This window comes from Magallana gigas, chromosome 3, assembly GCF_963853765.1.
Source record: "Magallana gigas chromosome 3, xbMagGiga1.1, whole genome shotgun sequence".
NCBI classification, from domain to species: Eukaryota; Metazoa; Mollusca; class Bivalvia; order Ostreida; family Ostreidae; genus Magallana; species Magallana gigas.
In genome coordinates, this window is record NC_088855.1 from 20,214,828 (window position 1) to 20,336,236 (window position 121,409).

The window sequence follows — 121,409 nt, forward strand, 5'->3', positions numbered from 1 at the left end:
AAGAAATCTCCTACCTCACTCAAACCAGCTTGATAGATAAATGTGTTTGTTGATAAATAATATAACATGATTCCTATGATATTGTATGATATGAAACAATATTGTTTGATATGATATAATATGATATCATATGTTATATTATAAAAAGTTATACGATATGATATGATATTGTATCAATTTTTTTGATATTTTATGATATGATATTGTATCATGATATTGTTATGTATAGTATTGTATATTATGATACAATATTGTATAATATTATATTGTATTTTTAATATATTATTTTATCACATGGTACAATTACATAAGATATTGCAAAATATTATATTGTATCCTATGATACAATATTGTATATTCTATAATATTGTATCATACAATATTGTATAATATGATATTGGTTTCAGTAATATAGAATTACATCACATGAAATTGTATTATATGATATTGTAATATTATATAATATTGTATCATATGATATTGTATGATATGATATTGGTTTATATAATATATTATCATATCACATGAAATTGTATTATATGATATTGTAATATATATTATTGTGTCATATGATACTATATGTATAATATAATAATGTATTTTATAATATTTTACTTTATCACATAATATTGTATCATTTGATAAGATACAATGTTGGAATCAAATTATATTGAATGTATTATATGATATAATATCATATAATGTATCAAATATGTTTCAGTGTCACTCAATACAATATCATACTATATTATACAATATAATATCATGTTTCAATGTTATGATGTATTATGTAATATGATATTGTAATATAATACTATATTGTATTATATTTTATGATATTGTATTATGTGATCAAATACAATTAGGTATAACACAATACAATGTCATATCATACGTTACAATATCATATCTCATTATTGTTTATTACGGTATTTTATTGTATTATATGATATATATTATAAATATGACATGATGCAATATTTAATTTTATATCATTGAATTGATTAACATATGAACATATGATTATCATAAAAAAATTTATCAGATGATATACGATATTTTGTCAAAACAGAATCCATGAATATCCAAGATCATAAAGTATGATTTTCATATAAAATGATAAAGGTGGTCTAATGAAGGTGATGTCTCATAAGGGTGATGCTCCGTCTCGGTGAGCTTAGTAATCTATGATTACCTATGTTTAAATCTAGAATTGTTAATATAGATGTTTTCAATGCTTTGACAAAATTTGAAAGTCAAATATCGAGTTACAAGCGAGTTACACAGGTTAGAATTCTTTGTCTTGTAAACAACGCTCGAGTCCTGTTAATGTTTACGTATTTGTTGTATTGGTATAGGTTTCAATCTAATGTTGCTATTTGTTGTGAGGAAATTATGAACCCATTGAATCAGTCTATCTTGTTTCCACAAGTTATTTTGATAAAGAAATGGCAATTTCTTTACTTTACAGTATTTGTAAACAAATATAAGACTCGAGCTTTGTTTACATAACAACGATTTCTTTCCTCTGTATCTCGCTTGTAACATGACTTCTAACATTCAAATTTTGGTGAATCATTCAAAATACAAAAGTAAACTATTTTATACATAGAAATCAAAAAGAAAATTTTCATCTGAAATCGTGTCAAGGTCCCTTTAATACCTTTAGAAATCGGATTGTGAATTGAAAAATATTAATGAAAATTAATTCATTCAAACTATTATGTTAAATGGTAGTGCAAACTTTTTTAACTGTAAAGGAATTCGATATAAAAGTGTTAAACTCCATTATTTATCACCTCTACAGGACTCAAAATCAGTTCGCTATATCCATAAATTTGTTATATCCGAATTCGTCATAGCCGTAAAATTTTGGTAAGATTTGTTAACAATTTTACCGGGGACTCAAAAAACTTCGCTATATCAGAGAATTTGCTATATCTGTGTTCGTACTAAGCGAGTTTTACTGTTTATACATGAATGTTTTGGAAAATTCATGAATTGGAATATTTTTCTAATGTTTAGTATGAAGACCACGTTAAGCCAAAATTAATTCAATGTAAATGTTTACTACAATACCTGTAGTACATCATTTCAATCGAATTTCTTAGGTTTATAATTTTGGTGCTTCAAATACTCAATTATCCAACTTTTTTATTGCATACTATTTTTCTATACATCCCTAACAAAATCTGAAGACTTGAATGATGTACAATCTCATTAAGCCAAAATTAAATTCAATGTATACATATACTACAATACCTGTAGAACATAATTTCAATCAAATTTCTTTAGTTTAATTTTAGTGCTTCTAATACTCAAATATCCAACTTTTTTTCTGCATACTATTTTCCTTTACATCCCAAACAAAATCCGAAGACTTTAAAATGATGTATGTCACGTAAGATAATTAAGATTGTTATACTTTCATGTTAAATACTGAAATCTGATTGGTTAAGACGCAGTTAATAATATTTACTATTACCCTCAGCGTTAGCAACGCACTTGGCAACGGGTAACATTAAAAAATGTTACATGCGCGAAAATTATGCGCGTACGGTTCGCTGTAGAATTCACGTTATTCCCATATAAAAGCAGTAAAATTTTCTTAAAATTTTTAAAAAAGACATTCAGTATAACAAAATAAATAGTGCCTGTTTGGGAGGATAACAGTTGAAATTGACACCCCTCGAAAACCATTGTCAACCTCCGCTTCGTGTCGGTTGACAATGGTTTTCTCGGGGTGTCAATTTCAACTGTTACCCTCCCAAACAGGCACTATTTTTATACTATTTTAATTTTAGCCTAGAAGTAACTGAAATTTGTGTTTCTTTAAATATAATTTAACTAAATACTGTATAATATGGAAAAAGTATGATGTTTGCAAAAGGGCTATATTGTAGGCAAAATCGTTTATTAAATGTGCTATACATTTTTTGAATTGCACAAATTCTACAATCTTACTCTGTCAGATGAATGTGTCCCTTTGCACTAAACAGCCTTGACTTTTTTGTACCATATTTATGAGCAAGTCTTTTCTCTAGGTGAGTGTCTCAGTCAAAAGTGCTGTTTTGTACAAATATTACTGTGTACTGGTAAATGGGTTATTATGCTAGACACTTAGTATGGCATTCACAAGCTCAATGCCAATTCATAGTCAACAATGCTAGCAAATCAAGGCTGTTAATACACAATAGATGCATTCAAGGCACATCAAAATCATTATTTGTCAGGAATGAGCATTGAGATATTTTCGGGCAAAAGACACGTTGCCGCTTTATTCTCATACTCTGGTAATAATTGCTCTGCATGGACAAATGAATTTCAGATCATATTTTCATACCTTGGAACAGGTAATTACCCTGGAACATGACACCAGGGAAATGAGTTCTGATTAAATCAATCAATCCACAAGGTAATTGTATTTCAATATTTAATGACACCACATCACTCCTGAACTGTACACATGTATTTGTAACACAAACATAGGGGTCATCTCAACATCACAATTTAAGTCAAGTTTAACTTTATAACAATAAAGCCATTTTGTTAAGGGTGTGTTTTGCAGCAGAAGCAGCAGCAGCCAAAAAAAAAAAAAAAGAAGAAAAAAATAATAATTTAAATAAAAGAAAAAAAAAAAAGATTAATAACCTGATCCTATAACGAGATAGCAAAAAGTTGTTTCAGAATTTCAAATGGATAAAGATGAATACCAACATACACATCATTTTCAAAAAGTTTACCAGAGAAAAGATAATTATCAACAACCAGGAAAGTTAAAAAGTTTGAGGACCTAAATGACAGTTAAAGGTAAATCAACTTAAATAATAGTAAAGTATTATAAATTAAAATAAGAAAACTAACATACGTACATTATTTTATAATATAGAAAAAAAAAAATACCAGAATTAAAAATGAAACGCAATAAGACTGAATTTGTTCGAATTGTAAAAACAATACATTGACACTCTGAAAGGAACATGATGTCTAGTGAAGTTTTGTTTCAACAGAAAAGACATAGAAAATGCAGAAATCATTAATAATCTTCATTTTTTTTTTTTTTTTTACAAACATGAAAAAGCATCCTAATGAAGAAATACGCATTTAAGAGGCATGACAATATACATGCTTCACATTGCCTCATGGGCATTAACTTCTGAAGATAATATTTATAATAGTATACAAATGTATGTATGTTAAACATAAGTCCAGCAGATGACTATGTTGAGTAAATGTTTCCTTAATTGGCAACCTTTTTGAACAAATAACTTGTTTCAGACATTATTCTACTGTACAACCTTGTTATCCAGAAGAAAAAACTGATATAAAAGACTTATATTAATAAATAAAAAGTGGTTTGGACGTGATCCCAAAAATAGTTCAGATCTCAAAATCAATGGAGTAAGTCAGAAAAACAATCTATATCTGATGAAAAGGAAAATATTACAACTCACCATGACAAACACTTTTTTTAATAAAAGATAAATAATATCAAATGGAATGAGAAAATATATATTTTTTTCGATTGTAATATTTGTGCCCTCCATTGTGAATGTTTGTTGTCATAAGCATCAAGTTCTTTAATAATTCTTTCATTGCAGCCAAGCCTTATTTGCCAAAATGACTGTATCACCACTAACAACTTTGATATCTTCTATGTTCATGTTCAGCAAAGTGGGTGCTCTCAGGCATCCGCTCTGTTGAACATGCCTCAGTACAAATAATTGCTTATGAAAGATGGTCGGTTTACAGTACATATGATTTAATTAGCAAGAGGACATGTATTTGAAATATGTATGGAGAACTTGTTTTAAATTTTTTTTTAATATTTCAATTCCTTTGAAAGATTAAGGGAGCCTTAAATTCTTGATTTTAATTTTAAGAAAAGTTACTACATTACTACAGATAAACCTCATTATCTTGTTCTTGATGGGACTGCAAAAAACCTTGAGAAAAATAAAGGAAGTAAAATCAGATGAAAAAGCAGTGGTTGTGAGTTCCAACTTGCTTCAACATATCCATAATATTTGAGATAAAGATGTTCAAGATACATTTATCAGATAAAGTAACCTTGCACAAATACTGATAGCTAAAAGTTACACCCTTGATAGAAATATTTGGCATCTTTTTAATGACATTTCTCTCTCTCTCTCTCTCTCTCTCTCTCTCTCTCTCTCTCTCTCTCTCTCTCTCTCTCTGAGATTGGTCCCCACATCGGCATGGTCAATACATCTACATGGTAGTCTAAAGCAAATAATAGCACCTTAAACCTATGACTAGAAAATCAAAACTCATGAACTATCCGCACAGCTATCGGCAGTCACATTCATATTAATGAAAATCTATGATTTGTCCCTCTAAATCAATACTAATTACTGTAAAATAAAGCATCAAATGAATTCAATCTAAAACATAATTAGCCTAGCTACAAAATAACTTGATCCATCAGATATGCAGTGACAAAAGACACTCTCTTTATGTAACTACATACTACAGTAGAGATATCAATATGAAATGAACACATGAATAATGAGGGATGGTCAGAGAAAACATGTCCAAGTTCAATAATCTAATAGCAATAAAAGCTAACATGACTGGTGGTCTCAGAATTGTTCCTAAACAAAAGGACTTGACTCTCAGCCGAGATCGACAAAATACTTCTGACTTCATCACAAATTATGTACCTTACAACTGCTGAAATGGTACATTTTCTTAAATAGTCTATAGATCAGAGAAAATGCCTAAAAATATCTTTCATTTGTTCATTAAATTTTATGCTTACAAGACTTCAAATATATTTACTGGTAAAATGAAACATGCATGTTTTTAAAATTAAAAAATATATATCGTAATGAAATTGTGCACTTCCAATTCTCTGGTTCAAAGAAACATGTTTTTATGAAGGTTTAAATTTTTGTGCATATTCCTACTTCTATTGATGCCAATTATACTTTTCAATTTTTTTTTCTTGTAAAAAGAACACAGAAACTTACTCAAGAAATTATGAGAACCCCTTTTTCACATTACGGAAAAAGAAACTAGATCTAAAATTCTTTAAGGAAATGCAAAATTTGTAAGATGTGTAATTTTGACACAGAATAAACTTAACTTGCAGCTTATTTCACCTGTACTAAAAGTACACTCCTATATATAAAAAAAACCCTGCATGATAGACATGTCATAAATTAATCCATATACATGTACGTGTACTTATAGGGTAAAATAAAAGGTACATGGTACTTTGAACAACTTTATAGTGCACGCAGACACAAAAATTGGGAATCCAGACATATAAAAAAAAAAATATGATGTCATCAAAGATTCAATGTCACATGCACTCATCAAAAACTACCAGCAGCCATTTTGTCAATGAATATGCATGTGTATTCTTAAATGTAAAATAAAGTGGAGGAGGGGGTGGGATGGGATTCATTCAACTATCTATATCAACAATTACATTTTTTTTTCAAACAGAGTTGTTCATGTTTTACAAGTGAATGCATGCATGCATTCAAGATCATCAAACATGTAACAATAAAAAATTTAAATAACAGTACTTGAAAAACACATTTTCCAATAAAAACAAAAATGCAGTACGAACTGCACTAAAAAAATAAATCTTTTATTAAAAATGTTGCTGGTACTGTTCTAAATGCATCTACAGATAGATAAATGGTATCAAATAATAAAATACATGTATCTAATCAATTATAGTACATTACGTAAAATATCTCGTTAAAAACTTGTGGACTAAATGAAGTTGATTAAAATAAACACCCTGTCTTTTATACATAAAAAAATCAACAGTTTTATTCCCCTTATACAACAGATTATTCAAACAAACAAATGTCATTCAACCTAAAGCTTAATCTTACAGAGAGATTAATCTAGTGATGGGAAAATACTGGTCTTGATTGAGGGGGAAGGAGGGTCTTGAATCTTGATTAGGGGGTGGGGTGGGAAGAGAATGAGAGTCTTCAAGCCTGAGGAGCTGGGCGGTGGACAGCTTTCTTTTCTTTGGCCAAAATCTCCTGCTCCTTCTGTCTCCAGTACTCCATGTTCTGTTTGATATGCATTGTATTGTCAGCAACTTTTGGGTCAGGCTTTCCGTAGTCCGGCGGGTTTTTGTCGGGGTCGTACCCAAGAGTTTGCAGCATGGGCGCGATTTTGGCCATGTCCGCTACAGTTTCATCCGAGTAGAATCCCACCCACTTGCTCAGCGCTTCTATATTGACGGGCTTGATCACTTGATCTGTTGATTTCTCTGTTCTGAAACGAGATATTTACCCAGTGATTAAAATTGTCCCTGAAGCAGCCAAATTACTGATGAGTCATGTTACTGATGCATCAATTTGGTCTTTTTTTGTTCAAATTACTGGCAATATTGCTTTGCCCACTCATATTTTCTCTAATAATTATCTTCAGATTTGAAATCCATCAAAGTCACCAAAATAATTTGAATTGAAATGATGTACTGCTTTAATATCTGGCTAGTCAAATGTTGTCATATTGACAATTAGTGTATGTGTATAATATACATGATGTAAAACAGATGCAATCAAATTGTTTGAAAATAAGCCATTTTTACCAAATTACCAAATTGACCAACAACCTTAACTGCATTAATGAAATACCAACTATCTTTTTAAAACATATACTGTAGATTAGCAATTTAATAATCACAATGGTTTAATTTCACTATGTTCGCGATTTATCATTATTCCGCAAAATTAAACCCATTGTGAATAACTATCATTAGCGGTAGTTTTCAAAAAGGTTTAAATGCTACAATATACATGTACTTTAATTATTTCAACACAAAAATAAAATCATCGCGATTGGTGCTTTTTGAGAAATAGAATTAAAATGACTTACAGTAACTTTTTTTTGAAAATTAATTTTTGTTACTGGTAAATGAAATATTCTTAATATTCATGCAATTTATTGGGGAAAAAATAATCCCCCAAAAAGATCAGTAACCTAAGAGCGAAAAAAAACACCTATAAATCCTCCTAATATATGGACATTGTTAATGCAACAAAACATGTGTTCATGACAAATTAGACATAAAGAAATAGGTCCAGGGCACAGCTTTACATTTCCATGTTCCATTTGTGTTGATTCGCCGCCAGTCAGGGCTACGTTGTGAGGTATCACCATGGTTCAGATGAGCAGGATTTTGTCATTTTTATGAATTTCCCTGACACCCATCTTCGATAAAACAGCTATTTTAGCCACAGTAAATTAAACAGCCTGTTTATGTTCACATCCCATACTAAGGAATCCAGGTACAAATTATGGAGAAAAAAAATGTTCATATTATTTTCCCAGGATATTTTGGGGCAATAAAAGATGAATTTCAGCAATTCAAAACTCTGTGAATTATTCTTAAAATTTAAGGCAATTTAGGATACAAGATGAAGCCTGCTGAAATATTGTATCCCATCCATTTCTTTCTACATGACTGTAAAAATGCTCAATTTTTTTTTTAATTGTATGGAACAATTTGCATCACGGTACATGCAAGTGCTAACACAAGTACGAGTGTACAAAATTTTTGAAGTCAGATTCGAAGATGAAAGGACACTTTTAGATTTATTCAATTTGTTTCTTACTGACAAATAAGAGATATTGGCATGCAAATAAGCAATTAGAAGAGATGCTTTAACTATCAAGCATATAAATTTCATTTAGGCATTATGGAATTAAGATCAATTGTAGCCCTGTATCATCTCCTAACAAAGAACCAAGCCGTGGATAACTATCAGCCCTTCACTTTACAGAAAAAGGATTCAGAGAAAAATATCATCCCCTTTATATGAGACTGCATAAACAGCCTGAGGGTCAGACCAGAGAAATAAATGCACATAGCGTTATACATTTTTGGACTATTTTTAGATCATTAGAAGTGTTTATCCATCCAATTATAGGAGTTCTCCCATTGCTATTCTTCATATCTTAACAGATATATATGGCCAATAAAACTAATTCTGGTTGTGATCAACAGACCATAAAAAGCAGAATTACCCACAAATCCACACTGATTTATTTTTGTCTTTGTTTCGCCGAACTGGATTGAGGTTATAATATCACATTCAGGTCACGAGCCATGCAGGTTAATGAGAATGTATAAAGAGGACTCACATTAATATAAACATTAATTGATATACTATAATACCAAATCAGGTATGATTTGGTTATTTTGTAGAAGGATTTTTTTTTTATTTTTTATTTGAATTCGATCAGTCAAACTTTGTTACTTCAAACTAGATAGGACTGTTAAAGAATTACAGATATCTGAGTATTCATGATACCAAGGGTGAAATACTGAAAGTTAGTGGTTGGGATGTACAAATCACTTCGTCATATCCATTATATTCGAGATATCAGTATTCAAGATATCAACTGTACATGTTGTTTATAAAAGATGAGAAATATGTACAGTAAAATACTGTCCCTTACCAAAATATAAGGCCTCTGGCAAACAGTTGCCGCAAATTTGCAGCGAGGTTGCTGCAAATTTGCGACAAACAGTTGCAGCAAATTTGCGGCAAGTTCAGAATTCGTATGCAAATTAGCTTCTGGCAAACTGTTTGCTGCAAAGTTGCGGCAAGTTCAGAATTCGTATGCAAATTAGCTTCTGGCAAACTGTTTGCGGCAAAGTTGCGGCAAGTTCAGAATTCGTATGCAAATTAGCTTCTGGGAAACTGTTTGCGGCAAATTTGCAGCAAGTTCAGAATTCGTATGCAAATTAGCTTCCGGCAAACTGTTTGCGGCAAATTTGCCGCAAGCTTACAGATAGACATAGCAACTTTAAGATATTACAACATAAGAAAAACAATTAATAAACACTAATAATCATTTAATAATGAGTTACTAATACATGTACTATGCTTTTCAATCAATTAACAAATAACTTCTACTGGTGATTGACAAAGATGTTGTTTAACTTAAACAGTTGCAGCAAAATTAGAGAAAAAGGACACAAGTAATTAACTTAAAATTTTACACATTTTATAAATTTCAAAAATAAACACAAAACTGATGAACAAACCATATTGAAATTTGACAAATAGTACTCAACCGATAGGTGTTGATTTGTTGCTGCAGATCGATAAACTTGAATGCAGTTTGATCACAACATGCATGCGCAGATGGACTTGTCAAAAGTTCACAATGAGCTGAGTTCAAACCATATACCATATTTTTCGGAAATTAGGTCGATACTTTTACCGGTAGTTCACAATTAAGCCCTGCACGGTCACTGGTCATGTTACAATTAATCACGGATTCTTTAAGGCATTCTCGATGTCTTTTTTATGACGGTCTCCTGTACGTGCTCTCCGATTTAATTTCACATATAAACAATATCACACAAATAGCCGAATATCACAATAATACCCACAATGGAATGGTCAGACTTCAGCACTGTTGTTTATATGCTTTTCTACGTAAGTCTTACACAAATTCTGTCTTCACTCTTTTTTGGTTGCATCATTTGATCATAAAATCAGTGGGGTTTTTTTTTCCATGGTTTTCTTTAGGTCTGTGTAACCCAGTCACCAGGACAGACACCTATTGGGAAGATAAATAGATTTCATATAAGCACAATTGTTTTCAGATTAAAACAAGTTAGCCTATCATATACTTACTCAATCTATAAATCTATATAAAGCTACAAATTTGGAATTACAGTCATGTCGTACCCAACCCGACTCGCACCCAAACCAACTCGTACTCAAATGGTAAGGTCGTACCCAAAACTATGTGGTTCACTCGTACCCAAATATTTGAGTACGACTTCACTAGTCAACTCGTACCCACGGGGAAAAAATATATTTATACTAAGAATATAAAATTAATGGCTTTTATTTGTATGTTGTTATGTTTTGTATATTATCGATAACATTAATATGCGAATTGTATAACAAATTTAAAATAATTTGTTATAAAAATCTAGTATACTATAGTTCTGTACTTGAATGCGGACGGATCAAAGAATGATTATGAGCAGGTTAACTATCATCAATTAAAATTAAAATTAATTGCTTAATGTGATTCCGTTCAACCGATCAACCAATGAGTTTGTCAGCATAAAATAAACATGCTGCTCATAATTATAAGAAGAAACACACATTTTCATCACTTTTGGAAGATCAACATAGTTCGAGAGAGGTGTGTTTCCTGCAAGAAAACGGTAAGTCAATCACTATATTAGATATTGTTAAATAATTAAAGCATATTTTTTGAGTAATCAAATGAATTAAGCAACAGGCAAAGTTAATTTAAAGTTAAATAAAACATAAATTAAAAAAATAACATATGAATGAAAACTATTGTATTTTATTTTCTTAGTATAAATATATTTCCCCCGTGGGTACGAGTTGACTAGTGAAGTCGTACTCAAATATTTGGGTACGAGTGAACCACATAGTTTTGGGTACGACCTGACCATTTGAGTACGAGTTGGTTTGGGTGCGAGTCGGGTTGGGTACGACTTCACTTGATTCCATATTCCCAAATTTGCACTAGGCCTACTCTAACTCTGACTATGCGAGTAGAACATGAATTCTTTTATTTAAGTAATAAAAATGTAAATCATATAAAATGTACTTTTACACTATGTAATGATAATTTCATAAATTTGGCGTTCTTTAAATAAATTTTAATCATTTGTTCATGCATCACAACGATGTCAATAATGAGCGTTTTGCTCGATTCGACACCCCGCATTGTCATAGGGACTGCCTTATACTGTTAAACTCATTATAAAAAATCACAGTCTTTCGTTTTATATTCCAATAACTGTTTAAACTGCCATTCAACGAATATGTTTTCATTACTTCACTTACTTTTTCAAAAACGTGCTCATGATTATGCAGATGGTGCATGCAGTGGCCTTGGGTGTTGAGACTCGATTCATTCACTTATATTCGTCCTCTGTTTAGCCGTGGATTTTCCAAAAGTAAACACTCCATTGACAATGTTTCGTATACCTTGTGCACAGCCTTATTCCCTTATTTTTATTCACTTTACCATCTCGGTGATGGCAGACAACATGGCAGCATCGAATGTGAAAATTGGCGGCTAGCTATTGATCGACCAATCAGCGCGCGCGTAGCTTAACATTGAAACAAAAGTAAAAGTAGAAACAAACACTGAACAGCATAACGTTACGGAAAACTCTTCAATCTACATGATTCAACATCAAGCGGTTTATATACTCAAATCCAAGTTGACTGATATTTGAACGTAGGAAAAAAGAATATAGCATAACAAAAGAACAGACAGGTTGGTGTTCACGTAATACGTGGGGTCTGGGGGGGGGGGGGGTCATTATGAAGCATCATGCGATTAAAGTTGATCTTATTTTCGTAATAATAAACATTTTTATCGAGACTATCTTAGAATAAAACTTAAATCCAAAAATATTAATTCGATTTATTTTTTCTCTATACACAAATTATAAAAGCAATTCATTATAATTGACAGTCTTAAATTTGTGCTGAATGTGTACATATGAAATTGTATAAGTCTTATTTCTGGTAAAGCTTTGGCAAGCTCATGATGTAAAAAAAACAGAGAAAAAAGAAGAAATGTTTGTGATAAACTTCTGGCAAATTTTTAGGTGTTTGCCAAAAGTTTGCCACTTCTGGCGAAGAAGCTGCAAACATAATTGGGTGTCTGGTAAACTTTTGGCAAAATATAAGAGGTTTACCAGAAGTTCGCTACTACTGGCAAAGATCGGCAAACAAGTTCTAAAGTTTTCTGGTAAACTAATCAGTTTGCCGAAAATTTGCGGCAAGTTTGCTGCAAGTTTTCCGCAAACAATTCATTTTGGTAAGGGGTCATCTGTGGTTTCATTAATATTCAAGGGTATCAATTTTCGTGGATAAAGTAAAACTCACAGTTTCAAGGATACATAAACTCATGGCCAATAGGCCTATCAATACAAACTATTAATAGAAATTGCACTTCAATGAACATTTAATTTCGTGGATCAACTTAAAAACGGAATCCACGAAAATTGGTATTCAATATAGCATTGAATGATTTATTTTTGACGTCGTCGTGTCAATAACTGCCGTCAGGTGAGCAGACAAATTGAATAACGCGCGTTAGCGCGTTATGATAATTTGTCTGCTCACCTGACGGCAGTTATTGACACGACGACGTCAAAAATAAATCATTTAATGCTTATATTTACATTCCCTTACTGAAGAAATCAATTGTTTACTGAAATAAATCGATATAAAGTGAAGACCACGGAGGGAGTAAATTAGTAACAGCAAGAACAGCTGATTTGTAATACCGGTTTAAACTGGTTTTCACAGAGACCGTTGAGATGAGATCGACGAGCATGAAAATATAATCCATGAAAAATAACTATTGAAATGTTGCTTTTAACAATAAAGTCAACTGTTTTGTTGAATAATTATAAAACATGGTGTTTTGACAACATTTATGAAATACATTTTTTAACCGATTACATAGAAATCACTGTTTGAGAACTACTTATGTAAATTACATGTAAATTCATACGAAGTGAATAGGTGTTGCATTTAGAGGCATTTAAACATCACGGAATTTAATGGAAAAACACAGTAGAATGTAAATATCGAATATTGATGAAACCACAGTACTGTATTGAATAATAAAAGATTGACGTTCTCTGATAAGTTTTCATACAAATGTTAGGACCATCTATAAGTTAGAACTACAAGATTTATACCAGTAGTTATGGGGTCAAAACATATTATGTTTATGGAATAAAACTTTTAATGATTAAATATAGGGCAAAGTGGCATTTCTCTTAATTGACCAAACATGTTATGTTCTCCTTGAATTGCTAAGTATGGTGGATTGAGTACTTGTTAGAGATTAAGTTTAGTATGTGATATATAATTTGAAACATGTACTGGTTGGTACATGCTGTTAGACTTAGCTAGGAAGAATTTGAAGAGGTTTAAAAATAAACTACCATCTGACATCACTTTTGATCATCTTTTTAAATTACGCCAAATAGAAATTGAAATAAAATACTGTATACAGGGAAATATTCGCCCCCGTTTTATTTTCGCCCCTTTCACTCTCGTTGTCAGAGCAAATTTAAGACTGGGCGAATTCTATGTTGCAAATAATATCTCTGTTAACATAGCTGCATCTGAGCGAATTCAAGACGGGGCGAAAATAACCCTGTATACAGTATTTTTCAAAAAATATTTCTTTTTGTCTAAACTATTTAGTGATAAACTGAGATATGTATTAGGCCGAAGTAGATAAACAAGTGCTTCCTTTTTCATTGTGAGGCAGCTGGTAAGAATGTGAAACAATTTTTATATGAATTAAAACACTTAAATGTTGTTTTCAAACTTTCACATGCAGTCAGACTTCCATTTCATATGAAACATCTCAAGCTTACTTCACTGTACAAAACACAGATTTTTTTTTTTTAAATAAAGAAGAGATCAATGATTTTAAAAGTAATTCAATATGTTCTAGTCAGTAGGATTTATTGGGAGGTGGAAACACACAATCTTTTAGCTTTATTATCACTTATGACAATAGTTCAAAATTCAATGCTAGGATGATAATCTGCTCTTTTCAGATTTGAGAGGAGAAGATAGGCAAGTGTTATTACAATCCAGGTAGTTGTTTTGAATGGCGACCCAGCAATTTACCTTAACTACAATAGTATTTTGTGAGAATAAGTTAATATACAACCACTTACTTTGAGAGAGAAGCCCCTCCAGGTTTTCCTATAAAGTCTTCGTGATGGAGCACTGAATTGTTCCATGGTATATCTAAAAACTCCAGAATTCTATGCATCCACACCTCTGGATGTAGCGCAAGTTGTTCATAGTACACGGGCATACACCTCATAGGTCCAACTCTCAGGCACTGAGAATACATCACTTCCATGGCTGTGTTCCATTTTTCAAGACACATTTTGGGATTCTTCAGATCGAATCCTGAGATTGTTACTTTCCTTGATATGACTGAATGAATGACAGCTCTGCCGTCTCGGATCATGAGGATGAATTTTGCGTTGGGGAACAAACTACTAAGATACTGACTGGATTTCAAAGTAAAGGGATCTTTATTACAAAGTCTGGGAGCAGCGTCGCCGTGTTTGGCGATGATTTCTAAAATGAAAGCCGACACAGCGGAGTCTATCACAGCATCATTGATGCCCGCTTCTACAAGCCTCTTCCTCTCAATTTCCGATTTCTGCCAGTGGTTCCTCATGCCCAGAATTCGGGGTATCACACGAGTCTCTTCCCCACACCTCACCTCAGGGTGGGCATCCATCATGACCCTCATTAACGTGGTACCACTGCGTGGCATCCCCCCAATGAAGATCAGAGGAGAATTCTGGTCGTAAGGTATGGCTAAGTGTTTATCATCATAGACAAACTTTACGGATTCTCGTGGCACCATGTACGTTTTAGGGGAATTAGTGCACTGGAACATTCCATAGAACACAATTACTGTGCCTATGCACAGGATAAAGGATAAGCACTTCTTTGAATTCTTCATTTGCATGCAGCGTCTGGGTTTCATACTACAGAGTGTCTCCCATGTCACTCCACATTTATCACCTGTCAGCAAATGCTATTTTTCATCTGACAGTCCAATGGTAGAACACAAAGTGGGTCCATTATCAGTGTTTCAATATTGCTCCATCTTCGAGAGTCCTCCAAGAAAATTGCATGAAGGAGTATTCTGATGTAACTGTTCACTTCAATCAGCAGTTTTTCTCAATAATTAACAATAATCCATCTGTGGCAGTTTCCGATTTCCTGCAGTGGCTAGGAATCCATTATACACCTGTAAAAGTAAAGAGAGAAATAGTCACTTAACTGACCAGCGCAAGCCCCCAGTGAAAGAACGTCACATAAAATAGTGACAGCTCTTCACATATAAAGTCATACAGATTGGCATTTACTATCCACCAAGCCCACTGCTATTTTTCTCCAACTCATGTAATAATCAGATTCTCATTCAAAACACCTAGAGATTACAGTCCCCACTTGACTTATTCATCCAGCACGTCTATTACAATCTTTTAAACCCAATCCCCATGTCTTGAGGACGAAGAAAAAGTGATTGGAAACAAAGAGGACGAAAGCTGTTGTAATATGCCATCCATGCAATAGAGATCGTAGATAAGTGAGGCAAAAAATATGTCATCACACAGCACGGAAAATGAAAAGTTTACAGAGAATCAATCACATCCTCAGACAGCATCTCTTGAGCTCTCCGCTATAAACTTTCAAGTGAACAGAATTTTCAATAAGACTGCCTAAATTATATCTTCCTAACTACATCATATATGCTATACTGCTGTGAACTGCACTCCTATTATACAGTCTGCCCTGTGTTTTAGCGTTTCATGATTGAGAGGTTTCAATCAATATGACCCTTTTTTTTTAAGCTACAGAGTTTATTTGAGCTTTCTCTGTCCAGATAGTGTTGATACTGAACAAGTTTTAAAGATCAAATATTTGAGTCGAATCGATGATAGTTGGTTTTCTATAATTGATCCAATAATTGTGGTACAAAAGACCCTGAATGGATCGAGTTCTAAGGAGGGGGTTGGTATCATCGATATACTCACAGACTATCGTCGATCATCATATAGCTTCAAAAGCTGCCGTTTATTTTGAACAACATGGTGATATTTAAGCGACTAGAACCAGGCAAATGAATTGGATGTCTGAAGCATGCTCTTTAAAGTGTAATGTACTGTACTGTACAGATATGACCAGGATGACAGAGAATACGCAGCAGTTATTTTTATACTCAAGGGAGGGAAAATTTAGATAAGAATTTTTTTAATACGTGCTTTTAGTCACGCCTGCAGTAAAAAAATACTGAATGGAGCCTGAATTCACGTAAACTGCAATACTCCAGATAAAAGCTATCAATGGAAGCGTGGAGTCCCATTATTACCACTAGGAATCTATACTGTGCGTTTCAGTAACCATAGGTCTCTACAGAAATTAATGGCCTTACAACACAAAAATTAGATTAAGATCAGAAGCAAATGACCCTTCGTGAGTTTTAATCTCCTAAAATACTGTAGTGAGTGAGCACATTTAATTTCTTTTCAATTGTAAGGGAGAATTAAACGTGGATAAAATAATACAATACGGCACTTGATGTTCTAATACAAAAATAAAAATATTCCCCCAGTCATTATGACAAGTCTGCAGACTCTATTAAAACTTTAATCTACTTCTCTAACAGGGGCTCTTTTCCTTTATAATCTTCTATATAATTTTTGTTTATCAAAATATTAACCCTAACATGTAAATGATCCATGTATTGTAGTTTTAACGGTACACATCTTTACAATTTAACAATTAAGTTAAGGGTTAAGTTTGCATTTACTATGAACAAAGAAGAACTTTAACTTTTGCACATGCAATAAAATATGATTTAATTGTAATCATTATCTCACAAATACATGTTCTGTACTTTCATGGGCCACTTCTTTCTAGATCTTGATCAAATATTCATAATATGCTTTGTACCAACTTTACCAGAAAACAGCGAAATTTAATTACAATGTACATGTATTTAGATTTGCAGCTAAAAAATCAATACTCCCAGTAAGTACAAATTTCTTCCATGTTGATCATTCTAATATCATTCTTTGGAAGACATTTTACTGCTGGTGACAGGCATTGAATCAGTATATTTTATATCCAAATGACAATTTTACCTCAACAACAAACAACCATCTTATCATATTCATTTAGGAGCGTATATTGAAGATGTAACATACTCACAGAGGCTCCTGAAAGTGCGGAGATTGAAGAGTCTATTGGAGCAAAGTAACACAAAAGGGCCGGGATGAAATATCCGCCTATGAGAGATAATCTTTGAATTTTCTTAATGGCCACAGGGGTTAATATTACACAGGTAACATATCTTACAACACATAAAACAAACTGATTTGTGGTTTCTAATGACCAAGTGTGTCAGTAAATCCAATAAAGAAAGAGAGAGCCTTGAGCTAGTGTATCAGTAATTAACACAATTAGCACCAATATGTCTTGTATCATTAGCAACATTGTATTGTATTGTTTATTTGCTGAAATTCATATGAATTATAAGCAGTTGTAACATATGTACATACATGTAATTATAAACATATCCATACACTCTATCTAAGCAAAACCTCACGTCACTACTAATAATAATGTTATGCAATATTCTACAAAGAAAAATATTATTCATAAATGCACATTCATAGGAGGAGAGACCCTTTTAATCAATAAAACATATATTCAAATATTTATACAGCATATCAGGCCAAAATAAAATTATTGTTTGAGTCTGGAATTGTTTCCCATTTCATTGAAAAACCCAGGACTGATAAAAAAAATTTTGGCAAAAAAAAAAAAAAAAAAAAAAATTATGTGGAAATTTTTATTTTTCATCAATTTTCAATTAGTACAACTTCAATTTCAAAAAAAAATCCCCTTCCTCCCATATCTCTAAGTGACAATTTCAAACAAACATTTTTTAAAGGATGGCCTCATAAAATTCTAATAAGTCTAACAGAGTATTTACCTATTCTGTTTGGAAAAATATATTACATTCCTATGCTAAGATTAATGGCTATCTATATAATGAGTGAATTTTAATTGGCTTATTTCAAAATACTTTGAACTCTATATTTGACTTTTTCCTCATCTCCGAAATGTTTCAAAGAAATTGTTTACAGTTGAGAAAACTTGAGTTAAAGATGCTTTTCTTAAATCCTAATTTGTCCCCAAGAGGTCATCAATTTCCAATATCCATTGAATTTATAATACAAGCCTCATTCATTGAGGCAATGATTATGCATCCAATTTGTCCTTTGAGTTGTAAGGTAACAATCAAGTTTGTCCAATGTAGATGAGATTTCAATACTAAATTTCAATATCTAATAGAATAAGAAAGTGTAAGAATTGCAATTCTGTTTCAAGTATTTACAAAATGAGCCCAGGTGTTGCAGTATTTTGCTTAATTTATTATCATAAATTTGTTACTTTAGATATAATATGTTAATTTCACAAATTAAAGCCTAAATGTTTATTTCTTTTAAATATTAGAGGTCACTCACTTCGATGACTTCGCTTCCTCAGAGAATACAATATTCACTTCATAGATTGAAGCTATGGCAAGATGAGTATGTGTATTAAACTTTGAGGGTAGCAAAATCACCATATTGATCTAAAAAAAAAAACACCCAGCAATTATTATGGCTGTTTTATTATATGATTCAGAGACAATGAAGTGAGGAAAACCTCATATTTATTGTGAAGTCATAGCTGAACACATTGAACACTGAACAGGCAAAATCTTATTGGATGACAGAAATGATAACCAATCCTAGCATTTTGGAATCTATTTCATACCAATGTAGAAAAAAACTTACTAGATGTGATTTCAGAACGAGCTACAAGCAGGTCTGCTGTTTGAAATGCAAGAGCAACTTAAATCTGCAGATTTATGAATTCAACTGAAAATCAGTTTGAATTGAAATGAATTTAATATTTTTGTAAAATTTAAATTTCATCCAATTAATTCAAGTAAGATTTCATCAGATGCAAAATTACAAGAGCAACTTAGATATCATGTTTTAAATTCAGTTTGAAGTCATTTTAATTCGATTTAAATGAATGTAAACTTTTGAAAAATTTGAATTTCCAAGATCCAATCAATTTGACTATAAAAAAAAAATAATGATGTCATTTGATGAGAGAGAGAGAGAGAGAGAGAGAGAGAGAAAGAGAGAGAGAACCTTTTCACTAATTTACCTGGCATGTCTGTTTTATTGATTGAAATCTGATTCCTACCAGTTTACAGTATGATACCAATAGTTTAATTGAAACAGTTGTGGTACATAAAACTGTATATATAGGAGAATAGGAGATATAGTTGTCAATGAAAATCAATACCGTTTAACATTTAATAAATACACATTTAATATATGAACCATGACCATCATAGAAGCTTGATATAACAATTGTTTTTATAAGACACCAATGAATATTAATGATAAACAGAATTCGTAAAATCAAGCTTAAAAGAACTACTGGTATGCTTATAGGGTCTTCATCATATGATACAATTAGCTACAATACAATATTATCCATCAGATGATATTTTGTCATATATCGTCATTTAGAAAAGACAAATTCAAAACATCTGAGCTCTAAATTTTACTGGTAAATGTTTTTCAATATCTTTACTGTAGATTCCTATTTAAACGCCAGGAATTAATATCCATGTAAGATCGTGAGAAGCGCATCTCAAAAATTTTAAAATCTCGCTTTCATTTTTGGACATATGTAAACTACATGTAAAAATTTGGCATTTGCAAATCTACGTTCTGTTGATGGAAAACTGATAAATCATGGAATCATTGGTTCTCGCATAAGATAAGGAATCTACAGTATATAGAGCGCTTCTCAAGGAAATAAATAATATACCATGGGGTAGTCTTAACACAGCCTCGACCATCAAGCCCTAGCTCTTATTAAATATTAGCCAGCTCAGTAGTAGTACACATACCTAGCTGCAGGACTGTAGCTCCCGGTCTGAAAAAATTCGGATGGACGACCTGGGAGCTACAGTGCTTCCCATAGTAAAAAACTGCAATTTACGGCGCACAAAAAAATGCGCTAGTTTTGGACCGATTAATCTCATTTACGATCATATTCTGTACAAATATTTGATCCCAAAAAATTCCTCGGACATTTTACTACAGATATCGTCACTTCACTTGCCTCTGATATTCTTTTAAACACCATCAGCAGCCCTGTAAATTAAAGTGGTGTAAGTTTGTTTACATTTAAAAATGGCGACTCTCGATCTCGACGTAAATTAACATACTTCAATTTCCGAGGTCGGTTATCATTTTTAAGAGAAAGTCTGAGGCAAGTAAAGTGACTATATCGGTAGTAAATTGGCTGAAGAAATTAATGGTACTAATTCTTTTTACAGAATTTGTGTTAAAATAAGGTTAATAAGTCCAAAACTAGCGCAATTTTTTGTGCGCCGTAAATTGCAGATTTTTCCTATGGTAGGCACTGTAGCTCCCAGGTCGTCCATCCGAATTTTTTCAGACCGGGAGCTACAGTCCTGCAGCTATACACATACCCTGTGTTCAATTATTAATACACATAGGGAACAATTCAATGCAGAACAAATAAAATCATTTTAAATCAATTAAGAAGGCTGGCTGGTCAACAAATTATAACCATTATAGATCTACCTATTTAAATCTAAGATATGATCTGTTTAGTTATAAATTAATATTTGGTAATCCTAAAAAATCAAATATATTTTATCTTTAAAATCTGGGTGTTTTCCTATTTTTTTATTTACAGAGCTCATCCTCTAAAGGTCAGCTCAGTACAGTTTAAAAATGGTCATGACCATCGAACTCTCATAATTATAATAACATAGAAATCAATTAAAAACTTTGTTTACAAGAATAGAATATAAGCTTTACATATCTCTTACTGAATCAACAAAATATACTGAAAAAGGCCAAGAGGAATAAATGTGTTTACATGCAGTTACTGAATGTTACTGATGTTGTTGTTTCAAGGGGAGCCATTCTGACCAACCCAACTCGAAAACAACAAGTTAATGATCTCCGATCCTCAGTAATGTTCGATAACTCTTAATTATCCAGAATTTTTTTTATTCGTACCATAAATCCATAAATTTGCCTTTTTTATAGACAAATTTAATAAGTCTTGTTATGTTTATAACACAAAGCCCTTCAACAAACTGGTTTAGCTTTAGGGGCTCCACGGAGACCTACTACCTAGAGGTAAAGGAGTTCATGCCACCAATGCGCCGGTATAACCAGTTTTTTCTTGTACCGGTAATTTGAACTCAACTTGTATTCATCATTTATTCCATTATATTCCTCGTGACCAATATTAATTGCAATAACTTTGTTAAATGCATGGATACCATCAAAAAAATTGTTTTTATTTTATTTCTTTTATATAGTTTGAAGGATAAATATTATTTAAATTTTTTATGATGAAAAAAATACCGTACTTTGTCTGAGGATCAGAGAACCTTACGATGTTTTCCCAATTTAACTTTAGTACATGCACCTGCAATCCTTTTTTGGCATAATTATATCAGAAAACAAAATGTGCCTTAGTTAATAGTTAATACGTAAAAGACAAAATGCTCTCTAAGCAATAAATTGTTAATAGCTTGAAAACCTGCAGTTGACTGAATTCTGACGTAATACCTTAACGTAGTCAAAGATACTTAAGAGACCATCAGAAAATGGAGTCCCATATGGCTTCTAAATAAGGCCCTTTTGCTGCTTTATAGTGCTGCATCAGCATTTATCCTGCATGCATGAGTCGATCTAGAAATGAGTGAGACTTGGATGAACACTAAATTGATGTAAATGCGAGTCCCTATACACATTGCAGGCATATTTTCTTTAAATATCAGTATATACATTGTATTACAGTTTAATTACCTCAGCAAGCCATCCAAGGGGGGATCACCCTATAGTTACATTGGTGCAAACCACAAGTTCATTACCCTCAATTCATTGGTACCCCCCCCCCCCCCAAAAAAAAAAAAAAAAAAATTAAAAAAATCAAATCAAATGAAAATCAAATAGATTTTAAAAAATACATGTATATAACCCTGTATATACCAAAAAAAAATAATAAAAAATTCTAAAAAACAATCAGGGCTGCTTCACTTGTTTTTGCACATTTTGAAATTCATATTGTTTATGTAAATTAACAATATTATAAAATGCATTGGAAACCCACAGTAACTTACGTACTGAACAGGTAACCATGATAATGGAACCCATAAAATCCAAATTTAAAAATACATTGAAAAATTTCCAACATTTCCAAAAATTCCAAAGTTTACATAACTGTTAATACTATGAATGAGTATACAATGGTTTACCAGTAGTAATTTATCTAAATGATATTAGGTGGATTTGATCACTGGCAAATTGTATTTTTTGGTATTTATACAAAGTACAGGCCTTTATTTATCTCTAAAACATTGCATTTGGATGCCACACATACTCCACTATTTTCCCTGAATTACCCCTACATTGACAGTTTAAATCAGAAAAGCGGGGAGGGGGGGTGGCACAGTGTGGGGTAGTATTAGTATCCCTAGCAATTTCGGATGCACAAGGGTTTGATCAGATGCCAGCTAGGCCCCAGGATCATGAGGCATTCTCAGTGTTATTAGTCAAAATTTGTACACTTCTTGTTTAGTGATTGACAGCAATTTATCAAAACAATGAAGTGCTCATAATTAAAATGTGTCTTTTTTAAAGTTGATATTATAGTTACATGTACAAATTTAAAGCATATTTTTATGATACACTATACCTTTTTGAAATGATTGTTATGAATGCTTCATAATCCCAAGGCTCTGGAATACTAAAATGAACTCAATGAGAGTCTAACAAATGCATTATATCTGTTTACTCATTCATTTAAAATATCAATATGAAATGAAAAATTATTCCTTATTAAAATAGCTTTTTATGTTTAACTTTTTTTTTGTCTTTACTTCAGAGAATGCAATAAAAGATTCTAATTGCAAACCTCAATCATGAATAGTAATGTCCAAATCTCAAAGGAAAGAATTAACCTGCATTCGTCTTAGAACCCTGGCTAAAATGCAGCTATACAAGAAGGTTTCTCGCAGTGGGCTGCAGTTAAGGTTGCATCGATTCATACACGTTAAGTGTTGACATCAAACTTATATCTATATGCAGCAAGTGTGTCATCTGTTACTTGTAAGACTTTAACACATACTCTATTCACTGTAACCTGACCTCTCCAAGCCCCTACTGCAGCTGTTTTATAATTTGCTTCAACTGACTGTAATGCGTGTACGACATACAACTACTAATGGGGAGAAAAACTGCTTTTTAAAAATTCCATTACATTGATTTAATAATAATTGCTAAATGTTCCCAATTTCACTGAAAAGATGACATCAATATATAATTTTTTCGATCTAATCAGTTAATGGGGAGCGGAATTTTGTACAAGATTTTGATCTAATCAATATATGGGGAGCAGAACTTTGTGCAAAAACTCTGAAGTCCTGACAGCGCGTTCAGGGTTTTTAATTCTACTACGATAATTTTTCCCTTCATTTTTCTTTGACCGGTTTTAATTGTGTAAGTCAAATGTACGCCTGTTAATTATACGGGCTTCAAAATTCAAACCATGGACTTTGAAAGTGATACAAATCACAAAAGAAAGGGTTAAGAAAGTGATAGTATCTAGAATGGACTCAGTTTTGCTATGTACCTACATGTACTTGCACTAACTATACTCTGTCCCAAATTTCTGCTTCCACCACCTTTTGCTCAGTATTTCGATAAAATATATATTCAATACATGTACCTTTGTGCCCAAATTACATTCATGAAAAAAGTCCAATTTTTCTGTTTTAAAACACCCCTCTAATGCTTCAGGTTTCAATAAACATCCAAAAATAAAAAGTCTACAGGGATTTTGCATTGCAAATGACATGAAAGTACCCAGATAATAATGATGAAAATCATGCAAGGTATTCCAAGTGACTCACAAATGGAGAAAAAATGTCACATTTCCCATTATGAATCCCCTTGCAAAATGTATTTTTGTTTGTGTCAATTTCTCATGATATAAAAAGGGAATATCTGAAAAAAGCAAATCTTGGAATTTTTGCGATATATTGATTTCAATCATTTTTCACTGACAGGTACTATCTATATCTGCCACAGTATTTCTTAAGAAAATCAACAAAATGTGATGGAATCTGTAACCTGGGACAGACTTTATTAGTGGGTTATATCCCTTTAGCTCCTATTTGCACTAACTAGTGAGTTATATTCCTTACCTTTATTATAAAAGCTAGTGTAAGTCTTAAACCAAAAGCTCTTTAGTTTAAAAATTGTCGAGCCCCTAACCTATAACATGATAAAGTATAAAGTGTACATTTATAGCTATTTATTATCTGAGCAATATTCATAATGATGGAATATTGGTTCCAATTTTTATTTTCTTAATAATTCATATGGTCCTAATGAGAAGCATAGTGGTAATAAAAAAAACTACATGAGCAATAGAACTACTGACATCTCATCTGTCTGTGCATGATCACCAATAATCAGTCACATAACTGTGACTTTTAATCTGTATTAGGAAAGGATCGAGGGAGGAGCAAATACTGTAAACATATTACATTTGGCTGTCTACTAAGTACTAGTATTCTATTTAACGTTTTTGCAAAAAATGTCATCTGCTAAATAAAGAACATCGCCAAATGTCAAATAGCGGCTGGTACATAATTTATGTTGATAAATAGATCTCTACATGCAGGTACTTTCAAAGATCCGCTAAAATCCATGCTATCTTGTTGAAAAATCATTTTTCGCTAAATATCATATACACACCGAAAATGATATGCTCACAGTGTAGTCTGGTACTATGAAAATATATATAAGGCTTAATTGACCTGGAATCGAACCCTGGACCACTGCATCTCTATACAGGACCTCTACCAATGAGCTTACCCATGCAGGCTGATATCCAAGTTCAATGCATATAGCCCAAACTATATAGAACAATAATTTTTTTTATTTATATTAATGGTTATTTATCAAGTGACTTATTAATGTTAAATTCACCCATTTTTGTATATTTATCTTATGCATAACCCCATGCATGCATATATCCCTTCAAAACCATTCAGTTGTTTAACTATATATAACATTAATCTCAGCTTAGTTAATTAACTACTGATCTATTTTGAAAATGTCAAAGATACAAGCCTGGCAAATGAGCTAGCTGTCTTACCAAAATGTAACATATTTTTTTTTAATTTTGTTTTAACCATGCAAGAACAATGGTTCCTTTCATATGGGGTTGGTGGAGGCATATTAAAATTCTGCAAATAAATAGTAATTAAGAATGCCTGAAAGTCTTAATCATATTACAATCCATAAATACATACATTAATATGTAATTTATATATACCCATCACTTCACCATATAATTTACCCATTGATGTATAACTGTTTCTTCTACATCAGTACATGTATTTCTTGAACAGTGCATTCATTTGATTTACGCCCACTGATAACTCAGGAAATAGTCAACAACAGACAAAGAACTACACATTATAAATATCTAAGTAATTCTAAAGTCGTTTACAACAACTTACCATTCAATACATCGTCAAGTACTTAGATGTTAACAGGTAGTATAGATGTACCCGACCTACACAATGAACTGTGCTGCTGAGGAAAGGGGGACTACTTCGAATTCATTTAGAGGAGTTCCGAGTGTCTTTCATTACTTCGGAATCATTGGCAAGATAACAAAACAAATAACAATTTTAGCAAACAAAGACTACAGCGATTTGATTGTTTGTTCCTGACATGCTTTATGCTTTACAAAGATGTGAGTAAGATGAGGGTAAGAAATATTATGACATGTTTTTGTTTATGTCGCAGATGCCAGATTCTTCGGAAATTCCACGTTTCGAATTTCCTTTGCCACTTTTCCTGTGCAATTTGTTGTCAATATCACTGAATATTTTGAGTTATCTTTTATACAAAACAAAACCGTGTATATATTCTTGATTATTTGTTTTATATAATATTTATTTTATCAGTTTTTAATTGACAACAGGGTAAATAGATTAGCAGGTATATTACCGGTAATCATCAGATCAAAAAATCAAAGAGATGCCAATTTTTTTTTTACACTTTTCTTTAAGTTATCCCTGGCCACTCCTACCCAGACCCTTAACAAGAACTTTCCTTTTTACAATATGTTGCCACACATGTCTTAAATCATTGAGTAAAAAATTATACCCACCTCAACATTGTCTTTATACCTTAATATAAAAGCCTGATTGATTGTGATCATGAACATGTACATTCCAGCTGTGCTGATTGTTTAACATGTTTAATATGATATTCTTACTGTGTTACATACATGCTTCATTGCACAAAACACATGTTGAACACACTGAGTACTGAAAATTGCATTGTATTAAAATTATAATGGAGTTATATATAGTTATACATGTACTTAATGAACTGACTTTAATGAATAAAATAATCAGGGATGCTGAAATCATTCTTTTAGTTTCAACTATAGTCTGTAACCCACTATTCATAAGGGAAATTCATGTTAGTTGACTAAGTTAGTTGGAACTAACACGTACAACAAACAATAAGAATTCAAGTTAGCTAGTTGTCTAAGTTAGTCTAACTAAGGACAATCTTCTTGAAAGCCCCAAATTCCAAGAATTAAAATATTTCCAAATGTTATCCTAAGTTCTCCTTGATCAAAATAGTACTCAATTTATACTAACGATTCTTAACATTAAATATAAATTATTATAGGGGTCTTAGAGATAATTTTGAATTTGGGGCTGGGCATGGTCTTTAATAAGTTTGTTATCCCTATTATTATTATTCATTTTTAGATCTTTATGTATTTTGATACAAATCATTTGGTTCACCTATATATAAAGATTTATGATATGCTGATTTCAGATACATTTGTTTACATGCTCATACCTGCATGAACACCATAAATGAAATACAGTACAACAGAATCAACATTCAATAAACAAAAACAAATATTATTCATTACTCTGCATCAGCAAAATTATGTAATTTTTTTTTCTGGAATGATTGCAGCCAATATAAAGGTAATTCTGGTATATATTCTGGTATATATGAATCAACAGGTATTGAAATTGTATAGAAAATTTATGTATGCATGTGCAAACTTTATGTGGCATTGAATGAAATATTTTGTACTATATCTGGTATCATAACAGTATTTCTGAATTGATTCTTTAAAAGATATATGTTATCTATTTCATGGGTGGTATCTGTCCTTTGTTTGGAATAATGTTTTTAACATAGGAGGTAGATCAATAAGCGTATAAACTTGGAAAGAGACGATGACCATCATGCAGGTATAACCAAAGAAATCAATGTACAGGCTCTATTGATTATAAACTCCTATATACATGTATACTAATGGACGCTCATGAGCAATTAATGAGTCCAGTCATTAAAATGGATTCAAATTCATGTTGAAATTTTAAGTTCAATGTTGCACAGCAGTCATTCTTCACTTAAATTGATTGGAAATTCATTGATATTTTTGCTCTCTTCAGGAAGATAAATTAATACACCTGGTGTAGGAACAACGTTGAGATTTGAACTTTAACGAACTTACATAAGGATTGACATCACAGATCCAGATGGATACAGGCGACTGACCAAATCCACACTGTACTACAATTCACACAAGTGCCTTCATTTGCTGATCCAAGTGCCTTGGATTTCAGATGCTTCATGCAGATTTGGTTTTCTTCTTGACATGAGTGCCTTTAAAGATTTGAATGTTGACTGTGCCTTTCATGTTGGTTTGTAAGTTTTAATTATTTCTAAAATTTTCTTCTTTAATACCTTAATTATTTTGATGGATAAGGAGGGGATGATTAAGTTTGTAGTGCTAGAATTTTGATATCAATTCCAATATACATATATCATGTTCTATATTATTCAGAACCTAATTCAAAAGAGAGAGAGAGAGAGAGAGAGAGAGAGAGAGAGAGAGAGAGAGTCTGCTCTTATAATAATAGAAATATTAATCCTCATATACCGTACTATAATCTACTAGCTTAATACATACCTACATGTACATTTTCATTAATGTTTTGGAATTCAAAGAATTCTTTGAATTATAAAACTTTAATTCAGCATTTGAATAAGAATCAGAATTTTGATGTAACATTTGAATAACAAAAGTTTAATGTAACATGCATGTTACTGTAAAAGTGGTTATTTACGCTTGTGGTTATTTAAATATAAGTACACGTCTAATTTTACAGGTTTTAATTTCCCCCATGTGTAAATTACCACTTTTAGAGTAAGTTATATGTATATACGTGTTGTATGTAGTAGTTTTGGGAACTCAGTGTCATACAAAAATTCACCTGTCAGTTTGTCTGCACGGATTAGGCATAGTCTCAAGATTGTCTGTCACCTTTTTTTTTTTAATGCGTCATTGGAAATGTCAGTGTTCAATCGTTATAAGGTTGTCTATTGGGACATGTTGTTAATTTTTTTTTTTATAATAAAAGAGTTAATATAGCATACAAATGGCTGATTGATAATGACCCTGTTAAAAAAACTTAACATAATAAAGAAATTTGCACAATGTAGGGCATTTGGTGGAAAATAGGCTCTTTAAACTGCAGATTTTCCTTTGATGGAACTTTATATCATTGTAGAATTCTAATGGATAAATTGTTCTGAGCTTTATCGATTATTCTTAATGTGAAATGGAATCATTCCTTGTTGATCAAGCTTTGATTTTTAGCTCACCTGAGCTGAAAGCTCAAGTGAGCTTTTCTTATCAAAATTTGTCTGTTGTCTGTCATCGTTGATGTGTCGTTGTTGTAAACTTTTCACATTTTCATCTTCTTCTCCAGAACCACTGCGCAGATTTCAACCAAACTTGACACAAAGCATCATTGGGTGAAGGGGATTCAAGTTTGTTCAAATGAAGGGCCACACCCTCTTTAAAGGGGAGATAATTTAGAATTATTGAAAATTTGTTTTTTTTTTTTCAAAATCTATTTGACAAGAAAAGCTGTAACTTGTATGGAAGCATCCTTCGGGTAGTGTAGATTCAAGTTTATTCAAATCATGGTCCCTGGGTGGGGCCACAATGGGAGGATGGATTTTTACAGAAGAATGTATAGAGAAAATCTTTAAAAATCTTCTTCTCAAAAACTATTTGGCCGAAAAGCTTAAACTTGTGTGGAAGCATCCTCACATAGTGTTGATTCAAGTTTATTCAAATCATGGTCCTGAGGGGTAGGGCAGGGCCACAATGGGGGGATGAATTTTTACATAGGAGTATATAGAGAAAATCTTGTAATATATTCTTCTCACGAACTATTAGGCAAGAAAAGCTCAATTTGGAGGGAAGTATCCTCAGGTAGTTTAGATTCAAGTTTTTTTTTTTAAATCATGGTCCCTGTGGGTTGGGAGGGGCGACAATGGGGGATGCATTTTTACATAGGAATATATAGGGAAAATCTTTTTTTAGTCCAAAAAGTAGTATTTTGTGTAAAAGCATGGGTTGTGCAGACTAAAATTTGATCAAACCATGATTTCCTAGAAAAAAGTTGGCCATAAAGTGGGGGGGGGGGGGGGGTATTTAGGAATAGAGAATAATCTTCTTACAGCTGCAACAACAAAAGGGGCTTGATATTTATCATAAAAATATGTGGATAGAAATCGGCAGATTTTTTAAATTTCTTGAGCAAGATCTACTGTACTTAGTTGTCAAGATATTATGGTTTTGATACTGTAATGCTTATTTGATCAGAGTTAAGGCAATTGTTGCTCAGGTGAGCGATGTGGCCCCTGGGCCTCTTGCTTTAAAATGCTTCTAAATTGAATAACTTCTAGCTAAATGCCACGAAACTAGATTTCATGCGTCAAGCTGATTAGTGAAGAACTTGGATTGAAATATTTGTATTTTGTTAAAGAAATTTAAACTTAGATTACATTTACTTTAGTTTTTTCCATTCATTCTGACCAGTTCATTTGCCACTTTTTTTTCAGATAGACTGCATAGATGTGAGATTTGAATTAAGTATAACAAGCCAGAGTGAATCCCTAGTGAGCCATTATGGGAGCAGGTATGTTTTTTAAGTCTTTTCGACATCTGTAATGTACGATATTATTTCTAGATGTTGTAACCAAATGCAATAGGTATTTAATTTGTAACAAGAATATGCAACACTATGCTTTGCACATTTTCCTTACATATGTGCTGTGTTAAAAGAAACTCGGGACTGCTTCAGTACATTAACTATCTAACTAAATTTTTATGCTACTAAAAGCATTATATCTCACCCATTAATCCTGAAAAAAAAGAGATGAAAAGCAGCAATTGAATTGTAGTTGAACATACATTGATATTCACACTTTTCATCTGCAATTCATTTGTATATGAGTAAATTATTTTGAGATGTTCAGGTCCAAAAACTCTAACAGAGATTGTCTCTCTTGCCATATGTCATTTTTTTTCCCACTCGGACTGAATGTATATCATGACTGTGTGCCATAGAGACATATGATTTCATTGGTCTTTGCAATAAAAAAGCAAATATTTGCATATTCCACATTAATACTATTTAAGGAAACATTCTGAGTAAAAATAAACTTTTGAATCACTGCCCATTAAATGGTAAAGAAATCATTATAGATTAATTGATGAATATTTGCAAACTACTTATCTGTATTGTGAAGTGATAAATTTTCAAATGAATATTAATAAATTAATATGAATGAAACTTAACCTGATATGATTAATGGTGCAAATGATTGTGGCATGCCATGCACTAGGTTTCTTTTATTTAACTTTCCCAGACAAACTGTCAAACTCTTTTATTCAGCATATATATACAGGCAATCTATTCTGTATATATAAAAAAATTATTTGTCATGAAATTTAAATTACATTTTATGATATTTTGTATTTTCATGTATAAAATGACTTATAAATCTGATAACCGTCAAGTGTTATTCCCTGTGTTAATTGTTATATACATATTTCTGTAAAAGTTTTTGTAGCATATGTCACTCAAATAAATTATTCACTTACTTATTTACTTATAAACGATAAGGACTGTGTTTCAATTAAGCGTAATAAAAAAAATGTGTGTTTAGGGTAACACTGATGAAAAAATTAGGCTAGGTAGGTAGGGATTTTTTTTTATTTTATCATATTTTTTTCTACATGAATCCTAAGAATATTGTTTGTGTCATATTTAAAAACGGATTTTTTAATAGAAATAATATAAAATTCACAATTGGATAAAAACAGACATCTAAAAATGGTAGGATTGGGGCATTTTTGTAGGTTAGGTCGGGTTACCCTAAACACACAACTTTTTTTTTTAGGCCTTAGTGAGTGATGTATAGATGTTTATATATGAACCCACCAAATATTAATTGCACTCAGTTGATGGCTAGCCGCTGCACAGTTTTCCTCATATATGGCCGTCATGACCACGCTGTGAACCTCGGGGGTTTAAAATCGGGCACTGTAAGTGTGTGAATTTTGGAGTGTGGATTGCAAATGACATTTGATGACTCTATTCAGACTAATGCACTAGCTTTTATTTTCTGGTATATTGGTAAATGTGTCTGTGTGTGTTAATTTATCACCCCTTGCTGCTACATTTTCCATTAGCAAATGCCTTAAAATTCTTTTTAATGGCTGAACATTTGGCTCTTAATTTGCACGTCTTCTAAATGAAATCAGCATTATTGGTGCGGTATACTAATTGAACACTTAATAGCTGTAAGAGAAGGGAGTGAGGAAGTCTATGTTTTGTAACTTAGTATTACAAATCAATCTATTCCTTCCAACCTTAGCTCCTTAATGTTTCATTTAATTAATTTCCTGCACCATACAGTCATCAAGAAGGTGAAGGGGTATGTGTAGTATATATATATATTATGTTATACATTAACTTCAAAGTTGGACTTTAATTGATAGGTACTCGATAAAGGATTGAAAAAAGTTGTTATAAATATTATAAAAAATGGAAAGAAATTACCGATATTCATCTAATTGGCAGCAAGTTTGTCTCTTATATTTTGACCATTAGATGGCTTATAACAGAGAAGGCTGAGAATGATTGTTTAGAAATCTTGATATTCTTGGTATGATAATATAACAAGTACTTTAAATGCGTGAGTATTTAATTCCGCGATCCTGTCATTTTGGATAAAATCGCGAGAAGCAAAAAATCACGAACACTGACTTTTTATCCCAATTTCTTTTAGTATTCAACTCCCATAAAATAATAGAGAGATTTCAAAATCTGGGAGAGGAGCTTCTCGTGATTTTACGCGCAATATTAATTCCTCACGTTTAATTAGGAATCTACAGTAGCTATTTTCATATGTACTTGATTTTATAATTCACTATCAATGATAAGTCATTAGTACATGTATATCTGTGTGGTCATGTAATGAAGGCAGTTCATATAACAGAGGTCGTAAGTGTTTATTATCAGATAGGAAGTTTCATCTGGATCATATTTTAATGTTTTCAAACTGAATAATTACCATGCAATCATTCAAATTTGTGGGGACCACTTTTCGTGGATTCCTTAAATTTTACAGGTTCATTGGGACATAATTTCATGCATTATCTTATACCTACAAAAGGAAATATAACTTTATAACCCTAATTTATTGATTCGTGGAGAATGTTAATTGGTGGATTAGAGGTACCCACGTATTCAACGAAAATTGAGCCACCACGAAATCTAATGATTTTACGGTATGTTGCTGTAAAACAGATTATTCTCTATGATTTCATTGACAAATACATGCATAAAAAGCTTCCAAGACGTATGAAAGTTTGGGATAGATCAGCAGTAGGCATTAATTGGAAAATAAATGATTGACGTCCATTTAAAGTTTGACCAATCCCTTGTTCACTCCTTGGTGTCCCGAACGTGCAAAAGAAATTGGATAAAATGATTTAAAGCCTTGTTGTGTCAAAAATATTATCATGTTATGATGACTTCTCTCCAAATCTCTGTCATATCTCCATAATTTCTACCAGAATATGGATATTTTCAGACATGTTGTTTTACTATTTTTCTCCAGAGTGTTTTACTAATAGAGAAAAAAATCTATTAACCCCTCTTGTGGGAAATAAGAAAGAAAAACCAACATCTAGCTGAAAAAACAAGTTAATATGAACTATGTATGGTTGACGCAAGTTTGAGTTTCTGCATGAATGGTAATTATATTACCGGTACATGCTTTTTGGTATACATACTTGCCTTGCTTTCCATATTTTTCTTACCATAGTAATATCTATTAGCTCTCCTGCAACTGAAAATTAATACATATATGCATGATTAATTGATGGTCAAATGACCATGTTGGGAAAGTTTTTATTTCTTAACAAACCGGGGTGTGCGTTGTCATAAAAGGCATGATTAATGACTCACTCAAAGCTGTATCCCATCTTGTTGCTTGTTATAAAGTATTCATCATCTACAGATGGATGCTAAAGGAGGAACAGATATTTAAATGTATATATTTATGAAAAGAAGTAGTAACCATTCACAGAACTATTGGCAATAATTGCAGTGTTGAGAGTACTGGAGATTGAAGCTTTAGTATTCCTTCTATGTATTTCTGTAAACTATTTTTTTGGGGAAAATATATAATTTGGAAATTTAAGAACAGCTCTTTCAAATATGATTTTGATTGAAGGAAGAATCTGAGTTTCAACACTGAAAGGGCTTAAGTTTATAGGTAAGATATTTTAAATATAGCAAGAGCTAAGAATTCAATGCACACATCACTTGCACACTTTGCTTTCACTTTTTGTAGGTGTTAGTGTCTGTACAGAAGTTGGCACACCTCGGCACATCAGCATAAAGCCCACCCCTAAAAAATCACGATCCGCTCATCCACCAGCCAGAAAGAAGATCTCAAAGTAAGTCTTGTGATGGCTCTCATTTTTGTACACATTCTCTTTTCAGGACAAAAGTTTGCAGATGTTGATATAATATTATCTGTTTATTTGAGAGAAAAAAAATTGTATATGACACATATTGCAATGTTGATTTTAAATCAAAAAGTGCCCCAACTATCTCCATTTTATTCAATTTAACCAAGTAGCAGCAATAAAGATCCTTTTCCTCCAGTTTTAGAGGAAAATAATTATACCGCTAATTTTTTCAGCCAGTTTTCTTTATCTGTTCCTGGTAATTAAGTCAAATTTGAAACCTGAAAGAATTCATCTTTTCTTATTATTTTTCTCTTATTTCCAAATTCCTTTTGTATATCATGCGCGGATCTAGAGGGGGGGTCGGGGGGGTCCCGACCCCCCCTGGAAAATGAAAATTTATTAAATTTACATAGTAAAATTATCGCGAAAATATGCCTCGGACCCCCCCTGGCAAACACAATTATCCTTCGGACCCCCCCTGGAAAAAATTTCTGGATCCGCGCATGTATATATATCAGATGTTCAAATTCTCATGTAAATGTGTTGCAATTTTATAAAAAAAAAAAACCCCAAAATTGCATGGAAAATTATAAAAGAAAATGAATTTGTTGGTACCTGTTTATTAATTCACAGCCTGTCAAATGGAAATCTCATAAAACTGTTAATAAATAACTTTATTATTGAAGATTAAGATCTATCATGTATGTATATGCTTAATGTTGGAATTTTTAGATGATTTTAATCATAGTTACCGGATAAGTTGAATCAAAGATATGAAATTTCAATTACGGTAAATCCCTCTGTATTGAAATTATTTTTTCTCTATTATTTTTTGTGGTTTGGGGATTTTTTTTTCAGGCATGAATATTAGGTTCTTGAGTATTATCGTCTTCACAGATGATCCATTATTTTAACCGTTCTATCAAACTCGAAACAAATAATTTCATCCGTGGCACCAATACATTGAGATAAACAATGTTTTCTGTCTGTAAACACATTACGTGTTCACAGTCCCAGAATTGATTTTCTACGGAATAGGATCCATATTACCATGTACATTTTTCTTTGTCTAGCTGCGAGAGATTAGAGAGTTGTAGACTATTGTCAATTACAGCTGATTACAGCAACACTGTATGTTATTAATGTATTTATTATTTATGAAGTCAGAACCATGGGTTTGGGGCTTTTCATGTTAGTCAATATATTTGAAAAATTCTGACCAGGAGTTTCTTAAAGAGAACTGTTATAACCATCTGGTATATATTTCTGAATAAAAAAAATAATTTGCTGTGAAAAAGTATATCAAATGCCTAGGATAATTTTAGTTCTCTTTGATTTTATTAAACTAGTACACGTAAAATTTTAACGACAATAGAAACCTGTCATTGTATTACTCAATAGTAGTAAAATTTCCTTGTTTTGTCAACTGAAAAGAAAAATGTTGCAAATGTATATATTATTTTGAACAACATGTATATCATTACTTATTCATTTGAGGAATAGGGAGACATTATATCCTTATTTAATGTACCTTTTAATGAACTTCTTAGAAACTCTAATTAAAAAATAAAATTGACTGTTAAAAATTCATATCCTAGAAGAAACCATGGATCCTCCTATATATAATTACACCCTTTGGATCCTGCACCCCCTCCTCATCATTTTTTCCATTTATTTGGAGTTTGACCATACCCAGTAAATTACAGCCTTTCTGTTAATTCATCCTATTATCCAGCGAATGTGGGTGTAATGCAAGTTATCATATTGGTTTACTTGTCGGCTCTTTCTGCGTTGTTACCCAAAGTTGGCGGAAAAAAATTGGAGGTTCATTGCACTCCTTGGTATTAATGTGCGAGACAAGAACTTTCTCATTCCGTAGCCCTTTGTTTGTCTTTGTGTTATTGACATCTTTGCCCCCGATTTTGACAAAATAACTTTGTCATGCAGGCAATAGGCCTATGTAATTCTTGCGGCAAGAACAGAGACGGTGGTTTTTCTTAAAGCCTCTGCATTATCTAGCTCTTCTAAATCATACTTGTATAATGCAACTAAAAGAGTGAAAGTTATATTACTGGTAATCAATATCCAAAGTATTTTCATGTTTGGAATAAGCATTTATAATTCATATTGTGCACTCGGTGCATGACAGGGAATTATTTTTTCTTTGTTGATGGTTGCTCATTTAATGCTTGAATCAAGATGGCTTTTGAAATATCAAATGGTGCTTATATAAAGCTGCCAACTGAAACAAGTTTGTTTGTTCATAAAAGCTGAAGAATTCTTTTAAAGCATTGCATATTTGCATTTGGTTGAATCATAGATTGAAGTTTTACACTATATTATGGACATTGAAAATTTAATTTAGTTATGGACAAAGATGCACATGCATGTACCTAATTTTCATTGTTTCTGTGCAGTTAATGAAGCTAGCCTAAGGTCTTAATTAGCACATCCATATCAGAAAGCTATATCCGTCCCTCTTGATTTCAAGATATATCAATTTGTTTTATTTTTTGGTTCTTTTTTCCCAAAGAAAGCCTATTTTTTAAAGTGATTTCAAGATATATCAATTTGTTTTATTTTTTGGTTCTTTTTTCCCAAAGAAAGCCTATTTTTTATTTTTTTTAAAATAGTAAAGTCTTAAAAATTGATTTCTAATGCCAAGGGGAATTGATAGTGGCCAAGTTCAGCAATTAAGGGTGTTTGAAAAATAATTGGAATCTGGAAATTGTCATTTGGAATCCACTTCAGGATAATAAATATGTCAGGTGACGTCTTTATTGGTTTGTTATTCTCTTTATTCTGTTGCACACTAAATGTGATAATGATTGAAGGGTATGTGCATGTGCTTTAAAAATTTTTGTTCTCTATGTATATATACATTATTCATATATAGCTTCCCTCTTGGTAGTGACTTTTCAAAACTTATACATAGTACATAATGTACTTATAAATGTATAACAAGGTTGAAGTTCATAAATTGAGTGACAAGGTTGAATAAACAATGGTCAAATACTTCTTAGAATGATCTAGCTAACTTGGCAAAATCAGAAGAGATTATTAATTTTTTACACAAATTTTCCTTCAAAATGAGGTTAAATTTTAAATACATTTTATACAAAGCAAGAACAACGGTCTGTATTGATTTTGGCTGCAATGAAATACTAGTATACTCAATGGTGTGACTTGAATTGTTATAATTAGAACATTCTGAAAAGATTATGTTTGCCATATTTAATATTTGCAGAATGTATCACATTGGAGCTGTTCAACACTTCTATTTGAGCTAACAAGCACAGTTTTGAACAACATATTTAGATTTTAAAGCTTTTGACACATCTTAGTATACATTTTAAAAATGGCTGATGCTGCATGGTCATGATGTTGGCAACTATATTTTGATATTACGTGTTTTCAACCTGAACATTATATTGATGATCCCGCGTATGGTTCATAGGGTGCCAAATGCTTATCAACAAGGTAACAGTCTGTCAGTGTTCATTCATGATGTTATATGTTGTCAACTTTAGCAATACTTGTGAACTGTAGTAAATATGTTTGTTAGTGCCCATTCATGACACTTGTTTGATGCTGCAGATGACCCCCAATTATCAGTTCGATCTCCTTGTTATGTACTGAATAGATTTGTTATTGAGTGAGAATGGGCTGTTTTGGAGTAGGTTTTTTTCCTCCTGATGACAGCTGCCTAGATGAAGCCTTAATGGCTTAATTATACTTAAGATATCAATATTTCCCATCATAGATTTAGCCTAGTTTTGCCAGTAATGATCAGAAAAAAATGATAAAATTATGATGGTTATTTTGATAAAAATGATTTTTTTTGTAACCAGTGAAAAAAGTGTCTGAAATTGGTGATGGGCCAGAAAGCAAGTGAAATACATGTATTATGGGTACCATAGTGTAACTTGCTGCCTGAATTGTTAAAAAAAGAAGTATTTGGAAATTGTATGGTTCATAGCCCACTTATTTGAAAGCAACGTACTGTATGCAGTAAATGATTGATTTTTATAATGCCAAAATTTCACACTTTCCTTTTTGCCCTTGAGAAAACTTTTAAATTAGATAAAAAAAAAACTGTGCACGTTTGATATATTTGTATGTCAGTTTTCCACACAGGAAAGAAAATTGGCCTCAGATAATTGCCTTTTTTGTTGGTGTAATCTTTTTACTCCTATGAAGATTGCAGTAGCTGGCAAGGAGTGAATGGTAAGTTGAAATCAATTGTCAGGATTAATGAAGGAAGATGGACATTGAGTGGAGTGAAATTGTTTAATGGTGTATCTAAATTCTCCGGTTGCTATCAGCGCCAGGCATGTTGGAACGAGCTGTTTGGAAGAGAGATGGGATGGACAAAATGACAGACAGTCAAACAATCTGTCTTCATTCTTGGCCCATCATTACACAATTTCCATTCCTGTGCTCAAAAGAAATACATGTAGGTGGGAATATCCCTTGATAGGATCAACTCTTTTAATTTTTTGGCCATATTTGCTATAAAAAAAGAAACTCTGAATGGTTTTACGTTTCATCTCTTTAGTAAATTACATTTAGGCTTAATGTACAAACATTGGCAGAATTTTGTAATTGCATTTCCACTGTCTGCTGCTGATCAATTAATGCTTGCATGATCACGTAAATTATGATATTGTACTTTGAAAATGTAAACCTGGAAGTTATATGTCCATCAGGTGATTTGTAAATACAAGTATCACCTTTAATACAAGCAAATGATAATGAATGTTATGTTGATATTAATGTTTTTAAATTGCATGGAACAAAACAGACTGAGTTTTAATCAATGAAACCATTATAACTAAAACTGTTTATTGTTAAAATGATCCACTAATGTTCCAAGGGATTATTTATCCGAAGGTTGACTCTTATTACCGGTAATCGTTTTGGCTGTAATTCAGATTCTATGTTTAACATTATCTTGAATATCAAAATTCAGCATTTTTATGATTTTCAAGCAAACAGAGGCAGTGATATAATTTTAGTGCTCTTGCGAAACAATGCAATATTACAGAATAAATTACATTTCATGGAATGTTATGAAGTTTTATTTTTAACACAATAATTTGTGAAAATTGCCTTAACTCGAAGTAGGTGTACATCCTTTATTGGTGAAAAATCAAATCTGAATTCCGCAGGGCCAATGCAATATACCAGAGAGTAGGTGCGGTACCATAATACACAGAAATTCAGCCTTTGCTTAAAGGTCCTTATTTGATATCAGTCGTGGACTAATTGAATGTAATTCCTCTTGGAATTCAACCCCCTCAACCTCCCTCTTTCTCGCAGTGTCTCACTGCAGTGTTGCAGTGTCATATTGTTAGAAAACACCACCCCAAAACTTACGGATTTATTGAGATCTTTGGACAAATTATTTCCAACCTACTTGCTGCTGAGTTCAACCTTCAGAAAGCAATTACCTTCGTGTATTATGTCATTATGACAGTACGTATAATACTGATGGAATTTGAATCACCAAGATACAAGCTTCTGGCAAAATGCAGGAAAATCTAAGAAGCTTACAGGTAGAAAAAACCCATAGATGATCAGATTGGAGTATGAAACAGACTTCAATATGTCACATTAGGTATGTCTAGTAATAATTTCCCATTCTTATCACTCTTTTGATTTTTACTGTTGAGACTGAAGCATGAAAACTTGATTTGCTTACAAATGGTCATTATACTTTGATATTGGTTTGTTAAACTTTGCCCGAGTTGTGTTAGTACTTATATTGTCTGTACATTTCTCTTTCTAAAGCACGTATATTGTCTGTACATCTCTCTTTCTTAATTGGTGCCCTCTAAGGTATAGGTAATGCCCTTGAGGTCAAGGGCATCAGTAAAATTAAGTAATAAAAGTCAAGGTCATTCATAATACAGAATTCATTAATATTGACTATGACGAACCATTACATTGGTTTACATTGTTGAATTTAAAGTTTTCAAAGTCTTACATCTTTTTAAGGTTTGGATTAATTAAAGATTCCATTATTGAAAATCAGCAAAAAGGTGCTGAAAAGTCTGGATTTTGAATTTGGGAAGAAAAACCTCTAATATGAGCCATGTGTGAGAAGATTTTTTATGAAATTTGGTTTTTTTATTATTATTTGGTAAATGCTAGAATTTTTGGAACTTTATTTCTCGATCAAGCTTTCACCTGATCTTCAAAATTTAAATTCTAAAAAAAATGACTGTTGAAAAGCCTGACACTCAGATAAATCATACATTTCCTTTTATAACAGAAACTTCTTTATTTATTGACTATTTATCTGCTGAAATGTAATCTTCTTGGTACATCGTTATATATATGTTATATGTTCATACAATTGTTAATGAGCAGGTGACAGAATTTTGTAGTGAAGATTGCATTTCAGGGGATAAACAGTCAATAAATCAAAGTAAAGGTATCAATTTATCTAAGTGTCGGGCTTTTCAACGTACTATATTACACTGATCTACACTATACTTTAAGTACCTTAAATTGGCAGTTATAGGTGGACAAGGTGTGAGTGTACTGTGGGAGTGAAGATGAAGTGCAGGAATACTTACTGTGTAAATATACACATCCAGACCCTAAATCGTAGGCCACATCTATAATTATCTGTTGTCTCCTCGAGCGTTCCTGACTTGATTATGTAACAAAATATATAACATCAATGAATGAAATGGACAGATAGAAAGAAGAAAATATGATTGACAATGTGATGAAAGGTAATTTTTGTTGTCTATACAGAAGGGGGAAATACAATCTAAATAGCAGCTTTAGGCTCTGAAAAAGGCCTACAGGGACTAAACTAAAATGTTGCAGCAATAGATGATTACCGAATTAGAAAAGGAGAATTTTCTAACCAAACAGATGATTATTATTGGATTTACTCCGGGCATGCAGTTCCGAAAAAGTGATAATATAAGTTAGTGATGGGAGTAAAAGAGGTGGAAATGGAACTTACTACACATCCATACCAATCATTAGTTTAGGTATATTAATGGCTAATGTAGCTGATTGAAACCTAGCTAGCAGTCTGAAAGGTGATTTTGTTTTTTTGTTTTTGTTTTAATAATACGATCTGGCAGCTTTAAGCACAGCAGATGGCTCAGTAACTAAGCATGGATTGATCGGAAGTTAATAAAAGCTTCTGAGTGGTTCAGTCATAATGCACACTGGTTCAACTCTTACATTATTATAGGTATAATACCATTCGGTGTGATGAAAATATCACCTGGAACAAATTTGATGCCACTCTGAGAACTAGGGATGAGAGTCCGATTGTTTGAAATCAATGCCGCTGTCAGGCTCTCAGATGAATGAAGATTGTTTGAACAGGACAACACATTTTTTTATTCTTTTTCATTCAGTTTTGTAAACAGAAGTTTCAAATTGGATTTATTGCCAAGATACACTTTCCACTGTGAATGAAATATTGACATTTTTTTTTTTTAAATTTTGCTGGAAGTAGATTAATGTGAAAAAAAAAAATGTGTAATGAAAATCTAAGAGGATTTGTTTTTTGTACGAGGAGAGTTACAGGTTTTATGTATTAGTTGTGTGTTTATGACTCTTGGGAGGAAAAATAATCATCAGCCGTGATAATGCAGTGATAAAGGGTTCTGTAGCTACTATGGCTTGGACTCAAAAACCTCTGAAGAAGGCCAAAGGAAATGGTAGAAGAGGAGCACCTCTGCATTGTTTTTCCAAATTCATGTGTTGTGTCAAAAATTCTGGGTAAGTGTAAAAAAAAAAAGTGTTTCAGTTCCTTTTCAGTGTTTTTTTTTTTATAACATTGATCAAAAGATAAAACTTTTTATAAAATTGTCCATTGTGACATTAATTAAGACTTTAAGGAATTGCACACTATTGGTTTTGTTATATCAGTCTGAGTGCTATCTCCAGTTCATCAAGTCAGAATTTCAGCAATTTTTAGAGCTCTTCAAAAAACTCTGGTTTCTTAGAATGTATGCAGAGTATTCCCATTAATTCAATTTCTAGTCAGATTTTGTTTATGAAATCTAAAGTGATCCATGATTATGGAAGCTTCAGCAAGATGTGTTTTTGCAGAGTATCATGCATTTGCAGGATCTCTGCAGTAAAAACAAATGATCCATAAAAATGCTGTTTATTTAGAAATATGCTTTGCCACACTTAAGCATTTAGAAAGAGACTGTATTTGTTTCTTATTTTAAAAAAAATGTACTGGTACCTGGTAAAGTTAACACAATTAGCCACTAGATGATGTACGTGATTTTTATATTGAAATTTAATTATAGATCTCTCATAATTCTAGGACATAGAGATTTATATATACTCATAGATAAATAAATGTACATGTACTCTTTCCCTCCCTGTACAATACTTACACCAAAAATTCCTCTACATGTTTGTAATAAATGCAAGGAATGGGAAATAAAGTTTATTATTATAATAAGTTTCATGTTAAATATGAAATCTGATTGGTTTAAATGCAGTTGATAATCCGTTCAGTTATTATATTATTACCCTCAGCATTAGCAACACACTTGGCAATGGGTAACACAATGACTTGTGACATGCGCGTAAATATGCACTATGGTTCACTGAAGAATTCTTCACATGTCATTCCTAAAGAAGCAGTAAAGTTTTCTCGACATAACTAAGAGATTCAGTATTATAAAGTAAGAAAGTGCCTGTTTGGGAGGGCAACAGTTGAAATTGACACGTACCCCTCAAAAACCATTGTCAACCTGTGCTTCGAGTCAGATGACAATGGTTTTCTTGGTTGTCAGTGTCAATTTCAATTATTACCCTCCTAAACAGGCACTATTTATATATTATAATAAATTTCATGTTAAATACTGAAATCTGATTGGTTTAGATGCAGTTGATAATCCATTCTATTACTCTCAGTGTTAGCAAAACACTTGGCATTGGGTAACAATGAATTGTTACATGCGGGTAAATTATGCTCGTACGGTTCGCCATAGAATTCACATCATTCCTATATAAAAGCAGTTAAGTTTTTTTAAAATTAAGACATTCAGTATAATAAAATAAATAAACAGGCACTTTTTATATATTGTACTCCCCTTTTTCGGCAATCTTTGGTTGTTATGATACACCCCTCTCTGTTAGTCACCTGCTTTTATGACATAGATATATATAGGTATATGTCATTCAATTCCAATGTCCGAGTATGCATGATCAAATAATTAAATTGAGGTCAACTTACCCATAGTATACAAACACTCAGCTGGGCAGAAGCAAATTGACACTGCATGGAAAGTTTAAATAAGACAAATATATAGATATCAAGCAATTTGTGAACAATAATCATGCATCACATGATGATTTCATTGATAGTTTCTATAAGTATATGATATAAAAATAATGACATGGCATTTTTTATATTGCATCCCGTATTGGCCCTCAGTCACTGTATATATCTATCTATTTTAAACTTAAAACTCTTTATTTTCAGGGCTGACCTCAGGCTAATATAGGATGAGATATAAAAAATGCCATTTAATTATATATTATAGTGACTGAGTACATATACAACCATGTCAGTTTAATTTGCCATCATTAAACAAATCATAATATCATCTGATACCTGGTCATTCTTGACCAAGCTTACCTAAGGTCACCTTTGAGTATGTCAATATGTTATTAACTTTAATATTGATTTTGTGATAGATGATATATCAAATTTTCATTGACTACGGCTTTTTCTGGATTCCATTGCTGAGCTGATCCATAGAATTTAATGTTTATTGAAATGCAGTGTCTTACAATATCATGATGTTGTATTGATAGGATCATTGCATGGCCAGAAGTGTATGTATGGTCCTTGAAACTGTGACTTAACAGAAAATTTAAAAAATGGTGCATGCTCATGAAAATTGATGAAATCACACATCAGTTAGCTAGCTACCAAAGAAGAATTAAAATATAGTGCATATACAATTTAACTATATACCAATTTTTATTCACGGCGACTTTATTTCGCGATCAACTGCCGATAAACTGGTTCGCAACAACTAATGTTCGCGACCAAGTCTTATTTAGACCTGTATTGTAATAAAAACTATAGACAAAGGATTGGTTTGTGGCGAGAAATATTTGCGACGACAAGGCTCTTGCTAACCTCGCGAAAATTTCTCCCACGCAAATAAAAGTTGGTTTACAGTATGATATAAATGAAAAGAAACAGTACAGTACGTTGTACATGGTTTTGATGATAAATCAGATAGTGTGATAACAATTATTAGCTTTGTTGAAGCAGGTTAAGGTTGTAAAAGAAAAAAAACCAGAAAGCAATCTGTGAATTAATCACATAGAATTTACACCACATTTTGCCTCTTAAAGTACCTTTTGAGCTGTAATGGTGCCACAATTTTTGAAAGAAAAAATGTCAACCCTTTTCATCTTGTGTAGTTCAGAGACCTCGATCCTCATTTTAATTATCTTTTGTCTATGATTAATTAGAAATACCTGACCTTTTGCGTTCTCTCCTGTTGCACTTTTGGAAAAAATTTAATATCACTGTATATTAAACACCATGGATATAAAAAAATGTTTTCTTTCATTTAATGATTCATTAGTAGCTTGAGGGGACTTCTTTTTCTTGAACTGAAGTACCACATTTAGGGTCTCTTACACAGAATTATTTGATTCTTCCAAACAGTTATATATGCCACTACGATGAAAATGTGATTTATATTACTCATTAGCTGAAAAACCTCTAAACTATAAAAGATGGCCTAGTTTGATTTAAGTGCTCAGTACATGTACTTATAAGTAATCAGGCCAATTATTTGGGTTGCTTAAAAGACACTGCCCTCTAAGCTTGCTAAGTACTTGTGCACTGTTTTCTTTGATAATACTTGTCAATGATACATGTGAATGTAGTATATATTTACTATTGACTTTAAGTTTATAATGTTCACAATATTACATCCCATTTAGGTACAATATTGAATATGCATGTACAAATGAAATTTAAAAATATTGAAGAGCAAGCCCAAAAGCCTTAACAATTGTTGTTTTGAAGTACATGAGTCTTTATAATGCCATCCAGCTTCAATCAACACAACCTAATATATGTGCAGAATTTTTGCAAGAATGTCAATAATAGAACCATGTTTATAAGAACTTGGGTAGTTGTGTCAAACAGCAATGTGACATATTTTTTTTCTGGTTATATATTTAGCCATGGCTCTTTGAAATCAAAAAGATAAATCAGTGTTCTTTAAATAACTTGTCATCTTTTTACATTTATATCTGACTGTTGTTCAGATAGGGAAATTTTTGCATCCTGAATCCTTTCAATCTTTCCACAATTAGCATCCCAAAAACATTTCCTTGTAATTTGTCTTCCTCTTTCAATTTTCATGCTCTTATTGGTACATGCATTTAAAAAAGCATGGATATCATAATCGAACTGGATTTCACATTTAAGTGGTGACATGATCAGCTGTATCTCTAATAGTTTGCATAGTGGCAATCCAATCCATTTCCACCTCTTAAATGCTGGAATCATTGTAAGTTTACTAACTCATAGCAATAAGAGTGAATTGTTCTGTTTCAATTCCTTCATACAGCTTAAGTAAGCAGATTTTTTAGGCTATTATTTCTGTTTTATGAAAAGCAGTTTTTTAATTTGATTAGTCTACTCTTTCAGTTGTTTTAGTCTATGCAATGTATAGACAGCATTTTTCTATTTCCTTGCTTATAATGAACTGACCCAGGAGTGCAATGTATGAGCTAAGTTACGTAGAGTTTTTCTTATTGTCCATTTTCAGAGTAGTCTATCTGAGGTATACTCTAGATTAAAGTTGGAGTTGGATCTCTTGCATGTACATGTATATGGCGAGGCTATAAGATCATCTGAAATCATGATATTGAAGTGACTTTTACAGTGTTTATATTTATATATATTGCACCAATGAGTTTTGCCATGAAGGATGACTTTATTATTATTATCTTCATGTAGACCTTCTTTGAACATACAGATTAAGTCTTTAACTGTTTTATCATAGAATCATGAAATAAAAGCTTAGTCATGAATAATTATTGAAAGAAGAACTGGGACTAAGTGATCACCTTGACATACTCCTTTTTTCTGATAAAAAATTATCACTGTGAATAATATCACTTTTAGATTAAATGCTTTATCATGCTCAAACTAATATCAGTTTGTACTTTACGGTAGTAAATAGGATGGGTTTATCAGTCGAAGGTTTTCCAGAAGTCAGCATGCAAATAGATATATTGTGTCAAGATACTGGGACTTTCTTTTTTCGTGGTACGATGTACAAGTAATATGTTATGTTACATGGTGCATCAGATATAATTGTGGCATTATCTGATTTGATGAAACCAAGATCTCCAAAACAAGAAAAATGTGAGCTTTTTGTATAATGTTTATATTACTATATAGTTATAGTGGATTTTTTGTTATCCTATGTATTGCTAGATTAGGACCCTTTCAAGGTTGTTAAGCTAATCAACATTTTAATTAATAGTGATTTTTCACCCTTGTGTATGTAAAGTAACTTTGCAATTTATTTGAACTCCATGTCTGCCAATAAAGGCAGAATGCTAGCTGATTTTTGGGAGTTTATTTTAATCAACTCTCTTATGCAGTTACTCTGGCCAACCGAAAGTGAAACAGTGTTTGGACCTAAGCACAAATCATCACCACTGATAAGATTTAGTTCTTGAAAATAATCGATAAATTCGATGTAATGTATCTTGAAGCATTGGTTTTTCAGAGACTTATTTTCGAATACCTTGAAAATAGTCAGATGTTAAATAGTACGAACAATTTAGATATTTTTTGCAGTCGTATGTATTCATACACCAGAGTTCAATAAAGTCTCGTTCAACCATCGGCTGTCTTCGTAAATCTCCGACAAGCAGAGAGTCTTTCTATATTTAGAGGTTGCACCATCAAGCTATCACGTGACCTTTTGTACACATTCTCTTGCTTGTTGGAGATTAACGGAGACAGCTGAGCATCTGGTTGAACGAGACTAGAGTTAATTATTGCTTATATCCATACAATTTTTTGAATATTTCGATTACCCGGTACTTATACATAGTTTGATGGAATCAGTTCTATCTTTAATCATTACACAACACAATTCATAAGGGGTTTTTCTCAAAATTCTTGTCGGAAAAGTCCGAGAATTCATATTATAAAAATATGGGTAATTCAAAGACAGATTATAAACTACTTGCCAAGCAAAGTAACATATCATTGATTTAAAAATGATTAAAAATCGATATTAAAATCAACACCCGTCAGTATTTCAGTACTTTGATTTATATAAATGCCTGCGTGCAGTTATATAAACCTCGATATCACTAAAAAGAACTGTTATCCAATTCTTAATTTAGCAACAACCTATAGGCATGATAATTTATTTAAAGCAATATGAGCTCTATTTCTTAGAATTTTATTTTGCCCAAAACCCTGCTAGTATGCTAAGTTTGCATGTAACTTAAACTTTTATGATAAATAAGATTTTTAAAAATCATTTATTTTTGTCAGAAGAAAGATTTCTCTTCTAAGGAATATATAGCGCAGTTCAATTTTTGTACAGGACGACAATAAATCAAGTTTGCTTAAATTAAGGCTTCTTAACAGCTTTTCCAACAAAAATAAGGCTAACAGAAATTAATAAACCATGATATTTTTGTCATTTTAGTAGAAAATGCCATTTTAGTGAAAAAAAAATTCAGCATGAAAATTGCAGCTCATATTGCGTTAAAGGCTTATTCCCTTGAATATTCACACCAGTGAATCATATATTCTGGTACAATATGTAATTACTTGTATATTTTTGTCTGCTTTGAGTAGTAAAAATGATTACTTTTACACCAATTGTTTATATATAGAAGTTCATTTTTTCTTGTTGCAAATTTTTTTAACGCAATGCAAGAACAAAAAATTACATTGGGAATTTAATGGGTTTTGAATATTAGAAAAGTTGCATAATTATAAGGATAAAAAATTTAAATTGTTAGGATCTTGAACAAAAAATTGGAATAATTTAAAAGCTGCATCACTGTGACTTTTAATTAAAATGTCAATTCAGTAATCAAATAACATTAAGTCTATTGTTTACCATACTAAAAAAAATCAGTTTCACAACTGCATGCATACCGAATTCACATCATTGAACAGTGTTCAATTCTAGATCATCTTCATTGATTGAAGTACTAGCTGTACTGCAGTAAATTATCAGTTAAAAAACTGACCCATTTCATCTTAATTTTATTCTTTCAGTACTTAAGGGCCAATAAAAGGTTATTGTTTGTGTACATTCCCAGGAGTTTCTCGAGAATGTTGCAACCAAATCAGATCAGTTAATATTGCCTCACCGATTAAATTTATTGCCATGGTGGAAAGGGGGATTTTTTTAAACTCTCAATTTTAAGATAAAAGACACACAAAAGTTGGCTTAATAGCGAGCACAGCTCGCCGGCGCACAGCGCCGGAGCGAAGCGAGCTCTACCGGCAAGGTGTGTGTGAATAGAAAATTCGGACTAGTTGCACATTCATTCAACGGATTTTTTTGGCGTCAGTAAATTGGACCAGTAATGCATTGTTTTAATCGTCCCAGTAGTTCTCTGTAATCATGGCAATTTTTATCACTTCACACTCTCACGAGAATCAGCAAGACAATATAATAAAAATAACGATGTACACGACATACAGTCAGTGCTTACCTCTAAAGTTCACTTCAGTACACTCTCAATCAAAAATAATCGAGTGATGTCACAAAGGTTTACACATTGTTCCAATAGATTTTTTCGGCGTCAGTAAATTTTGACCCACAATTCATAGTACCAATGGTTTCCAACCTCACGTTCTCGCGAGAATCAAAGTAAAACTTTTGAGAAGCATATAAGATGTGTAATTTTAAGAACATCATGCTTTTTTAAGTAAATAAAAAAGTATACTTCGCGTACTTTTATTTCTCAGGGGAGTTTTAAAGAGTCAGGCGACACTTAACCTACGTCAGCTTTGACGTCACAATAAGCACTGATAAGGGGAAATTTTATACTCTAATTGAAGTTATTGTAAATCTGCTGAAATGACCAAAATCCTCTCAAAATCTTGCAAAGGCTAAGCTAAAGAACAGCTGAAGAATAAGGACATTTCTTCGGATACAGCAAACAGTTGTAAATTGCACTCATTTGGATGAATGCTCACATTTATTTTATATTCACTTTAATTATGGTAATTTCGTAGAACGTACACGTTGCATCGCCTTTTTTTAAAAGGGGGTGGGTTGGTAGATGGCAGCCTCATCCAAGAAAGAAAAAAAATCATGAAAATTCTAATCCTTCAGCTCTTAAGCAGTTGGGGGGGGGGGGGCACCATGTTCTTTGTTCTTTTAATATGATTATACAATTACTTAATGCTTTAGCAGTCAATAGACCAGAATATTTTTCCCCAGGTGCAGGGAACAGCTCTGAGTATGTCCGAGGCCAACGGCCGAGGGCAATAGATCATACTGAGCTGTTCCCTGCACCAAGGGAAAAAATTCTGGTCTATTGACTGTTCAAGCGTTAAATAATTGTTTTATTACCTAATTCCTTTTTTAGTTTTTGGGGTTTACTATTTGCATATTGCAGATGGTTTTCCTGCCATTATGCAATATACTAAGATTTTTTTTTCATCTTCTACATGCACAAAACCTGTTGCATGCATTACAACATCTCAATTTAATATTAGTTTACACAAAGAAAAGGGAGTCTTCAACCCATACGATTTTAAATACATGTAGTCTTTTACCTTATATGAGGCTTTAAAACTGTTGATTATTTGATACTCCATTTTGATAACATTGAATTTGGTTTCACCAAGTACTAAAAACAGCGTCTATGTAAAGAAATATACATTCCATGAGAACTATCGAAAGGATGTAACATTAACATACCCGCGTTCTGAAATATGTTGCCGGTCCAATAGATCGCAGTCTATTGACAGGCAGTTCAAAATAGACGCAAATATTGAATATGTAATAAAACAACAAAATCCCTTTGATTAGGTAATAAAAGCAAATATTTCTAAGCGTAAATTTAAAAAAAAATTAAACATTAATTTTTTTTTTTTAAAAAGTGGAGGGGCAAATCCATGATAAGTCGATTTTCTATGTGTAAATTGAAAAAAAAAATGAAATATTATTTTTTAACATTATGAGTCAAGTTTTATATGTAGGTTTAAGAAAAAATGTCTACTGCAAAAAAGGGGGATGAACTGACGTTACAATCACTTTAAAAGAGGAGATACAGTGCAATGAATATTTATATATTAAAATCTTTATTATTCAACAACATTGTATCTGAGACTAAACTACTGTTTTACTTATAAATAAATAAATCATAACAAATCTTATAAACTATGAATAATGAAAATTTACTGAAAAATAGGTATGTTTTATTTTTTTGCATTCAAATTTTACGTTGTTAATTTTATTTTTATTGATTTATTTTAATTCATTGTTTGATCACATGCTGTGCTCGCCCCAACGGTCGCACCGTAAAACATATTATTAACGTTGTCAAATCTTGCATTGAAGTGGCTGCCTGTTTCATCATTTTTATTTTTTTTGGCTTAAAAAACAAAGAATTATTGTTATTTTTTATAACTGCAGGGTATTCTTTTTTTTGGCTTATATAAGACTGAAATAATGTATTTGGTGTTAAATTAGTTACATTTTTTTGTAAAATTTACTCAGTTGAGACTTCAAAACAAAGATTTATTGGATTTTTTTTTGGCAGAAGATTGAAATATGATCTATTTGCTGTTGAATCAGTTACATTTATTTTTCGTAAAATTTACTCAGTCGAGACTTCAGATGATTGGTCAGGCTGGATGAGTCTGTCTAGTTAAACAGCTGCACTGAAGCCATCATTTAATTGTTCTGTAATTATAGCGCTAGAGGTTCACTCCTCCCAATTCAATCTTGATTGAATTATTCTGGTCAAGTAAGCTGACATTGTCAAACCTCGCACACCAACATAATGTTAAGGAGGCTGACAATGGTCAAGAAATTAGATTCCATCAGATCCGTGCCTCATATTTTTAAAGAAAATTTTTTTTTTGGCTATATTATAAACTTCTTTTTAGTCATGCAAATTTTACTTATTTTCACTTTCAGATTTTAACGTTTTTCTATTATTATCTTCTATTAGAACTCGCCGTTTTTTAGAAAGCAATCAATTTATCATACCAATCAGAGAATTCAGAGCAATAATTTTTTTTTCCACATCACTGATTTGAAGCAAAGTTGAAATAGTTTAGCTGCTGCTTTATGTTGGAAGTAAATTAGAGTTATCTCTCCCTCAGTTACTTGAGAGGAAACGCTATGCCAGATATTGTGTTAGTATATTAGTAAGTGTTACTACATGTATTAATAACTCATGTACAGTTTGTCAGCAAGCATTTCAACAGTTGATACTTTGTAGTACATGTATAATATAGCTCAATTTGCACAAAAGCACATAATATTGTTGGAACTGTGTGTATTAAAGCTTAAATTGATATTTAAAGACTAAATATGATAATAACCCAGAAGCAATAAAAGTTTTTGTATACTGAAATTGTAAACAGTGAAGTCAGGGACTGTTATATATGTATAAAAAAATATCAATATCTAAATGTTTTTTAATTTTTTGATAATTATTTAATTAATACATATCTAAAGATGGTTAAAGTTTCATTTTGAACAAAATTGAACTTGAAACAGGATTTATCATACTTAAAAATTTTAAAAAAGAGTTGAAAGTTAGATTTTCAAAATTAACATATGTAGCATGTTAAAATTTCCTGAACAAAAAAAATGATTTTGCATACAACGAAATGTTCTCCTCTCTATTGGAGCTAATTTCATATTTGCCTCATCAATAATTTACAAACAAAATAACCAATTCACTGGAATTATATGGCTGCTCTATTAGGTGTGTAGTCCATTCAATGCCATGCAGTCATTTTGCCATAGAATTATAACCAATTTTTCTACCAACACATATTTTGCACATTAAGTAATTACATTATCTTGTGCATTGTGAGGGCCATGGTTCAGCGTTTTTCACTTGGGAGCTGCTAATAATGGCACCTTCTAGGGAAACTTCATTGTTATTGGATCAAGTCATGAAAGGGTTTTCCATGACTATTCTCGTTGTTTTTTTTGGGGGGATGATTGCTTTTTTGTTGCAGATGTTACAGATACTGCAGGGTAGCTAGCTCAAACCAGTGAAGTTATAGTTCAGCAGACATTGCAGTGAGGAGATGATATTTGTGTTGAAAGTTTAAATAATTTCACAGAGAGCTAGATCATGGTCTTATCTGATTGGTGACTTGATCATTACTTTGGTAAGTTCGTCCATTGCTTTTTTTTGGTCATATTTTTTAAATATGGATGTGGTTCGGAGATTGAATTAAAGTCTTTGGATTAATTAAAAATTATGACAGACGAGATAGGTTGTGAGTACAGCGAAGCTATGAACTGATTCAGAAAAGTATTTTGGGAAGAGGCATTTGTGTTTGGGATTGCATGTATTGTCTTTTGAAAATCGCTGAATATTAGGTTTCTTGAGAACATGCAGAGTTCTTATTATTGACCCTTTTGGAAGACTAAATAATTTCCCTATCAAATGTTTAAAATAGATGGCAATTAAACAAATTTATTATAAAGTAATTAATACATGTACTTGTTGCATGTAGATTTTACAGGTTTGGTTGGACAATGAATAACTCTGTTGTAATACTAGTCTGTAGAAGCAGTAATTTTCATGGGTATAAAATTTTTGCTAATTAAAATATGATCTCTTATAACTGTTTTGTTGGTATTATATTTCATTGTTTCTAATGTTTGGATTCTTTCCATTTTCATTGTATCAACTATAACTATGCTAAAAGTGACTTCTTCTTTAAGGTCAGATGACACGTTCCTCTAGCATCTTTTTTGTATCTCCTTGTAATAAAGAATTCCAATAAAAATTATTATTTATATAATGATTCTTAAAATGATTAAAATTTACTTGTATATGGATATATGATGGCAGTCAATATATTTTAGCACCTTTTGCTTCTGATGTCTGCCAGTCCTGTGAAGTCCACACTAGCTCATGAGCATGTTTTCAGTATATACATGTACCTTCAAAAGTTGCAGATAGTAATTTAAAACCCCTAGATTTTGTTGTAAATGATGCAAAGAAATTGGAACAACTACTGTATATTTATTTTCACCCCTTTTGCCCTCATTGTCAGCAGGCCAACTGAAGTCGCTGGGCCAATTCCTGCAATGTCTCATATTATGTCTTTTTAAACACAACTGTGTCTGCGCGAATTGAACACTAGGCGATACTTTTGCAATTGTAGAAGGGAGAAAATTACACCGGGTGAAAATTATAAGCCCGTATATATAGTATACAATTTGTACTCCAATTTGGTCGGGAAAATGGTTTTTTTTGCAATGTTGTTGGATCAAAAAATGTTCATTGTACTAAGGGCATCATCATCAAGAATATGTTCTCTAAACTGAGATTGTTCTCTCCCTGTGGCAACATGTTGCTAACGACTCTGCTGAGAGTTGTCATTTCCAAGGAGAAATTGTGTTGCCAATCAGTGATAACAAGCTCCTCTTTCACTTTGTTATTTTCCATTGCCCTGGATTATTTTTTCTTTATATCTGATTTTTTTTTTTCTTGATTAAAATTGCCTGCCTGCCTGATAGAATGGAGGAGCAGGAAGTATTGACTGGTTTATAATGAACACATCTTTGATGTATTATGAAAAGTACATTGAAACCAGGATGTGTAATCAAGTAAAATTAAAAGATGTTCACTAGCTGTTTCACTTCCCAAGAAAGTTGATGGGCTAAAAAATTATGTGTACAAATTGCATTTTATTTGTGTTGCTGAATGCGGAATGAACTAGTCTGACTAGGAGATAATCTAATTAAAACGAAACAGACACTTTCAGTAATGAATATTACTGTAAAATATTCATTATGGCAGTGAATCAGAGACGGAGAGAAATTTACCCAGTGAAACATTATTCTCATTACTACCGCAGGTACTCACTTATAATAGTGAGAGTAAAAAAGAGCAATTAAAAAGATAGCCGTAGCTAATAATTCACGGTATTTCTGTGCAGCCTGAGTTCACTACATAAAATGTTTGTTACTTCAATTACCATATATGAAAGCTAGTTCTAGTTCCCACCCATAATGTTGGTGCAGATGAGAATTTTTTTTTGCTGTATCACAAATGCATGGCAATTGCAAACAATCGCTCATTTTTAAAGTGAAAAGCCAACGTTACTTAAGCTTCCCTTGGAACTTTGATTTTCAATAGTCTGACTCAGATTCTTAGAATAAAAACGCTAAACCGGTTAATATAATTATCAGTTAATCTGATAATTTTTCTCTGACAAATTGACTATCAGATTAAGCGGAACCCTCTGTATTGTTTTTATATTCATTAGAACAGTGAATTTGCAGTAAACATGTACATGACTTCTTCTCAAATATGAGTCAATGAATTCAGAGTGAACTCATTGACAATTTTACAACTGCCGAGCTAATATACTTGGCACTTGAAGTTTAAGTAATATGGTAACTATAGTACCAATACTCAGGGTACGTACATGGGGTTGAACTCATAATTTATATCAAGAAATAGCAGCTGTCTCAGGGTACTAAAATGGACAGATAACTCAATTTGTAGTGATCTTCCCTTGTAGCCAGCAGCTGTTTATACCTGGATCCTGGATACTGATTGAAATGAGTCGGTATACCTGCAGCCAATGAATTTAATCAAGGAGTTTTGTTGTGTCTTCTGACATGTTTCTGTACTTCCACTTTGATCAGACTGTGACTATCACTAACTGAAGGTCAGACAGCGTGGGTGATATTGCATGTGTACAAAACAATAACTCTGTGAGAGGGAATTAAACGAGAGTTAAAGGAGAGTTAAATGAAAGTTCATAGCGGATGTTGTGTTTAGTATTCATGACTAGATAATTAAACAGCTTATCTTATATACCATCGTATATTGATTTGGGGGAGGGGAAATAATTTTTTAATTTTTTAGTGGTATCAATGGTTGTTATATGTAAAGGCCTTTTAGTAGATGTTTGATTTAAAAAATCCAATTTTACCATCATGTTTTAAAGTGGTATAGGACACCTCCATATAGTGTATTGAAATAAACAATAAAATCGGGTTCATGAATAATGTTAAATATTTTTTCTTTACCAATTAAATGTGTTAAATTACCTCAGAGCGTAATGCTTTGGGTTAGGGCATTATACTGCAAATCTGTAAGTTTGAATTCTGTTGGGGTTTTTATACCCGTGTCCGATATTTTTAACCTTTCCAAAAACTTTCAAGACTTATATTTGGGTCAAATATTGTTAAATTTGAAAATTCTTAAACGATGAAAGTATTTTGATTATATACATGGGAATAAGTATACTTTTATCCACATTATTATTGACAGGCTGTCCTGGCATACCACCTTAATGGGATCGGTTACTTGAAAGAAAAACTTACTGTCTTGACAATATGGGAATATAACACAATAAGCTTTTCTTAAAGGATATTGAAGATTTAATTTATTAATAAGTGAATATTCAATAATATTATAATTTGTCAATGTTTTGACAATGCAATAAATGTGTGCATGCTTGATTTTTCCTCCCCTTTTTTGTATAATCCTTGAAATCAATATTGAACCATATTTGATCATTCTATCAAATGAAACAATATGCAATGCCTGAAAGCTAAATTTTCTGTGTGAAGAAGTTTACAACTAGATGCATCACAATGTTTGAAGCCACTTTTTATTAAAGGGGAATAACTCAGAATAAATCCATCATTGATGATATCTATCAACATCACTCTTCCAACAAAGAGAAAAAAGGATATCATAGATGTGGATGATCGATGGCAATAAAAGACATGGAGAACCTTTGGGTTAAGACTATCAAAGAGACGCATCACTCCGATTTTCATTAATGACTAATGAGAGACGATTGAATCACCATATATTGGCAGCCAAAATCTCGATCATGCTCGTAGGCTGAGTTGATAATGCCATCAATATTGTGATGCTGATCACACTGTATGCAGTGTTTATATATCTGTTAAACTCGATAATGATGCTTTGAAAAATCAAAATATTCTTGTCAGGTCAATATTTTCTCTTCTTCATATGCTCATTGGTCAATCTTGCTCAGTCTTTTGCACAAGACTGTTTGTAAGTAAAGAGTTTGCAGTGATCAAGTTTCTATGTCAAGGTCAAATAAATAGATGACTTCTGTGTAACTTCCTTGTCCACCCAGACCCAGGTATTCCTTACATCTCTATATAAATTTCTTAATCAGACGTATAAGTTCAAAACAAACTCATCCAAAATGTTTTTCATTCTATTATGTGGATCCTTTACAAAGCAGGGCCTTATTTAGTGTATTTAGTTTCTGTTGATTTTATGAGTGTCTATTCTATTTAATTATTCCTTTCAAGGTTTCATAATGTTAATGTGAAAAAATTGTGGATTCATATTGATTATAAACAATTTGATAATCAGATAGATTTCTGCCTTCATTTTATTTTTTTTGATGTTAGATCATTTAATGTTTCAATACAATAATACCGGTACATTGGCTGCATTAAAAGTTGCTGTTTTTTCTGTCATATGATATATGTCGTTATTACTGGTAATTGATCAATATCATTGGCTTTCTAAGAAATCCCCAGACAGGTTTGAAATGTGCTGGTAGCTAAAGTAGCTGTAGTAGCTATAGTAACTATAGTAGCTAGTAGCTGTCTTGATGTGCAGGTTACAAACTTAAGGTTTATCTGTAATCACTGATATACTTCAATGGCAAATTAATTTGACTTGAAAAAAAACTTGTTAATATTATATAATAAATGATTCATGACTTCCAGGCAAATATGAAATCTGGGTATTGCAAGCTGAATTTTTTTCCCCAATCAAATTCCCTGTAAATTGTCGATTGAATCACTAGATTGCCATTTTCTAATCACTGGATTTTGCTCGCTGCCAGCCAATATCATCCCGAGTCTGGTTTACACAACAAATAAAACTCTAGAAATCAACACTCGGGGAATCATTTTAATAATTTCAAAAAGATACAGCTTAAGAGCTGAAGCACTTCAGAGAGATGTGGGGGTAAAATATAGTTAAAAGCCGCATGATTGCCTATTTATCAACGGGTAACAGAAATATAATAAATATCCCCCAAATTGAAGACTCTAAAAAAGGGGGTCACTCTCAAACCTCTTAGATTTTTTCATTACTCAGGTAAACTGTTGTTAATCAATCAACTAATGACCTGATCTGATTTTGATGCTTCATTGTACTGTGGGGTGACATTATCTTTGCTTGATCTTTTTGATGTCTCTGATTGGTCCATGTTAATTATTGTCGAGATCGGTTTTGATTTTTCTTTGTGTCTATATATTACTGCCTGTAGTTGCCTAGACTCTTTATGCAAACATTACAGTCACACAGAAAGTATCGATGCTCTCAACACTACGCTCTGACTCAAACTGACAGACTGAGCAGAAGTATTAACGCATCATGTATATTTCAAAATTGATAAACGGAATTTTTTTTTTTTGAACGGCAGCTTTATATTGGTGTCGTATAGCAGTTAATGTTTCCTGATTTATTGATCCGATGACATTTCAAAATTGCCTTTTCTTGGGAAAATTAATCCAAGTGCCACCAGATGCAGTTTTGAAGAAGAGGCAGCGTGACTTCGTCTCTTGATCAGAGGTGATTTGGGGACTCTTGATAAATGAGAAACAATTCTATGTGCAAGAACAGTGTTGCACACATCCATTGTTCGGAGAAGTGTAATTTTCTGACTGGAAAACTTGACTTCAGTTTTCAATTGATGGATTTTGTTTGAAATTTTGCTCTACTATCAAGAAAAAATCCCTTAATACTCTGTTATTTCATAAGTTTTGTTGAAGTCAACATAATCCAAGCAAAATGCTTCTCAATTCTTCCATTCAACAAAGGCTGAAAATGTTGGAATTTCGGCAAGGAAAATTCAGAACAAGGTAAATTTAAGTCAATTGAATTAATTATTTATTGTAGTAGAGTGTATTTAAATTTTTTTTAAATAAGTTCATTGAAAAATTTCTTATCTTTTGGATAAAGTTAAACTTTCTTAGATAAGTTAGAATATAGAAATAGATAGGAATAAAAATATTATTTGATTTAGAAGAGTTACAAAAATTGTTACAACCATCAAAATATAAGATACGTGTTGGAAAACCTGTACAAGTTATTACAATCATTATCTATTGCCGTGTAGTTGTTAATTCAATAATGATGGTACACATTATATGATTTAAATCACGTCTGAAATTAGTTCAACTGTTGAGTCACGTACGATATTGAAGAAAATTTAGTGCTAAAAAATTTACAATTTAAAAGATCAGTATCTTAGAAAAAAAATGGAAAAAGAAATATTTAAAATAGATAATTTGTTCATTATCTTTTAGAATGAATCATAACTGAAATCAATTTAAAGTTTTTCTTCTTTTTTTTTCTAATGAGGGGTAATTTTTTTTTGGGGGGGGGGAGCATTATGAAAGTGATCATTTAATGCTTATATTCCTCATTGAATTCTCATTCTGAAGCAGATGCGATTCTCGGGTCAGGGTTATAATGAAGAAAGATGCACTGTGGGCAAGATAAATTCAGTTTAATTAGGCATGTATCAATGTCGACTTGGAACGCTGGCTCTTGGTGTATTCGTGAATGTTCTTTTGACAAATTCACTGATTGACGAGAAACGTGCAACAGTAAATTATTTTGGATTCATGGGAAATGTCAACATTATATTCTGAATATAGATGTTGATAGTTATATGCATTGGGAAAAATCATGCTCAAATTAATACTGTTATTTGTTGAAGTTTAATGCCCCAACCCTATTTTTGTTAATGTCGGGTATAAAGGTAACCATGAGGTTTCAATAATCAAGTGATTTCATCTTTGACAGTATACATTTTTTACTAATCTAAATTACTTTGTTGAACTTGCTATACTCACATTGATTTCTCAAGTGACTGAATACAATAGTCCAATTTTCAATAGCAACAAAATATTTTTCAGTTCTAGCTATAAGGGCCAGATGTTGTATAATTTAACTAATACTTGTACCAATAATACATGTATTTACATTAAAACACGCTTATAACTAAGTGACAGGGACGGGTGATTTTGCTTCGTTATAAGCGTAATTCGTTATATCCATCAAGTATACAACACAAAATACACGGGAAATGAAAATCACTGCGATGTAAGCTTCAATTCATTATGAGTGTGTTTGCTATAACCGTGATTTACTGTATTACCGTATCATTGTTAAACAGTTTTAATACTTTTAAAGTATAGCACAACTTTTTTTTAATCTTTCAAATGTATCTTAACATCAGGGATGGATAGACACAAATATTTACAATGTTTTAGTCATCTAGCTCTCACTCCCTTCGTCAAGTCAACAAAGTGCATTGTGATGATGCTTGTTTACTGAAGTCACACTTGGTGTGCAGCCCTCGTAAAAGGACTTCTCACCTTGTCTAATGTTTTAATACAAACCATTGGGAGTTGACACCATATAGTGACTGAAGTCGTGTGCAGGATTCACAGACCTGATGTCTGTTTCATGCCCTTTTAATTGTTTCATTTAAAAGGCTTTTAGGTTTTATTAAATATTAACGACCCGGGTCCCTCTTTATAAATCACATTCCCGCTCATTTCCTGCCTTTTCCTGATAAATTGGGTACGCTTTTTATTTTGTGTTTATGAAACAGTTACATAATGAATACAAGCATTACTAAAAGATGTTGTAGAACATCTTACTTTACTTAAGAAAATGAGCCCAAAATCCGCTTCCTTGTTTTCTGTAGTAAAGGGTAGTTTAATTCAGCCAAAATCCGGTGTTTTTTAAGTGGTTTATCCACTGATTCTTGATAACAAATATAAGTCATATTGACAGGGAACATGCTCATGATGATCCATACACAATTAGCTCAAATAATGCAGTTCCTGCATTTAATACTACCGTCGTAGGTGGCTTATATAGTAGTTAAAGTGGGACATTAGGAATTATGGAGCAGTAGTTTCATGCTTGAGTAAATCTTCGTGACGGGAGTTGATAGTATTTTACAGTTGATCTCACAGTGACAGCGATTTTATTATATATACAGACCGTGAAGTATTTTACATGCCATTTAAAGGGACAGTGCATTTAAATGAAGACGATAGAGTGCTTTTTTTTTTTTTTAAATGTGTGAATTGTTTTTTTAAACCTCAAATGATGACACAGTTTACAGGAGTTTTAACTTGACCAGTCTGTTACCTATCTGACTAAGATTTTGTTTGGATTAAGTTTTCAGCAGACGATGGTCAGACTGCTCTTCTCTGCTCTGACAATATATTGTGAATGAATTAAAAGTTTGCCTAATTTCACAAGTTGTTTTACAATCATGGCCACCATTCAAGTTCACAAACTTGAGGGCTCTTTCCGGTAAGTTAAATTTTCTAGTTTGTGAGATTGTTCTACTAGCTGTTCATTCATACATGTACATGCAGGGATGAGACATTGAGAAAAAAAATGATATTCATTAAGTTTATTATTAAGAGAGATGTGTTGAACCAAAATTATTATATGGTTGAGGCTACTGGCATGTTATGAATGTTTTGGATTTTTGGAACTGAGGTTACACCCTCATGCCCCCCCCCCCCTCTCTCTCTCTCTCTCTCTCTCTCTCTCTCTCTCTCTCATGCAGTCACCTTTCCCTTTCTATGGGTATTATTCTCAGACTTGGATTGAATTCAGCTTAGTACCTGAGCGTGCCACTCTTACCGCATTCTCTTTTAATCAATGATGAATTATAACTAAGATAAATAACTTGATCAATAAGGTAATGCTTTTTTGTTTGTTTTAAAAATTTGCATCAATAGTTTTTAGAAAAGTAAAGTTTGGATGTATTAAGCTTATACGTAACCCATTTCGCATAATACACAAAAAAATGTATACTTTGTACTCATTGATAAGTTTTGCCTTGAAAGAATCAATGTATATATACACAACAACGCTTTAAAGTTATTACAGGATATGTCCTACACATTTGGGTCATTGCATAATTGGACATAAACACTCAAAATGTTGTGATAAAAGGAAAAGAAATAAGACTGTAGTTTTTCAGGAAATGCATATTTTTTTTTTATCAAGGTAAAGTGTACATACATTATGTACCTGATGATCATTATATAAAAATGAATAGAGTGTCGAGAGTGGATGTTATTAACACGGATTAAAGAAGAACAAATCTCTAATATTATGCAATAAGGCTGCTGAAAATTAATTCAACGTTTAACGTCACTTCAAAATACCAAACCTATGAGGGAGGGCGATAAAATTAAAACAAAATTTTCAATGAAATAATCTTACTCATTTACATTATTATAAATACAATGAGTATCTCTTTTATATTTATCTTTCCTTATAATCCCCATGAGTAATTGATTTATAGTCCACAATATGCTCTAAACATATTGAAATTTCTACAGATTACAGTATTTTAGTATAACCAAACTTGAGAAAATATAATAAAAATAGGGGTTTGATTATTGTTTGAAACCCAGTTTCTCCTATACCTACGTGCTCGGGTTACGTTAAATGTAGAATTAATTTTGGACAGCCTAATGTTTAAATTCATGGAATTTTTTTTGTAAGAGGTGTTGAATGAGGGGGTGGAGCACATAAAATTGTGTTTCATGTTGCAAATATAGAACCATTTTAACAAGGCCTTGGACTTTCGGTAGGATGTAACTATCTATTTCTTGTGTCAAAACAAGTTAAAATGACGCTGGTTTCAAGCAAATACACCCATTGCGTAGTACTCTTCGCTTGAAAGCCAGACAAATCTTGTTGATTTCAGATAGCCTTGGCTGAATGGCTAGCAATGAAATAGACAGGCCTACGTCACATTGCGTTTGACACGACTACCCAAAGTCCAAGCTCTTGTTAAAATGGTTCTACCTGGATACTAGGCCATTTGTTTTGACACAATTGAGAGACAGCTAGACCAAAATATTAATTGCCCATTTAAAACTCATAACATGAGAGATAGACATTTAAAAAAAGATCTTCCGTTCATGCAAACAAACAATACGACTCTAAAAAATGTGGGCGTGATCAAAGAGGGTCAGACCGATGTTACATGCACCCAGATGTCAGTAAAATACAAGGTGCTTGATCACAACCTGCGCTTTGAACCAGTAAATGTATTTTATTGATTCTGCTCATTTAAATTTTAACGTAATCAATGCGACGATTTGAAAAGAATCCCCTTTTTTTAACAATTGTTTCTATCCATGCTTTGTGTTAAATGTTTATCATGTTTGTAGTTAAACACAATCAGTGTGTTAAGGGGGAAAAATCTAGATTGAATTCAAATGCCAATGAACCGTTTTGAAAAAAAATTGCTCCTGGCAGTTTAGTATTGCAGATTTCCCTTTTTATACCTTGCATATAGCATTATATTTTGTAAACATGCAATAATAATAGATGATTCGAAGCTGCTTTTATGAGTTGAAGCATTAACTTCCTTTCATTGCAGGAAATGTCACATTGACTCGGATCAGGAGGATTTCATTGAACATAACCTTGAGGATCACAAAGATTCCAAATCAACGTTACCAAATGGAACAAACGGACACACAGACCTTCTGAATCAAGATAAGGACAAGGAGAATTTAAGTGTATCCTCCAAATCTTTGGAAAGAGTCAGTGTTCAAACGAAACCCAAGCATCCCTTATTACGGAAAAGCTCCAACATAACAAATGATTCCGGACATAGTTCAGTGAGTGACAACGAAGACAATGTGTTCAGGGACCAGGAAGAGGATAGCAGAAGACACAGCCTAACAGTGGTAGATGCCACTGGCCACCTCAATGTGCCTACTAACTTGGACTGTCTCACTAAAAACACATCGCAGTCTGCGAGTAGCTCTGCCCTACATTCCATTCACCTTCCTCACCAAAGAAATGCACCCAGGATCGCCTACAGCTTGTCCGAGGAAGCTCTAGGCGTAAACAAACTACGTGGTAGACGATCGCCACAAGGGTCGCCAAGGTTACGGAGGCAACCCACGATGGAGACCAACAGCTTTTCTGTGGTGGATGGTGCTGATGGCTATGTGCAGTTGAATCAATACAAACTGAAAAATGAAATTGGCAAGGTACCATCATTGTAGCATTAATATTTCAAAGTTAATGATATCCTTTTAAGGAAAATTATCATGTAATTAAGGTATAACGGTATGATTGGCACATTATTCTGATAACCTTGAATTTCTTTGCTGAGAGCATGGCAGATGGTACATTGTTAACTTGGGAACTTTAGAGATATATTGGCAACTTAAGAACCATTATACATGTACTAATTAATAAGGTAATAAATGGTTAGTAAGGGTACATATGTTGCAAAGAAAACAAATATCTTCACTATGTAAAGACAATTAAAAGATCACTACATACTGTAGAAGCACATATTTTCGTTGGGTCAAACTATCGCTGTTTTTAAACCAAATGAAATTTCTTTGGCATTGAATTTTTGTCATAATGTAATCTCTTTGTATTCATTAATACTTGAATTATAAAGTTGTCATTAATTTAATTTCGTTGATATATAGTATATATTATATACTGCCAACGGAAATACCGAAATTAAATCCTCAACAAATATTTCTGCTTTTACAGTATCTAATTAAAACCCAGTCGATAAATAAACATACATTTTCATCGGTTAAAAGGAGAATAATAAATGGATTAACCATTTCCACATTACACCCTGTATATGCAGCCTGATACACCAATATCACCAAGACGGCCGCAGGCTAGAGGGCTGATATTGGTTGAGGGCTGATACAGGATGTAATAAGGAAAAGGATATGTACTATTATACTTATTACATACTATGGTAAGTAATAACATACCGAGGACATTATTTATGCCTCAATTCAATTAAGATGTAATTAAATAACATATAATTATTATGTTGGACATTGTATAGTGACTTATACATGTAGATCATAACCAAAGTTACAACTTAATTCTGAGAGGGTAAAATCAGAGGAGTTTTGCAAGGGATGTGATATGGATCCATATCAGCCCTGCAGAATGAGTATTTGCCCTTTTGGGGCTGATCATCTTCGCTAGCCAAGGGTTTTCGGTCCACTTTGCTATGGGGAGCAAAGTGGACCGAAAACCCTTGGCTAGCAAAGATGGGGGCTGATAGCTAGGAAATTGTAAAGTAAACTCATGTATGGCATGTGCAAAAACCCTGTATTTGTCATTAAGTACATGATGTATGTAATAAATCTTGATTGTCAATGTATATATCATAATATTGGAAACTGCTTGTGTTACGCCACTACGGTATTCTAAATTTACGGCAGTTAATCTGTGGATGTGCGATGTCAACTGACAGTAGATTTATAGGTATGGCGTAAGAATAGGCGACATGCTTCACAACCGTTTTTGATTTAGAATTTGTTAATCTTTGAAAATAGATAATTCATATAGGACCCTACTTGTTGATGCCATTTTGAAATTGATATTTGTGACCCCAGTGTACATGAAATATTAGCCATTGATTCAAAAACAATCTTAAAAAGTCAGATGCTAGCTGTCATGCAATCCCAACAGACTGCAATAACACAGGAGACTGGAGTGTGTGTAGGCTACACACTGATGAAGATATGACATTTTCCTCAATATATGTTATGAGAAAACCAAGGAAGTTTAAAGGTTGTGGTCTCGAATATTAACCATAAATCCATTATTATAGTGTTGGAAGGATGTATAATATTCTACTGTAACACTTGAATTATAGACTAATTGTGCCCATACAATTTGGTTTCCTCTTATGATTAACCTGCGAGATTTTCTTTCTTATTTTAAATATTTTTTAAATTAATTCAGACAACTATCTTCTGAAAGGAGATTAATTACATGTAATTGTTTGAATCTCCTGAAATATTCGAGAGTGGAAAATGAAATTAAGTAGCAAACCACATTGCTGAATAGAGATTGAACTATGAACTTGGCACCATTTTAGTGGTTGACTTATAAAATAAAACTGAACTGATCTTAAATGCAGAATTCTAGATTTAAGCACTATAGCTACCAGTATATAATATGTTAAGAATAGCGGCATTTGCATCACTATTTTCAGTACACTATGTGCCTCTAGTTGCCTTTAGTGTTTCAGTGAAGCACTCTTTGTAGAATTTTACTTAATTACCACCTGTCCAATTTTAAGTATGCATTGTCCAAAGCAGACGCTCTTTTAGGTATGCGTAATATAATGATATTAAGGCCATCCATAGAAAAGTGTTTGTTTGGAATTGCCGCCATGGGGTTTCCAGACCCAGGAGGGAGGGAGAGATTTTTTTTTTAATTTTTCAAACTGAAAGTTCAACGACTTAAAAATTAGTAAAAAATGAAAATCTAAATGAACTTGTAACTATGTAAACATTGAAAGACGAAAAAAAAAAACAATAAAAAAAAAGTTCTCGTTTTTTTCTTAATTTCAATGAGGTGGGATGGAATTCCAAACAACCAATGATTTTATTTTGGCTTAACAGTTTGAATGATATTGAGTCTTGAGACAAATATTAAATGCTGCTTTATGTATTATACAACCTGGGAAGTTTGGGCAATTCCTGTTAATTTTCAATCATTATGCCTTACAAAATGGATAAATAAATACTTGTTAAGGACTCTTGGAGGAAGGAAATTGAGTCGGAAATGAAATATGGCTCATCAAAAACCCATTCCCTCTCATTGTCATGCATGTTGCTCATCCACTTTCTTGATTATATTCTCTTATCTACAGAAATTATTGATTTACATTATACTTATCAAGAATGGAACTTTGGGAGTGTTTTTTTTTTTTTGGTATTGTTTTTCTTTATCAATAAAGAGGTATAGTCAGAGATAGAATTACCCAGGGACTGTAATGGATAGTAGATCTAAGTAAACAGATTCCTTTGAGAGTGTCCCTTGACCATCCAAGTAACGGGCAATATTGTTACAAGAGTCACGCTAAATACTCTCATTGCATGCTATTTAAGCATGTGGTTAATGCTATATAATATATCTCCTCTGAATACCGCACACAACTGGAAATAAGAATATAGAGTTTCATATGTAAATGATATTCATGCAGTGTTTTAAGACTAAGAATTTCTGCTTAGTCGTCAGAAATGATGGAAGTATAATTACTTTGCCTAGGAGAGTTGGATAATTGATGCAGGAGTACTGCCTGGGTTTTATGCTTATGAGCTAACTTACCAGTAATTAGAAGCTAAATTTTGCATAACAGAGCAATGTGAATATTAGATATATTAGTGTTGTATGGTTATAATGATAGTAATGTTAACCGAGCAATGTTATATATTAGTGTTGTATGGTCATTATTTAAAAGAAATGTTAACAGAGCAATGTGATATGTTAGTGTGATATGGTTAGTAAATGTCATAGACTTAAATGATACATGTAATAATACCACAGTTGTTTCTGGATATCCGGCAGTGATGAGGATTTGATATCAAGTACCAAACTGACTGAAGACTCTCTGTAATATCATAAATCATATGCTAAGTTCAATCATTTCCACACAAATAAACATCTTCCCTACCCAAGGGTTTTTAGTCCTTGTATACAGTTGAACTTCGATATCTCAAACACTGATATCTCGAATACAATGTGTATGTCGAAGAGATTTGTAAGTTCCAACCACTTATTTTTTAAGCATTTTACCCTTGATATCTCAAATACTCGGATATCTCGAAGTTTTTAAACAGTCCCATCTAGTTCGAGATAATGAAGTTTGACTGTACAGTAGTTGAAAGTTCGAAATGGGGATCAGAGGGGACCTAAAACCCTCACAGTTGGCTATCAAATATGATGAATGATGTCATATTCTAGCTAGCAATGAAACAATCCACAAAGTTATGGTATAAGGTATAGATTTGTAATCGTTGGTCAAGATTTTTCATCATTTTAATTATAGAATGTATTTGAATTAATAATTAACCAACTTTAAACATATACATGTATTAATTAACATGAATATATGGATGAACATGTATATTATACTAATTTACAGTTGAACTACATTATATTAGCATCAAGTATTTGAATTTAATGAAGACTATTTGTATATATACATGTAATATATATGTTTTGATTTGATTTTTCCCCTTTTCTTTTCTACAGGGTTCATATGGTATTGTGAAACTGGCATACAACGAGCAAGATGATGTTCATTATGTAAGTATTAAGCAATCATTTTGTTTATAATACTAGATGTCAAGGGTTTTTTTTTGGCTTGTTGCAAATTTTGCAAAAATGAATTTAATTTCAGCCTTTCTCAGCCTTTGTTTAAACAATGTAGCTTTATTCAGTCAAACCCTTCACAATCACTGTTAAATTTCGAGCTGTTAATTTGTTTTCTGTACCAACCATTGTTCATTACAGAAACTATAAACACAAGAATTGTGGAAATTTTTCTCAGAATAATTATGGGGTAATTTCTTCTGACAGGCCTGATTTACATAAGTTTACGTTTCCTGATGCCTTGTTATCATCCAGATTACCATGTGATTAGCATGATTAAGAGGTGACTGCAGCCGACCTCCCAGTGTTCATTCCAATGGACTCATTAGAAGTGCTCATTGCCCCCTTAATCTTCTTGTCATGAGAAATATGATCTCCAGGCCCGATTTTCTCACCCAGACAGTATCTTGAATTATTGATACCCCATTTCACTGCATCACTTGAATAATTGATATGCGAGAACTCTTGCCTTCTTTCATTGATACTCTGGAGGCTGTATAGCTCCATTGTTTGTGTTTTTGTTATGTCACTAACGTATTAAAGAAAATCCTGAATGTTTGGAAGGGAAAATTTGCAAGCAGAAAAATAATAGATTGGCTCTAAGATGGATATGATAAATCTTGTTGATAACACTAATAGCTTCTATAGCCTCCAAGGATTAGTTGCACTGGTAAGGTTTGTTGCCATGGGGATGACAATGAAGCTTCATCTACTTTGACAAATAAATGTCATTCCTAAGATTTCAAATAAACTGTGCTCCTTTACTGGAAGTTCTTTGTTGAAAAAAAAGTAACATGTTTGGTGCTTAATTATGTTTCTCATATCATTACATACTACATTATTGTGTTTTACAGGCAATGAAAATACTTTCTAAAACCCGGTTAAAGAAAAAGGCAGGGTTTTTTAGTAAGTACAAGTTTTTAATCTGCATGTATACATCGTGAATTGAGCTAGTTTTCCTGTGTTTTATTGGATTAAGAGTTTTGAACTACTGGTATTTTCTTGTGACCTGAAATATTCTTGATGGGATAAAAAATTTCAGTCAATCAAACTTTTAGTAATATAACAATGGTGATCTCAAATTGCTTCACAGGACGGCCACCTCCATCTAGGGATGGGAAGGCAGTTGCTCGCCCCCTGGCTCCAATGGACCGGGTATACAGAGAAATCGCCATTCTGAAGAAACTCGACCACCCCAATGTCGTACGACTGGTTGAAGTCTTAGACGACCCAAATGAAGACAACTTGTACATGGGTAATATGAAATTTCTTTGTTAGTTTTTGGATATCTTAGCTTAATAGAGTAATTTTAGCCGTCTTGGGATGTCATTATATATGAAAGTATATTATTTTGAAAGCATATTATCAATATTTTTAAAAATGTACAAAATTTGGTCATATTTGGAAATGCATTTTAAAACTTCTGGTGAAGTCAAAATTTGTAACAGGACTTGTGGGTTTCAAACTCATGACTTGCAGATCAATTATAGCCAAAGTTTAATCCTAATGTATTGTTCTGTTTAATGTTATACATCAAAAGAAAAGAAAAATGTATAATGTTATGGCAAACTTCATTGTTTATTTCAAAATGGAGGTGTCCCATACCTCCTTCATTTGATTAATGATAGTACTGTTCGCTTTGGCTGACATTTTTAGACTTAAAGTTCTAAAGGATTTTGAGGGATTAGAAGATTTTCCGAATTGTGTGTCCTTAAACAATCCAAATTGAACGATTTCGTTGTAAACATTGTCATCAACACCGAGACAGGAAATGATTACGGAGTCGCTCAAGATTGTTCTGTCTTGTAGAGGAAAGCAAAAAAATTCAATTAAATGCATTCATTTTTCCTGTAGGGATGAACGATACAGGTTAATTCAGCGGAGTAGCTCTACAGCAGCTACAGGCTATAGATTTTTAGAAAGTAAATTGCTATTCTCTCCCTCGCAGTAATGAAGGATATTGCAATTTTATCTTTAAACTGTGCCATTAAAAAAAATTGATGTTTTTCAACCAAAAATTTAAAAAAAACCAAAAGACAGGAAATTGAACAATCCAAAGTGAAGGGGAGTAAAGAAAAAATCCTTTTTTTACCATGCACTCAGACTTTTATTTTGTTGACTGCATTGAAATAATTACTCCGTACTGAAACAGACAATAAGATGATGATTATCAGCAGGTGACCGATTTTCTGTGTTTCCGATCGATATAAAACAAAATATACACAATACATTTCTGATCCCTCTGTAGGGTTCATTCAGATGCTTTGATTACCTGGTGTGTTGAATCAATTCAATGTCTCCTTAGGGGGTTATTTTTAAGGTGATTAGCTCCAATGTCCCCAAAATATGAGCATACAAGTTTACCAAAATATCTATTTTCTATGGTGTATGTAGCTTCATTAATTATTTATTTGCATAATTTCTATAGAAAAATGAATGTTGTTGAAAAATTTTCTGACCAAAAATCATTAAAAAAAATCAAAAAGATTCATTTATTGTGGCAATCGTTCAATCATTATCTCTTTATTAATAACCTGATGATTTTTTTAATAAGTGTGTTGAAAAAATGGTTTATTTACTACATGAATATTAAGTTTTTCTTGGAACCAACTTTCATTTATTCATTAATTTATTTTCTTTTGGGTGGGGGAGGGGGGGCTTGACATGCAGTAGTTCAGATGTACTATATGATGCCAGTGCTGGTTTCTTGAATTAGAAAAGGATGTCATTAAAATCTACAAATAGAAGATCTATGTCATTTTCATGATATTTCAGGAACAAAAACAACATGCTAAATTCTAATTCTCACTAATTACGACTCGATCTGCATGCAAGCCCTATTTCTCCTGCTAATTGCATAAAATTAAATTTTTGCAATGTCTCTGGTGCACATACAGTTCAATAATAAAACATTAATATAATTATAAATATAGTTTTTTTTTAAAAGTGCATATGTTAAATGATATTTAATTTTTCACTGTTTTTAACATTTCAGCTTTTGAACTTGTGGAGAAGGGGTGAGTCGTGTTTTTCATTTTTTCATCATGTAAATGAAAACCAAATTTATTCAATTCTGTAGTTTCAAACATCTATGCCTACCGTATATCTTGTATACTAGATAATTCTGAATTTTCTTCTTGCTTTCCATTCTTAATTGTCAATAAATCTCACATAATATTATGATTAAAAAACACAATTATTTAATGTGTACAGGTTATAAATAATAATAAACAAATATTTCATGGCTTTATGGAAAACCATGAATATAATTGTCCCTAAGGAGAAGCCCCAGTAAAGTGTTGTCTGAGGCACAAGCCAGAGGGCTTGCTGAGGACAGATGGCTAGAAGATTTGTTTGAGGCCCAAGTCAGGGGACAACATTTTTCTGAGGCTTTTCCACTACTATGGGGCAATAGTTCTGACTCTCTAGAGGGCATGAAATAATTGTTACTCTATCAATTACTTCATTTTGGACACATAAATTTTTTTGAATTGACCTGCAGAATACAACTTATCACATAACTAGGCTACAATTTGTCGCATGGTTTGGTAACAAATGATGTGAAGAACTGATAAACCCTTGCTTACCCTGGCTTGTTTTGTGTACATTTCTTTGTTGATTAAAAGATATAAAACTGTCAAAAATGCATAGAAATTAATTACACTACTGTATTAGTAGTTGATGAGGTACGTAATAATTAGTTTTTATAATCACCCTTCAGTGAGGTTCTGGAAGTTCCTACAGACAAACCCTTATCTGAACAACAAGCCTGGTCCTACCTTAGAGACATCATTCTGGGATCTGAATATTGTAAGTATTAGCTTCTTACTTCTATCTACCCATAACATACATGTATCTGTAAAAGATGGCTTCCCCCATCCCTACCCCACCATCCCACGATCATGGTCATGCAATATGGTATTAAATTTTGAATTTTGTAAACTACAGACCAAAGCAAAATACTGGTAGTCTAGCTTTGGCGGCATTCCACAGAAGAACTAACAACAAAGTCATGATATTTTTCAGTCTTGTTGAATGACCCTCAAAGCAGAACATTTATAGATAAAATTTATTCCCCCAAAATGTGTTCCATTTTTCTTCTCAATCTAATCATTTTTACTGCTTTAAAGATCAAAACAATTCACATGCAGTTATGAATCATGGGTACTTATAAATTTGGTCTTTATCTTATACTGTTTTGTAAAATGCAACCCTGACCTTCAGTGGTTGTTTGATTGGCCAATTTAAAGGTAAATAAGGAGACCATTTTTGATACATGTTGGCATTTGAGGCATTCTTCTGTTTTGTCTTTGACGCATGTTTGCAATGCCATTTTCCGTTGTAATGTGATATTTATCAGCAAAGGCTATGCACTCCTCAATGTAAATGACTTCATTAACTGAACAGCCAAATATGAATGTAATCAAATCAAAGATATTGACACTTTTGCGAATGAACAACAAAAATCACCGCCTTTTAGCTGCCTTCATAGTGCCAAGAGACACATTCTGGAACAATGTACTCGGTAACCAAGGTCTTGGAGACAGAGGCAGTCAACCACAAATATCACAGGATGATGGAGATTAGTTTTCTTCAAATTTCCTTTTCTTTCACTGATATTTCTCCGTTTTCATCGGAGCATTATTTCCTCGTACCTTAATACCCCACAGTAGCCTACTCAATTATTTGTCCCTAAATCAACCTATTTTCAGAGCTTCCTTTCCAAGGTCTTACATCCTGGCCCTAGCCGCCAATATAATTACATTTTACCTAAATGCATCAATACTGTTCTGTTATGTTGAAGCTAATCTAGTTAGGGGGTTGTTGCTGCAATTCCAAATTGCTACTGTTGGAAAATTGGAGAATTAATGTCAGGAAAAATATCAACAAAATGCAATAAACAGTTCTGTTTTATTGTTCTTGATGGTATAATTCCCATGGATATAAATTTTCGAACCTGAATTGAACAAAAATAGGATAAAAGATGTTTGGCAAAAGGGATAGAGTATGTAGTTTCATGTTACTTTTTATTTGAAATTAAAATTTGAATAATGAGAAAAAGTCTCAAAAGTACTCATAATAAGATATTGATTACATGGACATATTAAATTCATTAACATTTTTGAGATATTTTCTTGCAGTCAAAATGGTCTTTTATAATCTTCCTTCTCTATAGTTTTTTAATTAATTAAACTTCAGTATCTTGGTCACCAAAATATCAAATACCAAAGACAAGTAGAAGTGGTTTGAGAGTTCCAACAATTTATTCCTTCAGAATTTCGACCTCAGTATTTTAATTGTGCCCTTAGATATCTCAAAATTTCGTCTTGGTCATACGGAGTTCAAGATGTATGAACACTTTTATGAATTTATACATGTATCATTACCAAATATCCACTTTTTCCGAACCCTTATGAAAATAAGCTATAAAATAACATGATTTATTATAGATTGATTGTATTTTCAGTGCACTATCAGAAAATCATTCATCGAGACATCAAACCATCTAACCTACTTTTGGGGGACGATGGTCATTTAAAGGTAGGTTGGAGTTTACTGAACTGTTAACATCTGCTAATGTCAGTTCCCACAGATAAATACACCTTCTTGTAGCACAACTGTCACACACACACAAACATTCTGCTTATGAAAGAATCAGAAATCATAATTGTGTTTGTAATATTTTCTGTGTCATTGATCTGTGCTCCTTTTGATCATCAACACACAGTTCATTTGAGGGCAAACATGACAACAACTCCATTATTTGTATATGTGACAAAGCTCTATGTGTTAGTTGTTAGGAAGTAAGGCATCGAGTGTCTATTGAAACTGAATGAAGCACTAGCTAGTAAAAGTCTTTGTCTTTTGATACAATATATCCCAATGATGTTTTTCTTTGAAATCGATGATTTAAGACATTTTGATGTGTTTGTTATGGTATAAAACTATATGTGTAAGGAATTTCAAAGAAAAAAAAAATAGATGTATCATCAAGATTACTATAATACACATACATATACTGGTACATGTAGATGTCTTAATAACAGACAAGCCTTTAGAACAGACATTCATTTCATTTTTTACCCTGAAGTACAGAAATAAAATAGCTACTGTGTTGTTTTAGTACATGTACATCAGTAGCTGTCAGATCTGAAGATGATGTTCATGCATTGCAATTGCGTCAACTTGTTGGTATTTTGTAGATTGCCGATTTTGGGGTCAGCAATGAATTCACAGGAACTGACATAACTCTAACAAACACGGCAGGAACTCCAGCTTTCATGGCACCAGAAACGCTCAAAGGTTAAATTGAATAAAATAGATTTTAAGGTTGATCATCCCTTAAACACTTTTGCTCATGTGATACTGAATTTCAAAAGAAATCTGATTCATAATTGAAGCCACGCAACTTAAATATAATTTGTGGGGCATGATTATATAGAAATTTGACTTTTTGTAGAAAAATGATACAGGTGTGCAACCAGTTCACGCCGAGTACCATTTCTCACCAGTACAACACATAAAATTTTATATGAAAAATGACGTCACAATGATACGTTACTGATGAGAAATGGTACTCGGCGAGAACTGGTCGCACGCCAGTAGTGATCTATTATGAACAGAGTTACATGTATCTTCCTAATACTGGGATTTTTGTACCTTAATTAATATTCAAAGATTGTAAAAACGAAATCAGGGAAAATGTTAAGATTTCTTATCATTAGTGAAATTTTAAACAGACTAAATATTATGCATGTATTTCATGATTTAAGAAAATTTTATTTAATTTTTCAGAAGAAAAAGAAAACTTTAGTGGAAAGGTAAGAACGATGTGCTCATGGATTTTGTTACATGTAGCTGTAACCAATAATTGCATGCATGTATTGATTGCGTCCAATGGTTATGTTTACATAGTACTTCGGATCTTTTGGTGCATATCTAAACAAATATGAGTTGCAATATGTAAAAAATCTTGCATGAAATTTATCGTGGATGGGAAATCAATTTACCTTTACCAGGTAAAAGGGGAGAGATGATGTGAATTGATAGAGTTTGGAATTTCTAAGTAAATATTTACACCTGCCTCTGTTTGAGAATTCGGAAAAATTTTGCAGCAGAAGTGCTGGTGCATGTATGAGTAAGGATCAATTTAACAAATATATGAGATAAATCATATGCATAACCAAATGAAGGCAAAAAAATCTTTGAAAAAAAATAAAACTATAGCAGGTAGGAAAAGGAAAAAAATCAATCTTCAGCAAGCCTAATAGGACAGGTATAATGTGATACAAAGGTGCCCAATAATGAGGTATTGATAAATGGTAAATAGATGCCGTTTCAAAAGAATAAAGACAGCGATACAGTAAATTTAATCCATACCAGCAAAAAAGAGAGCTTGATAGACAGTCGTGGCTTCTGATATACCGTGTATGAATAGATGGATAAAAGATGGATTTGTCATCAGTATTTCAAAGGGAAAGATATTGATAGATGGACTTGTCTAGACCCTCTTAATTAAAGTCCGAGCAATGAGTGCAAGTATAAGAGAGAGCATGGCTAGCAAAGTGGCAAAAAAATTTATGAAGCAATTTTTATTTTTAATAACTTCATATATGTGGCAGGCTTACTACTTCATTAAAAAAATGAAAGTTTGTGAGCCTGACCAGCCTGAGAAGAAATTAAAAAGAAGCAAAGTAATTAAAAACCTAATTAAGCTAGGTTTGTCGGACTAGAGGACTTCTTTGCTTGCTGTAAAAGGGCCTTGAAAAATGTCTTCAATTGGTGCCTGTCCAAGATCATAAAAAGAAGCATTAATTGTAATCAATGTCTGCTGGATTTACAGTCAATAATGTATATACCGGAATATATATGGGTTTGTTTTCCTCACACAAAATGACCAGACCTAGCTGTTTTGTATTTGTCAATTGACTCGAGACTTTTCACTTTAATGTCTAGAAAGATGAGGTTTCTTTTATCTTTGATCAGCTTCAAGTATTGTTGTCACTTGAAAGACATTGTCTGTACTTCATAAGCACATATGAATTAAAACCCAAAAGATATACATCCAAGATATAAAGGCATTTTTTCAAAATAATAGCCTATTTTTAAGGGAAAATATATGAAAGTGTAGATTTGTGTTAAAAGGTGAATCAGCAAGTCAAACTAACTTTTTTCATACACTAAGCAATAGATTTTGTATAATTTTCAACATAAAAATTCAAATCTATGATATGAACAAATGACCTCCGAACATAAAAGAGTAATCTAACACCTATAGAATGCATTATCAGGTTGATGCCCGCTCTTGCTTTTAACTTGTTTTTGTTTCACTTACCGGTAGGACAACGGAATATCATCATGTTAGATGTTAGTACCATTATAATGTTCTTGGTTTTTTTTGTTATTGATTGAATGTCCTGTGGGTATATATATAATCACCTTTCGGTATCGCATTACTTTTATTTACGTATGTATTACTATGTAATATAAAAAAGTTATCAGTATTTATGGTCAAGGTGAAAACACAAGAATATTTTCAACTTGATGAGTTTACATTATCTGCCGTGCAACTTTAACTCATCAACAACAGCAAAGAAGAAAAGAGATGAATAGAAAATGAAAGTTTAGGTTCATTAAAAACATGTCAAGATTAATGAATCCCCTCAAGATTTAATTGTTAAGAAAAATGATTAGTATATATTTTAAGCCATGCAAATTCAGCTTTAAAAGCTAACTATTATATCCAGATCATCACAAATAATGGGAGAACAAAATTATAGTTTTGAAAAAAAAGAATAATCGATACTACCTTGTCAGGTGTGTTTGATTAAATGTTTATAGATAACTTTTTTCACAAAACAGTAATTTTGAGAAAGTTGTTTGTGTTTTTATTTTTCTTTACATTCATTAAAATCCTCGTTGTTTCATTTTCAGGCGACAGACATATGGGCTATTGGAGTTACGCTTTATTGTTTTGTGATAGGAAGGGTAAGCTTGCATGTACTATACTTTACATCTATTCAGGTGTGTGAATACATGTACTTTGTCAAACTAATTTCAGAAGAAAAAAAATTAAACAGATTGTATAACACATTTATTGTCATCAATTTTATTGATACTAACATTTATCATTTTATCATTTGAAACTTGATTTATCTTATAATTCATTCTGTTACAATGAGATTGTTTGTCATGCAGTGTCCATTTGAGGATGACTTTCCATTAAGTTTACACAAGAAAATTATGAATGACCCAGTGAAGTTCCCTGAAAAGTATGTATGGAATTCAAATTATAATATTGTTTTGAATCAAAGACTGGAGATATCATTTCCTTACATGTTAGGAATATTCCACATAAATATGCATAATATATGCTTCATAATCATGTATATCTTTATTTATTATTTAACATTGATTTTTGATGTTGTAGGCCTGTGGTTTCAGAAAAACTCAAAGATCTTATTCTGAAGATGCTCGATAAAAATCCAGAAACACGAATAACCCTACCCGAGGTCAAGGTAAGATTATTGACCTTTCACGTGACCCCTCCATTCTCATTCCGCCAGCCCTAGCAAACTTGTTGTAATGTTAAGACATCCTACAGATTTGACCATGAATTGTTATGCAGAAGTCTGTTTTGCAGAGTGGGTGCTGTGCTCACGAGCACTTGTAAAAATGTTTAGTAGAGAGATATAGAATTCTTGCGAGAGCTGACAAGCGCCAGCTTTACTGAACAGGCTCAGTAAAGAGATTAAATTTGGATTGACTTCCCTCTTGATTAAGACATTTAAAATATTTATGGTGATATTTGTGAAAACAAATATAACATGACCAACTTATTCCAATAGTATTTATGATTCTGTATGTTGTTGTGGAGGTATACCAGAGGCGTGTTCAGCTGAGAGAGGGCCCGCGAGCGCTCGCCAAAATTTGTGTTGCAGGTATAGGGAATTTTGGCGAACGCTCGCGAGCACCCGCTCTGTTGAACAGGCCTCATAATTTTTATAACTGACGAATTGATATCATTTTTGTAATAATATTGATATGATATGACCATGTTGTAGGAGCATCCCTGGGTGACAAGGGATGGAAAAGATCCCCTCCCCACAGAGGAGGAGAACTGTGTCCTGGTGACCTTGACTGATGAGGACCTTGACAATGTGGTCAAACATGTGCCAAAACTGGACACTCTGGTCAGTATCAAGGGGACAACGAAAATCTCTCTCTGCACATTAACTCTCCTCTTGGTTCCTCATGGGAACATAAGGCCCCACTGAAAATCTCTTACCTTCCCTATCCTCTTGTTGTCCACTGGCACATATTGTAGATTCCTTAATTTGATTCATACTAAAATTTTTGATTAAGCCATATATTTGTGTATGGTTGCAAGAATAATAAGTCATGGGCTCTAAACTTTTGTTATGATATCATATATTTCACAAATGTCAGAAAAATAACAAGATTTAAAGTTTATTAGAAGGGTGGTTCTTGCAATTTTACATGAATATTCATTCTTCATGTTTAAATAAGAATTGAGAGTAAGGCCCCACCGAAAATATCTTACCACGCCTCTCCTATCCCCTGCATAAGGCCCTGCTGAAAATCATTAGTGTATTTGTGTATATATCATAGCAGTCTGATTTAACAGTGAAAATATTAGAGTACGTCAAGTACAGACTTGTATTGATCACAGTTTGTTAGTCTTATCTATGATTCATTTGTGAGTCATACTTTGAAAAGTATGCAATGTCATGTAGTACACTTTGTGCTGAATATTTTGATTAAGATGTTTTTTTTTTAACCACTACCTTTCAGTGTTTATTGCCATTCATTTACCTACAGGCTAATGAGGCTATATTTCATTACTATTCTGAAATTCCCCATGCTTCTATTTCAATTATAGTTTATAAGTACCTAAGTTGAAGGTAACCGAGGCAAGGTTTATATATTGATGTACTTATGCAAATTTGGTGAGGGGGCATAGTACGTGTATATTGCATGCAAATTCATTCTGTCTCAGGCTGTTATTCACCAAAAAACTACAGAAGGCCAAACATCCTACTGCAATATTACAGCCATAGGACAATATATATAATCATGCATGCATCAAGACATTTTATACAGTATGGATGCTAAAGATAAATGCACTTTCACTTTGTAGGAGATGGAATATTATGCATGTGTTACATACAAAGGAATAAGACATATTGGAACCAAAAATTTGCAAGCTGGATTTAGAACTCATTTGCTTTCTTATTTATTTGTAGTGGAATCAGTTATCAAACATTGCAATGTTTTAAACTTTATGAACTATTTTGCTGATTGTTCAGACATGTTAATTAAACAATATCAAAGAAATTGTTTGTGACACAAAGGAGAAAAAATTATCATATTCAATTTTTCTTGGTTTCTGTCATATCAATGTAAGACTTCAAGGTAATGTATATGCTAGTCCATGTATCAACTATGTAACATTTGTTTTTAACACAGTTGAATTTCTTCTTCTCTAGATTTTGGTGAAGAGCATCTTAAAACACAGATCTTTCAAAAATCCATTCAGGGACAACGCTTATATCAAAGAAGAATTTCAAAAGAGTGGTCGTTCTAACTCGGCACCAGATGCATTCCAAAGGGTGGTGAAAAGGTAATTCAATGGTGTTTACAAATAATATATGTAAATGTGTGCAAATAGGTGAAACACATGTCAATACTGAGGGTACTTATAATCAATTCTGTAAGAGTTAACTCATGCAAATGAATGTCTTATCAACCTCCGAGCACTCATTGAAGTTGTAAATTGTTTCTTGGAACAAGAAATGACGTTAGAAATATAATTCTCCGGAGGGAAACTGGTCCAGTAATGTCATTTAAAACAAGTATATATATCCTTGGGAATAATAGCAGGATTAATTCAGTTTTTTGGGAATGTATATCCTTGGATTTCTTATTTCATTACTACTTAATGTGAATAATAGTGATTCATATTGGGTACTGTGAGCTTTTTAATAAAATGTTTTCCAATATAAAGTACCAGTACCAGTACATACAATGCCAACAAGGCAAAGCTGGAAAGAAGAGTTCTACTTGGTGCAAAGACCTGATGTAAGAAAGATTGTTGGAAGATCTAATCAATATCTAAACAAATAAACCTTACTTTTGCTTTTTTTAGGAAAATATCTGCGGAAGCCAACATCGACAAGCCGTTGGCAGAGCAATCATAATTTCCCTGGCGACCACCTTAAACTCCATATATGCAAACTACAACAAGAGTACACTAGCTTATGCATTCATTTTTCCATCCTCACTTTCCCGTTATGAGTGTGTAACGTTCTGAATCCTAGCTTGCTCCTCTGGGCATTTGTTGGACATTCTTGGAATTTTTTTCTATGTACGTTTGTTTTCTTTATCTGCACTTTCGATTTTTATTTTAGATGATTATCAGCTTGTATTCATTCTTGTCTCTGTAAAATAGATTTTTCTATAAAAAGTATGAAATTGTGATGAAAGAGACTTTTTTCCATTAAATTTATTAAAAAATTTTCTCTTTGCACCTGAAGAGGAAAAAAGAACAAATTTTCAATATATGACACACTTTTTGCTGAAAATTCTCTGGATTTTACTTTTTAAATGAATTCTGTGTATCACGTGTATTGGTATATTTATATGTTAATCATTTAAATTATGCGAGATTTATGAACAATTTATTTATTAGAAAGAATTTATTTGTGGTAAGAAAAGGAGGAAGAAAAGTTTGTTTTTACATTCTTAGAATGTATTAGTTAATATGAATGATATATGTATGTATTTAATGATATGTAAATACAATGTATTTGAAGAACAAGTACATGTAAAAAAGTGAACTTATACATGAGAGAAATCAAAATGTTTCTTTATATACTGCTTTTGTACTTTTTCCATAGTGTAAATTTTGTGTACCCCAGGTACATGTACTGTTTTCTTTAAAGTGTTTTTTTGTAAAAAAAAATTTTTGAAGAAAATTATATTGTTTTTGTGTGTAATTATTTATAGAATAGGATAATTATTGATATATATCTACCTACATGTATTGATATACAGATAAAAAAAAAACATTATATTTGAAAACTTCTTGATGTAAAACAGAAAATTTCTAATTGCAAAAAGAGGGTATTTTCTTTAATAATGATAGGAACATTTGCACTATATCCATGACTGCATGTATATATCAGTTTTATCTAGAAAAATATGCATATTACATAACAATCTATTGTATGGCTAGGTCACATTAATTTTCTAGTTGGAATTGATGTTTAATTGTAGTTTTAAATGGTTTATTTTTTTATTTTATTTTTTGTATTGTACTTGCTGTAACATTTATGGGTGTGTGCATGACAGTATGAAACTTGAACTGTTTAATGATCGAAACACACCTTTTATCAAGCATGCTAACGGTGAGTCTATTCGATATGGCAGCTGCCTTTACATTTTTTTTCTAACCCCCTGGTGGAATCATCATAAGGCTGTTTCCTATATTTGAATTCAATTAACATTTAAGTATGTTAAAATTGATTAAAAATTAATTATTAAAGGTGTAATGTTGGCAGAATCATCTAGCTGGTTTTAAAGGTCTCTATATAATGTTTCTATATTTTATGAAGCGGTAGAATATACATCCGAGTGTTGTCCAATTTGTTATCAGTATTCATACATTTGAATATTAATTATTTTAAAATTAAGTTAACGATCCTACAGTCTTTAACAAAAGTTACAGAAGTAGACTATGTTTGTATAAAGATGATAAACTGTGAACATTTTATATATTAAGATCATTTAAAAACACAATGCATATAATACTTATGTATTCACAGTGTTTGTTTTGCACTGGGTATTTGATTAAAGTTAAAGGTAGATGCTAATCAATAGGGGCTGTTGTGATATTAAATTTGTGTATGATGTAGAAAATGTAGTTCGTTTTTTTGTGATAAAATTTAGCTGTTTTATATAGTTAGACAACAACAGATTGGAGATAAATTTCACCCTTTGGGGCTTTCAGTGATATATCACCTGTGAATCTAACTGCTCAATGATTGCCCACCAATTCCATTTTGCCAGTTCCATGCATTTGAAGTGCATTAATTGTCCCATAATATAATGGCTTTTATTCATCATATGCAAATTTCTCTGTTGATAAATTAGAATTTTTGACAAAAGCCATATGTCTGAATAACTAGTATAGTAGCTGAGAAATAAGCCAATCCTGTAGAATGTCTGCTTATACAGATAAGGTTTCCTTCCCAGCTCGATGTACTTTCCCAACAACATGGACTAGCTGTCAATTAACATTTTATTTTTACATCTATTTTTATTGATCTTTTAAAAGAACATTATCTTGATGGACCTAATGATATTTTAAACCTTAAAATTATAGCAATTTATGAAAAAACTCGAACACAACTAAAGGGAACATATGTTTTATGTCACAGGAAATGATGGTTACATTATATATATTTTTTATTATTTAATTTTTTGATTCACTGATGGGTTTTTTAAAAATCTTAATCATGTCATTTAAATTTGCATGAAATTTATGATTATATTTTCAATTTTTAAGCTATTCCTGAATTGAATGCACCCAAGGATAACATCCATATTTATGAAGTAGTGTACTTAAAATTTATAACAGTTGATCTTAATTGCACCGGATGATGTCATCATATTCCTGAAGATTTTTTTTTTTAAGTGCATGCAAAAAGAATAGAGAAAAAACAAAACGTGTCTGCAATTGTACTTCTAGCTGATACAATTAACACATTGCATATATTTGCATTGTATTGGATAATTTTTGCCAGTAGTTTTTGGGGGAAAAAAAGTTCACACAATTAAAAATTTATGTTATATGTGATCATGACCAATCCCTATTATAATTGCGTTTGTACAATGCAGTCCCCGATTTAAGTTTTGACGTATATATGTGGGCTGTATGTAACTTTTTTGACATTGCCTGCATGTATAATTAAACTTTTTACATTGCCTGTATATACCTTTTAATCAATCTCTCGTCAGAGCAGGTCTCTGTTAAGACTGCGACATAAAAAAGGATGATTTCTTATTTTTGTAATTTGTGATTTTATTACCTGTACTAAGCACTGATGGTATTAAAATTTGTACCTTATTGTTATCATTATTTTCTGTGAGAGATTTTCTTAAAGTTTTAATACATTTTTAATGCATTGTCAAGTTTTATTGATCATTAAATTATAAAAGAACATTGTTTATTGCTTGTACGTGTATATAATTATAAACTATATGAGGAATTTCTTCAAGAAATTCAAAGACTGAACAACAAGGCAATAACTTGCATAGATATTGCTCTTGATAAAATGAACACAAACAGATAAATGTATAAGGGCTGTGTATTGAACAATTAGAATATGATATGGTTCTGTATAAACAGGTTTATTTTTTCACCCTTCTGCATGCACTTGAAAATGGTTTAGCCACACCTTGAATTTGCCAAGGCACAGCTAGAAATAGATAGTATTACTAGCTCTTTCTACTAAAGGCACCAACACTACATTAAAACTTACTTTTTAAGACAGTATGTCACAAGATAGCGATTTAATTGTTTGTATCAATACATGTAATTTGGTTGAATATCGTCACAGCTCAGTGGTTAAAGCATCAAGATTGTTAACCGCAGATCATGAGTTCAAATCCATCTGGAGCTTTTGTTCATATTTACTAAATTAAAGAAGTACATGTATAGCGCACTTAATATACGATTTGGCCTACCATACAGCGCTTTTCCAAACATCGGACATTTTCAATATTATACATTATTTAGTTAAAATATATTCAAAGAAACACAAATTACACAATTACCATGTTAGAAGAGTCTTAATTAAAATCTTCAGGTTATAGGAAAACAGTATGCAATAAAAAGTTGTATATTTGAGCCACTTTAAAACAAAGAAAAATGATTATAAATATGTACTACAGGTACTGTATAGTAGTAAACGTTTACATAGAATAAATTATGGTTTATCGTGGTCTTTGTACAGAAAATAAGATAAATATTTTAATTTAATGAATTTGACTTTTCTAATAAAACCATGTATATAGCCACATATATTGAACAGATATTCTTTGAAAGTGTTATATGCATGGCATATAGGAGGAAACATGTATTTCTTTTTGATTTTGTGGTCGCTATATCGATTCACCATGTACATGTAGTATTTTTTCTTTTCACTTAAAGCTTGATAAGAATAGAAAGTTTTATTTTATACAATATCTTATATACTAGATTTTTTTTTTCAAATTTGTTTATTTAATTCTTAGTATGAGCACCCCAATATAAAAAGATCTCTTCAATAAAACTGTAATCTATTTACACTTCTATTTATTGAATTTTACCGCAAGTTATCAAGTTGAGAATATCAGCTGACTTTATACAAGTCAATCAGTGGTACTGAGTTCTATACATGTATATTCATCTCTCGATGCTGATTTTCTGAATTTATGACAAATCAGTGTGGTTACAGACACCATTATACAGTAAAACACTGTTATAGCGAACACGCTTACGATGAATTGACACTTGCAGGGAATTGATTTTCATTCCCCATGACTATAAAATATGTTGTAAACTTGATGGATATAACGAATTTCGCTTATAATGAAGTAAAATCACCCGTCCCTGGCACTTCGTTATAAGCGTGTTTTACTGTATAATCAGTACCTAGCTTTGAAAATCATATTGTGACAGATTTTAGTAACTTTCTGTTCAAACGTGGTCTTAGGCAAAATACGTGGAAAAGGCACTGTACCAGTATACCCTTTTTGAAAACTCAGAATTGCATATCTCCTCAACTATTTACCCACTGACAACAAAGATGAAAGGGACAAAATAAAATGGGAGCTAATATTTTCCCTGTATTCAATAAATTATTTAAAAGAATATTTTGAAAGGATGATATCTGAAATATTTGTTCATTAATTTTTTTTTGTCCCATCTGCAGCTAAAGACAAATTGACACTGCAAGAGAGATTACTCTTTCCCATTAAGCCCAATTTGAATGCAAGAAATTGAATTGTAAATAAATTATATTAAAGCCCCAAGTACAAAGAAATTTGCAGTCACTGTATTACCAATGCCCACTGTTTAAAATACATTTTATTTTAACCTAGCTATAACAGAATCCGAAATGAGCAATTTTCACCAGAGATTCTCATTTATAGTAAACTGTTGCTAAATTTTCTTTAAATGTTAACTACCTGTAGCATGATGGGAGATCTTGCATAACTGTTGATGCAACTGACTATGATAGTATTTACTTTCATTAGGGTGCAATGTTTAACAACTAAAAGTATATGATTTCTAGGAAGAACAACAGAGTAAAAATTTAATTTTTTAATTTCCTGGTACCATTTCATTTTTTCTCAACATTTAAACAGCTGTGTACCCTATATCTTTTTCACATCTTCCTTCCATTTCATTTACACTCTATTTGCAAACCAAGTTTACATACAAATCATATTTTGCATTCATCCACTTCACTTTCAGCAACACAAGCCAACAAAACAGACTAGTGTGTTTCCAATAGTTTTTCATTTGTCATGATAAAGGAACAGCTTTCAAGTAGTTTTTTTTAAAGAACAAACTTGTAAAACATATGAAGCAATGTAAATGATGTACATGTATATAATGCAGTTTCTTAATTGTCAATATAGCCTTGGCTTTCCTGTGGCTTTGTGAAGTCGACTTTGTCTCGATACTTGATGTGGTAGTGGTGACCCCGCCTCAGTAGTGGGTCCTGGGGGTCAGTCTGGGAGTGGTCATCATACACTGTAGATATCAAGACCTCTCTCTCAGCTCTTTTGCATTTTCCTGTGGGTCTAACAAGCTTTTCACCTCTGTACCTGTAAACAGTAAAATAAAATTTTAACTGTAGTTCTTATCGTGTATGTCTCTAAATCTTGATAAGAAGATTCGATAAAAAAATTCTCTCACACGGATGAAATTAACAGATAGACAGGAAGATGAAAATAAAAATCAAATTAAATAAAGCACTACAACTCCAGTACATACCCAAATCCTTTTCTGTCCCTGGGATTTTGGCCATCATTTTCCAAAGCCTCTGCAATCCCTTTAATTGTTGATCCTAATCCCTGCCCCTCCTGCCAGCCTTGTTTTTCTAGGATCTTCCTTCCTACTCCTTTGGTATGAGTCTCAAATTTCCCAATTTTGTGTTCCTCCCTTGGGGGCTGAACTTTCCTCTTCCTACCAAATCCAGCAGTGAACCTGTCTGTGGCCTCTTTGCCGTCTCTTCGACGATTTTCTTGTCTCATGGTCACATGATCCCTAGCATCCTTGTCACCCGATCCCTTCTCATAATACACACTCATGTCTACATCCCAGTCATCTGTGGTCTGCTCGTCAAAATCTGAAAAAGTTCAATACATGTATCTTCATCCTTTTATATTTGTATCTAATCTGTCTTCCCGCATTGCCAACATTCACTAGATATCCAACATTAAAATACAAATAGCTTGCATCAACAATGGATCAGATAGAAAAAATTATCGTAATTTTTTTTCTGTGTATATGCCACTATCTAAATTCATTCTTCCTTTCTAAAGATATTACTAGAGAATTGATAAATAAAAAAAAGTTACAGTCTTTCTTTACAAATGTTATGTTGTTATGTTTATACACAAGCATTTGGGTTAAATACTTTTATCCCCTGATATATAAATGGCTGAAGCTCTTACCCCCCTCTTGCTCCTGCCAGTACTGAGCGTCGGTGTAGAACACTAAGCCACTCCCTCCTTTCTCCCACTTGAGTTCTATCTCCTCCTCAAACAGCCGCTCCTTGTTCCTCTCCTGGTTTGTGGGGTCGTCTGTCAGTGCCTCGTGTCTTTCCCATTCTTCACAACTGTCATTATCCTAGAGAATTTCACAGAGAAAATTTTGCCTTATTCATAAAGCCTGACAAAGATTTAATGTAAATTTTTACAGACTTTAAACATTTTTCTTTTAAAAAATTGTACTTTGTTTTGTGGAATACTTAAGATTCATAATTTACCATATATTACATATACTACATGTATCAAAACTCATTTTTTTTTTTTTATGACTTTGAATGCAATTTCATCTACTGTTGATCTTAAAATATTAACACAATTAAGGACTATGCAATCTTGGTTAAAGGAATATAGAAACAAAACATATTATCAATATTCTTATAATTGAAAGAATTTTCCATTTGTTTCGAGAATGAATGCACTAACATGTTCTGAATCATTGTCTTCCTTGTGAATCATATTCTCCTCAATATTCAGCTCCATTCTTCTCTTGGTCTCTGGATCTTTCTTGGTCAACCGTTTGCGTACTTTTTGATTTTGTAGGTCTGAGTCCTCTGTCTTCTCTTCATAATCACCATCACTGACAAGTTTGTGTCCACTTCCAGATAACACCGTCTCTTCCACAGATTCAGAATTTTCAGGCTCCTCTATCTTACCCCCATAATTGAAAGGAACATTGCCATATCTGTTTTTCACTCTGGTCTTGGGGAACTTGAGTCCCAGTTTCTTGATCACTGCTTGAGGTAGTTTACATTGCCTGATAGCCTCCATGAAAATAGATGTTGGAGTTCCTACATTTCCATTTGGCATGGCAGCTGGGGGATGCAACTCTGGTAATTTCATCAAATCAGCCTCTGTGAATGTTTCTCTGTCACTAGGGATCTGTTTCAATTCGCCTCTTGTTTTATAAAATGAGGACAGATCTGAAATAAAAGATTATTTTTATGTAAGTTATCTGTTTAAGCACCTGATTGATGTTCAGAACATTTTTTATGTACTTGTACGTTACATTACAAATATTGATTCTGTTTTAATAGTAATTTTCTCTATTGTCAGAACCCACAGATTAATTGTACAGTACAACAGATACAACACCCATGGATTCCAACAATGTATTTTCCCCTTCTACCTATAAACTCAACCATATGCTTACCATCTGAGTTTTGAATCTTCACTCTAGAAATATGGCACACTTTTGAGATAGATTCCCCATTACTGTCCAACCAATGTTTTCTATGGTACATCTTGTAAAATTCCTCATATCTGTCTTCAAACACGCTAACAACACAGCAGCATGTGTTTGTACTTGAAGTTTTCTGCTGATCACAGTTCTCATCCTCTCCGTTTTCCTTACGTTTGTGCAATTGTACCTCCGGGCGATGTCTGAAGTGAAAACATTTAAACCCTTTGGTCTCTATAAACTGAGAAAAGAAGTTCCTCAAATCAGATGAATGATAATCGCGGGGGATATTGTTTATAATGGCAAATGGGTTACACTTTTTGTTGCTGTTCTGAGCGTTCATGTTATTGTTTGTCTACTTTCATATTTCGGCTTCCGGTTTTGGTTCTTATAACATACAACACGGATACGGCTTACTTTTCCGGTTTTTTACGCAGTTTCAATGAACATATTAATTAGTCATTTAAATCTTGAGGCAGACACAAAATTTTAAATTACTTGATGTTTATCACACTTTATTTTTTAAAATCAAAATTTCTCTTGTTTAAATAGATTTTTAGACTTTCTGGCAGTTAAAACTTACTGCAGACAGACGTACGATACTGTAAACGACCATTAAATACCCCAATATTTGTTTACCTTGTTGCTAAGCGAATCCGAAGGCGAATGTAAAATTTTGTAAACAATCAAAATGGTGGATAACTAAATTTCAAATCGTTTAAAAATGCATGGAATGCGTGTTATGTGGTGTTTTGTACTGGGATGTACACTGTTAATATCATATTCCAAGGCAGCATTACAAGCCGGTAGGTTACTCCCGATGATAATGTGGTCATTGATATTATACATGTACATAACTTTCATCTGTTCATGTAATATAATTATGGTATAAATATTTGATCAGTTTTGTTAACTTCACAAGGAAATCCTATATACTCCTGGGTTGAACTGTTCTAAAAATGTGTACTGTATCTTTATACTGAGTTTCCCTCCAAAAGTAATGTTCAGTGATATATGCCTTAAATTATCGATAGTAATAAAATATTAAAAGATTAAACATCTCTGATTTTATTCTGTGTATACGATGTAAGGTAAAAAATTCGCATTATCATCAGTGGTATTTTAATTATACAAATCATATCACGTTATTAAAGAAAAAATCACCGAATTACGAATTGAAAAAGCAAAGAATGAATCGGAAATTAATCGTAATTAAACTTTTTACATTATAGTTTGTCATTAATAAAACGATGTTAACTGCAAACAAAGTTCCTTGATGCATTACCTCTCTTTTGCCTAGTTTCACAAACACGATTTTGAAAATATTTTGTGAGGAGTATTTATATAGATCAGTGATCAAAACAAAAACAAAAATAAATAAACAAACAGACAAACAAACCACAAATACATGTAATTGAAATCCAAATGTAGCCCAAAATATATGTCTTTTCCTGGCATTTTTAAACGATTTTGATATTTAACATGTTTTCTTCGCATGTAAAATAACAGAATCGTTAAAAAGGCCAGGGAAACGTCAAATATTTCGGACTAATCCTTATGTAAAGTTAAACAATTCTTTTCTACAGTCATTAAAGATATTTATATATTCATGTATTTATAATTAAACACTTTTAGTAACACCCCATTTTTCTATTGTTAAGTGTATCTTCCATCGACATGCAGTTCCGCTCTATCATCTACATTCACCACCAGCATGCGGGTACAATCCAGTACCGCTCTCACCTACAGCAACAATGTTAATTGCGCCATCACGGTCACAGCGCCATCTGGCCATCAAGTGCTTGCTGTACCCAGGTAATTAAAAAAATTACTAAATTATTTTTTCGTGTTTGATTGTGTGTTTGCTTTTGTTGAAATTGTTTACTTTAGCGATCATCTTATTTAATAAAAAATGATTTCTATTTAATATCTTATAATTTTTTGGGAGGGGGGGGGTGTTGTGGGGAATACTGCATACAATAATAATATAGCGAAAATAACCGATCTTAATCAAAATCCATTTTAATGCAATGCGTTCACCATTCATCGCTCTCTGTAGGAGATTTGAATTGGAAGAACAACGAACCGGAGCATGCGTGGACTACGTCAATTTCTACGACGGTGCCTCCACTGGATCTCCAAAGATCAACCCCCAGTCCTACTGCGACAGGTCTGGTCCCCATAACGTCAGTTCCAGCTCCACGTCAATGACCTTAGAATTCGTCACCGACGGTAGCGCCCGCTACAGGGGCTTCGACATCATTTTTGCAGCCTTCACAAATGGTAAGACATTAATTATTTTCTTTTCAAATCACGAAGATGTAGATTTTTAATGATGTAACATACAATGTAACTGATATGTATTGGTAACATGACTATAAGGTATGAAAATATAAGTTAATAACTTAAGAGAGTTTTGTCTGTTTTTTTTTGGTGGTTTTTTTTGGTTTTTTTGTTTTTTGCAAAGGTTCATTTTGACAATTTTAGATTATTTATTCCATTGAACTCTCTACAACATCTCTCGTTGTTTTTCTTGTTGAGGATTATATATATATATATACTTGATAAGTTAATAGTAATATATCTTCTTTTTTTTTTGCACGTATAGCGCCATGTGCCACTGATTACTTCAGCTGTAGTAATGGATTGTGCATTGACAAATCTCTGCGATGTGACAGTTTTAATCAATGTGGGGACGAATCAGATGAAACTGCTTGTACAGGTATATAAAATTACAGATAATAGTTTTTCATATTTACATTACAATCACGTCAAAGCAAAAGTAGTCTTATTTTCTTTATTTGGTGATCAATAAAACCAATTTATAGCAAAACTCCATTTTCAAAATATCCTGTTCTGTTTGCGTATTTTTTTGCTGGTAAATTTAATTGATTGATTGATAAATTTAATTGATCGATTGATTGATTGATCGATGGATGGATTATTTTGTAGCGGAAGAACTTGGGATCGTTGACGACAACTCTGCTCTGATTTACGGTCTGGCATTCGGTCTCGGTTCCCTTGTTGTGATCGGAGTCATCATTGGAGTCTTAGTCTACAGGCACTACAAATGGAAACGATTTTTGAACGAACCCATACCCAAAGAACATTACACAAGTACTTTACGAAATTATCCCGTAACCAAGAAATATTACAAAAAAGGTTACCAATCTTACGCATACACAAACGTCGCTTCCGGGCCGCCTTCGCGCATGTCTAACGATTTTGAGACGGATGAGGATCTTGACATCGGATCACGACCCACGACGCCTTCTTCCTCCGCTTCCAAGAAAAATCACTTACAAGTTCCGGGAGCAAAATCAGGGAAAATAAATATGAATGTAAATGCAGGAGCTAGCAATTGTTAAATACATTTAGATTGAGTTATAACCCTCTTTTCCTTTTCTAATATAAAAGATATAATTGTTAGTGTCACGATTATACAGTTATTTAGCATCGTTACTTGTTCGATCATCATATTTTTATTGAAATGTGAGACATATTTTCAGTCACAATCTATTTAAGTATGAAGATTGCTAAATGATTATTAAATGTTTATTAAATGTATTCATTCTGTATATTCAAGGTGAATGTGTGGGTATCATTAGATACTAGAAATGCACGGCTATGTTCAGTTTTTAATCTGTACGTATATATTCTGACTATTTAAGGTACAAGATGATTAAATTTTCAATTAAATTTTAACATAGATAAAGCATGTACTATGTAATGATAACATTTTGTCACTGTACCATGTATTTCGCTGGCGAAAACAATGATGCAATAAAATTATATATAATGTACATGTATTTTGAGTTGCATTTTTCTTCTTTTTTTTCCCAAATCACATGTACAGGAATTATGATTTTCCTTATAATTCTTATCATTCAATCTAATTATTGTAAGAATATTTGTATATATAAAGGGAAAAAGTTTAAAACGCCAGGTGATTGCGTTTGAAATGCTTTAACACCTGCCTCACTTTTTACAGGTGCATTCTGTACAAAGTACAAAACACTACATTATCTGTGAGCGACAATATGAACTTGAACAATCCAATTCTAATGTCAAATGATTTGTTCCCGTAGGTAGATTGGTATATGTACGAATGAAGAGGAAACCACCTGTTGTCAGAAATGTAGACGATGTGTCGATAGCCTAATATTAAACTAAATTTGTTTGCGTCATTTGGCAACGCGCAGCTCAGTAAAATAGCTTGACTTTGCAATTACATGTATGTTTAATTAATCACGATATTTAAAAAATGCATTGAAGTAAAATTTAAAATGAAAGGAAAATACAATCAACAAAATATTTCAAAGTTTCCTAATAAAAATGTTTGATTCTCCATTTTAAGGGATGATAAAAACAAAACATTTCGATTTCCGTATATTGTTTCCTAGATAATATTAATAGACAAATAACTCCTTTGAAGTTGAAATATTTGTAGGAGTGATTATTTTTTTAAAGTTTCACTCAAGACATGCTAAAATCACATTCAATTCACTGAGATAAGTTTCTTTGATAGACCCCCCCCCCCCCCCCCAATAAAGATCTAATTTGTCTATGCTCTTTAATTCAAAATAAAAACAAATAATTTTGGATACCTAACATCAGTTTGAATGAATGATTGGCATTAAATACGGAAATGAATTATAAAATTCTGATGGAGGAAGAGCCATTCCTAAGTGATATAAGTACACCATAAGTACTCGCACGTTCCATGTTCCCACGGAAATACTTTCGGTAAATCAATCGACAGAGTTTAATTCACCTGTGCCTGGTCTGCAATGGATTTGTACAGAACAAAACTAACACACTTATCGAAAGTGGCTGAAACTTGTTAAATCAGATTCGAATATCGTTCGTCGACGGAGGTTAACAATTAAAACTAAATAATTTTCATTGGTTATAACTAGCTATTTGATCGGCAAGCTGAGTGGTACTTACATGTAATACTAGTAGATAAAATGATAAGGAAAGAAGTATAAAATTATGTGCATATGCAATACGATAAAAGTTTGGATAGTGCAAATATTATCCGAAATTTATGTTTTATCACATAAATTTAAAAAAAAATTATAAAATCGAATTTGTCATATAGATGGAGCCACAAAATATGATATCTGTTAGATTAAATCCATGAAAGTCAAGAACGCTTATAGATAATCATACAAATGTCAATAACGTTCAGATGAAACTATGCAAAAGCCAGGAAGACATTTTTTTTAAATTCAAAGTGATCCATAGATAACATATAATATTTATTTTTTATAAAAGTCAAAACAGAAACGGACGATTTTTATTATAGATACAACAAGGCAATGAAGCTATATGATAACTGTTATCATATGTAAGGTCAAGCGAGGACGATATATTAGAATATAATACACATGTTGGTCACTTAAATCAGCTATGTTTAGGTGACGGATACTTTATAATGTCTCATCGATGCTCTCTAAGATGACACCCATCACCAGTTAACATTTTCACCCAATCATTGACGAAGTTGATGTTGCCTGCAGACACGCCCATTTTTTGGTTCTCTGGGTTGGTTTCATTACTTCCTGTTCCGGGATCTGTGCTGGAGCCGCCCTGTTCCCCGCTTCCTTGGTCCTGTTCCTCTGTTGACGTTTGTAAAGGACAAACCGTGGCCTGTCTCAATCTAACCTTACCCCCTACAACAGAAAATACTGCTATATTATTGAATTGAATTTTACAATTTTAACATCGTTAACCAAATATTGTCCAAAATTTGTAAGCTTTGGACAATAAAACAGTTTGATTTAATAAATTCTTTGACAATCTTAACATCGATATCATTAACAAATTTGGTTTAAAATAATTAACGATGTAATAATATGTATTTCACGTCTAACAACTATTTGAATAAAATAAATTAGATGCAATCAGTTCAGAACGTGGGACTGTGTTTAAAAAATTCAAATACTTCAACTTAGAACCAGCATATACCGACTCTAAATCAATATTGTTGGAATTGAATCAACAGCTGTATTGTTATTCACGGAAGCTTTTGTAAATATTTTTTTTTCAAATTGCATACCATTACCAAACATTCTCTGGTTAGATTATACACCTGATTGTACCTTGCTTTTCCGGCACGGAAGTCCTTGGAAAGCATGGCAAAATACGTCCTGCATCCTTCCCAGACTTACCAGAGTGGGAACTTCCTCCTGGATGTTGTGAATGAATATTAGAAATGCTAATTACGATAGCTAAATTTTGGGAGATTTTTACATGAATATCAATGAAAGCCAAATTTTTCTATTTACCGATGAGCATACTGTTCTCCTTTACAGAAGAGTTCTGAGATTCCATCTCCTGCACCTGAAGGGCTCTAAAGGCTGCAGGCCCCGTAGGACTCTGTTCATATTCACCTTAAACATTATACAGAATGTATATATGATCAATAAAGAGTCTTATCAAACAACAACAATTAATAACAGTTTCACCCAAATAAGTTAAATATATGGTGGATTTATGTCTTTTATCAACATGATGAGATATGGATAGGTAGTTTTAATACTATCGCAATTATACTGGATGTGGAAAAGAGGAAAATTACACATCCTATCTTCACAACAAATTATCCCAGTAAACGTGTTCTTATGACAAATAGTGCTTATTTTAATGCCAGTATTATTGTGAATTTCAAGTGCACGGATTTTCACCTATACAGCAGGTGCTGCAACTGCAACATCTGACGCACATTACAGAGCACGGAATGCACGCCCCACATGCTCTCACGCAGGGATGGTTGCGCAGTCGACCGAGTCGCCATATCAGGTAGCCAGGCCTCCAGAAACACCAGAAAAAGAAGGCGAGGGCAGCCGCCAGCCCTATAACAACTATCAGGGGAGTGAAGTCGGGCTCAGGAGGGGGAGTAGTGGGGAGGGGCTCGGTAGTTGTTGTTTGAACTATCTCTGTAAAGAAAGACATGTACTCATTATTTTCATATATGAATTCACAAATTGTATTTCATAAATTTCTCGCCAAAACTAATATTTACCAAAAAATCCCAATATAATGTTATCACAATCTTTATATATCTGTTTATCTGTAAAATGCCCATATAAATGGATAATTGCAAATGGATAAATGGATACTGCACATCGGTCAATTTTAGTTTAATAAAAAATCTTTATGTACATGTATTCTTTCATTTCTGTACAATTTCCTTAGGCTATATACAAACGTAAAAGTCGTACATTTATTACTCTTCTCGTATAGAAATGTTTAATCATCGATGGTTGATTGAAAACAAATGAATACATGTATAAAAGTGCATGTATATATATACTGAAGCAGTTTCCCGGGGGCCATCTACTGGTATCTGAGTTATCCCTTGGATAAGACTCTGATTGACAGTTCCGGGAAAACCAGAAATCACAACGTAAGGAGTCGTCCAGACACCGCTTGCTGTTATTGCACATCATGACCACCCCTTCCTTGGTATCCGCACACCCTGCACAAAGATTTCAGATCACTAAAATTACTTCAACATATACAGTGGCATGGAATCTCATTAAATTTTAATGCGGCTTTTTGGTTGACTCTAATATGTGTTTGTCATTAAATTTTACTAATTTTAAATTTGAAGTTAAATTTTTTTTTAAATAACAAGCGTCATTTTCGATAAAAAGTAAAAACATTTATAACATTTGTCATGTAATAATTTTAAACTTAAGATTGAAAATTAATAAGGGACAATAACTTACCAAAGTCAAATGAGGTAATATCAAGTCGGAAAAAGATTTCAGAATACAGGAATTTAGAGGGATCATCCGGATCCGGGGATGACGGGGATCGATAGTCCACGTAGAAAAACAAGGTCGCATACTCCCCCTCCCATTCAATGTGTGTGGGTAAGGCATTTAATCCACAGAATGTTTCTTTCTCGGCAACATTAGTTCCCTTGCCTTTGTATAAAGTAACATACGCTTTCCCACACGTCTCTGGATCTTTCGCAATATTGTCGACTTCCGGTGCTTTAAATATGAAATTTCGCCAATAGACAGACATGTATCGTTTTGCGCCGGAAGACGGCATTCCTCGAATTGTAACTGTGCATTTGAATTCTTTTCCAATAAGATTTGGTGGGGCAAATTTTCCATCCGTGGCTATAATACCGTCCTTGTCGAATTCAAGATAGGTCCCGAAGTCTGGACCTATTTCCTGTCCACAAATCTCAGTCACAAAATCTTTAAATAAATCATAATGTAAAGCTGAACTGTAATTACAACGTCACAACCGAAATAAATAAAATAACTATAGATATGATTTGAAAAAAAAAATGAATTATAGAGTGAAATTACTTACACCGGATATTTCCACATCGAACGAACCCAATTAATAGTGTGTCGAAAACCACAAGCAATGCAGCGCGCAACTCGAATCTCATTTTATAATTAAAAAAACCAAGTTTTCATAGAATGTGAATTTAGCAGACCCTAACACTTGGAGAGTTTCTTAATTCAAACATAGAGGTCCCCGGTTTAAATCTTACTCTCATTATATGTGCACAGGTTACATACAGTAGACACGTATACGTTTGAAAGAAGTGTTCCAAGGTTTTCGTTGCTGCCATGGAGAGGATTAGAATAAATCAACAAAAATGGGTCGATAAAATCCTTTTATTTGCGGTTTATATTGATAATACGCGATTTACAATTTAATTTTTTTTTTTTTGCATTAAGTTATTTACGAACTCCAAAAGTTTAAACCCTCGCTTTGGATAGTTTTATGTGTCACATGAAATGCCCTCTTTGCTACAAACAATAAAATGCTAATGATGGATGTAACTGAGGCTGCCACCGTAGAGATAAAATATTTTAGCACAATGGCTTTAATATTTACCCTAATCCTCTACGTATTGGTTTAACATCTGAAATAGGGAATAAATGCACATGTACTTAGTCTAAAAGTCGGCGCTTTCTCTTATTGCCAAGGCACATGTATCTGCCGATTCTGGAATTTTAAGATGCATGCATTTTTTTTCTCAATAGCACGAACAGACAACCCAAATGGCTACTAATTAAAGTAAATTTGTGCTGCCAATATGATGCTAGAACAATGAAGTTTTCTTGAAAAAAAACCTGATACCCTTCATGATATTAACTTTATTTCGAATTGTCAATATGTAGTAGTTTGTCTCGTTATATATATGAAACATATGATATATTTGGAGGCCATTCCTATATCAAGACCGTGTAAAATGTTGACTTTTCGGTCACCTTTTTGTCCGCAATTTCAAAATGTCAAACATTCAATTCACAGAAGTCTTCCTTAATTTCTATTTAAGATTCAACCATTGTCAACACTTGCTCTTTTTATAAATTCAATAAAACTCATTTTGCATTCGTTTCGTTGATTTTTAAACTCTCATAGTTACATTGTAAAACTAATTCCTCTGAATTTAACATAAATGGTTTAAAAGCCCAAAGGGGGGTGGGAATGGGGTAGTAGGTAAAGGGATTTGGAGTGATTTGTGTCTTTATACTTTGCACATATCCAGTTTTCTCTTAATTTTGATCATTCTCTGTAAAAACAATACAATTTTTATCTCATAGCACCTGTTTCAGGTTTTACCTGTGTGTGAGTACTTGAGAAGTCCATTATCTACGACGAGACTCCTTGATCACCGTTCGTTTCAACTTTTCATTTATCTGAACAAAAATGTTTCTTGCCAAATTTCTACTGGAATTAGCAGCTGTGTATGTAAGCTTAAGCTCTTGTATGGCACATAACGATAACACAGGTACGTCTTTTTGTACACAAACATAATATTGTTTTATTCACATTGAATTTTCTCTACATCAAATAATTCATAATGTTACAGTTTACTTGGAGAACTATTGCGATAAGAAAATAAAGATAAGAACAGTACAAAACATAGCCCTGTCCGAGGACGTATTTTACCCCAGTGGATGGAGATGTCAAACCACGGTGGAAGCGCCCCCTGGTCACGTCATCTGGTTCAACTTTCATTATTTCGAAGTAGGAAGACCGTCAGTGATATACTGCACCGATGTACTGAGGATTTATGATGGTAAAACTACCCATTATTTCGATTTTTGATTTGCTTTTATTTACAACAAGCGAAATAAGAGCCGTTGGAAGTTGGTACCAAATAAATTGGCTCAAAAAGTAAAGTTTTGATACCAGTTTTTGATTATATGTCATTGTAGTCCATGACATATGACATCATAGAACTACAACTCAACATGACTCAAAGAGTAGATTTTGATACCAGTTTTTGCTTATATGTCATTGTATTCTATGACATATGACGCCATAGAAATACAACACAACACAATACTACAGAATTATAACACAGAACTACAATACCACACAAACTAGACATACATTGTACTATTATAGCGAGCGCAGCGCCGGTTAGCGAAGCAAGCTCTAAGAACCAGTGTGCGCGGGAAAAAGAACGAGCTAAACCTACAGTTCATCAAACAAATTTTTTTGTCTACGTTCCATAATGCTCTCTAATGTTTACACCCGTGGTGCTATGCCAAAAATGGCCGACTTTTAACTCGTAATTTACGGTGACTTAAAGTTTGAAGACACGTTTTGAGTACCGCATATGCTTTGGCGAGACTCAAAAGATTTGTTACATGCTTCCATACCTTCGTATTGAGTCGAGAAACGTAAACAAAGACGAACAAAGTCATGGATGACGTCACAGTGCACTCGCGCTATATTTCCCGTGATAAATTTAGAGGTGGATCAAACATCTGTAATGAGTGTACTGGCTATTTCAGTATAGTCTGCGATACCTGCCTCATTAACATATGATTTGTTTTTAATCTTTTTTTAATATAGAGATTTTATATATATTTACTAGCAAGAGCCATACTTTACTGTCATATCGATCCATTTTTAAAGTAATTGTGCATGCATGTACCGTGCAGTAGGCAGGTAAGTATATGAGTAGGGAGGAAATAAACAATAGGACATTTTGAACTATAATAAATAAAAAGGAATAAAATGAAAAAATAAACAGGTAAAAAAATTATGTAGATGTTGCATATAGTCATACCATTTAATTTAAAAGTGAGAAATTACACACCTACAAACAGGTACCCTCTCTCTCTCTCTCTCTCTCTCTCTCTCTCTCTCTCTCTCTCTCTCTCTCTCTCTCTCTGGGTAGGGGGTTGCGCTGTATGTATCATAACCATTAAAATTAGTACATTTGGCATACTCATTGTAGATCAATACTCTCTCAAAACATTTTTTACGTTCGTTGATACCTAAATAAAACTATAAGTTGACAATGATGCAAGGTACAGTATGTGTAATTCTTGCTGCGCTCGCCAGAACGGTAGCACCGTAAAACATATCAATAGCTATAGTATCCATTCTATATGATCTACTATAATATCATCATTAACATGGAAATTATTATACCGTTGCATGCCTAACATTTCCCAAAAATTCTTTTCGTTGTATGGGGATTGGGTATGACAAACGACCCCTTCTTAATTTAAATTAATGAGATTCTAGAATAAAACACTGTATATTTTTTTAAGGAGATACTACAGATACTGAGATATCTCCCAACAAGGGTTTGTGTGGACGAATTCTTCCTCGGCCAATAGCTACAAGTGGCAACATTGCGACGTTCAAGTTCAAAAGTATGGTAGTCAGTACCAGTACTGGATTTAAGTTGACCGCCACGGTCCAGAGAAGTAAGGCTTATATTATCATTTATCAGAGTTGAACAGAAAACGAAGAGAGAAAAGCTAATTATAGTTGGATTTCAACCAAGAGATATGATTTAAATTTTGAGTTTTAATAATTTTACAGAACCAGATTCCAAAATTTGTTCAGAAAACGAGTTTCAATGTCTTGATGATATCTGCATTGACAAAAAGCTAAAATGCGACCAGGAAGTCAACTGTCAAGATAATTCGGACGAGTCTGCGCAATATGCTGGTTGTGAAGGTCAGCATGCATAGATGTTCATTTTGACTCTAATAAAAAAAATTATTTTAATAGACGAACTCATGAAATCCAACACGTGTAGCTAATATCAGAAAGAGTAAATTTCAAGTTTTTATTTTCAGGAATACTCGCCAAATGGACGGATCTAAGTACTTCTGCTAGAGTTGGAATCATTGTGGGAACAGTTGTTGGGATGGGCTTAATTCTATGTTTATGTGTAACAGCTTGTATTTATTTCTCCCCACAAAAACGATATAAAAGACTAAAAGATTAAATTCAACAAATTTCAATTGTATTTATGTTCATCATTTATTACGGGTTGAACATATTGTTTTTATAACAAATATCATCAAATTATTATTTTAAAGAATCACCAATTTAAAAAAATCACGGGAAATCATACATTTCACACTAAATGTTCAAAAGCGTCAGTTTATCGCCGGTGGTATAAATTTAATTAATATATTCTCCCTCACTACGTTTTTGTCTGAATATAAAACAACAATTATTGCATAGGTAAGCTACCCGGTAGCGTTTATTTTATTTTACTTATATACTAACATCCATCTGTCAGCCCAAAATCACCGCATTCCATTTCATCTTCCATTTTACCTTACTTAAATCACAACTAGAGAGCAGAGTTAGAGTGCCACGTCACAGCATGTTCCTACTATTTACATTACCTGATCACGTGACCCGAAGCCTATTCGAGTGCGTATGAAAACCCATCATGCACATTGTTTTTAAATAAGAAAAAAAGTGTTTTTTTGAACGACTGTATCAGTACGCCCTGAGTGAATACGATTTTGTGTTAAATAAACTTTGAATCGTAGCTTAACTGATTCTATGTTCCATATGTCCATAATAATTTGCTATTAATAGTAAAGATAAGTTACAATTAAAATCTTCCTATTTACTTATCAACATTTGATGTCAGAGTAACACTCCAATACGGTTTATAGACGATCGAAGCTTTGTTAATGCGAACACTCCCGGCCAGTTTTCAGTTATTCAGTTGCTTCAATCAGATCAGTAACATACACGTTTAGTGGCTGTCCTTCATCACTATGATGTGTATAACGCTGTGCAAACTCATATATATATTGTCATCATCTGTAAAGACTGGCTGTCGTGATGTGTTAGGTACCCGACCAGATTCATTGTTCACTCTTAGTACCAACGTACTGTAGCAAGTATCCTCGTAACTACATTCACCATACAGAGGCTCTGCTGGCTCTTCACGTGCACTTGGATTTTCCCGAAGCCTTGATATATCTTCTAAATCGTACACCATATTATGATGAACGCGGCATTCTGTAAAAATTTGAAAAATATTTTTTAGGAACTTTTACCTTTATTTAATTTTTGTTTGTTGTTGATTGATATATGGTTGCATTGTAATTCATATATTGTGTCTGAATGCAAGAGAAGAATACAACCTTGTTTTTTTCTCATCAAGTGCAATCTACAAAATGAGAAATAAAATTAAACATGAGCCATATACTAGTATCATGTACATTGATGTTTGTAATACCAAACACAGAAAGAATATACTTCTGCATTAAAATAAAATACCTGTATAACAGTGTTATTCCGAATGCACTACACACAGCAGTGACACCTGCTACTCCGATCAGAAATGAAATCTTGAAATTTGTGTCTTTGTTTGGTGTACCTGTTGTAACGGAATGTAGCTTGGTTACCCGACCTTCACCTAACCGAATTTCTATTATAAGAAAGGATCAAATAAAAAAACAGTTTAGCTGGACTTCATTAACATTTGAAGTTTTAATGTAAGAAAATTTTTGAAAATTTATTTTTGGATACAGACGTTATTTATTTAGGCAAATGCTATAATAGGACAGTGATTGAAACCATTGTTCAGTAGACTTGAGCTCTCACTGAAAAAAAAATGCATTAAAAAGACGAGCGCAATACGAATTATCAACATGATATAAAATAAAAGTTACTCAGATTTCGGTTATCTACCGTATATCCGGGTGTTTTATTTTCGTGTCACAAAATTTGCGAAAATGGGGAAACGTGTAGAGTTTTTTAATTTGCATCAGTCATAATTGCTTTTTCAAAGGTTTGTTGAAAAAAAAGAATAAAGAATATAATTTTTACGTATTCAATAATTTGCGAAAATAGATCATCGCAAAAATTACCAGATATACGATATTGTAATTTCTTAAAAATATATTTTAACATACAAATTAGTAAAAAGAAAAATGTAGTAAATGTTAGCTAGTACATGTACATAAATGAAAATTAGTCCCCCCCCCCAAAAAAAAAAAAAAAAAAACACCCCCCCCCCAAAAAAAACCCCAGGAGAATCAATTTCCTATCTTTGATTTGTTTAGGTGACAATATAAAACCGATTTTCTTCAGAAAAAGAAATATTGAAAGTTTCCTGGGAAATACACATTAATTCAGGTAATAAATATTTCGATAACGACTAAAAAGGAAGAAAGCAGTAGATAAGACCTGTGCTTGTGGATAACTCATCTGTTGTAGTAGGACATTCCTCTGCATATGATGAAGATGTGACGTTCTCCATTAAGACACTGGTTCCATTGTTCGTCATATTTGAATAATTCAAGTCCAGTCTTTGCAAACATCCACACACATGATGACAGATTTGTGTTTCATTACAGCTGCATTTTGTCAAGCATTTGCTTCCAAAATAATCTTTTGAACATTTTTCAGCACAGTTATATCCAAAAAAGCCGGGACTGCATTCTGTAAACATTTAACAGATGAAAAGATTTATAGTAAATCTGTAAGATAATTTGTCTTAGTGGCTTTCATTTTGATCGTGTAGTTATGTAATTGTTTTTTGTTGTTTAGGGTGATCATGATTATATTGATACGTTCGTATGATAAATCCTTCTGTATTACTATTTTATTAAATTAATGCATTATTTTGTTGTTATATTACGTACTATATATATATATATATATATATATATATATATATATATATATATATATATATATATATATATATATAAAACCTCTAAAGGACACCAATAAAATTTTGTCGAAATCCACATTTTGTTTATCTAAACATTACATTATATAGAGGAATGTAAACATACGATTTCAAGGTATCATTTATCTGATACATGTACCTACCTACACACATATCATTCTTTTCTTCAAAGCCTGAACAGCATTCAATCTTTGTTACAAGTTTTCCACTTTTAGACAAAGAAATTATAGGGAAAAATGAGCAACACATTCAGGATAAATGTAAATGCTACTAGATCTGATTAGAAGATTGCCCTAGGAATATTTCTCTAACTACACTTCTGCAAATTAACAACTAAAATGTTTTAATCTGTCATGTAAAGTTTCCATGCAAGGAGAAATTTTTTTCTAGTGGATTATAGTATTAAAGGAAATAATGTGTTGAACTAGTATTGTAAAAGCATTTACACATACAAATGACTATTTGGAATGCTACATAATCTTAGTTTAGCCTTTTAAGCAATGTTCTATTATATAATCGACTAACATGAATTATTTACTATCTGCCATTAATTTTTGTACTGTTTAAACATAATGCAATTAGATCTAAGAATAGAAGTTGCGGTATCATGATAGTATTAATAATATTGATAATATTCATTATCATGATTACCATCACCATTATCATCATCATCATCTGCATAACTTAAAATCAGCAAACAATTGATCATGAACTAGTACAGTTTTTAAATTTTGAAAAAGGAAAGTCATCTTAATTGACAAAACCTAGAATTCTCACAATTAATATTTTAGAAATAAAAGCTTTACCTGTCCAGCACCTTCTTTCGACAGATATTTCTGCCTTTTAGAGTGGAAGTATGTGAGACGGCAACATACATTAACAAACAAAAGATTACAACATCCATGCGGATGAGAATACCACACAAACAATACCAAAATTATTTTGACAGTATTGATAACGTTTTATATGCATTTTACATATGTATTAACTTCCTAATTCCAATTAATAGCCCTTTTTACAGTTTTGAATATTGAAACAGGAAATGTAGTTTCATATTCTAATATTCATGAAACGTACACATGTCTTTACAATATTCCAATTGATCTTTTAAGTTAAGATTACGCGTTGTTTAGAGGAAACTGTCATTTTTTCCATATGTGCTCTCAATGCAGTTTAAATTCTGATCTATTACTAATTATACTCGCTATGTCAACGTCAAAAATATGTTTAAACACCAATGGGCAATGTCTTCATAGTTTACAAACATTAACAGAATTGATGAGCTGTAAGCTATATAATACCAAACAAAACCCCCAGATTTTGAAATACTTTCTTTCGATCGATGTTCAAAGTGACCGTTACCTGTTAAGGCAATCCCAAAGGCAAGGCTTTTTACTAACTCAATAAAAGCAACTGATCTGCCTATTTATATGAAATAATCAAAATCATGTACATAAAAAGGAAGCCAATAACACATCTTTCATCAATTTCACTGTATATTTGGAGCAATCTCGATCTCAATAGGCCAAAATGTGAAATATTTTCTGGATACATTTATTTTTGTGATTCTTGGTCATGTTTTCATTACTGTTTTTAAAGAGATTGTACTTCCAATATGAAAGGCGAAGTGGTCAATCCCTCCAGAAATTTTGCATTATTGCAAGAGTTTGCTTAGTTACACCATTGTTAGTTGCATCCTTTTGTCGCAAATCCAACATGGATGTACATGCTAGGGTCGATGTTGCATTGCATTGAGTGATAGCACTTTCTAATCGGTGTGAATTTCAATTCCGATTCGGCGCATTTATATAGACCCTCCCATTTATCAAATGCATGTAGGGAACATGATGCTAACACGTGGAAACAAATGTCGGAAATATAGAACCCCAAACAGAAATGATAATTTTCCTGAAATTTCTGCTAAAATCTGACAAAGAAATTGATAGTTTTAACGAAATCTAAGAATTATTCATAGTTTGAACTATTATTTAGTTATGATTTTAATACAGTATGAATAAATGAGTTGAACAAATGTAGTGACTATGAAAGTTTAATACAAGTCAAAGTTTAAAATTCTTGCTTTACTGGTGGCGTCAAAGGCTAGTAAATAATGAACACAATAACAAATGTTACAAAATGTTAGAGTAATCAAATATATATATATATATATATATATATATATATATATATATATATATATATATATATATATATATATATAAAGAAAATTTGAAAAATGAAAGACAACACAGAGTAAAACGTTTTACTCTGTGTTGTCTTTCATTTTTCAAATTTTCTTTATATAAAACCGGATATTTTTTGGATTTAACTATATATATATATATATATATATATATATATATATATATATATATATATATATATATATATATATATATTATAACACAAATAAAAATATTATAGTAATGTCATCTTTCCAAAACTTTGCATACAAATAGACATACTTTTAATGTCTCATTTAAAAGTAAAACAGGAGATATAGCATGAAATAAGCTTATTTTAGGCCAAAATTGGAGTTAATTTTTTCTTAACTTATAAATTATAAGCTAAATAAGCCAAAATATATCGATAGAAATATCAAAAGTTTGCTTAAATATGTTTTTAGAACATCATAAATATATCATAATCCACAAACTATCTAGAAGGTCTGCGCTAAAATTCTGGAAGCTATAGTAACAGTAGTCTAAAACTAGTGGGTTATAAAAATTGTTCATTTCCCTCTTGAAAACATTCCGCCACAAAATATAGTCCCTTACTAAATCTGTTAAGTGTAATTTTTTACATTTTTTTTTTATTCAATATAGTTTATTTGGCTTTGTAAAATATAAATATACTACTAGAATTAATATGTGATGCAGAGTTTTAAGACTAAGGGTTACCTAAAATGGCTACCTAAAACCTATGGAGAGAACCTCTTTAAAGACAGTCTGATTAAAATCAAACCTTCCACTAGCTCCTTTATTTTGATGGCCACGCGACCATCAAAATAAAGGAGCTAGTGGAAGGTTTGATTTTAATCAGACTGTCTTTAAAATGACAATTTAAAAATATTATTATGTTTTTAAATTTCTGTTAACCATATTTCTGTTGGAAAGCTGTTTTATGCAGCCTTGTTTAAAGCAAAATTGAATTATTGTCGTCCTGTACAAAAATTGAACTGCTATATATTCTTTATAGGAGGAGTCTTTCTTCTGAGAAAAATTTATAATATGCAGACTTATCATACTAGCAGGTTTTGCAGCAAAATAGATTCTAAAAAATACAGCTCATATTGCTTTTAATAAACTTTGAATCGTAGCTTATTTGATGCTATGTTCCATCTGTCGATAATAATTTGCTATTAGTAAAGAAAAAGTATAAATCTTCCTATTTACTTCAACATCAACATCAACATTTGATGCCAGAGTATCAATCCAATACGATTCATATTCGACTCGGTGCTTTGTTTATACGAACACACCTGTAAAGCTTTATAACATATTACATGAAGCTTACACGATAAACAAGTGAATCAAGTTTTCAGTTATATTCAGCTGCTTCAGTCATATCAGTAATATACACGTTTGTTGGCTGTCCCTCATCACTATGATGTGTATAACGATGTGCAAACTCATATATATTGTCATCATCTGTAAAAACTGGCTGTCGTGTTGTATTAGGTTCCCGGCCACAATCACTGTTCACTCTTAGTACTAACGTACTGTAGTAGGTATCCTCGTAACTACATTCACCATACAGAGGCTCTGCTGGACCTTCGTGTACACTTGGGTTTTCCCTAATCCTTGACGTATCTCCTAAATCGTACACCATATTATGATGAACGCGACATTCTGTGAACATTTGAAAATACTTTTTTAAGACCAATTATCTCTTTATTACTTTGTTGTTAAGTGTATCTAACGTTATATTGTAATTTAAATATTGTGCCAAGAAGTTAGAGAGGAGATAGAAGTAACATGATTCACAACCTGCTTTTTTCCTCCCCAAGTGCAACCTGCAAAAGGCGAAATATATTTAATCCTTGGACTGATACCGCTATTATGCACGTTAATATTCATAATGTCAAACACAGAGAGAACATATTTATATACAAAAAAAACTTGATTACCGATATAACAGTCCTATTCCGAATACAATACACACACATGTGACACTTGCTGCTCCGATAAGAAATGCTATTCTAGAATTTGATTCCGGGGGATGCATTCCGATAGCAGACTCTGAATACGGTGTAGAAACTTAATACATTTAGAAGATTATCATTTGAATTTATAATAAAACGAGATTTTTATTCCTTTTTATTACATCTACCTTATATGTATTAATGTTAAGCAATAACTATGATGATATTGATCCAAAACATGTACATATTCCAGAAAACTTCTGCTCTCGACAGAAATGATTTTCATAAATACGAGTGCCATACAAATTATTAACGAAACAAAAAACGAACATAAATCCGATTTCGGTTTATCTATTGTTATTTAAAATCCAGCAGACAAACTAGACACAAAGATATAGTAGACGTCAGTTTAACGACAAACACAAGATACAATTCTCTATCTCAAATATGTGGGAGTGACAATAAAACAGGTTTTTTTTTTCAGAAAAAGAAATTTTAACAGTTATTCCTAGGAAATCAACAGTAATTTAGAGAATATATGATGCTTACGACTAAAAAGGAAGATAACAGTAGATCAGACCTGTGGTTTTGGATAACATATCTTTAGTAGGACACTCCTCTGCAAAAGGCGAATACGTCACATTCTCTAAAAAGATTCTAGTACCATTCTTTGTTATATTTAAAATATCCAAGTCCAATCTTTGCAAGCATCCACACACATGATGACAAATTTGTGTCTCATTACAGCTGCATTCTGTTATGCATTTTCTTCCATAATAATTCTCTGGACACCTGTCAGTACAGTTCCATCCAATAAAGCCGGGACTGCATTCTGAAAGCATACAACAAGTCAATAAATGTTTTGATTATACTAAACGTCATTTCAAATTTTATCGTACTAATTGACATTTGTGATAAATTTGTATTGTTTTGATTTCAATTTGTATTTGATAGTAAAATGTTTGTACGTCGATTTTAAATGTTTAAATTTAATTAGTAAATTATCTTGTCGTTATTTTAGACAATATATGTATTTATATTTAAAAAGATAGTCTCTAAGGTTTACCTTTCAAACTGTATCTTAAATATCAAGTTTTACACAACTTTACATTACAGTGTATATACTAATAGCAGAATAGAAAAAACTCAATGATACAAATTAAGCAATAGGCACTATTATATGTTACTACAAGGGTATAATTGATCTCAGACATGTACCTACCTAAACACTCATCATTCTTTTCTTCAAAGTCCTTACAACAGGTCTTCTTTGATTCAAGTAGTCCACTTTATATAAAGATTTGAACAAAAAAATTAACGCATTCAGAATAAATGTATATGCTGTTATTTAGATAAATGCAAACTTAGTGTGTCCAACTAAGAATATTTATTTCTCCATACTGACTCCTGCAGTTTAACAACTAAAAGATGTAAAAATTTTGTTTGTTGAAGATTTAATAAGTTTTCTAACATCCAAGATTTCTTTTACGATGTTTACAAAACTAATGTGTTCAGCTAGCCTTGTCTTAGGTACCATTCATGCACAGAAAATATTAAAGATATTACAGTCTTATTTTAAGCACTGGACTATTGCATGACTTACATTAATTTTCAACAAAAACTGAAAAAAGTATTTGTTGTAATTTCAAGCACTGGTATATTGCATGATATAAATGAATTATTAACAAACTAACTAAAAGTATTTGCACATCTACTAATGCTACTATTATTTCAAGAATAATTTAATTATCGTCATAATCATCGGCTTTATAAGTTAAGATCATTAAATATAATGAACAGCTACAGTTTTGTGAAATTCCACTAAATCATTTTTAATTTAAGCCTTCTTAAATAACTGAGTCTCCAAAAAAAAAAAATCAACAATCTGAGAAAATATTGAATTGTCAGATCCATAGTGAAATGTAAGGAGGAAACAGATCAATCCAGTTTTTAGTCCAATCGCTGAACAATAATTTTAAAAAATTAAAAACGCAGAACCATCATTTTCTATAAATTATATGTGCCCAAAACATAAAGAATATTGATATAAGATAATTAAAAAAATTGTATATTAAAACAGTAAATTATTTTGAAATATTATGCCCGGAAAGGTCTAGATAGAAAAGGCAGAATGGTCGAAGGATTATGATGATTCCAATATATTAGACTGCAAATCGACAAACAGAATATATATAACAATGAATTAAATTTTTCATAATTAAATATTTAGACAATAAAACTTTACCTTTCTGCTGTCACTTTCTTTGTACAAATATGTTTCCCTTTTAGGGTACAGGTAGGTGAGATGATGACAAACATCAACAAACAAATGATCGCAACATCCATGTCGATGAAAATACCACACAAACAATATCAAAATTATGTTGACAATTTATGTCACATTATACAAATGCATAAACTTCCTAAATCAAATATATAGCCGTTTGATAGTTTTGAATATTTAAACAGGAAACTTAATTCCTCATTCACAACTTCATGAAACATGCTTACACGTTATAAAGTCTCTACGTGATTCCAATTTGTCTGAATAGTCAATGGAGATTAGTGTTTGAAAAAGTATGAACTTAGACTATAATCATGTTCAATAGTTATTCAGGGGCATCAGTTTTGAAAAATATTTTTACTATGAGTTGTCCATGAAACTTGCCGTCTCATCACACATTTGACATGATGATTTCGCAGATGCATTTTAAAACCCATCCCTTTGAAGAAATATTTTTTTGAAGTTGTAAATTTTATCAAATTGTATCCGAAGCATTTCATATGAGCTTTAGGCACATGATTTATGTAAAAGTGGAATGTAAAAAATATGGACCATATTGCACCTTTAAAAGTACGTTTAGCTTACTAAATGTTTTCGTTATTGAAATAAAAAAAATACTTCCTTACATTGCCGTTTTTTAAAAAATTCAACATGTTTCTTTGGAAATTATACTATCAAAACACTGGCGTAACGTTTGTTTTAATTTGCTGACCTACTGACATAATCTCTAAAAAAAAAAAAAAAAAAGCCCCATACCCCCCCCCCCCCCCCCCCCCGCAAAAAAAAACGAACTTGCATTAAGTTACTCTAACAAAAATTGTCATTGTCATGTCTTCTATTTTCTTTTAACATTTTTTAAGAGAAAAAAGGATAAACTTTGAAAGATTAAACTAATATTCCATGATAACGCGCATTGATATTGACTCTTATATAGACTTTTTTAAGGTACCTCCCTACACGTACACTTACACTTTTTAAGACAATACGTCACAAGATGGCGATTTCAATGTTTTGTTAAACTGTTTATATCGTTCAATTGGGCTGTATATCATCGTAGCTCAGTGGTTGAAGTATTGACCTTCTGAATCGTAGATCATGAGTTCGAATCCGCCTGGAGCTTTTGTTCATGTTAACTAATATAAATTTTTGAAAATGTAATTTTTCATCCAAAATTGCATAACTTTTTATTTATTAGACTTAGATACTTCTTATAAATTATGGTATTGTAACAGTGCTTGCATAGGATAAATAACCCAAGGCTGTTGAAGGTTCTGACTTGGCTTTATGTATTATGAATTTTGACCCTGTAACAATTGTATAACATATATCAGGCATAAAATTGTTTAAAATAGACATATTACCATATTAGAATTTCTGATATACAATCTCAATACTATTAATAGTAATTAAATCAATTGCAAGGGAGATAACTTCATATTACATTCATATATTATATACAAATATAAGGCTCCCAATATTAGACAATTACATAAAATATATTCACTTTTACTTATTCAAATGACATTTATTGAATCATAATTAAATGTAGATGAATTATATCAATCATACCATTCTATGGGAACGGACCATGATCAAAAATCTGATTAATGCCATATGATGTAATGTCATGTGAATCAATTCAGAGGAAATGTCAGTCTTAGATCAGTATTAGGTTTTTGTCAAGTCTGTCATAAATATACTGTGACTGCCCAAATCAAGATCATGACAAAGAGTAACCAAAATCTAAGAACTTTTGGAGGGAAAACCTTGCTAGCCAATCCAAAAACAGAATAAAAAACTAAAACACCAATTGGATTAAAAGACATATCTAATAGTTGGCCAATGTTTAATAATATACCTAAGAGAGTTTCACTGACCAGCCAAACACTATGCTTGACTGCATACTTATTGCTTAAAAAATATCAAAGACTACCTGATGTAAGTAAAATCTATTTAAAATAATAACCTTGACTATTCAATATGTAACACACAGCATAATTATATTACTAGAATACATTATAATAACAATACACTTATCATATATATATATATGATTCTGCCACAGTATTTGTCGTAATTAATCAAGTAATTTTCTGCTGATTTGAGAAGATATTTCACGGTGTAGTGAGCCACCTTAATCTGTCCTAAATACAGTTGATCTTAATTGTCACTTGTAAAACCTGTATTTTTAAAGCCCCTTTCACAATTGGCGCACGAGCACTTTACAACACTTTGCGATCGGAATTTTTTGGCTTCGCACGAGCTATCGCATACGTTGCACGAGCTCTCGTATTCGTTGCATGGGTTTTTGTGGTCGCATCAAGTCTCCACAAAATAGTGGACATGCACACTATTCAGACGCAACCGAATGCGATCCAAATTATTGCAATCCAACGCACGAACATTAGTACGAACGTTTCACAACGCAAGAGCGATGCACGATTTTTAAAGATCGTAAGAAAAATTGCAGCTTTTTATGCGTGTGTTGTGCGACCATGAGACTGTTGCTCAGCGTGACTTTTGTAATCTTGCAACGTTTTACTATCATTGCAAGATTTTTTGGTTTCGATTTCCATGCTTTGCCACTAGTATGTACTAGATACAGGGTATTTTCGCCCCGTATCTACGTACTGTGTTGCATTGTCTTGAATTTGCTCCAACAATGTTGTCGTAAAAGAGAGATGATATGAGACATAATGATTGGAATCCGCCAAGTTTTAATCCGTTAACTGACAAAAAGAGCGAAATGAGCGAAAATAAAACGGGGCGAATAGTTCCCCTATACAGTATAAAGATATCTGTTTCAGGCCACAATTGTCCTTGATTTTGGCTGTTGCTTTTGTTATCTTCTTGGGCGGTATCTTCTTTTCAACTATTAATGAAGAGCGTCGGAAACGGGTGGGACATGTATATATACCCCCTCTGACTCGCACGAGCATTCCTACGATGAAACACATAATCGGACGAGCGTCGCACGTCCTATCCGATTGGCGCACATTCAATCGTCCGATCATTTATTCATTCGTGCGATCCCATCGCATAATCTTACAACATCCGCTTTCATAGTACAGCAGTCGCATCCAGACGCACGATCAATTGCAAGATTAAATGCATTTACATCGCACAATGGTCGCTCTGAATCGTACGAGTAATTTTTCATATACGATTATTTTGGCAACAGTTTACGAACCAATTGTGAAAGGGACTGAACGATGATAATAATTCAGTGATAATCGTTAAAAAAAAATTAACCACGATTTTTATTGGAAGACTTCTGACAGTTTTTAAATAAATACCGTAATGAAAATAGGCCGCGGCTTTTTCAATCCATTTTATGAAAAATATTTTTGTTATCCGATTTTGAAAACAACAACAAGGAAAACCTGAACGTTACTTATCATTTATCAAAATATTTACTGATATTTTGTTTTACTTTGGGCCATTTGATGTCAATATTTCAATAAGCATCACCCTCATAAAATGTTTACAGTAAAACACAAAGAACTACGTGCGGGAAGAAGTGAATTATGCCCCAAAGTTCAAAGTTATGAATAGAGTTTTAGAAATTCGCGTTAAGATAGGTTAATATATATCTAGTTAAGGTTTATAAAGATAAATTGTCTAATCGATGTCTTAATAAAAATATGATATTTTAATAATGGGCTAACTTCACAAAAAGTACGTATTTTAGCCAAAAATGGTGGACTTCCTTAATTTTTTTTTAATAAAAAAGGAAGCACATACTTACTCCAACACCATTTTTAAATATGATATGCAAAATAATATGAACAATAATATACATGTATGTAAAAATGGTTTTGAAGCAACATTGCGCTCTATACCTCCTACTCTTGAATAGGAAGAAAACCTGATGAAATTTTCATGCTTTTGAGAAAATGCGGCGAGAAATGAGAAAAAAAAAATCTTTTTAATATCTGTAACTATTTTTATCAGGTTTATGCTTTATCAAATTATCTTAATGATATGATTTTTTTTTTCAAATTTATAAAATACGGGGGCGGAAATTGGACGTTACGCATACAGTTCTTTGCAAATAACTTTTGAGATAGTTTTTGTATTATCGGGCATTTTAAAAGTTTTTTCGCGAGTTAACTCCATATACTTCTCGAGGCTCCGTGCCGTGTTTTCGTGAAAAAAAATATGATATATGAAGGTAGTCACATAGTCATTATATTTTTTTTTGAACTTCGTATTTACATATATATTCTTCACCAGTTTTCAGTTTTACAGCAAGTTTTCCTGGAACCCAAAAAGCTCCTATATATAAAAATATCCTTTTTTAAATTTTTTCAAGTTTGTAAAACAAAATGAGATTCTAAAAGGTCTTATTTTTAAATTGTGGCTTTTTTTGAGTATTGCATAGGACACATTACAATATCAATATGGATAAAATGACAATGTAATAAAAATGTAATCATCAATTTTTGATTTTCAAACGGTACATAAATTGATCATGAAACGCATTGAAGAAATTTCATAACGTTGTTAAAAATGTAAGCCCATAAAAACTAGCAGATTAGTAGCTAACTCTTAAGTTGTGCTACACTATACCTTGTCAGACAAAAAAAACCCGATTTGTGATATTACAAATTGTCTGATACATATAGCAGAAAAACTAATCGCATTATGTATACGCCATATTCGTTCCCTACAAATTCTTATGGAGAAATAAATTTTATTGATAATCTTTGACAAAACATTTGAGTTAATATTATCAAAATCATTATAACCTTACTTTAATACATTTTGAAATAACTTATAGATGTAAATTAAAACGAGTTAAGAAGAACAATAAAGTTTATAAAGTTTGCAGGCACATAATAGCTTCAATCGTGTTAGATATTTGTAGATGAGGTTGCTTTCCATCATGATGACTGGTTCTTCGGTTTACATTTTCTATCAGGTTAACTGTACACTCTGAGTGTCAGTTTGCTGTAACAGGCCTCATCGTACATGTTACCACCTTTACCATACATATGCTCTGAACCGAGGAACAGGATTTTGAAAATTTGTGTTGCTTACGTCCAATGTGATCGCCAGGCAATAACGACCAAAACAGTTCTCCAAACAATTGTTCTTCAAACTTGTGTCCTCAATGGCAAAGATTTTCATCATCAAAAGGACGAGCACAAAGTATATAATATTTACGTAACGTAAAAAATGAGAATAATAACCGTTTCAGTCAAACAGTTTCGGTTAATCAGTTTACACTTTTAACTAACAAATTTAACCAAAAGGAATGAGGCGCATGTGATAGTATGAATTGACAAACACGAGCGTTTGACAATAGTTGAAACGATTGCTGTATTAAAAATGAACCGACAGTTCTTCAGGGGATATCAATAGTTATTTAGGGAAACTAATCAGAGATACAATTTTAACATAAAAATAACGAAAAGAGTAGTAAAGCAGACCTGTGCGTGTTGATACTGTAGAAGGACATTTCTCTACTAAAGATGAAGATTCCATGGTCTTTAATAAGATACTAGTATCGAATGAATAATTCATGTCGAGTTTTTGAAGGCATCCACACACAGGATGACAAATTACATAATCCAGAAATATGTTCATAGTCACACAATTAAGAAGACCTAGAATGGCCACAAGTTGCTGATAAAGTAATATAAAATAAAAATGTTCATTAATAATAACCAATGGCAACATCGATGAATTGAATTGAATGAATTAAAAACTGTAACTTTATATATTTGATTATTAAATCTACAATGATATGCAATTGAGAGCTTTTACTAATTTAAATGTGGATAAAAATGTAAAAAGTATTGTGTTGTTGGTTAACGATCATTGTTAAGCGTTTGCGACTATAGTCTGTCCAAAGATATTTATGCAGCACATTTGGACAATTTTAAATAAAAATACACATACCTGTGAAAGAAGTGCAATTGAAATAGTTGAAAGGGATAATTTCCAAGGTAATTTCATTAACACACTATCATCTTTCACTTGGAAAAATTCACAGGAACAAAAAAAGATTCCTTACGAAGATTTTTAATGGGAATGTTTACATCTTTTCTCCATTCGGAATAAACTCGAAATACATCGCGCAATTTTACAACGTTATCATCCGGGCTTACTGCAATACAAAATCACCGTAGACATAATAGACATAACATTTTTTAGCATGGAAATCTTTCATATTTTTGAATGAACATCGTTTAAACCCTAAGGTATTTATAAATACCATGCAATTTATAAATCCAGGATATCTTTGGACAGAGTGTAAGTGAAAAAGAAACCCGGAGTTATGACTTGTTCTTTGATTTACAATCATTTCACATAGTCTCAAATGCAAACATGGGTAATACAATTTGTCCCCCTTAATTGTGACAAAAGATATAACAAGATTTAACAAGATAATTTGGATATATAAGACAACGCAAAATCTGCATTTAATAGATAGATAGATAGATAGATAGATAGATAGATAGATAGAGAGAGAGAGAGAGAGAGAGAGAGAGAGAGAGAGAGATAGATAAAAAGATTCAGATGGTTTCGATAAAATCTTCACTAAGTAAAATCTAAATCGTGAAAAGATTCAGTGAGCAATGACTTATCCATTGTTACATACCCCCACCCCCACCGAATAAAATTTTAACGTTAGTTTGGTACTTCTATACGGTTTTTATTAAAGATCATAAGAGTGTTTTTAAGAAGATAAGACAGTTAAATCATCACAATATTGTTACTCACACAGAAGCAGTGGGGATAATAAAAGACAATGTTAAACAAAACTGAGGTTACATGTAATAGCTTCCTCATGAAATTAACTTGAGCCAACATCACCTCTTTCTGACCATGCATAATTCAATTTTCAAACTAAACATGGATACTTGTAAATATTAATTAATATATAGGGTTATTTTGTACAATAAAGACATTTTTTGTAATGAGTTAAATGATTATTTTGTGATTTATCGATCTGTCCTTCATATCACAGCAGAAATCTAGTTTGAAACTAACTTTTTGGACTATTAATGATAATGTTGATAGATGCTTAAAACTGATGTCACACGATGCAATCTTTGGTATGAAACTTTATTCAATTTATAAAAAAAAAACTAATTTAATTTTATCAAAATCATTCTTTGTGACCAATCAAATCAAATTAAAATTCAATTGATAATCAAATTATGTCCAACTTCCAATAGATTTACGGATGATATTTACGACATCGCATTTGAATGATCCTAAAAGGTATCAAACAATTTTGATGCTTTTTACTCAGATCTATATAAAAACATTTAAATTTTTTATTAAAAAACACTAACATCACTTTTCTGACAAAATAATTTCTATAGCTTGCTTTTTGATTGACAATTGGTACTTACTTTCATTCAAAACCACCTGTTTTTAAAAATAATTATTATCACAAAATAATCCCTGGCAATTATTGATAATATTTTAATTTTGTTTATGCTGCCTCTCTAAATCAGTCAAATTAATGGTTAAGTAAGCTAATAGAATGGTTTAGAACAGTTGGACAAATATTTCCTCGCAGTAAAATATCATTTATCCCTTTGATGTTTTTGTATACAATCTCTCTCTCTTTTCTCTGTCTGCCTGCCTGTATGTCTCTCTCTCTCTCTCTCTCTCTCTCTCTCTCTCTCTCTCTCTCTCTCTCTAACATAAAAGAATAACATATCAAGGCAATATCTTCAGTTCTGTAGAAGTATTGTACTTTAATTCATAAAGTTTTTAAAACCGCATTTTAAAACTAATCCACTCTACTTTTATACCTTTTTTGGATATATTTGAAACAGAACAATTCGTTAGACAGTAGTGTTCAACGGAACTAATTTCATTCTGTTTCCTGTGTGAAGAACCGATACTAAAAATGAAGACTTTTTGCCAATAAATTACAAAATGTCTGCACGAGAGTACTTGATTATACCTTTGATATTTCAACACTTTTGAGATGTGTAGTTGTTTTCAAATTACTGTGGTGTCATCAATATTCGTTGAATACCAATTTTCGTTGATTTCGTTTATAAGTTGATCCATGAAATTAAATGTTCATTGAAATGCAATTTCTATTAACATTCTGTATTGATGGGGTCATTGGCCACAAATTTACAAATCCTTGAAACTTTATCCACGAAAATTGATACCCTTGAAGATTAATGAAACCACAGTAATTTCAAAAACTACTTTCATTTTCGATAAAGTAGTCTGAAACAGCAAAAATGAGAGTAAGGTGTTGGGCATCCTTTGGCGGATCAAAGTCAATGGGAGTTTAAAATATACACTTGCATTAAAATAATATAAAATAATTACGTAAGGAGTGAATATATTTAACGGGAATTTATTAAGAGCTTATATAAAGATTAAGATTTACCGATTTTGAAATATGAAATTGAGCCAGTTCGTTTCTTGTATGCACGACTTTAGTTTTGATGGAAGAAATATTAAAAACAGGGTAAGTAAGAACGCGAGTTGACTTAATAACAATATATATGCAAACTGTATACTGGATTATTTTCGCCCCGTGTAATTTTCGCTCTTTATACCCGCACTTTCTAAAGAAAGTTCGGGTATATTGTTGTTACCCTGTTCCGTCCGTCCGTCCGTCCGTCTGTCACGTTTTACTTTCTCAAACTGCTCTTACATCTTATAAACCAGCAAACTGAACTCTTGGAGTTTGATTTGGGGTATCATGTTGTTTTGTAAAAAGGTTTCAAAAATTCTCTGTTAGTCCTGGGGGTCAAATAATTGGTAAAAAATGACGTTTTTTCACAAAAAACCTTCTTCCTCGAACTCCTCCTACATTTTCAACAGTAGACAAATCATCTTTTGGAATATGTTTTAGGGTATCATATAGATGCGCAATAAGGTTTCGGAATTTTCAATTTTGTCCTGGGGGTCATTTAATGGCTGAGAAATGACGTGTATTTTTTTTTTTTAACAAAAAACTGGTTTAAAAAACGTCAATTTTTTTTGGCGGTAGCCAAATGATCTTCTAGAATATGATTGGGGGTGTCATATTGAGGCGTGATCAGGTTCCAGAATTTTTTTTTATTAAGGGGATCAGTGGGCAAAAAAAATATGGTTCCCAGAACTCCATTTACAACTTTTGGAGTAGCTACGTCATCTCTTGGGATATAATTGGGGCTGTCCTATAGATGTGCAATAAGGTTTTAAAAATTTAAATTTCATCCAGGGAGTCAAATGGTAGCAGAAAATTGACGTTTATCGCTAAAAAAAAACCATTGATCCAAGAGCTCCTCTTATGTTTTAAGAGATAGACAATCATATCTTGGGATATGATTATAAGGACTGTTCTATAGATGTGCAGTAAGGTTTTAAAAATTTAAATTTCATCCAGGGAGTCAAAAAGTAGCAGAAAATTGACGTTTATCACTTCAAAAAACATAGATCCTAGAACTCCTTTTATGATTAAATGGATAGACTCATCATATCTTGGGATATGATAGGAGCTGTTCCATAGATGTGCATTACGGTTTTGAAAAATTAAATTTAACCCTGAGGCCCATTACCTACCGGTATATACCTTTTGATGCCCTTTAAGGATCAAGAATATATATGGTTAAGGGGTGGGGATCTCAACTGTTTTCGAGATATTCGTGCACTTCCTGTTCAAGGGGGGTCATGACCACCCCCGGGGCCCATGACCTACATACCGTTTGATGCCCCTTGACACAAGGAACAAGAATATATATGGTTTAAAGGTGGGGATCTCAACTGTTTTGAAGATATTAAGGGACTTGCTGTTTGAGGGGGTCAGGACCACACACAGGGCCCATGACCTACATAACATTTGATGCCCCTTGACATTAGAAACATGAATATATATGGTTTAGGGGTCATGATTATAACAGTTTCTGAGATATATGGTAATTTCAAATTCCTGGGGGGTGGGGATGACCCCAGGGGTCAGATCTAATAAACCCTATATATTGCCAGTAGCAGCCAATATATGATTATGAAAACCCTTTATTATTATCTTTGTCCGTTTTCAAGTTACCATTTACAGTAGAGTCTATGATTCTTCCTACAAGGTTCAATGTTAGACCCCACAGCCTTTTGACACCCCCCCCCCCTCCCCTCCCCCGAAAAGTGGTTGTCGAACCCAAAATGAGAAAAATCAAACCAGGGTGCACAACTAGATGCAGGCCTATCATATCCTAGGGTTTTGTACATAATACCGGTAATACATGTATTAAGAACCGTACAAAAACAATAAGTCTCCAATTTTCATTCGGGAGACTTAATAATAAAGATTAAATAGAGATAGGATCATCAAACATCAATAATTTAAAGATAATTGACAATTTCTGATTCTAAGGGGGTCAGGATGACCCCTTAGGGTCATGACTTACATGCCATAATGATCTGATGCGCCTCCATGACCTAAGGAGGAATAATATTTTTGGATTAAGGTAGGGATCTCAATGATATTTAATAATTTCAGGAAGAGCACTTGGGATCATGACCTACATACCATCTTAAATGCCTTGATCAAAGAAACAATACTATAATATGTACATGATATATGATTCAATTTAAGAACCCAGATATAGATCAATCATCTGTTTTGTAATACTTCCTATATATATATATATATATATACATGTATTAGTTTGTCTTTTGTTCTATACTATTCATGTTCATGACTGTAGTATGGCTTAGTCTTATTTTAAATTACATTAAAAATTGTCAAATATATGACTTGGAACCCCCACTCCCAAACAAACTCAAATATAAACTGTTCTCCCCCCCCCCTCCCTTGTCGAATGATCTATTAAAATCAAAATATAATTAGGGTGTCTAAAAACTTTTATAAACTGGTAAAAAATGTTATTCTTAAAAAAATTTATATTACACCTTGCATAATTGACAAATGATCTATTGAGATATGATCAGAGGTCATATTTCGATCTACCTTGGGATCAATAAGTAGTATTCATTGACAAATTAAAATTAATAACAATAAATGATTCAAATTATAAATGTTTATACTCCACATTCACCCCCCCCCCCCCCCCCCCCCCCCCAATCTAACCTGGTTATAAAGATTCAGTCTTCTTAATATTTACAATCTTACATGTGTACAGTAGCAAATTTTAAATCATTTCTTGATTGCTTTTTCTCTCGTGATTCACATTAACATTTTGGAAATTGCTTAATTCAATTTTTAAGATTTATAAACAAAATGTTATATTGCATCACTTCAATGTGTATTCGCCTATTTGGGGCAATTGTAAAGTCTCCAAAGCAGTGACATCAGGCTATAGGAATTACCCACATGGATCAAACACTACTGTATAACATATGAATAAGATAAAATACATTATCATTTCTAGTTCTAAAATGTCAGGGTGTCTCCAAGGGGGCATAATCTATATACAATTTTACGCGCAATGACACAAAGAGCAAAAATAAATTATATGGTTTAGGGATGAGAATCTCAGATCTCAGAAGTTAACAAAATATACAGTGTATCATAGCATTTCCTATTTCATAAAGGCGGGGGGGGGGGGGGGGGGGGGGTTAAAGACAACACCTGGGGGTCATTAATGTACTTTACACCATTTGATGCATCATAATGACATTAGAAGATATTTTGTATTTTCCTGTTTCGTGGGGTCAGAACAGTCCCATAAGGTCATGACCTACATTGTATTTGATGCAATACATTAAGAAAGAAATACTCCTTCCTTCTTATTATAACTCATATAAAAATGATAAGTGTCTACACCTACTTACATGTAATACTCAAATTTAATAAGAAATTGTTTAAGCAGGGTCAATATGGGGTCAACTCAATAGTGGATGCAGTCTGACAAATGAAAAAAATAACTTTTGCAACTAAA

The 121,409-nt window shown here is 32.3% G+C and overlaps 7 protein-coding genes and 1 long non-coding RNA gene across 20 annotated transcripts; 3 read left to right on the forward strand and 5 right to left on the reverse strand.

Annotated features, from left to right (window-relative positions):
• Positions 1–4,811: 4,811 nt before the first annotated feature.
• LOC105335603 (protein-tyrosine sulfotransferase 2) lies at positions 4,812–26,373 on the reverse strand. Of its 4 annotated transcripts, XM_066078817.1 has the most exons (4): positions 26,248–26,362; positions 17,799–17,875; positions 14,732–15,831; positions 4,812–7,269 (listed from the first exon to the last, which is right to left on the reverse strand). In XM_066078817.1, exons 3-4 carry the CDS (start codon positions 15,562–15,564, stop codon positions 6,978–6,980), a joined length of 1,125 nt encoding a protein of 374 aa, XP_065934889.1. In that variant the 5' UTR covers positions 15,565–15,831; positions 17,799–17,875; positions 26,248–26,362; the 3' UTR covers positions 4,812–6,977. The 4 variants fall into 4 exon arrangements, with proteins under 4 accessions (XP_065934889.1, XP_011437876.3, XP_065934890.1 ...); XM_011439574.4 differs by lacking the exon at positions 17,799–17,875 and having other exon boundaries at positions 26,248–26,373; XM_066078818.1 differs by lacking the exons at positions 17,799–17,875; positions 26,248–26,362 and adding an exon at positions 26,085–26,109.
• On the forward strand, positions 26,366–83,358 carry LOC105335602 (calcium/calmodulin-dependent protein kinase kinase 1). Of its 10 annotated transcripts, none has more exons than XM_011439564.4 (19): positions 26,366–26,501; positions 28,228–28,483; positions 30,695–30,771; positions 34,502–34,607; positions 63,325–63,946; positions 67,992–68,045; positions 68,966–69,017; positions 69,205–69,366; positions 71,107–71,128; positions 71,833–71,921; positions 73,579–73,652; positions 74,315–74,414; positions 74,907–74,932; positions 77,046–77,099; positions 77,310–77,383; positions 77,542–77,629; positions 78,176–78,304; positions 79,622–79,755; positions 80,281–83,358. In XM_011439564.4, exons 3-19 carry the CDS (start codon positions 30,762–30,764, stop codon positions 80,330–80,332), a joined length of 1,848 nt encoding a protein of 615 aa, XP_011437866.2. In that variant the 5' UTR covers positions 26,366–26,501; positions 28,228–28,483; positions 30,695–30,761; the 3' UTR covers positions 80,333–83,358. The 10 variants fall into 10 exon arrangements, with proteins under 10 accessions (XP_011437866.2, XP_011437870.2, XP_011437868.2 ...); XM_011439568.4 differs by having other exon boundaries at positions 30,699–30,771; XM_011439566.4 differs by having other exon boundaries at positions 28,228–28,479.
• Positions 83,359–85,563: 2,205 nt separating this feature from the next.
• LOC105329674 (G patch domain-containing protein 3) lies at positions 85,564–88,533 on the reverse strand. The gene is made up of 5 exons (XM_011431016.4): positions 88,111–88,533; positions 87,384–87,880; positions 86,865–87,039; positions 86,182–86,536; positions 85,564–86,012 (listed from the first exon to the last, which is right to left on the reverse strand). Exons 1-5 carry the CDS (start codon positions 88,478–88,480, stop codon positions 85,808–85,810), a joined length of 1,602 nt encoding a protein of 533 aa, XP_011429318.2. The 5' UTR covers positions 88,481–88,533; the 3' UTR covers positions 85,564–85,807.
• Positions 88,534–88,786: 253 nt separating this feature from the next.
• On the forward strand, positions 88,787–91,940 carry LOC105329673 (neuropilin and tolloid-like protein 1). The gene is made up of 5 exons (XM_011431015.4): positions 88,787–88,943; positions 89,799–89,952; positions 90,197–90,420; positions 90,746–90,859; positions 91,090–91,940. Exons 1-5 carry the CDS (start codon positions 88,862–88,864, stop codon positions 91,503–91,505), a joined length of 990 nt encoding a protein of 329 aa, XP_011429317.2. The 5' UTR covers positions 88,787–88,861; the 3' UTR covers positions 91,506–91,940.
• Positions 91,941–93,379: 1,439 nt separating this feature from the next.
• On the reverse strand, positions 93,380–96,899 carry LOC117693178 (uncharacterized). The gene is made up of 7 exons (XM_066078819.1): positions 96,478–96,899; positions 95,877–96,359; positions 95,459–95,623; positions 94,830–95,081; positions 94,431–94,535; positions 94,245–94,331; positions 93,380–93,815 (listed from the first exon to the last, which is right to left on the reverse strand). Exons 1-7 carry the CDS (start codon positions 96,557–96,559, stop codon positions 93,583–93,585), a joined length of 1,407 nt encoding a protein of 468 aa, XP_065934891.1. The 5' UTR covers positions 96,560–96,899; the 3' UTR covers positions 93,380–93,582.
• An 861-nt stretch (positions 96,900–97,760) lies between these two features.
• Positions 97,761–100,405, forward strand: LOC105329669 (low-density lipoprotein receptor-related protein 12). The gene is made up of 5 exons (XM_066078820.1): positions 97,761–97,915; positions 97,997–98,206; positions 99,699–99,857; positions 99,976–100,113; positions 100,236–100,405. Exons 1-5 carry the CDS (start codon positions 97,834–97,836, stop codon positions 100,385–100,387), a joined length of 741 nt encoding a protein of 246 aa, XP_065934892.1. The 5' UTR covers positions 97,761–97,833; the 3' UTR covers positions 100,388–100,405.
• Positions 100,406–100,679: 274 nt separating this feature from the next.
• Positions 100,680–103,311, reverse strand: LOC117692621 (uncharacterized). Its single transcript, XM_066078821.1, has 5 exons — positions 103,252–103,311; positions 102,601–102,855; positions 101,689–101,839; positions 101,553–101,578; positions 100,680–101,427 (listed from the first exon to the last, which is right to left on the reverse strand). Exons 1-5 carry the CDS (start codon positions 103,259–103,261, stop codon positions 101,159–101,161), a joined length of 711 nt encoding a protein of 236 aa, XP_065934893.1. The 5' UTR covers positions 103,262–103,311; the 3' UTR covers positions 100,680–101,158.
• A 4,529-nt stretch (positions 103,312–107,840) lies between these two features.
• Positions 107,841–109,631, reverse strand: LOC136273543 (uncharacterized). Its single transcript, XR_010711701.1, has 3 exons — positions 109,498–109,631; positions 108,475–108,539; positions 107,841–108,084 (listed from the first exon to the last, which is right to left on the reverse strand). It is a non-coding gene; the product is annotated as an uncharacterized lncRNA (long non-coding RNA).
• Positions 109,632–121,409: the final 11,778 nt, after the last annotated feature.

Coding starts and splice junctions, on each gene's coding strand:
- LOC105335603 (XM_011439574.4), bottom strand. CDS start 15,564: ATGAAACCCAGACGCTGCATGCAAATGAAGAATTCAAAGAAGTGCTTA. Junction 7,270..14,731: donor GGAGGGGCTTCTCTCTCAAA/GTAAGTGGTTGT, acceptor ATCTCGTTTCAG/AACAGAGAAATCAACAGATC.
- LOC105335602 (XM_011439564.4), top strand. Junction 68,046..68,965: donor AGCAAGATGATGTTCATTAT/GTAAGTATTAAG, acceptor TGTGTTTTACAG/GCAATGAAAATACTTTCTAA. Junction 77,384..77,541: donor CCAGTGAAGTTCCCTGAAAA/GTATGTATGGAA, acceptor TTGATGTTGTAG/GCCTGTGGTTTCAGAAAAAC.
- LOC105329674 (XM_011431016.4), bottom strand. CDS start 88,480: ATGAACGCTCAGAACAGCAACAAAAAGTGTAACCCATTTGCCATTATA. Junction 87,040..87,383: donor AAGACAATGATTCAGAACAT/GTTAGTGCATTC, acceptor GAAATTCTCTAG/GATAATGACAGTTGTGAAGA. Junction 86,537..86,864: donor CTGGCAGGAGCAAGAGGGGG/GTAAGAGCTTCA, acceptor GAACTTTTTCAG/ATTTTGACGAGCAGACCACA.
- LOC105329673 (XM_011431015.4), top strand. CDS start 88,862: ATGCATGGAATGCGTGTTATGTGGTGTTTTGTACTGGGATGTACACTG. Junction 89,953..90,196: donor CAAGTGCTTGCTGTACCCAG/GTAATTAAAAAA, acceptor CGCTCTCTGTAG/GAGATTTGAATTGGAAGAAC. Junction 90,860..91,089: donor AGATGAAACTGCTTGTACAG/GTATATAAAATT, acceptor ATTATTTTGTAG/CGGAAGAACTTGGGATCGTT.
- LOC117693178 (XM_066078819.1), bottom strand. CDS start 96,559: ATGAGATTCGAGTTGCGCGCTGCATTGCTTGTGGTTTTCGACACACTA. Junction 95,082..95,458: donor GCCCCCGGGAAACTGCTTCA/GTATATATATAC, acceptor CTTTCTTTACAG/AGATAGTTCAAACAACAACT. Junction 94,332..94,430: donor GGAGAACAGTATGCTCATCG/GTAAATAGAAAA, acceptor CACAACATCCAG/GAGGAAGTTCCCACTCTGGT.
- LOC105329669 (XM_066078820.1), top strand. CDS start 97,834: ATGTTTCTTGCCAAATTTCTACTGGAATTAGCAGCTGTGTATGTAAGC. Junction 98,207..99,698: donor TGTACTGAGGATTTATGATG/GTAAAACTACCC, acceptor TATTTTTTTAAG/GAGATACTACAGATACTGAG. Junction 99,858..99,975: donor GACCGCCACGGTCCAGAGAA/GTAAGGCTTATA, acceptor ATAATTTTACAG/AACCAGATTCCAAAATTTGT.
- LOC117692621 (XM_066078821.1), bottom strand. Junction 101,840..102,600: donor TGAGTTATCCACAAGCACAG/GTCTTATCTACT, acceptor TTCTTATAATAG/AAATTCGGTTAGGTGAAGGT. Junction 101,579..101,688: donor GGAATAACACTGTTATACAG/GTATTTTATTTT, acceptor CTCATTTTGTAG/ATTGCACTTGATGAGAAAAA.